The sequence below is a fragment of the Pristiophorus japonicus genome, chromosome 23 (genome assembly GCF_044704955.1).
Source record: "Pristiophorus japonicus isolate sPriJap1 chromosome 23, sPriJap1.hap1, whole genome shotgun sequence".
Taxonomy (NCBI): domain Eukaryota; kingdom Metazoa; phylum Chordata; class Chondrichthyes; family Pristiophoridae; genus Pristiophorus; species Pristiophorus japonicus.
Window position 1 is genome coordinate 65329453 of NC_091999.1, and position 144179 is coordinate 65473631.

The following is a 144179-nucleotide window of genomic DNA, read 5'->3' on the forward strand; positions in this document are numbered from 1 at the left end:
CCTCAGCATCGCCCTTAATCAGCTACTCGACATTTTCAGGTCCCAAATATTTTATTGGAGACCACGTTGTTGTTGGGGGTAGCGCGTTGTCCACTGCCTCCACACCTTCTCCACATCGACCAGAGTGTTAGTTACAATGCAGAATCGTACTTACTACTTCCTAACACGGAGTTGTAATCAGGGTATTATGAAGACGACGCCAGCAGAGATCAACTGATTGGAAATGGTGGTGAACTTAATGGAAGGCGTTATAAATTAATCATGGTCAACTTAGGCTGGCTGCATTTATAATTAATGTGAATATTTCTCTTGATAACCTATAATGAATTTGCCACTAGTTATCTATCTATCTATCTTTCTATATATCTATCTATCTATCTATCTATCGATCTATCTATCTATCTATCTATCTATCTATCTATCTATCTATCTATCTATCTATCTATCTATCTATCTATCTATCTATCTATCTATCTATCTATCTATCTATCTATCTATCTATATTTCTCTATATCACTATATCTCTATCTATCTATCTATCTATCTATCTATCTATCTATCTATCTATCTATCTATCTATCTATCTATCTATCTATCTATCTATCTATCTATCTATCTATCTATCTATCTATCGATCTATCTATCTATCTGTCTATATATATATATGTCTGTCCATTCGTCTGTCTGTCTTCCTGTTTACCTGTATATCTATCTACCTGTCTACCTCACTATTTGGCTATCTGTCGATCTCTCCACATGTCTACATGTCTACATGTCTACCTGTCTATCTAACTATCTCTCTATCTCTCTATATCCATCACCATCGATATATCACTATAATCACCCTGTCACTCTATCTATCTCTCTATTAAAGGGGTGTGATGTGCTGGACTGATATCCCAGCTGTTGATGGTAATGTCAAGAGGGAGGACATCGGTTTCTGATGAGACCTTCTTCGATACTATGATGTCCCATATTGCAATAGATTTCCCAGTAATATGCAATACTGCCAATAAGTTAAAGATGCAAGGAAATAGGATCATTTCAATCTGCTTGAAATTTTAAGGGAGGCATTGATAAATACAGATAGCAGCATGCACTGAGATTTCGATCTCCCGATGATGACCGTGACCATTCTCCATGATCTCAACACGAACTGCAATCAGAGATAGGTATCTATTCAAAGTAATTCACTGTACATAAGAGCATAAGATGATAAGGATTAGGAGCCAGAGAAGGCCATTCGCCCTCTCGAGCCTGCTGCACCGTTTAGCAAGATCATAGCTGATCTGGTACTTAGCTCCACTTTCCTGCACTGTCTCCATATACCTAATTCATTTCATATCCAAAAATCCATTGAGCTCTGTCTTGAATAGACAGAAGGCTGCAAATGTACCTGCAGACGCCGCGTGGTCCCTCATCTCCTCTCTCTGAAATACTGTCTCTCCACCTTTCGTCTCTTTCTTGTGTATCTATGTGTAACGAATAGAGACGTTCGAGTGAGTGTCTGTGTGTCAGGTAGGTCTTTGGGTATCATTCCCAAGGTTTGTGCTCCATGTTGTTTCTAGAAGTGTTTGATGGGTCAGTGTAGAGGGAGCTTTACACTTTATCTTACCTGGGCTATACCTGCTCTAGAAATGTATGATGGGACAGTGTAAAGGAAGATTTACTCTATCACGTACTATACTGTATCAGACTGTAATGGATCAGAAACCTGCTCTTTAATATAACCGGACATGTGACAAAAAATTATATTCGAGGAGACCGCATGGCACGCCTGTTCACCGTTCTGCCATTCCGCCCCTGGGGCATGACATATAAAGGCAGTGAAAATGTGTCGTCACTCTGATAGGACACTAGATGTCGCAGTGGCTCTTAAACAAACGGAAATGGATTGAAACAGAACCCAGACAGGACGGGTGGAAAATACCTCTCACGGAAATAGAACACAGTGTGATAGAGAAAATGGAACGGTGTGGAGGAGCCCAATTTATTACATTTGCCATTTGCAAATTTACTAATAATTTCACAGAGAATATCGTATAGAGAATTAAAAAAAAAGTTAACACAAAGTGAATAAAACAATTGTGCATCACATTGAGATCAGAACACATGCGGTCTGAGCTGCCAGCTATATGTACAACTGTAACTGACACCAGGGAGAGAAAACATGGGCTTAACATAAAGGGAAGGAAATAATTCTAAATTAGGAATGAGAAAAGTGATTGATTTACACATGATATTTTCAAATAATGATGAAACTCCCAGATACATTAACATTATCTCCACGAATATCTCACACATTTCACACAGAGAGACGGAATTCCTGGTTATGATATTCGCAGCCACATATTCTGGTGTATTAACTGAAGGCAATTGACTTTGGGAATCACCAATAGAACACATTTTATTTTGAGGATGCAAATATGTTAATAAGCAGTGGAAGAAAACCAATCATTCAATTGACCTGTAAAAGAGGGATAATACAGTGAAACTTTGATTTAGTGGTTTGAGCCCTTTATTTCAGGGTTTGCATCAATGAAATTTGAGATGTTTATCAAACCGCTTCAATCAGTACGAGTTATGATTGGATTGAATCTTCTCACCTTCACTCGAATGACTGCAGCACTGTAGAAAATGCTCAGGAAGAACAGGATGATGAATGTGGAAGTGTTTGTCGAGCTGTTGCCGCTCTCGATCTCACAGTCTTCACTCCAGTTGAGGTCTGAGGAATCTGCGGGAATGAAGAGGAGCAAACAAATTCAGATCATTTATAAAGCCAAGATTTTTTTTAATATATATTATCTTTTGTTTACCTTAAGGTATTATTCTGTTCTCTAACTTAATATTCAATGTATATCTTGTATTAAGTTAATCACTTTCAGCAATCGATCTATGTTCATAACTCCACAGTTGCTCTTACTTTATGAACTTCCTATAGCCCGTGTTGGAAAATATGTCATTTTTCCATCAAAGCCATATGCTAATTGATTTTGCATCAATTCCGGACGATCTATCATTTGGAATAATATGAGGAAATATCAAGGGAGGTTTACTGACTGATATTGATTAATTTAACGATAGGTTTAGGCACCTGTTTTATTGGAGACGATCAAGGAGGCTGGTACGAGACCAGTTATGAGTAATAATCTTGATTAATTGTTTGTTTCCGCAATGCACTGAACATAATTAACTTGTATCCGTTTCCATCAAGAAAATTGATTCAATGTACGTGTGGGACCACAATAAAGAAATGTGAGAGTATATGGTATCAGGAATTATTTATTCAGAGCAATCGTTGGAGATTCTTGCTGTTCAAAAGTTAATTTTAATTCTATATTTTTTTGTGATTAATATTTGTGTATGAATGCATTACGAGAGCTTGTTTTGATGTCGTCTGTCTTTGTATGTTAATGTGCGTGTTAATGTGTAAGTCTGTGTCTGCATGTGTTTTGTATAAATGTGTGTGTGTATATGTTTAAGCGTGTGTGTTTCTGTCGATGTGTGTAGATGTGTGTATGTTAAAGTTTAAGTGTGTTTATGTGTAATTGTGTGTTTTTTGTGTATGTGCATTGAAGTGTAAGTGTATGTGTATATGCTTAGATGTGTGTATTTATGTAGATACTGTAGATGTGTGTAAGTTTATGTGTAAGTGTGCTTATGTGAAATTATGTGTTTTTGGATAAGTGCCTTGAATTATAAGTGTGTGTGCATGTTTTTGTGTAAGTGTGTTTTCCTGTAGTTTTGTACGTTTGTGTATCTTTATATGGAAGTCTTTGTGTGCTAATGTTTAAGTGTTCAGCGTGTATGTATACTGTTAAGCATGTGTGTTCACGTGTAATTGTATCTATTTATGATTAAGTGTGTATATGCTTTGTGAAAGTTTGTTCATGTGTATGTGTAAGTGTTTGTGTATGTTTAGTTGTAAGCGTTTCTCCATTCATGTGTAAATGTGTATATATGAATCTAAGAATTTGTGCTTGTGTGTGCTTTCTGTATGATGTTTGTGTGTTAATGCCTGTGTACCTGTCTGTGTGTTAATGCTTGTGTTGTTTGTGTTTTGTTTAAAGGTGTGTGTGTGTCTTTGCTATTTATCAACGTTTCAGAGTGTGCCAATGATGGTGTGCATTATGTTTTGGGTATGTGTATTGTATCAGTATGTGAACGTGTGTGTTTACGTGTAAATATGTGTGTGTTTACGTGAAACTCTGTGTGTGTTTATGTGTAAGTACGTGTATGTTCACGTGTGTCTACTTACAGTAAAACATATATACACACAATCGCAAACACACACACATCAACGCACAATCTCACTTTTACACGCATTCTTCCCTGCTGTGTGTAAATGTGCTCTGTGTGAGACCCATTGTGACGTCAGTCGATGGAATGCAGCAATTAAACCGATGAGCCTCAGAAATATCAGGGCTACAACCGTAAGGAACACGCAGAAGATTCAATCACCAGTTTAGAAGTGGACTATTAAAATTCAATCTGTTAGTTTACGAATGACAGAGACACATTTACCACAAATATTAGTTGAAGATAATATATTGCATAAATATTTATTTAACATTGAGACCAAATTACTCACATCCGATACACCTCACAGAAACGGAACATTCGACCCAACCAGACCATGCATGCGTGTAAGCTCCACTCGAACCTCCTGCCATCTTTCTCATCTAAATTATCAGCATAGCCCAATATTCCCTTCTCCCTCATATGGTTGTCTAGCCTCTCGTTATGTGTAAATGTTTGTGTCTGATTAGGTGTAAGCGTATGTGTTTGCCTATATGTAACTGTGTGTGTTTGTGAGTGTTTTGTATAAATACATTTGTTTTGTGTGTGTAAATGTGTATGTGTCTTTTTTAAAGCATATATTTGTATGTTTGCTTTGTGTAATGTTGTGTCTATATTTCTGCTATTCCAAATTTCAGAGAGTTCAAAGAACTGGGTCTGGCAATGAAGGTGCGAACTATATTCTTGGTGTCTATAATATTCTATGTCATTGTGTTAATCTATATTTTTATAGTTAAACGTAAATGTGTACTTGCAAAAAAACACATACACTGACACAAAATCTTCAACACAGCTATATGTGAACACACCCAAACTCACGTTTACACGTATTCCTCATCGCTCTCTGTAAATGAGTTCTGTGTGAGGAACAATGTGATTTCAGCCGAAAGAATGCAACAATTCAATAGATGGGCCTCCGAAACATCAGGAACACAACAGTGAGAAACCCGCAGAGGATTCACTCACCAGTTTAGAATTGGAACATTAAAATTCAATCTTTTAGTTTACGAATAACAAGGATCGACTTACCCCAAAAACGACTTAAATATTACATGTTGATTATATATTTATTTTAAAATATAATGCCTATGCGTCACGTTTAACGTTTTTGGACAGTGAGTTAGATGATGACTATTTACAGATGGATACTGCGATCATATAATATAAATTGATTCCGCTCCCTCCCTTCTCTCTGCTGTGGGAATGGGATGTACAGTGGTTTAACTACTGCACTATTCCGCTCTCTCTAGTGGGGAATGAGGTGCACAGTGGGCAAACAATTGCCCTTTTCCTTCTCCCTGGAGGGGAAGTGCGAGGTACAGTGGGGTAACAATTAACCTATCCCCCTCTCACAGGTGGGGGAGTGTCTGGTACAGTGGATTAACACTTACACTTTCCTCTCTCTCTGGTAGGGGAGTGTCTGGTTCAGTGGATTAAAAATTACCTTTCCTCTCTCTCATGTGGGGCAGTGAGAGTACAGTTGGTTAACAATTACCCATTCTCCTCTCTCTGGTGGGACAGTGGGAGGTACAGTGGATTAACAATGACCCTTTCCCCACTCTCTTGTGGGGCAGTGAGATGTACAGTGGGTTAACAATTGACCTTTCCCCCTCTCTGGTGGAGCAGTTGGAGGTACAGTGGGTTAACAATTGGCCATTCCCCCTCTCTTGTGGAGCGGTGGGAGGTACAGTGGTTTAACCATTACCCTTTCCCGCTGTCTGGTGGGCAGTGGGAGTACATTCGGTTAAAAATTGCCCTTTCTGGCTCTCTGGTGGGGCAGTTCGAGTACAGTGGGTTTACAATTACCCTTTCCACCCTCTCTGCTGGAGCAGTGGGACGTATGGTGGGCTAACAATTACCCTTCCCCCACTCTCTGGTGGTCAGAGGAATGCACATTGGGATAACAATTGCCCTTTCCCCCTCTCTGGTCGAGCAGTGGAAGGTAGAGTGGGTTAACAATTACCCTTTCCCCCTCTCAGGTGGAGCAGTTGGAGGTACAGTGGGTTAACAATGACCCTTTCCCCTCTCTCATATGTGGAAGTGTCTGGTACAGTGGTTTATCAATTGCGCGTTCCTCTCTCTCTGGTGGGGCAGTGGGAGTATTGTGGGTTGACAATTGCCCTTTCCGGCTCGCTTGTGGGGCAGTGGAAGTACAGTGGGTTAACAATTGCCCTTTCCCCTCTCTCGTGGGGCAGTGGGAGGTACAGTGGGTTAAAAATTGCACTTTCCCCTCTCTCGTGAGTCAGTGGGAGGTATAGTGTGTTAACTATTGACGTTTCCCCGCTCTCTGCTGGGCGAGTGTCTGGTACAGTGGGATAATAATTGCCCTTTCCCCTCTTTCTGTTCGGGGTGTGGGGAGGGAGAGCAGTGCAGGTATGTGGCCCTCATTTCAGATCGCAGTCGATGCAGTGCTGCAAAATAAAACTGGCTCCAATTCTGAAGTGATGGATCACACGAGAATCAGGGTAACTGAGCTCTACCTGTGCGGTGTTTGTTTGTTGGAAAGGGTAGGTTTTCAGATTCACCAGCGGGAAGAATGTTGCTGAAGTTACTTTGAGCAATATGCTATTGAAAGTTCTTCACTCTCTTTTAAACCCGTAGTGTATCTGAGCTGGGAGCTTTGGCTGTACAAGCCTTGGGCCCAAGACCAGAAAATATCTTGCTTCAGATTAACAGCCCGCCCGTTGACAGAAATTGGAAGCAAAATTAATTGACCGGCCGTATGCGTAACTCATGATTGGAAGAACAAACCTTTATTGGTTTTTAAATAAGAACTGAAATGGGAATCAACATATTCTCATTGACAAAAGTTGATGGTGTCCGTCAGAACAAGGGAACTGTTCACAAAACTGGGTTTACCGCTGGATTTATTGACGGTTCTTTTGGTGATCTTCAAGGGGATCGTTTCATGTCCCACCACACCGGAGTAAGAAGCGCCGGTGGCCCACTCCTCGGCTGCAATGGATAGCAGGCTGTACATGAAATAGGAGCTGCTGCCGTTCTCAGCCATCACCTCAGTGTCCTTTTAGTTACCGGAATCACTGGCTTATCATTGACGTTCCACGTGACGAAGATCTCGCGGGGGTAGAAATCTCTTACTAAGCACATGATGCTGACCAAGCCCTGAGCAGAGACATCTTCAGCGGAGGGCAGGAGGACAGACACGGCCGGTTCTCGCAGAACTTTCTCTGTAGAACAGTTACAATACAGGCCAATAAACTGGACAGTTCCAGAGACAACGAAATTAGAGGTTAGATATGAGAGAAATGTGATTTGTGCTACATTTCAAAGTAATTCCTTTTACCCCTCTGTGGCCTGTCCGGTTTTACAGCCCAGTGAAGATGGGGATGCAAACCTTATCTCTGGGAGCTTGAAGAGTTGTACTAGAAAATGACTTTGAAAGCACTGCAACGAAATAGGCCATTCGAGCAACTGATCTATGCTGGCCTTTATGTTCAATAGGAGCCTCCTCCTAACATACTCTGTCTATACCTCATAACATATCCTTCTATTTCTATCTCCCTCATGCATTTATTTAGCTTACACTTAAAATGCATCATGTCAGGACCCAGAGCGTTTATTTCATGGAGTGAACATTTGACTTATCAGGATAATCTATAAAACAGTTAAAAAACTAATGGGCCCTTGCACAAGCACCGGAAATAGTTAAAGCGTGTCACTTATTCCTACAACCTCCCCACTCACCCTGTCCTTGTGGATGCAATCGCTTATAGGAGTCGACATTTCGTGATGATTCACCACGCAGTAGAACTCATCCCCTCTCAGCCAGGCTTGTGTTGAGATGTTTAAGTTGCTGTTCACGCTGTTGGGATGCTCTCCCGGTTGGAGAGAAATCTCTGATTTCAAAGTCTCCTTTTCTCGTGTCCAGGACACGGTGACCCCATAAGTAGCATCAGACACAATGCAGGTTAGGATCACTGTCGCCTCCAGTAAGATATGTTCTAGTGACGGTTGCGGAAGAGTGATCTTCGGACCTTTGCACGAAGATTCATCTGTGAAGCAGAAATGAAATTCACGCTAAGCTTCATCTTCAGAGTCAGGCCACCAGTATTCGGCCTTCACTCTCTCGAGGAGAATATATCGTCTTTAAGATATCAATCTCTCGCTGATGATTAAACACCATCGTTATTGGAAGAACAACAAATTGGCACTGATCTTAGGAAACCCTTTAACATTTCCAACGTCAACAGATTCTTGTGCCCGAACGCGCTTCCGCTAGGTCTATTGGCTCCACCACTCGGGCCAAGGGCTCTACATGAAACTTACAATAGTTCAAAACGAGTGCTATATCAAATCCAGGATTTTACGTGCAGCAGGAAACAAAGTTAATCTTCGACTGTCTTGTGATCATGGAGGCGGTGAAAATGTGCAGGAACCAATTGTAGCCCCCCATCATAGGAGAAGTGAAAGGTCGGCTAAATGGAGTTCCATGGGGTCTTTTTTGGTGGGTTAGAATTTGCAATACCGATGTTAAGTAGTTTGTTTATCTCCATCATTACTGGGCGTTCCTGTCTGGTTCGGGAGATTTAGTTGGAAATATAACCTCAGGGCCGGAGTAGCATAATAGAAACTGGAGTAGGCCATTCAGCCCATCCTGCATGTCGTCTTTCAAATGGAACATGACTTGATCGGTACCTCAAAATTATATACCCGCCTTTTGTGTCTCACCAATGATGACCTTGCCTAACAAAGGTTTATCAGTTGCAGTTTTGAAACCTTCACTTGACCTTTAGCATCAACATCTTTTTGGAGAAGAGTGGTCCAAACTACCCTTTATTTGAATGAATCCTTCCTGACATCATCCCTGAACGTCCTACATCTACCTTTAGTGTTATGTCTGTTTTTCTGAAATTCTGCACCGGAGGAAATAGTTTATCTCTATCTACCCTATCAGTTCCATTTATCAAATTAAACACCTCAATTAGTTCACCTTGAACATCCATATTCAAAGTAATACAAGCCTATTCTGTGCAACGTACCCTCACAATTTATCCATTTTTGCCCCGATATGATTCGCCTTAATTTGCAGTGCATCTCCTCTGAAACCAGTTTATCCATCCTGAGTTGCAGTCCCCAGTGCAGAACACAGTATTCTAAATAGGGCAGATGCCCTTTCTAGCAGTGGGATCTGAGACAGTTACCAGCAATGGATTGCAGACACCTACTGTCGCTCCGAATATGATCAGGCAACTCAGGATCAAACTGAAACTAAGGGAACCTCGCTCACAATCTAGCATAAGAGCAAAGGGCAACCTTTGGTGAAGTGATGGAGTCATGAACTATGAGGTATCCACAGTCAGGAGTTACACTGAAAGGAAACACAAACTGTATAATTGGAAATTAGAAATAATTCTGTGCTTTTTAATATTTCTTATACAAGCTCTAACTGAGATCCGCGTTCAGAATGATCCGGAAATTCACGGGATTGTGTCTCTCACCGTGAGATCTAATAATGTTTCGGCTTTGGGTGAACCCTTGATGAGAAAACTGGCAGGGACACATCGAGCGGTCAAACCATTCCTCGGCAGGGAATATTAGCCGACTGGTCATTGAGAAGTCCATGTTTACTTTAAAGACAGGAGAGGTGACGATGTGCGGATCCATGACTTATCCATTCGTCAGCCAATTCACTGTCACTTCATTTGGGTGGAAATCAATGATTGAACACACGATGGTTGCAGATCTCCTTATGATGATTTCTTCAATTGAACTCAGGGTAAGGAAAACACTTGGATAATGTACCACATGATCTGCAAGAAAATAAATGTTATTCGGATTATTTGTTGCAATCCAAACAATTAAGTACTGTAAAGCGATTTTTAAAATATAATCTACAACGCAGAAACAGACCATTCGGCCCAAAAAGATCTGTGTTTATGACCGAATGAGCCTTCGTTCGCCCGACTTCCTCTCCCTCGTGTTCTTATTTTAATCCTTCTGAAATACATCTATGCTATTCACCTCAAGTACTCCATGTGGTCGCGACTTCCACATTCTACCAACTCCCTGAGTAAATAAGTTTCTCCTGATTTCACTATTGGATTTATTGGCAATTATCTTACATTGACGGCCCCTGGTACCGGGCTTCTCCTCAAGCAAAAATATGTTCAATACTTCTAACCTTTCAAATCCCTTCATAATTTTAAAACCTCAATTCGCCCACCCTCAGCCTTTCCTTTTCTCGAGCAAAGAGCCGCAGCCGGTGCAATCACTTTTCTCAGTTACAATCTTTCAGTTGCACTGTCGTACTTGCAAATCTTTTTGGTGCACTTCTCCAGTGCCTCTTTATCATTATTATAATATGGAAACCACCAGTATGCACATTACAGTACATATGAGAAGGAGATTATAGCTGTGAACAGTGCTCTAAATGTGAGGTCGAGCCCAGAGAGTGGGGCGTTCGAGCCCAGCGGACAGACGGGGGATGAGCTCAGCGAGAGGCAGCTTTCGATGGCCAGTGAGGGGTGCCATTGGATGCCCAGCGGGAGCGGCGTTCGAGACCAGCCAGTGGCGGAGAACAAGCCCACCGAGGGGTGGCACGGCATATGTAACATCAGAGCAGTCGGGGCTCAGGCTCTCCATCGCATATAACATCACAGGGGTCGTGGCCCAGCAGCGGTGCAGCGTTTAACAGCGTCGAAGTCGTGGCCCAGGACCGGCGCAGTTTCTAACAACAGTGGCGACGTGGCCCAGGAGTGGCGCAGCACAGAATAACAGAGGAATTGTAGTGCAGCATTAAACAACAGCGGGATCGGGGCACAAGGGAGTCGCAACAGTGATTGGTCGCTTTTGTCTTGGTTAATCCTTGCCACTTGACCAAGATCTAGCTCTGTCAAACCTGTCTGGTGGTTGGTGTGCAACTGTCGGCACACGTTAAAAAATCCACGCACAGGCATCTTCCACCCTTTAAGAGAAAAGTCATTGCAATAGATGTGAGCACATCCAATTTGGTGTGAAGTGCGTCATCGTCGTCATGAGGGTCTGCCTAGCAGTAGTAAATGTGATATGGAGACCAGAACTGTGCACAGTACAGTGTGAAACATGGAGACAAAACTGTAATCAGTACAATAAGTGTGACATGGAGACAAAACTCTAATCAGTACTCTAAGTGAGATACAGGACCAGAACTGAGCACATTGCTCCAAATGTGATAGGGAGACCAGACCTGTAATCAGTACACTCAGAGTGATATGGGGACCAGAACTGCGCACAGTGCTCCAAGTATGAATTAGGCACAGTACTCCCAGTGTGACATGGAGACCAGAACTGTGCACTCTAAGTCTGGTTTAAGCAAGTTGTATAGAAAACAATATATCTTCTCTGCTTATCACAGTTTGCATCCCTGTATCGCAAAACACTCGCCTAGCATTTTGATGTTCCAGACTGACGCATTTCGTTGAACCTCACAGTAGATTGTGCTGTTGCCCACCTCTAACTCGGTAATGGTTAACTGACTGCTCAGGGTGTTGTCTCATTTCTTATTGAACAGTGACGGGTAGGTCTTCAGTCCAGTGGTGATTTGCTCTTTATCTTTCCTCCAGGAAAGGCTCGTGATTTCTGTGGAATAGTCCATTGCGAAGCACACGTAGGTGATGGGGCCGTCGATGTTGGGTTGTTGACAGGAGGAGAGGAGGCCGTAGAGTATTGGTGCAGACGGAGTCGCTGGGAAAGAATACCCAATTGGACAAGTTAGACTTTCCAATCAGTGCTTATATGGTAAACACACATCGCGAAATTTGACTCAGAATGAACTAATTCCACCATTTGGTGATCAAAACCTAAATCAGCATTTGAGTTTCTGTGATTTGTGTGACGTGATGTGAAACGCCTCTATGTAACTCCAGTCTTGTACATAAGAAACGTCACGAGTCTTAAATGGTCATACTGTCCAGGAGAGGCCTTTGTACCGAGGGAGTGCCAGAATATGGTATTGGGCAATTCCTCCAGCCCTTGATCTCCTCTTATGCAACACTTCCCTCAATCTCCAACCATTTTAAGATTAGATTCATTCATATCCTGTGCACCGAGCTCCTGCCCACATCCTTTTGCTATTACCTTCTAATTATCAGCACAGAAGAAGACCATTCTATGGATTTTACGATGCTGCATTAAAACTTACCATCTAGGCAAGCATTTGGTCAAATCTCAGAATCACTAACAGCCATACTGAGGAAACATTGATATCTCATTCTGTGGTTGGATGCTAGATTATATCTGCTTACGCCCCTATGAATCATCTTGGGTCGCTTTACTAGGTTAAAGGCGCAATATAAATGCAAATTGCTGTTTTCAGGAGATACACTTCTTTCAAAATCAGCAGGGTTAGTTCTCCTAAGCACACAACTCATAGACTTAGATGCCGGCATGTTTGTGAAGCATGACCCAGAATTATAACATAATACAATTTTACAGCACAGAAGAAGCCTATTCGGCCAATCAGGCCTTTGAAAGATCTCTCCACCAATCCTGTTCTCCTTCCTATTCCCAATCTTCTTCACAATAGATCAGTTTTATCAAGGTATTAGGATTCTGCATGCAGCCATCTTTCTAATAGAACATCCCAGGTCCAAACAGTCCCCAGTGCAGAATAATAGAATAAAACCTCTCCATGTTTTCTATCACTGCTGATTTTCATTCTCTGGATTTAACTCACCAATTCACTAAGCTGGGGAAATATGTCTCCAGAATCCCTTCATAAAACGCATCATAATTACAAAACCGCTCAGTTAGACCTCATAACAATCTTCTTTGTTCCCATGACAAAAAATGACGTTTACAGTAAATGATTGAAGCCTCTTTAAAATTAAAGTGAATAATACAGCCCATATTTTTGAATGGGAAACTGTTGCACTTCCTGATTTCTAAGATTCAAGCTTTAGATCAAATTAGATTTATTCAAGTCAATCTCTTTCCTTCTGAGAATTGGAGGAAGAGCGATGCGATGTGATTTGTGCTCTATCCCGTGCTACAGATTGGATTACTCCTGCCTTTCCTCCTCCCATTCGCTCAACTAACTTTACAGAATTCAATACAAATCCAAAAGTCGATTTTATGGAGCGATGCGCTTTAAACAGTCCATTCCAATTCTCCAAACAGTTCACCAACCTCTCGCCAGTGAGAACAGGGGCTGCTTTCTGGGTCGTTGCAGTCAATTCTTGTTGCTGTTTGTTACGAACATAATCTAAACTTCACGATAGGTTTTTGCTCTAAATATCGAATATTGGCAATCCATTAGCATTGTAAATGGATTGTTTATCAGTGGCATCTACGCAAGGAAGGACAAAGAGAAACGAACGTGCTTACTGCTGATATGGGCAAATCTCGCTTCCTGTTTGTGCAGATTACTCAAACAGCTGCTTATTCACATATCATTGGTCTGATACTGGACGCTCGATTTTAAGTGGGAAGTAACAAAGAGGGTGAATGATGGTGTTGAAGTCGGTCTTGGATGTATAGACTTGCAAGTATCTCATAAAAGACTTATTTGGGAATTAGAAACACATGGGATTAAAAGGATTGAGATAACTTAGGTACTTAATTTGCTGAGTGAGAGAAGACAGAGAGTAGTGGTGAACGAATGTTTATTCTGACTGGAGAAAAGTGGGGTCAACCATGGATCTGTATTATGACCTGTGCTTTTCTTAATTTATATATAAATTCCCTGGACTTATTTATAGGGAGCATAGTCTTTATTTAGTGGACAACGCAACATTTGGCAACATAGTAACTGGTGAGCAGGATAGTAGTGGACTTCAGGAGGAAAGAGACAGACTGGTGAAATGGGCAGAAATGTGGCTGATGCAAGTTAACGAAGATAAGTAACATGGAGAGGGAATATAATCTAACTGGTACTATATTGAGGGAGTGCAAGAGCAGAGGGACCTGGGGAGCTTATTCACATATCATTGAAAGTGACCATGCAAGTCGATTACACAGTGAAGAATGTGTATGGAATAATTGGCCTTGTAATAGGGCCATTGAATACAGAAACACGGAAGTCATGCTAACCCGTTACAAATCACTGGTTAGGCATAGATGGAGTAGTGTATACAATTCTGACCACCACAATTTAGGAAGATGACATGTCTTGAAGTGGGTAGAAAGGAGGTTTTCAATGATGGTAGCTGGGTTGAGAAACTTCAGTTATGTGGATGAATTTGAAAAGCTGAGATTGTTTCTTACAGGAGAGAAGGTTAAAGGGGTGACCTTATAGAGGAGTTTGAAATTGTGAGAGGTTTGTCAGAGTAAGTAAGGAGAAATTATTTCCTTTGGCAAGTAGGTCGGTAATAAAATGACACAGCTTTAAAATAATTGGCAAACGATCCACAGGGGAAATTAGGATTTTTTTTCAAAGAAAGATTTGCAATTTCTGGAATGCACTAGGCAACTGGACGTGTAATTGTAGATAACTCATTTGAAGTGTTACGAGGAAAAAGCTTGGACTGGAATTTCAGAGCCAGTACAGGAAAAACGGACCAAAGATTCTATGCTCTGAGATTCTTAGTTCCCATATGACAGACTGATTGCGAAAGTAAAACCCGAAGGGATCCAGGGAAAAGTGGCGAGTTGGATCCCACATTGTGTCAGAGGAATGAAGCAAAAAGTAATGTTTGATGGGTGTTTGCGGGACTGGAAGGCTGTTTCCAATGGGATTCCGCAGGTCCCTTGCTTTTTGTGATAGATATCACTGATTTGGACTTGAATGTAGGGAGCATGATGAAGACGTTTGCATATGATACGAAAATAGGCGTAAAACACTCCCAGAGCAAGTACAAGACGCGTCAGATACACAGTAAATTCTCCCTCCACACTGTCCTATGAAAGACTCACGCGATTGTTCCAGCACGGGTTAAGTATCGAAGTTTCATCTACATTGCACAGTGAACAACACCAAGGGAAGTTATGGCACGGGTTAGAAACCGATTAAAGCTCCTTCTGTAGAAGTGCTTAGGAACTGTTTGTTCTGAATATCACAAACTGGTTTCACTGAACCCATTCCCGAGTCGCCAACTCAAACTTAAATTCAAACTATCGCAATTCTCACAGATAAAAGCTTCTGAAATAACTGAGACGAATTGTACTCCATGAAACACGGAAGGCAGGTTTACAACCAGTTAGGAGGACACCTGATTCTCATACAGAAACATAGGCCCACAAAAACGGAGCAGGCACAACCCGTGCACCAATCGTGTTCTCAGCAGAAAGATCGGTTCACTCTGTCAAGTTTTTTAAACTGATTTCTAATTGATCTCTTCTTAATTTGCGCCCATCTCAGGTCTGCACGTGCTTTGAAATTAAACTGATATTAATTTGGAAAACATCGCTTCGAATTCCAGTTGTTTCTCTCTCCCTGTCTATAACCCTACAAGCCGTGGAAGATTTATTTTCCCTGAAAACAAATTAAATCAGAGTTTCAGAAATCGGGAGACATTTATATTTAAAACCGATTACCCACAGGTTTAACATAAGTTCATAGTTAAATATAACCTGTAAAATCATCGATGCATCGATCATTAAAACCTGCAGCGACAACTTATTGACCTGAGCACGACTCAGTAAGACATGTATAGTTTCCTGAATTAATTTTAGACATAATTTAACATTCTCTCCAGCCTTGAAATTTTGCAGTAACTGTAATCTTATCCAGTGTACAACACAATTCTGGAAGGTCGTTTATCTTTAATAAATTTGCACTGATATTATATTTTTAAGACAACATTGATGTTAGCTAATGTTATACTGAAATAAAGTAACATTAGCTATTATTTATTTTAATCCTGTTTCTAACTATTAACTTGTGAACAATTACGGTTTCACTTAAATTAACATGGCATTTGTAAATATTAAAATATTCTGAATCATATTAATAGATACAAACATTCAGACAAATATATTATTTTTACTCAAATTACATTGAATAAGTTAAAACGGTCTCTAGTTTCAACACATTCCCGCTCTCTATCTACACACTTGCAAACTGCATGTTTCTGAACTGTCTGATACAACATAACTTCCATATTTTCACAGACTGCATTCCACATGATAGATTTAGGAGTGGACTATTTTAGATAGTTCGAATTATGGCCCTGGTTAGATCTCACTGACTACCGATGGGCTGTAACGCCGTGTGTTTTCTAAATCAGGGCCCTCCAGTTTAAACATTATCCTCAATCTTAAATATGAAATAATGTTTTATGAAGTGAAAGGCAAGAGGCAGTCAGTAACAGAGCCCGGCTGTTTAATAACACAGTCAATCTTTTTATTTTATACTCCCGTAATTAACACAATGCCCGTCAATTAATTAAATATATTCTGCTATTTATTGAAATTACGTTCGAGAATGATCAAAAAAAAACTGACGGGGAACAAATCATTCAGACCATCTGCGACACTGAAATGCAATGAGCAAATAGAGGAGAGATTTTGTTAATCAATTTAGCATGAATGATAATTAAATATATCTCCCAGTTGTAATCTGTTCACTGTCTATAATTCTATCCCGTGTTCAGCATTGCTATGGAAGACAGGATGTTGTTATTCAATTCACGATCTTAGAAATGATTTCAGGTTAGTTTAGTTATAATTGGCTCGCTAACAAAAAAGAAATAAGATGGGCGAAATTATATGGTTTCGGCTGCACAGTAAGAATTTAATAACCCGATTGATTTATGACATTTACTAACTGCAATTTACAACTCGCATGTAATTGATACCCTGCATAAACAGGGAGATACCAATTAATTTTAAACTTTTACATTTTTATCTCATAAACTGTGGTGGATTCAGTCCTCCGTTAATAAAATAATTTCAAACGTAATCAGAAATTGTCTCCATTCTCTTAAATTTTCCGCTCACATTATTTGTGACCAGTGCACAGCAGAATTGTGGAAGGCGAATCCTGTTTAATGCATTAATATTAATGCTGTACTACATTTAGTGATACTGGACAATATTACCGCATTATAATAGTTTGAGTGATATTAATTCAACTCTCTTTAAAGCTGCACATTTTTGGTTGAATAATTCTTAATTACAGTAACATTTCACGTATGTGTGCACCATAAACCATAGATTAATAGATGAATCTGTAATTATCACTTAAATAAACAGATGGAGTCAATTATTTGATTCATAAACCCTACTTGTTGTCTGCCTACAATAAACTTTCAAACAGTTTAAAACGGATCATAAAAACCTGTAGCAGTTCGATGTCACTGAGATTAAACATTGCACAAAAGCCAAAGAGGTTCACAAAGCTTAGTTATCCCAATTCAGCCAGCCGCACACTCTGCTAAGCAGATAAATAGCAAATCACAGCAGTGCGGGGCAGAACCCCGCAACTCGACGCATTGTGAAGAAGCAGCTTAACTCTATCAACCATTTCAGGATAATCTGATGTAATTTTGCCAAAAAGAACTTCGTTAAAGAATCCACTGAACCCGTCTATCACTGAACGAATTAATTATTGAATAAAGCAGAAATATAAAATAGTGACAGCAGATTTGTGATTAGATGGATCTAATTGATATTGATGTAGGATATTGTTGTACTATTTCATGCTATTACTGCATTATAATAATTACATTTATATTAATTCAAGCTGTTTCAAGAGAAAATTATTAATTCAGTGGTTATTACCAACAGTAAAATTTCACGTTTTAAATATGACCGATAGTGAATATTACGTTATTAGATGACAATGGTAAATATATGAAATAAATGATGGTTAAAGTATCTGAAGATTATTTTTGACTGCGAATGCTGTGTATGTTTTGCCTAAAATGTTATATCAAACAAATTAAAGCATAATATTTATATTTGGTCAGAAAAACTAAACTCATTAGATGTCACCGGGACTAAACATTGTAGAAATACCAAACCATTTAACAGCCATTGTGCATTAAAAGTAATCCAATGGACATTCCGATCAACAGATAATCACCATATCACATTAATCAGGGGCTCAATCGGTCACCATCATTTTCTGTGGAGAAGCAGTTTCGTTCAACAACGCTTTGAAGCAGGATCACATGAAACATTGCGGAAAATCTCAATACATAACCCAGCGAACACAAGGTTCAGTGAATGAATTAATTATTGAAATAAACAGAAATATAAAATAAAGAAAAAATTCAACAGTTACCCAATTAGTGTATGTTTTTCTTTACCTGCAGTCACTGTCACCATTGTCCCCTGCCCCCAATCCGCAAGAGAGTACCAGCCACCATCTATTCCACAGTAATAGATGGCTGTATCTTCGGTCCTCAGATTCTTCACATCCAATGTGAAGATACTGTTTGAAATCTCTTTCGATGCACTAAATCGGTTCTCAATCTCTGGGCCATAATAATTGTTCGATGGCTTTTTGAAGTAAACCAGCCACTCCAGCACCTGTCCAGGAACCTGGCGGACCCAGCTCATCCAGTCGCTGCCAAGACTGAGCCCGCTGGATTTACATTTCAAATTCAGGGAGCCTATGGGAATCCTGATCTCTGCCTCGGGCTGAGTCAACACCACACCTGTGAAAATAATGAAAATACCCCGAGGATTAATCCTGGAGAAATGATTCCTGACTCTGTAATATTCCAGAGAGAGGCTAAGACTGAGACATTAACATTGAGAGAGTGGACAATAAAAACTACTCACGGGTTAAAAATGCCAGCAAAAGATTAAGAGAAATCGCCGACCTCATCCTCCTGGTAAAGTGTGAAAAATGGTTTAGGCAAGAACTCACTGAGGAAACCCACTCCAGGACTGTTGTATTGCAGTCCCAGTGACTGGCAGTTAAATACCCGGGAGATGAGGGCGATGCTACTGGTGCCACACATTGATTCCTTCATAGCGGTGGCTTCTTGATCCACGTCACATCTTCCACATTACCAACAGAATGGACACTGGGCTATTATTTATGGTGGACTATGTATCTGTATCAAGGGAGAGTCATTTCGCGGTATGGTTTCAATGCAATATGTTATTTGGTAATAAGTGGTAACATTGCAGGATTGCAGGGAGAGAGAGGGAAACAAAAAGGAGGCAAAAGCAAAAGACAGAAAGGAGATGAGGAAAAGTGGAGGGCAGAGAAACCCAATGCAAAGAACAAAAAGGGCCACTGTACAGCAAAATTCTAAAAGGACAAAGGGTGTTAAAAAAAAGCCTGAAGGCTTTGTGTCTTAATGCAAGGAGTATCCGCAATAAGGTGGATGAATTAACTGTGCAAATTGGTGTTAACAAATATGATGTGATTGGGATTACGGAGACGTGGCTCCAGGATGATCAGGGCTGGGAACTCAATATCCAGGGGTATTCAACATTCAGGAAAGATAGAATAAAAGGAAAAGAAGGTGGGGTAGCATTGCTGGCTAAGGAGGAAATTAAGGCAATAGTTCGGAAGGACATTAGCTTGGATGATGTGGAATCTATATGGGTAGAGCTGCAGGATACCAAAGGGCAAAAAACGTTAGTGGGAGTTGTGTACAGACCTCCAAACAGTTGTAGTGATGTTGGGGATGGCATCAAACATGAAATTAGAGGTGCGTGCAATAAAGGTGCAGCGGTTATAATGGGTGACTTTAATATGCACATAGATTGGTTTAACCAAACTGGAAGCAATAAGGAGGAGGAGGATTTCCTGGAGTGCATAAGGGATGTTTTTTTAGACCAATATGTCGAGGAAACAACAAGGGGGGAGGCCATCTTAGACTGGGTGTTGTGTAATGAGAGAGGAATAATTAGCAATCTCGTTGTGCGAGACCCCTTGGGAAAGAGTGACCATAATATGGAGGAATTCTGCAGTATGATTGAGAAAAAAACAGTTAATTCAGAGACCATGATCCAGAACTTAAAGAAGGGTAACATTGAAGGTATGAGGCGTGAATTAGCTAGGATAGATTGGCGAATGATACTGAAGGGGTTGACTGTGGATGGGCAATGGCAGACATTTCGAGACCGCATGGATGAACTACAACAATTGTACATTCCTGTCTGGCGTAATAATAAAAAAGGGAAGGTGGCTCAACCGTGGCTATCAAGGGAAATCAGGGATAGTATTATAGCCAAGGAAGTGGCATACACATTGGCCAGAAATAGCAGCGAACACGGGGACTGGGAGAAATTTAGAACTGAGCAGAGGAGGACAAAGGGTTTGATTCGGGCAGCGAAAATGGAGTACGAGAAGGAGCTTGCAGGGAACATTAAGACGGATTGCAAAAGCTTCTACACATATGTAAAGAGAAAAAGGTTAGTAAAGACAAACGTAGGTCCCCTGCAGTCAGAATCAGGGGAAGTCATAACGGGGAACAAAGAAATGGCGGAACAATTGAACAAGTACTTTGGTTCGGTATTCACTGAGGAGGACACAAACAACCTTCCGAATATAAAAGGGGTCGGAGGGTCTAGTAAGGAGGAGGAACTGAGGGAAAGCCTTATTAGTCGGGAAATTGTGTTGGGGGAGTTGATGTGATTGAGGCCGATAAATCCCCAGAGCCTGATGGACTGCATCCCAGAGTATTTAAGGAGGTGGCCTTGGAAATAGTGGATGCATTGACAGTCATGTTCCAACATTCAATTGACACTGGATCAGTTCCTATGGAGTGGAGGGTAGCCAATGTAACCCCACTTTTTAAAAAAGGGGGGGAGAGAGATAACAGGGAATTACAGACCGGTCAGCCTGACATCGGTCGTGGATAAAATTATGGAATCAATTATTAAAGATGTCATAGCAGTGCAATTGGAAAAAGGTGACATGATAGGTCCAAGTCAGCATGGATTTGTGAAATGGAAATCATTCTGACAAATCTTCTGGAATTTTTTGAGAATGCTTCCAGTAGAGTGGACAAGGGAGAACCAGTTGATGCGCTATATTTGAACTTTCAGAAGGCTTTCGACAAGGTCCCACACATGAGATTAATGTGTAAAGTTAAAGCACATGGGATTGGGGGTACTGTGCTGACATGGATTGAGAACTGGTTTTCAGACCGGAAGCAAAGAGTAGGAGTAAACGGGGACTTTTCAGAATGGCAGGGAGTGACTAGTGGGGCACCGCAAGGTTCTGTGCTGGGGCCCCAGATGTTTACACTGAACGTTAATTATTTAGACGAGGGGATTAAATGTATTATCTTCAATGTAGTGAGACTACACCTGGAGTATTGTGTGCAGTTTTGGTCTCCTAACCTGAGGAAGGACATTCTTGCTATTGAGGGAGTGCAGCGAAGGTTCACCAGACTGATTCCCGGAATGGCGGGACTGAACTATCAAGAAAGAGTGGATCAACAGGAATTGTATTCACTGGAGTTCAGAAGAATGAGAGGGGACCTCATAGAAACGTTTAAAATTCTGACGTGCTTAGACAGGTTAGATGCAGGAAGAATGTAACCAATGTTGGGGAAGTCCAGAACCAGGGGACACAGTCTAAGGATAAGGGGTAAGCTATTTAGGACTGAGATGAGAATGAACTTCTTCACACAGAGAGTGGTGAACCTGTGGAATTCTCTACCACAGAAATCTGTTGAGGCCAATTCACTAAATATATTCAAAATGGAGTTGGATGAAGTCCTCACTACTAGGGCGATCAAGGGGTATGGCGACAAAGCAGGAATGGGGTACTAAAGTTGCATGTTCAACCATAAACTCATTGAATGGCGGTGCAGGCTAGAAGGGCCGAATGGCCTACTCCTGCATCTATTTTCTCTGTTTCTATGTTTCTATGTTTACAATATACATCGATGACCTGGAAGAGACGACAGAGTGCAGTGTAACACAATTTTCAGATGACACTAAGATTAGTGGGAAAGCGGGTTTTGTCGAGGGCACAGAGAGGCTGCAAAGAGATTTAGTTCGGTTAAGCGAATGGGTTATGTTTGGCAGATGGAATACAATGTCGGAAAATGTGAGGTCATCCACCTTGGAAAAAAAACAGTAAAAGGGAATATTATTTGAATAGGGATAAATTAAAACATGCTGCGGTGCAGAAGGACCTGGGGGTCCTTGTGCATGAATCCTAAAAAGTTAGTTTGCAGGTGCAGCAGGTAATCAGGAAGGCAAAGTGAATGCTCGCCTTCATTGCGAGAGGGATGGAGTACAAAAGTAGCGAGGTCCTGCTGCAACTGTAAAGGGTATTGGTGAGGCCGCACATGGAGTACTGCGTGCAGTTTTGGTCACCTTACTTGAGGTAGGATATACTAGCGTTGGAGAAGGTACAGAGACGATTCACCAGGCTGATTCCGGAGATGATGGGGTTAACTTATGATGATAGATTGAGTAGACTGGTTCTTTACTCGTTGGAGTTCAGAAGGATGAGGGATGATCCTATCGAAACATTTATAATAATGAAAGGGATAGACAAGATAGAGGCAGATAGGTTATTTCCACTGGTCGGGCAGTCCAGAACTAGGGGGCACAGCCTGAAAATACGGGGGAGCCAATTTAAAACCGAATTGAGAAGGATTTTTTTCTCCCAGAGGGTTGTGAATCTGTGGAATTCTCTGCCTAAACAAGCAGTTGAGGCTAGCTCATTGAATGTATTCAAATTACAGATAAATAGATTGTTAATCAGTAAGGGAATTAAGGGTTATGCGTTGCGGGCGAGTCATTGAAGCTGAGTCCACGGCCAGATCAGCCATGATCTTATTGAATGGCGTAGCAGGTGCGAGGGGCTAGATGGCCTACTCATGTTTCTAATTCTTATGTTCTTATGTGACCCGCCACCAACTCAGTGAAACTCCAAAGTTGCACGAGGTGGAACAAAGCCATAAAACAGCTCAAGAACAACAAGGCTAAGGATGAAAATGAATCCCTACTGAGGCGCCAAAGTATGGCAGAGAGGCGCTGTTGGCACGGAAACATGACCTCATGTCTCTCATCTGGAGGAAGGAGAGCATGTCGGGAGATCTCAAAGATGAAGTGATTATGACCATTATTTATAAAGGGGACAAGTCCGACTGCGGCAAATACAGGGGAATCTCCCTGCTATCAGTCACTGGGAAAGTGGTCGCTCGAGTTCTCCTCAATCGTCTTATCCCTGTCGCCGAGGAGTTCCAATTGGAGTCATAGTGCGGATTTCGCCCCCACCGGGGCACAATGGACATGATCTTTGCAGCGCAACAGCTGCAGGAAAAATGCAGGGAACAGCGCAAGCCCTTATAAGAGGCCTTTTTTGATCTTACAAAGGCCTTCGACACTGTCAACTGTGAAGGTCTATAGAGCGTCCTCCTCCGTTTCGGATGTCCCAAAAGTTTGTCAACATCCTCTGCCTGCTTCACGATGACATGCAGGCCGTGATCGTTACCAACAGATGTATTACAGACTAAATACACGTCCGGACCTGGGTGAAACAGGCTGCGCCATCGCTCCAAACCTCTTCTCATTCTTTCTCGCCACCATGCTCCACCACACAATCAACAAGCTCCCCGCTGTAGTGGGACTAAAGTGCAGAACCAATGGCAAGCTGTTTAATCTACGCTGCCTCCAGACCAGTTCGAAGAGCAGACCAACCTCTGTCATTAAGCAACAGTACGCGGACGGTGCCTTCATCTGCGCAGATTCTGAGGCTGAACTCCAGGATCGAGTCAATGTATTCACTGAGGCATACGAAAGCTTGGGCCTTACGCTTAACATTTATAAGACTAAAGTCCTGCACTGGCCTGTCCCCACCACAAAGCATTGCCCTCCAATCATCAAGGTCCACATCGCGACCCTCGACAACATGGACCATTTCTCAGATCTCGGGCACCTCTTATCAACAAAGGCGCCCTCCGAAACGGAGGAGGACGCACTATAGACCTTCACAGTTGACAGTGTCGAAGGCCTTTTTAAGATCGAAAAAGGCCACTTATAAGGCCTGGCGCTGTTCCCTGCATTTTTCCTGCAGCTGTTGCGCTGCAAAGATCAAGTCTATTGTGCCCCGGTGGGGGCGAATTCCGCACTGTGACTCCAATTGGAACTCCTCGGCGACAGGGATAAAGTGCACCAGTGCAGCATTCGGCCGTCTGAGGAAAAGAAAGTTTGAAGACCAGGACCGCAAATCTACGACCAAGTTCATGGTCTACAGGGTTGTAGTAATACCCGCCCTCATGTATGGATCCGAGGCATGAACCATGTACAGTGGACACCTCAAGTCGCTGTAGATATTTCACCAAGTATGTCTCCGCAAGATCCTGCAAATCCCCTGGGAGGACAGGCGCACCAACATCAGTGTCCTCGACCAGGCTAATATCCCCAGTATTGACGCACTGTCCACACTTGATCAACTCCGCTGGGCAGGCCACATAGTTTGCATGCCAGATACGAGACTCTCTAACAAATGCTTTATGCTGAGTTCCTTGTTGGTAAACGAGCCAAAGGTGGGCAGTGGAAACATTACAAGGACAACCTCAAAGCTTCCCTGGTAAAGTGCAACACCCGCACCGACACCTGGGAGTCCCTGGACATAGATCACCCTAAGTGGAGGAAGCGCATCCTGGAGGGCGCTGAGCTCCTTGAGTCTCAACGCATAGAGCGTGAAGAAGTCAAGTGCAGGCACCGGAAGGAGCGCGCGGCAAACCAGCCGCACCGACCCCCTCCTTCAACGAATGTCTGTCCCACACATAACAGGGCCTGTGGCTATCGTAGTCGACTGCTTAGCCATCAGAGAATTTACTTTTGGAATGGAAGCAGGTTTGCCTCGGTTCCGAGGAACTGCCTACGATGGCCGTCACGGCTAAAAGGATCAAGGTATGGAAAGAAAGCAGGAATGGAGTACTGAAATGCTTGATCAGCCATGATTATATTGAATGATGGTGGAGGCTCGAAGGGCCGAATGGCCAATCCTGCATCTATTTTATATGTTTCTATGTTTCTATCATTCCCTATCCATGTGAATATATCAACACTAATGCCATATGCCTTAATTTTGCACAGTAACCTGTCGTGTGTGACCTTTTCAAAGCGTTTTGAAACTCCAAATACACCACATCCACTGGTTCACCCTTATCCAATCTAATAGTTACATCCTTAAAAAGCTCTCGATTATTTGTCGAGCATGACTTCACTTTCATAAATCCATGCTGAATTGGACAGATCCTGTAACTGCTTTCCAAATGCGCTGCTATCAAATCATTAATAATTGAATCCAGCTCTTTCCCCACTATTAATATCAGGCTAACCGGTCGATAATTACCAGTTTTCTCTCTCCCACCTTTTTTAAACTGGGGTTACATTAGATATCCTCCAATCCATAGGAACTGAACCAGACTCCATGGATTGTTGGAAAATGACCATCAGTGCTTCTACTATTTATAGGGTCACTTCCCTAATATTTTATGATGCAGACTTTCAGGCCCTCGGGATTTATCGGCCTTCGGTCCCTTCAATTTCTCTAACACCATTTCCTGACTACAAAGGATTTCCCTCAGTTGCCCCTTCTCACTCCACTCTCGGCCCTCTAGTATTTTCGGGAGGTTATTCGTGTCTTCCTTCGTGAAAACAGAAACAAAGTCTTTGTTCAATTAGTCTCCCATTTCTTTGTTCCCCATTATGAATTCCCCTGATTCTGACTGCAATGGACCTACATTAGTCTTCACTAATCATTTTCTCTTCACACATCTTTAGAAGGTTTTGCAGTCAGTTTTTATGTTCCCTGTAAGCTTACTCTAATGCTCTATTTTCACCCTCCAAATTAAAACCTTAGTCCTCCTCTGCTGAATTCTACATTTCTCCCAGTCCCCAGGTTTGCTGCTTTTGCTGGCCAATTTATATGCCTCTTCCTTGGATTTAAAACTTTGATTAATCTCACTTTTTAGCCACGATTGATCCACCTTCCCTTTAATATGTTTATGCCACGCAGGGATGTACAATTATTGTAGTTCATCCATGTGATCTTTAAATGTCTGCCATTGCCTATCCACCGTCAACCCATGATGTATCATTCGCCAGACTATCCGAGCCAATTCCTGTCTCATACCATCGAATTTACCTTTCTTTAAGTTCAAGACCCTAGTCTCTGAATTAATTGTGTCACCCTCCAGCTTAATGAATAATTCTACCATATTATTGGCACTCTTCTCCAAGGGGCATCGCAGAACAAAATTGCTCATTTGTCCTTTCTCATTGCTCAACACCCAGTCGAAGATGACCTGCTCTCGAGTTGGTTCCTCGACATATTGGTTACGAAATGCATCCCTTATACATTCCAGGGTATCCTCCCCCACAGTATTGCTACCAGTCTGGTTCGCCCAATGTTTATGTAGATTAAAGTTACAATAATAACTGCTGTACCCTTATTGCACGCATCCCTAATTTCCTGTTATTTGCCATCCCCAACCTCCCGACTACTGTTTCATGGTCTTACACAACTCCCACTCAAGTTTTCTGCCTTTTGGTGTTTCGCAGCTCTACCATACAGATTCTACATCATCCAAGCTAATGTCCCTCCTTACCATTGCGTTAATCTCATCTTCAATCAGTAACGCTACCCCACCTCATTTTCCTTCCTGTCTATCCTTCCTGAATATTGAATACCCCTGGATTTTAAGTTTACAATATTGTTCACCCCGGAGCCATATCTCCGTAATCCCAAATACATCATATCCGTTAACAGCTATCTGCACAGTTAATTCTTCCACTTTATTACGAATGCTCCTCGCATTGAGGCTCAGAGCCCACAGGCTTGTTTTGTTAAACACGCTTTGTCCTTTTAGAAAATATTGTAAAGTGGACCTTTTTGAAGTTTGCACTTGAATTCTCTCACCTCCACATTTGCTTTGTTCCCTTCCTATCTTTTGCTCCTGCCCCCTTTTTATTTTCCTCTGGCTCCCTACATAGATTCCCACCCACCTGCATTTTTTGTTTAAATCCTCCTCAACAGCATGAGCAAACACTCCGCCGAGTGTATCGAATCCGTTCCTGCCCCAGTGCAAAGCGTTCATTATGTACTGCTCCCACCTCCCACAACAGTGTTTCCAATGTCCCAGGAATTTGAATCCCTCCACCTTGCACCATTCCTCAAACCACGTATTCATCTGAGCTATCCTGCGATTGCTGCTCTGACTCGCACGTGGCATGGTAGCAATCCTGAGCTTACTGCCTCTGTCGATCTCTCTGCCTGTCTATCTCTCTCTGCCTGTCTCTGTTAGTCCCTGTCTCTAACCTGCTGAGTATTTCCCTCATTTTCTGTTTTTATCTCTCTGTCTCTCTCTATATAACTGTCTCTCTCTCTATCTGTTTCTCTCTTTGTATCTCTCTTCCTCTTTGTCTTCATCTCTGTCTTTTCATCACTCTTTGCCTCGCTCTATATGGAGCACGCACATATTTCTGTATATGCATGTGTTTGAGTCATTGTCTCACTCAGACTGATCCTCCCTCGCAGTCCCACACTTACTCGCTCTCTTTGTCTCTATCTCGCTGTCTGTCTCTCCCTGTTTGTCTGATTGTCTCTGTCTCTCAATATTTCTGGCTCTTTCTCACGGTGTCCTGTTCTGTGCACAGCACGATTTCTGCTGTGATATTCTGTGCAACTACCAGTTCCTCGTTAGCAAAGCGGCGAGTATCCTCGCCTGACACGTGGGGGACGGATGTTCAGTTCCCTCATGGGAGGTAGCTTTTTCAAAACATAGCATTTTACATCTGTTCCTTGGTATCGATTCATATTAAAAAGTTCCGGAGCAATATCGAAGATCAAAAATACAGTAAAAGGATATTATCTCTTTCAGAGGTTTAGCAAACAGAGAATTTTACTGGACTATGTGGCCTTCTGCTTCAGCGAGATGGATGCTTGCGTTTTAATCTGAGTAACATTTAAAACGGCAGAAACGTAGTAGTCATGGCCGAGTGGTAACGATGATGGAGCATCAAGCCATTGGGGTTTCCCCGCGCAAGTTCCAATCCTGCTGACTACGGTTCTGAGCTCCTTCCATTGTTCAATTTAACCAGGTCTCTGCAAAAGTGATCCATATATCGGTGGAAGAAGGTCCCACATATTTCAACACTGACATGTGTTTCTCAGTTTCATTAATCTGCAATGTTCACGATACATATGGATAGAAAAACGCAAAAATCAGTCAAATTAGCGACGTTGATTCAGCCTGTCTATCCCTCTATATGTCGAAAGCACTCTGTGCATGTCCGTTGGTGCATGTATATATTTGGTTGTGTGTATGTATGTATGTATATGTGTATGTGCAACTATCTGTGGAAATCATCACCATGAATTTGGTATGTCCTGGAAATGTTAAAAAAAGACCTGGGGAAATAAAACCGTTGTGAACTTTGGTTCACTGGCTCCATTCTCGAATGAATCAGGAGGTTGTGTGTTCAAGTCCCACTCCTGAGACTTGAGCATATAATCTTGGCTGATACTCAGTATAGTACTTGGGGAATTCTGCATTGTTGAAGTTGTTGACCTTCGGATGAAATGTTAAATTGAAGCTCCGTCTGCACCCTCGGGTGGATGTGAAAGTTCCCAGAGCATTACTTGAAAAAGAATAGGAGAGTTGCCCCCGTGTCAACATTTCTATAAATGTTCGCAAATGCTCACAGAAAGCCTGTGCATATGTGTCCGTCTGTGGGGGTGGGGGCTGAAGCCCAGATTCTCACAGAGACAGAATCCAGATTCACACAGGATCAGGGTGGCCGAGTGGTTTAGGCGTTGGGCTGAAAGCAATGGTTTTATACCAGCGTGGGTTCGAACCTCACTCCTTAATTCAATGCAGTTTTCCACTAATCCGACACAGTGGTCCCCGATTTTCATCTGTTGAATCGGCATTTTACTGTGACACTCTGAGCCGAAAATGAAATGTAATTGTGGAATTAATCTGTGTCGCTCGGTCTCTGTCTCATTCTCTCTGTACAGAGCTGTGCATGTGTTTGTGTGCTTCAGTCTTTGTCTCACTCTGTCTGTCCCTGTTTCTCTATTTGTCTCTGTCTCTTTCTCACGGTGTCCAGTTCTGTTCCAATGGGATTCTGTCTGATTGGCTCTCTTTTCCCCATCATATCTGTTTGTCCATTTCTTTGCCTGTCTCTAAACTGATAAGTATTTCCATCATTTTCTGATTTTTTCCCTATCTCTCTCTCTCTCTCTATCTGTCTTTATCTCTATCTGTCTCCATCTTTGTCTCTCTCTTTGTCACTGTCTTTTTCTTTGTCATTCCATCACTATTTGCCTCCCTCTCTTTATGGAGCATGCAAACACATCTTTGTATATGTTTGTCTTTGAGTCTTTATTTCATTCAGTCTGATCCTCCCTCTCAGTCTCAACGTTTCTGTCTCTCTCTGTGTCTATCTCTCTGTCTGTCTCTCCCAGTTTCCATGTTTGTCTCTGTCTCCCCATGTGTCTGTCTCTTTCTTACTGTGCCCAATTTTGTTCCAATGGGATTCTCTCAGTCTCTGTCTGACTGTCTCTCTCGTTCCCATCATCTATGTCTGTCTATGTCTCTGCCTGTCTGTCTCTCTTTGCCTGTCTATTTTAGTTCCTGTCAATAAACTGCTGAGTTTGTCCTACAATTTCTGTTTCTATCTCTGTCTCCATCTCTCTCGCTGTCGCTCTCTCTCTATCTGTCTCTCTCCTTGTCACTGTCTTTATCACTGCCTTTCTGTCACCCTTTCCCCCTCTCTCTTTATAGATCACACACACACATATCTCTGTATATGTGTGTGTTTGAGTCTTTTTCTCACTCAGTCTGTCTCTCCTTCTCACTTTCACATTTTCTGTCTCTCGTTGTCTCTATCTCGCTGTCTGTCTCTTCCTGTTTGTCTGTTTGTCCCTGTCTCTCAATTTGTCTGCCGACTACGAATGTTGTCCACTTCTGTTTACAGCTCGATTCCTGTTCTGACAAAGCCCATACCCCTCAGTTCCTCGTTAGAATGCTGGTGCGTATCCCTGCCTGTCAGGAGGGAGACCGCGGTTCAATTTCGCCACGCGGAGGCAGCTTTTACAATCTGCAGAGTTTTACTTCTGTATCTTGGTAAACATTCATGTTAAAAAGTTCCAGAGCAAAATAAAACAGTAAAAATACAGCAAGCGGAGAATGTGTCATCCAGATTGTTTTGCAAACGGAGACTTTTCCAAGTTTCTGTCGCCGTCTGCTGCACAGAGATGGATGACTGAGTTTTATCTGAGTAACATTTAAAGAGGCAGCAAGTCAGTCGTCGTGGCCGAGTGATTAAGACGATGGACTAAAAAATCTTTGCGGTTTCCCCGTGCAAGTTGGAACCCTGCCGATTACGTTTCTCAGCATATTTTATTCTGTTTAACAATTTAACCAGGTCCCTGCAAAACTGAATTAGCGATAGTGACCCTGCCTGTCTATCCCTCTATTTGTCAAAGGCACGCTGTGTGTAACTTGATTTGGGTTTCATGGTGCATCAGTCACTGAAAGTTGGCATGCTTGTGCAACAGGCGGAGAAGAAGGCAAATGGCATGTTCGCCATCATAGCTAGGGAATTCGAGTACTGCAGTTGTACAGGGCCTTGGTGCGGCCACACTTGGAATATTGTGTTCCGTTTGGGTCTCCAAATCTGAGGAAGGACGTCCATGCTATTGACGGTGTACAGCGAAGGTTCACCAGCATGATTCCCGGGATGGCATGACTGACATATGAGGAGAGACTGAATCAACTGGGCTGGTATCAACTGGAGTTGAGAAGAATGAGAGGGGATCTCATAGAAACATATAACATTCTGACGAGATTGGACAGATTGGAGGAAGGAAGAATGTTCCGTTGCTGGGGTGTTTGAGAACCAAGGGTCACAGTAGAAGAATAAGGGTTAAATCATTTAGGACCGAGATCAGGAGAAAGTTCTTCACTCAGAGAATGGTTATCCTGTGTAATTCTCTACAGCAGAAAGTTGTTGAGGCCAATTCGTTAGATATATTCAAAAAGGAGTTCGATATGGCCCTTACGGCGAAAGGGATCAAGGGGTATGGAGAGAAAGCAGGAAAGGGATACTGAGGATGAATGATCAGCCATGATCTTATTGAATGGTGGTGCTTGCTCTAAGGGCCGAATAACCTACTCCTGCCGCTAGTTTCTATGTTTCTATGTTTCTATGTTGATGCGTGTATATTTTTTGGTTATTGTGCGTGTCTGTGTCTGTGCATGTCTATCTGTATGTATGTCTCTGTGTATGTGCAACTGTGTATGGAAATCATCACCATGAATTTGGTATGTCCAAATGTTTGGCCCCAGCTGTTTACACATTATATTAATGATTTAGACGAGATAATTAAATGTAGTATCTCCCAATTTGCGGATGACACTAAGTTGGGTGGCAGTGTGAGCTGCGAGGAGGATGCTATGAGGCTGCAGAGCGAATTGGATAGGTTAGGTGAGTGGGCAAATGCATAGCAGATGAAGTATAATGTGGATAAATGTGAGGTTATCCACTTTGGTGGTAAAAACAGAGAGACAGACTATTATCTGAATGGTGACAGATTAGAAAAAGGGGAGATGCAACGAGACCTGGGTGTCATGGTACATCAGTCATTGAAGGTTGGCATGCAGATACAGCAGGCGGTTAAGAAACCAAATGGCATGTTGGCCTTCATAGCGAGGCGATTTGAGTACAGGGGCAGGGAGGTGTTGCTACAATTGTACATGGCCTTGGTGAGGCCACACCTGGAGTATTGTGTACAGTATTGTTCTCCGAACGTGAGGAAGGACATTCTTGCTATTGAGGGAGTGCAGCGAAAGTTCACCAGACTGATTCCCGGGATGGCGGGACTGACCTATGAAGAAAGACTGGATCAACTGGTCTTGTATTCACTGGAGTTCAGAAGAATGAGAGGGGACCTCATAGAAACGTTTAAAATTCTGACGGGGTTAGAAAGATTCGATGCAGGAAGAATGTTCCCAATGTTGGGGAAGTCCAGAACCAGGGGACACAGTCTGAGGACAAGGGGTAAGCCATTAGAACCGAGATGAGGAGGAATTTCTTCACCCAGAGAGTGGTGAACCTGTGGAATTCTCTTCCACAGAAAGTTGTTGTGGCCAATTCATTAAATATATTCAAAAAGGAGTTGGATGAAGTCCTTACTACTAGGGGAATCAAGGTGTATGGTGAGAAAGCTGGAATGGGGTACTGAAGTTGCATGTTCAGCCATTGACTCATTGAATGGTGGTGCAGGCTAGAAGGGCCGAATGTCCTACTCCTGCACCTATTTTCTGTGTTTCTGTTTCTATTACATTTGAGATTTTTTTAAGCATTACTTTGTTGACTGAAATCATTCTATTTCCTCACTCCCTAATAGGGGATGTCAATATCGAAATGCTATTTATATTATCAAGGTCTAACGACACTGCCAGCATATGTTGCTCCATCTCCCGGTACCTATCCCCTCATGCTGTACCAATACATTATCCCCTATACTATGAATTTATTTTCCTCTATAACTGAATGCGGGAGATGGGTAAAGTGGATCGCCATAGCTAAACGATTTGGGTGAAGAGATGAATACAAAGCACGCACATGTCATAAGTATCTCTCATTGCTTTTCTCTAATCGCTCCTGGGTCTGGGACCCTAAGACAGTCCTTTATAAAATTAGTTGTAAAATAAGTCCGCTTGCCTGATAATTACGCAGCGAGGTTTGGAGACACAGAAGAAGGTGGGGCCCGTCCGCTCCAGTTCAGCGTTTTCGGCGAGAAGCTGGTGAATCAGATCTGGTAATGCAATCAGAAAACCACAGCATCCAAATCTTTGCAACCAAATCTAATAGCACCCGAATCTGTAACATACAGGGGTATCAGGAACACAGTGTGCCAAGACATAGCTGTATGTTACAGAATATCACAGAAATAAATTCTTTATCTCCCGCTGAAACATTTCTCTACCAATTGGTAGTCGGGCTGAGATGGGTGTTCAGGGATCCAAATAAGCCAATATTACATTGCACAGTGCGCAGCTGCTTGTCAGTAATAAGGGAGGTTTTATTTTAATCAGGAGCAGAATTATGTGAGAATATTCAACGAAGTGCAGCGGGTTCGAGGTAATGCCACCTGTGTTTTATTTACTTTGCGATTCCGACTCATCTCATTACAGTGTGGTGTGAGGTCATTAAACCTTTCTCCAGAACTTCATGCGGTGCTGAACAAATGGGAATGGATGATTGGGAAATTTCTTTATTGGAAATACTTTTAATTAAACCCTATATATATCAATGTATTATTTTGTGATTATATTTTATAATGTTATGCGCATGGGCTTTACCGAAATTCATTCATTGGATGTTATACCACGTAAAATGCATATTTCTTGGAGAACAACTAATTAATATTTGAATGTTCAAATAGTTAAATACCATCTTTCTCCCATTCGTGTTCTCACTAATCTGACCCACACAGTATTTGGCAGCAAACCAGCCGACACCCATCAGCGAGGCTCCAACACCCAATGTCGTTTAAAGGAAGCATCTGGGGTTCTGTGCAGTATATCAACGATCTGTTTCCTCACGACTGATCACTTGGCTGAAAGCCAACTGCAAAACCTTTACATTGGGAATGACGTCTATTTAGATACAATTCCACCCAGCTACAGTACTGAGTTAAGTTTAATTTATTAGTTGTGTAAATGTGTGTAACTGTTCTCATCTCACAGGAAAGGAAATATATCCAACGTCTGAGACAACATGTCAGTAGCAGTAATCAGTTGGAGCACATTACAACACTGCAATAGAAAGATAGATAGATAGATAGATAGATAGATAGATAGATAGATAGATAGATAGATAGATAGATAGATAGATAGATAGATAGATAGATAGATAGATAGATAGGTAGATAGATAGATAGATAGATAGATAGATAGATAGATAGATAGATACATAGATAGATAGATAGATAGATAGATAGATAGATAGATAGATAGATAAATCAGATAGGCAGACAACACATCAGAGGTAGGATATATTCTGAAATAAATAAGTATGCATGTTTGCGAAGAAAGATAGTTGGATGCAGCAGTGCAGGTGTTATGGATAGTTAGATGCCCGAATATGTTTTTATCAATGGACCGCTGGATGGATTAATGGATGCATAAATGGACGAAAGGATGGGGCCTAAAGAGTGTTTTATAAAAGGTTAGCACTAATGCATTGCTTTTCTACCCTACGCCTCCATTAATAAAGGCAAAACTCCAATATTCCTTGTTAAAAACCTTATCAACTTGTCCTGCACCATGTCACCCGACTCAACAATGACCCTCTGTTCCTGCATACCATTACAATTGTACATTTCCAGGGACGATGCAATACAAAAAGAAATCTGATCTAGTGCAAATTAAAAGTCAAGGCCTCGCAACAGCAACATGGTGCAGTGCATGAATAACCAAGATATCGCCAAGAGAAATGTAGACAGTGATAGGGACGAGTTCAGTAGTAATTGAGAAAAAGGCTATTGTAATATAAACAGAGACAGGGTCTAGTCTAATATAAACCGCGACAGGGCGTCGTGTTATCTAAACAAGGACCGGGTCTAGTCTAGTAATAACTGAGGCAGGATCTAGTGTAATATAAATAGAGACATAGAAGCACTGGAGAGCGTGAAGAAAATATTTGCAAGGATGGTACCAGCAAGACGAGGTTATCCCTATCAGGAAGGGATGTAAAGGCTGTCTGTCTTTTCTCTTGACAAAGGAAGGCTTCGGCGTTATCTAATAGCGGTTTTTAAAATGATGAAAGGTTTTGATAGAATGGTTGCAGAGATTATGTTTCCTCTTGTGGGGAAGAGCAAAAGTAGAGGCCATCAATATTGGAGAGTCGCCAAGAATTTTACATGAAATTCAGAAGAAACCTCTTAATAAAATCATAGAATGGTTATCGCACCTAAGAAGACCATTCGTCCCATTGAGTCAATGACGACTCTTAGATGGTCCCACACCCCCGGCCTTTTCTCGTAGCCTTGCACGGTTTTACTTCAGGTACTTATACAATTCCCTTTTGAAATATAAAGTTCAGATTTTCAGCCAGCGCATATCAGATAAGCACTCCCTGCATGAAAACGTTTTTTCTTATATCGCTTTTTGTTCTTTTGCCAATAACCTTAAAAGTGTGTCCTCTGGTTCTAAACGCTTCTCACAATGCAACTTACTCTGTGCAGACCACTCAGAGAGTGGTGAGTGCTCGCTAGAACGGGGAGCGACTTATATTGAAGGGAGGCTAGCTAAGCATATGAGGATTGAAGGGAATAGAGGGTAATTTTGATAGATTTAAATAAGGAAATGTGGAAGGAAGCTCGAGTGGAGCATAAACGCCGGTATGTACTGTGGAGCAGAATGACCCTTTTCTATGCTGTTTATTCTACGTAATTCTACGTAATATCGATGTACTATTCCCTCTGGTTATTTAGCCATTCATGTTGAATCTCTGAACACTGGTTAATGATTCGTATTCCACAGGAATCGGTATAACATTATATAATCTATCAAAATGATTCATTACCTTAACATCCTGCATCGCATCTCCCATTAAACTTCGATAACCTTGCTGACTTATTATAAATCTGTTTATATCCCATTGCCGCCTTTTTATGTCCTCCTCACTCTTACTTTCCCACCTTACCTCGTATTGTCAGAAAACTTAAAAAACAATAAGCACGGTTCTCTTATCTAAGTCATAATTTTAGTTATTTGTAGAAGGACTTATTTATTTGCTCGTTTATTCTCATATTGTATTTTCGCTCACTTTATCAATTGCCTGGTCATCTTTTGCTGAATTCTAAAATCCTCCCAATCGCCGAGCTTACTACTCTTTTGGCAACATTTTAAGCCTGTCCATTTAATCTAATATAATATGTAACTTTCCCTGTGAGCCACGGTTGGACCATTTTTCCTGTGAGGTTTTTATTCCTTAAGGATGCGTATTTAAGCTGACGGCTCTGTAAGATGAGCTAAAAGTGAGCTGATGACGTTAATGTTGGTCATTTCTCCCTTAATTCGTCCTGATCTCTTGGACCTCATGTGTTTGGCTCTAAGAAACTACTCTATGTGAACGTCACTAACGTCATACAAGTTATTTGTGTGGAATTATCAATCATGTTTGAAATCAACTCTGGCGTCTGTAATTGATGTTGTTCATCAGCAGGTGCCGACAATGAACTTATTTAATCATGAGTCATGATTATTGCTGAAATGGCCGAAACTTTTGAGCGTATCAGAAACTGCCTGCACTGTCAGAACAAGTAATATAATTTTTATCTACATTAATATCTTTCAGATTACTGCTCAGGCAGTCCAATTTCAAGAGAGCATTTATCCTCAGCAATAATCTGAAGGAGAAATAAAGATTGAATATATTTCAATCCACACCTTAGGAAAGATGTCAACGCTTTGGAGAGGGTGCAAGTAAGATTGACACGAGGGTATTGGAATTTCCATTATGGGCATTGTTCTTCTATTAGAGAAGGTTATGGGGAGAATTAATAGAGGTGTTAAAATTATGAAGACATTGGATAGCATTGATAATATGACATGGATTCTACCGGCAGGAGTGTCGGTAAACACACGACACAGATTTAAGATAATTGACAAAATAAATCCAGAGGGAAGATAAGGAGATTTTTTACATAGCGAGTTGCAATAATCTGGAATGTATTGCCTGAAACGGTGGTGAAATCAATTTCAATAAAAACTTTCAAAGAGGGACCAGGATATATATTGGAAATCAAAAGATGGTCAAGTGAAATATAAACAGAGACAGTCTCTAATGTAATGTAAAGAGAGACAGGATCTAGTGCAATAATAACTGAGAGGGATCTAGTGCAATATAAACAGAGACAGTGCCTACTGTAATAAAAACAGAGAAATGGTCTAGTGAAATATAAATAGAGGCAGGGTCAAGTGTAATACCAACAGGAACAAGAACTAGTTGAATATAAACAGGAACAGAGCGTGGTTTAATTTGAAAAGAGACAGGGTCGTGTGCGGTAATAACTGAGACGGGGCACTGGAAAATTTGAAAATAAACCGAAGGGTGAAAACAAATTTATCATTGACACAAGCAGCCTTAACATTAAATACCGCTCCACAAGCCGTGGGACTCCTGCAGCTGACGCTGTTGTCGCCTGGCGATGGAGCAGGGGTCAGAACCGAAACTTGGATCCACGGCGCTACCGCGTCGTTACACAGTTGGATGATGTCACGATGTTCGGGAGCAGTAGATCGTGGCTCTAGAGTTTGCCACGGATGGAAAACTCAATGACAATGTTGTGGGCATCGGTACCCGGGCCGCAACTGGTCATCAAGCCGACAGCGTGCCGTTACTATTCTCCCCTCCTCCCATCCAGAGGTGCTGAAGGGAGGGACAACTGAGGCCAATTTCTCCCGCTTAATCTTACATTAGTACCTGTATCATTTATACTGCATTAGATCCTGTCTCTATTTGCATTATATTAGACACTGTCTCAGTTATGACTGCAATAGAAATTATACTTAAAGCAACAGACCATGTCTCTGTTTATGTTACACTAGACCCTGTCTCCGTATACATTACATTCAAACCTGTCTCAACTTCCTGCAATAGAACCTGTTTCAATTTGTATTATACTCAAAGCTGTCTCTTTCAATATGACGTTAGCTCCTGCCCCAGTTCTTATTGCATTAGATCATGTCTTTGTTTATATTACACTAGACGCTGTCTGTTTATATTACACTACAACCTGTCTCTGTTTATATTACACTGTACCCTGTCTCTGTTTATATTACACTAGACGCTGCCTCTGTTTATATTACACGAGATCATGTAAATGTTTTACATCACACTCGACCCTGACTCTATTTATTTCACATGAGCCCCTTTCTCCGTTTTACTGCACTAGACAGTGTTTTTGCTTACATGACATTATACATTGTCACATTTCTTACTGCACTAGACCTGTTCTGTATCTTAATTACACGAGGCTCCGTCTCACTTATTACTGCATTAGACAATGTATGTGTTTATATTAAACGAAAACATGTCTCTGCATATTTTGAACACCTTCTCGTTGTTTATATTAAACGAGGCCCTGTCTCTGTGTATATTACACTAGACTCTCTCTCACATATTTCAGCACTGGACATTGCCCCAGAAAACGCGGCCTGCTCTGTCCGTACTAAATTTCTACAGACCTGGGAAGACATTCTAAATGTCGGTTTTCAGTACACAATATGCAAGCGCTGAAAAACGGCTTTTCAGATCTGTCAAGCTGGAGCTTGAGATGATCCACACATCGGGAGCGAGAATATTTGCTTGGCAAGATTGAGAGATTTATCCATATCTTGCCCAGAAAATGTCCTCAAAAGTCTTGCACCTGAAAAAGCCTACTTTTAAAGGCGCAAGTGCTTAAAAACATACATAACTATAATAAAATAAAATTAAATAAACATATTGTATTGTTAGAAACTCTGCCCACTAAGGTAAGTTTATTTTAACACTAATTACAAAACTTTTTAAAAATTCGGAAAAATTAATAATTCTGTGAGATTTTTACTTTTTTTAGTGTGCTTTTTTTGCAATGAGAACTCGTAGCTATGGAGTTCTCATTGCTATTAATGAGAAAGTAATCGAATACAGTATCTGATTGGCAGAGTAGTCATACGTGACTGCATCTTCTGTGTGGGAACGCTCCAACGGGAGCATGCTTCACACGCAGGAAAAAAAGGCCTCCCCAATGGAATTGCAGGCTCCTGCCGGACCACCAGATTATTTCGTACAATGTTTCTGGGCTGAGGAAACTACCTGCGGGAAGTCTCCGACCGCAATTTGTGGGCCACTGTCTCTGTTCATATTTAACAAGAACCGTCTCTGTTATTACTGCACTCGGCCCTGTCTCACTTTTACTGCACTAGACCCTTTCCATGCTTAGATTACACGAGGTGCCGTTTTTGTTTATATAACACTAGACACTGTCACTCTATATATTCCATTCGACCCCGTCTCTATATTACACTAATCATGTAACATTTTATATTACACTTGACCCTGTCTTAGTTTATATCACATAGATCCTTTCTCTGTTCGTATTACACTTGACCGGGTCTGCGTCTATGTTAGGCTAAACCTTGTCTCAGTTGTTACCAAACTCGATCCTGTATCTGCTTACGTTGCACTAAGCCCTGTCGCAGTTATTACAATACTAGGCACTCTGTTATGTTACAGTAACACTGCATGAGGTAGAAAATGCCAAAAGACAGCTAAAAAACAACAATGCTACAAGAGCGGATGGAATCCTTGCTGAGGCACTGAAGTATGGCGGAGAGGCACTTCTGGCGCGAATACACAACGTCAGCTCTCTCATCTGGAGGGAGAAGAACATGCAAGGAGATCATACACATGTAGTGATCGGTACCATCTTTAAAAACGGGGATATGTCCGACTGCGGCAAATACAGAGGAATGTCCCTGCTGTCAACCACTCGGAAAGTCTTCGCAAGAGTCCTCCTCAATCATCTTCTCCCCGTGGCCGAGGAGCTCCATCAGAGTCGCAGTGCAGATTTCGTCCCCTCCGAGGCACAACGGATATGATTTTTGCAGCGCGACAGCTGCAAGAGAAATGCATGGGACAACGCCAGCCCTTATACATGGCCTTCTTCAAACCCACAAACGCCTTTGACACTTTCAACCGCGAGGGTCAATGGAGCATCCTCCTACAATTCGGATGCCCCCAGAAGTACATCACCATATTCCTCCTGCTCCACGACGACATGCAAGACTTGATCATTACCACCGGATTCATCACAGACCCAATTCATGTCCGCATCGGGATCAAGGAGGGCTGCGTCATCACCCCAACCCTCTTCTCAATCTTCCTCATTGCCATGCTCCACCTCAAAAATGATAAGCTCCCCGCTGGAGTTGAGCTACACTACATTACAAGTGGGAAGCTGTTCAAACTTCGTCATCTCCAGCCCTTGTCGAAGAACACTCCAACCTCTGTCGTCGAGCTACAGTACAGGGACGACGCCTGCGTCTGTGCATACACAGAGGCTGAACTCCAGGACCTAGTCTGCTTATTTACCGAGGTTTATGAAAGCATGCACCCAGCACTAAACATTAATAAGGCAAAGGTCCTACACCAGCCTGTGCTCGCTGCACAGCACTGCCGCCCAAACATCAAGATCCAAGGTGTGGCCCTGGACAAGGTGAACCACTTCCCCTATCTCGGGAGCCTCCGAGCAACAAGACGAGACATTGATGATGAGATCCAACACCGCCTCCAGTGCGCCAAGGCAGGCTTCGGCCGCCTGAGGAAAAGGGTGTTTGAAGATCATTACCTCAAAATTGTCACCAAGCTCATGGTCTACAGGGCCGTAGTATTACCCGCCCTTTGCATGACTTGGACCATACACAGTAGACACCATAAGTTGCTGGAGAAATACCACTAGCGATCTCTCCGCAAGACCCTGCAAAACCCCTGGGAGGTCCGACACAAAAACATTAGTGTCCTCGTCCAGGCCAACATCCCCAGCATTGAAGCACGGACCACACTTGATCAGCTCCGCTGGGCAGGCCACATAATTCGCATGCCAGACACGAGACTCCCAAAACAAGCAGAACTCAGAACTCGTCCACGGCAAATTAGCCATAGGCGAGTAGAGGAAAGTTACAAGGGCACCCTCAAAGCTTCCCTGATAAAGAGCGACATCCCTACTGACACCTGGGATTCCTTGGCCATAGACCGCCCTAAGTGGAGCAAGTGCATTCGGGACGGCGCTGAGCTCCTAGAGTATCGTCACAGAGAGCATGCAGAAATCAAGTGCATGCAGCAGAAGGAGCATGCGGCAAACCAGGCTCCCTGCCCACCCTTTCTCTGAACGACCATCTGTCCCACCTGTGAGAGAAACGGTGGTTCATGTAATGTACTATACAGCCACCTAAGAACTCATGAAGAGAGTGGAAGCATGTCTTCCTCGATCCGAAGGAACTACTGCCTATGATGTACCCTACAACACATCACATTCCATTGTATCCTGTCTGTGCTTATATTACACTAGACCTTGTCACCGTTATTACTGCACCAGACCCTATATCTGTTTATATTATACCAGAGCATGTCTATCATTATATTACACTGCATTCTGTCGCCGTTATTACTACACTAAACTCTGTCTACCGTTTTTATTACATTAGGCATGTTATCTTTCAAATAATGCACTTGTCCCAGTTATTACACCATTGGACAATGTTATATTACATTGGACCCTCTATCTGCTTGGAATAAACTAGACCCTGTCTCAGTTAGAACTGGACTAGAAATTATTTCTATTGTTTAGATGAACGTATGGACGTATGAACGGATGGATGGACGGACTGACGGACGGACGGAACGACAGACGGACGGATGGACTGATGGTAGGATGGAAGGATAGATGGACGGAAGAAGGGATGGATGGGTAGATGGATAGATATAAATATTTGCCTGCCTGAGAGGATGACATCATTTTGTTTGCAAGCAAAGCATTTGTTTATTTAATACATTTCAGCATCTGCAGGCAATCAATTTCTAAATGACCTGGTATTATTTCTGTAAAATGTGTGTTGAAAGGATGGGCTGAATCTTGTAACAATATCCCAGAGATGGACTGGGATTGAAGGACAGGTCTAAACATGAAAAAGCACACTGCACTTTGCACTACTTATTACTAATATAGAGTTGTTTTACACCATGTCAATTGCTCGCAGTTTTCTTAAGTTAAGGTTTTTTTCTGGCAATATTTTGCAGTTTGCATTTGTTGCGTTGGACAGAGTCTGGATGGGCTGCCAGTGGACCTAAGTATCTAACAAGTACACTAATGTCCAGTTGGTTAACAAAAGTTACTGAAAATGCCCACACCTTGTATTTGCTATAATTATACATAACATGTGTGTGTGTTTTTGTGCTTGTGTACGAAAACGTCATTCTTAATGTTTCTTGGTGCAATTTCATAGAGGTAAATGATTATTTTCACTCATTATTTCTCAACATTTTATTTCCTTTCAATCAAAATGTAATTGCACACCGTTTAATGGATTTAACATTTATTGATAATCTATTGTCTTGTGCTCTTGTATAGCAAGTGATATCACACTGATCATTCTTTAACCAAGTTGACCATATCCGTCCGTAGTTTTCAGTGGGAAGTGGAATTAAATCACACCCACGATAATGAGCAGCCATCCACCAGTCTCTGTGCTTTATTGCCCAGTGATCACACCCCATCACACAGAAGCTCATGACATTTACCGCCAGTGTGGATCATTCGTGTAAGTGATGGTAATTATAAAACTGTATCTATATGTGATGTGAGGTTAATAAATGTGTCATTATGTGACTTATTATACCTCCGTTTGGAAAGGAATGAAAGATTGGAACTCTCTATTGAATTTTGCACGATTTCTGTATCCACAATCTCCGCTTTCTTGAACAATACCTACACTTTTCCTCACCAACCTCTTCCAGTATTTTGGGACACATATTGGCAGGGACTTTGGATAACGTCATATTCAGTACCTTTACCCATTAAACGTGGTGTTGTGATTTTTACTTCAGCATTAAAGGAAATGAGCAAAGTGTTTAGCACATTAACCTGTTTATCGATTTTCTTTAAATTAAAGCTATGTAATTGTACGTTCGGGTGGTATGTGAACATAAAATAGGTGAGAAACACATTCACCACCTGGTATCTGACATGCCCAATATTTAAGCAAAATATCACAAATGCTGGAATATGAAATAAAAACAGAAAATGCTGGAACAACTCAGCAGGCCAGGCAGCATCTCCTGAGAAAGAAACAGAGTTAACGCTTCAGGTCGCTGATCCTTCGTCAGAAATGGGGTGCTGTCCGCTCGTATATGTCCAAAAAAAAACCAGAAGGGGGTCCAGACGTACCATTGAAGGTTATCGTCAAGAAACAGGAGATTGTGGAGCCAGTTGTGAAACTGGCACAACAAACATTCCTAGGCCCTATACAGCACGGAATAGATAAAGAGTAACGCACCCTCTCCACTGTCCTATCAATAACTCCCAGGCCAGATACAGCACGGAATACATGAAGAGTACGCTCCCTGTACACTGTCCCATCAAACACTCCCAGGACAGGTACAGCACGGGGTTAGGTACAGTGCAAAGATCATTATACACTGCTCCATCAAACACTCCTAGCACACGTACAGCACGGGTTAGATACAGAGTAAACCTCTTCACATAATTTCTCATCAAACAGTTTCAAGGCAGGTACAGCATGTGCTGTATACAGAATAGTGCTCCCTCTTCAATGTTCCAACAAACACTCCCAGATCATTGAATTCACACGACACATTTTAGAATAATGCTCCCTCTCCGTACTCCCACCAATTTGGTTCGAGGTCTCGAAATGGTGCAGAGGGAAAACCTTTGTTAGGCATTAATTTTTTTTTGTGAGCTACAGGCAATGACGCATTCTTTAGGGGCAAGACAGAACGTGGGAATAGGAGAGAGAGGCAGAGAGGGAGGGGATACAGCTACACGCCACAAACACATTTGAGTTGTTACTATATACGGTGAACAGCAACTTATTCCACTCTGAGCATAGTACCCTTTTCTTCGACAACTGAGAGAAATGTCCCCAAAATCAATTGTTGCTGGAAAACGTTGAGACATTTGCATTTACCACTATTGATTTCTATTCTGTGTTGGTGGCGAAACATTTATTCTGTTTCTGTCGCTCGAGCTTCTAATCTGGGACTTCTATTTCGGTGTTTATGCATATAAACTTCTCTTTGGTTTCCAGTAATGTTCATGGCAGCAAAACCAGATCAACAAAGTCACGCACTGATTAGTCTCAACTCACAACAGGGGTTTATTTTAAGAATATTGAAAGCTGGTACAAAGAAATAGAAATATCTCGATCAGTGACACCGATTTCTGCTTTCTTCAAAGAGAACAGATGTGATTTATATCAAAGTGGAAATATTAAAATTAAATGTTCAGTTCTGTAAATTCTGCTGCCAAAACAACAGACTAGTATTTAACTGGATTCAGCGCAAGACTCAAGCCATTTAAAATAAACAAGTTAAAATAGCCACCAGAGGAGTGTCCTATCGCAACTTGTATTGACAATTATTGGCATTTAGAAATAACTTCAATTTATAGAGCACCTTTCACGACCACGGGATGGTTACAAAGCGCTTCACAGACAATGTAGTACGTTTGAAGTACTGTCCCTGTTGTAATGTAGGATGCATGGCAGTCAAATAGTGAACATAATGTCCCACAAACAGCAATGTGATCATGAACAGATAATCTGATTTTTAACAATGTTGGTTGCTTGGTAAAAATGTGTCACCGACACCGGCGTGAAAGCCCCTGCCATTTTAAGTAGTGGCGTTCAATCTTGTACATCAAACTGAGGGGGGAGTCAGCACTAAATACAGAAAGTCCTGAAAATCTCAGCAGTTCTGAAAACATCTGTGGCGAGAAACAGAGTAAATGTTTCGAGTCAATGACCGTTCGTAGTATTTGTAATTTTATTTGCGAAGACAGTGCCTCGATTTAACGTCTCAACCAAAAGAGTTCACTAGCGACAGTACAGCACGCCATCAGTACTGCCACCGGCAGTTTACCCTAGATTATGTGCTCAAGGCTCTGCAGAGGCCTTTGCATCCAGAGCCTTCTGACTCAGAGACGAGAGCGATCCCATTCTGCCGTGGCTTTAACATATCACAGCTTGACTTTTAAAATGTTTCCATTTAGCTCAGTGTGTCTAAAGTTCTGTGCCTGCGCTGAGTCTTACACGGTTGGTTTAATTCCCTGGGCTAATGATCTTGTCTTGCCTGGGATAATATTCCCGCACTGTTGTAACAGCGGATTTCATGATCGATGTTTCATCGACTCCACCTCTGGAAGTGCCCGAGGCAAGAGGACTCACGGAACTTGTGTTTTCCACTGCGTGAGGTGCATCAGCGGAGCAGCCGGAAGCGGGGATTGTTATCATTGGACCGGAGAACCGAATCGAGGCGTTCAAAATTCTGACGGGTTTTTATAAACTAACTAGTTGGAAACTTTTTCAGCTGGTAGGAGTTAGTGTAACCACCGGACAGCGTTGTGCAACGTATTAGTGTCCCTCTTTCTTGTTATATTGCACTAGACCCTGTCTTTATTTACATTACACTCGAACATATAGCTGATTATATTATTCTAGGCCCTGTCTCTCTTTATATTACACAAGACCATGCCTCTCTTTATATTACAGAAGACCATGTCTCTGTTTGTATTATATTAGACCCTTTCTCTGTTTATATTATAGCAACCCATCCCTGTTTATATTAAATTAGGCACTGTCTCTGCTTATATTGCAGTAGACTCTGTTTCTTTTTAAAGTACACTCGACACTGTTTTCATTATTACTGCACGAGACTATTTTTCTCTCTGTATTTAACTAGGCCCTGTCTGAAATATTACTGCACTACAAACTTTCTCTGTTTATATTTCCTGCGGCTCCGTCTCAGTTATTACTGCAATATCTCTATATGTATTGAGCCTTAGTCCTCGGCTAGAGCAGTTTTGGGCACCATATTTCAGAAACCATGAAAAGGAATTAGAAGGGGTGATGTCGAGGTTTAACAGGTTGTTGCCAGTGATGAGGGACTTCAGTTATGAGATGAGGTTAGTAAAGTTTAAAGTGTTCTCGTTGGAACAGTGAAGTTGAATAAGAGAGCTAATAAAACTCTTCAAGATGATCAAAGGACTTGTTGAAGTAGGCATAGAAGAGTGGTTCCCTCTGGCCAATGGTTCCATCACCCTAGGTCATAGATTTATGTGCACTGGCAAAAGATCTAGAATGCTGCTTTCGTGATTGCAACACTAGACCCCGTGTTATAATAAATTAGACCCTGCTCAGTATATATTACACTGGAAACTGCCTCAGTCATTAATGTACTAGAGCATCAATTAGCCTGTATTAAACTTGAGCCTGACTGAAATATTACTAACACAGACATGTTTATATTACCATTGGCGTTATCGTAATTATTACTGTAGAAGACCATGTCTCCATTTATATTAAATGATTTGCTGTCGCTATTTATTTTACACTCGACTCTGTCTCTGCTTATAATACACTACACTTTGTTTCTGTTAATATTTCACTAGACCATGTATTTGTTTATCTTACACTAGACCCTGCTTCAGTTATTACTGCACTCACTCTGTTTTTATTGCACGAGACAATGTGGCTGTCTGTATCACACTAGGACGTGTCTCAATTATTTCTCTCATTGACCATGTCCCTGCTTATAATATATTAAACCCTTTCTCAGTTATTATTGCTAATATTACATTAGAACCTGTCTCTAACTTTATTACATTACATCATATCTCTGTTTATATTGCACGAAACAATGTCTCTGTTTATAATATACTGGACTCTGTCCTCGCTATCACTACTCAAAACCATATATCTGAATTGTAATTGGCCATATCTATTATTACTGTACAAGAACCGCATTCAGTTATTAATGGATTATAACCTGTCTCATTTATTTCTGCACTAGAGCATATCTCTGTTTTATTACGTTAGGCATTTTTCAATTTTTACAAAAGTAGATCATATCTATGCTGTATTACACTAGACATTGTCTCTATGTATATTACACTAGATAATCGTTCTGTTGCCAGTACATTATACACTGAGTCTGTTGCTATACAGCTGATCACGTCTCAGTCATGAATGCAATGCACCATATCGCTATTTATATTACACTAGGCCCTGTCACTGTTTATATTACACTAGGCTCTGTCTCTGTTAATATTTCACGAGACCCTGTTTCTATTTATGTTACACTGGAAGCTGTCTCTGTTTATATTGCACTAGACCCTGTCTCTCATTATATTACACAAGACGCTGTTGATGTTTAGATTACATTAGACCCTGTGTCTGTTTATATTACACAAGACCCTGTCTCTAGCTAAAATACACTAGATACTGTCTCACGTCAGCAACATAGGCAGTCCCTCGGAATGGAGGAAGACTTTCTTCCACTCCCAAAGTGAAATCTTTGATGGCTGAACAGTCCGATCCGAGAGGCATAGACCCTGTTACATTTGGGACAGACATTCGTCGAGGGAATGGGTTGGTGGGGCTAGTTTTCTGCACGCTCCTTCCGCTGCCCGCGCCTGACCTCTTCATGCTCTTTGCGTTGAGACTCGAAGAGCACAACGCCCTCCAGGATGCACTTTCTCCACCTCCGGCGGTATTTCGCCAGGTCTCGCACGTGTCAGTGTTGATGTTACACGTTATCAGGGAGGCTTTGAGGGTGTCTTTGTAATGTTTCCCCTGCCCACCTTTGGCTCGTTTACCATGAAGGAGCTACGCATAAGGCATTTGCTTAGCGAGTCTCGTATCCTGCATGCAAACTATGTGTCCTGCACAATGAAGCTGACCAAGTGTGGTCAGTGCTTCAATACGGGGGATGTTAGTCTGGATGAAGACAATCATGTTGGTGCACCTGTCCTCATACGGTATTTGCAGGATCTTGCGGAGACATCGTTAGTGATATATCCCCCGCGATTTGAGGTGACTTCTGTACATCGTCCATGCTAGAGATCCATGCAGGAGGACAGGTGTTACTACAGCGCTGTAGACCATGAGCATGGTGGTAGATTTGAGGGCCTGGTCTTCAAACACTCTTTTCCTCAGACGACCGAAGGCTGAACTGGCGCACTGGAGGTGATGTTGAATCTCCACGTCAATGTCTGCCTTTTTTGCTAAAAGTCTCCCGAGATGTGGAAAATGGTCCACGTTGTCGAGGGTCGCGCAGTGAATCATGATGATAGGAGGACAGTGCTGCGCAGTGGGGGACATTTGTATTACGGATGTTAAGCGTAAGGCCCATGCTTTCATATGCCTCAGTGAATACATTCACAATATCATTGAGGTCAGCCTCAGAATGTCCGCAGATGCAGGCATCGTCCTCGTACTGTAGGTGAACGATAGAGGTTGGGGTGATCTTGCACCTGGCTTGGAGGCGGAGTAGGTTAAATACTGGTTTTGCAGTGCAACAGCTCCAGAAAAATGCAGGGAGCAGCGCCAGAACATTATACATGGCCTTTTTCGACATTAAATAGGTATTTGACACTGTCAACCGTGAGGGTCTATGGAGCGTCCACTTCCTTTTTGGAGACCCCCAAAGGTTTGTCAATATCCTTTGCCTGCTTCACGATGACATTCAAGCCATGATCCTTACCAACGGATCCATTGCAGACCCGATTCACATCGTAACGGGGTCAAAGAGGGCTGCTTCATCGCTCCAACACGCTTCTGAATCTTCCTCGCTGCCATGCTACATCTCACAATCAACAACTCCCCGCTGGAGTGGCACTGGACTACAGAACCAGTGGGAAGTTGCTAACCTGCGCCAGCTGCCGGCCAAGTCCAAGATCTGTTATTGAGCTGCCGTAAGCGAATGACGCCTGCATCTTCGCACATTCTGAGGCTGAACTCCAGGATATGTTCAATGTATTCACTACGGCACTGGCTCAGATATTACTGCATTGAACCATATATCTATCCAGATTATGCCTTAGACCATAGCTGGAAAATTTAGGGCAATTCTGGGCACCATGTTACCATAAAATATAAGGGCATTAGAAAGGTTGCAGTTAAAATTTAACAGATTGTTACCAGAGATGAGGGACTTCAGGTGACGAAAGTTAGAACTGTTCTCCTTCGAACAATGAAGTTTAAGACGCAACCTAAAGAAGTCTTCAAGATGAAGAGAGGGTTTGATGGAGAAGCTACAGAAGAGTACTTCCTCTGACGATTGGGAGAATAAGCAGAGGTCAAAGATTTAAAAGAATTGGCAAAATATGTAGTGCACTGTTTTAGTGATTACAGCACGAGACCATCTGTTATATTACATTATACCCTGTCCCTGTTTATATTACACTAGACACTGTCTCTGTTTCTATTACACTAGACCCTGTCTCTGTATATATTATAGTAGAGCCTGTCTCCGTTTATTTTACATTGGACCTTGGTTAATCATTGAAGCTCAAGACCATGTATCAGACTTTATTAAATTAAAGCCTGTCTGAAATATTTCTGATCTAGTCATGTTTATATTACCTCAGGCCTTGTCTAAATCCTAACTGACCATGTCACAACTTATGTTACAATAGACTATGTTTTGCTTTATATTATAAAATACCATATCTTGGTCATTACTGGATTAGACAATGTATCTGTTCACATTATACTTGACCATATCTCAGTTTATATCGCACTTTACACTTTCTCAGTCTTTACCCTATCTCTGTTTATATTACACTAGACCCAGTCTCTGTTTATATTACCCTGGAAGCTGTCTCTGTTTATATTACATTAGACCCAGTCTCTGTTTAAATTACCCAACCCCTGGCTCAGTTATTACTGCATTGCACCATATCTCTGTTTATATTAGTCCTTAGGTCTCAGCTGGAGTATTATTGACAATTCTGGTCTCCACTTTTCTATAACGATGTAAAGCCATTAGGCAAGGTGCAAAAGAGGTTTAACACGTTGTTATCATAGATAAGCGAATTCAGTTAGAGGTTGGAAAGTTTAGAACTCTTCTCTTTGGAATGGAGAATTTTAGGAAGCGACCGAATAGAATTCTTCAACATGACGCGATGTTTCAATAGTGCAGAGGTGACATGATGGTAAATTTCTTCACCCAGATTAACGTGCAGCTCTGGAAATCACTGCCTAAAAGGTTGGTAGATGCAGGAATTCTCACAAAATTTTAAAGTTACTTGGATGTACAATTAAAGTGTTGTAACCTACAGGGCTGCGGACAAGAGCTGGAAAGATGGGATTCGGCTGGATAGCTCATGGTCGGCCGGCGCTGATCCGGTGGGCCGAAATGGTCTCCTACCATGCTGTAAATGTCTATGTTTCTATTATGTAGAACAGCGGTTCCCACTAAGCAGTGGTCATAGACTTAAAAGCATTGGCAAAATATCTGGAGGGGAGAAGACGAGAATTTGTTTTCACGTAGAGAGTCAGCACCGGCACGATGGACTCAATGTCTTCCTTTGTGATGTTAGTTTCTGTGATTTTCTCCAATCACATCACATGATCTCTCAATTATTATTCCACTAGTCCCTGTCTCGGTTTATATTGCACTAGACCACGACTCAGTTGTTACTTCACTATACCATGTCTCTGTTTATATTACACGAAATCATGTCTCTGTTCAGATAGCTCTTGATCCTGCCTCTTTTAATGTGGCACTAGACACTATCCCGGTTAATATTAAACTTGACCCTGTCTCTGTTTATATTATACTAGACCTGTCTCTGTTCATATTATTTTAGACCCTGTCCCTGCTAATATGGCACTAGACCCTGTCCCGGTTTATATTACTCCAGACACTATCCCGGTTTATTTTCCACTAGACACTGTCTCTGTCAATAGGGCACTAAACCAAGTCAAGGCTTATATTACTCTAGACCCTGGCTCCGTTTATATGACTGTAGAGCCTGCCTCGACTTATATTACACTCGATCATGTCTCTATTTGCATTACACTAGATCCTGTCTCTGTTTATATTAAACTAGACCCTATCTCTGTTTATATTAAGCTAGGCTCTCTCACTGTTTATATTACACTAGACCCAGTCACTAGACATTGTCACTCTTTATATTGCACGAGACTCTGTCTCGGTTTAAAATAAACTAGACCGTGTATCAGTTATTATAGCTTTGTACCTTATTTCTCTTTATATTATGCCTTAGGTCCCAGCTGGAATATTATTGACAACTCTGGGAACCACATTTCCACAACCATGTAAAGGCATTAGAAAGCGTGCAGATGAGGTTTAACAAGTTATTACCAGGATTGAGGGACCTTAGTTATGAGAAGAGTTTTTTCCTTGCAACAAAGAAGTTTCATAAGTGACTTAAAAGAGTTCTTCAAGACGATGAGGGGTTTAATAGAAGAGCTTTCGAAGATCAGTTCGCTTTGGCGAGTGGGTGAATAAGCAGAGGGCATAAATTTAAAAGCATTGGCAAAAGTGCGAGAGGTGAGAATAATCTGTTGCTTCATGCAGACTATTGTAGGCATCTGGAAGATTCCACAAGAAGTTGATTCCCTAAATAATTTTCAAACTCAATTGGTGATGAAGAACTTACAGGGTTAGGGACAAAATTCCGCAACATGGAACTATGCTCATCTGCTCTTTGTAAGTGTTGGTACATTCGCGATGAACCGAATGGCTTCATTTATGACATACGTTTCCATGATTACATGATATCACAGCTGATCGGGTCTCATTTATTACCGCACTAGACCGTGTTTTATGTATTACCACGCTAGCCTCTGCATCAGTTTTTATTGCATTTGACCGTGTACCTTCTATCTGTTGATATTACACTAGACACTGTCTCTGTTTATATTGTACAAACCGTGACTCTCTTTATATTACACTAAACCCAGTCTCTTTTTATAATAGACTCGACGCTGTCTCTGTTTATATTATACTAGGCCCGGTCTCTATTTATAATATACTCGGCTGTGACTCTTTTTAAATTATATCAGATGCTGTCTCAGTCATCAATACACTATTCCGAGTTTCGTTCATGTTGCACAAGACTTTATTTATATAAAGATAAATACTCTAGACCATGTATTTTTTATATTGCACTAGACATTGTCTCATATATTGTTACATTAAGCCATGTCTTTCTTTATATTACACTCGATCCGGTCACCAGGATTATTGCACCAGAACCTGTCTGTTTATATTACACCAAATCCGGTCTCTGTTTGTATTGCACTAGATCATGTCTCTGTTTATGTTACACGAGGCCCTATCTCTGTTTATGATGCATTTGACCCTGTCTCGATTATTCCTGCACTATACCCAACGGATTAGAAAACAGCAAATTGTAAAAAAAGATGGCAGACAAAAAGAAGTAATCGACAGACCAGTTAGTCAAAAATCTGTGGTTCTGAAAATGCTGGCGTCAATTTTTATGGAAGCAGTTGCAGGATATTTGTAAAAGAATAGTTCATTTAAGCAGAGGCAGCATTATTTAATGAAAGGGGAATCATGTTTGATACATTTTTCGGAATTGCTTGAGGATGTAACATGTAAGATGGATAAAGGGAAACGAGTGGATGTGGAATATTTGGATTTCCAGAAGGCATTCGACAAGATATCAGGTAAAATGTTACTGGACAAGATAAAAGTTTGTGTAGTTGGTGGTAATATATTAGCATGGATAGATGATTAGCTAACTAACATAATGTCGGTTTAAAGGGGTAATTTTCCGTTTGGCAAACATTAACTAGCGGGATGCTGCTGGGAACAGTGCTGAGGCCTAAACTATTCACAAAATATTTTAATGAATTGGATAAAGGGACCGAGTGTAATGTAGCCAAGTTTGCTGATGATTCAAAGATGGGTGAGAAAGTAAATTGTGAGGAGGATACAAAAAATCTTGAAAGAGATTTCGGCAGGCTAAGTGAGTGTGAAAAATTTTGGCAGTATGAAGTGGAAAATGTGAGGCTATCCACTATAGGAAAAACAATAGAAAATCAAACTATTTTTGAATGGAGAAAAATTGCAAAGTGCTGCCGTGCAGTGGGAACTTGGTGTGCTTGTGCATGAGACACAAAAATTTTGCATGCAGGTAATGCAAGTAATCAGGAAAGCAAATGAAAGGTTGGCCTTTATTGCAAGGGGAAGGGAGTATAAAAGCACAGATGTCCTGCTGCAACAATACAAGGTATTGGTGAGGCCACACCGAGAGTACTGGATACAGTTTTGCCCGCTTTATTTAAGAAAGGATACACTTCCATTGGAGACAGTTCAGCGAAGATTCACACAGTTGATTCCCAAGATTAGTGGGGTGATTTATGATGATAGGGTGAGTAAGCTGGGGCTGTTCTCGTTGGAGCTCAGCCGAATGACTGGCGATCTTATCGAAATGTGTAAGACAATGAGGGCCTCGACAAGGTGAATGAAGTGAGGATATTTCCACTCATATTGGAAATTAGAACCAGGGGCACAGTCTCAGGATATCTTTGCTGAGGAGGAATTTCGTCTCTCAGCGGGTTGTAAATCTGTGGAATTCTCTGCCGCAGGGAGATGTGGAGGCTGAATCGTTTAATAAATTTAATGGCGGAGATAGACAGATATTTAACGGATAAGGGACTACTGAGATACGGGGAGTGGGTAGGGAATTGGAGCTTAGTCCATGATCAGATCATGCTCTTACTGAATGGCGGAGCAGTCTCGAGGGGCAGAATTTCCTACTCCTGTTCCTATTTGATATATTTTATGTTCATTCTGTTAATCTGCTTCGCAGCTTTTATCTGTCACCTACTCATGTCTCCTCTTTTTAAGTCTCTTTCTGTCTTTATTTGTCTTTTTCTCATTCTTCTGGACACAATAAATAATAGCTGAGAGGTCAAAATTGAAAACACGATTACAGCTAGGGCCTACCTGTCATTTATGAAGCTTTAGCCATAATGTCCTGGCTCCAGCATGAAAATAGTGGGCAAAGTAAATTAGTACGTTCTCCCAGTAGAGCTTATATCACTTCTGGAGAATGTAATGAATCGTCTTGTAATACATGAACCATCCTTTGTTGCGGTTACAATTAAAACCCATAGAGTTGGAATAATTTCGAACTCTACGCACACGCACTTATTCTGCCCCGCATCTATCACATGTATTCTGGAAAAGGTGCCTTAGTGTGGCGCACAGCAACTTTCAGCTTTCAGTCCACTCACGCTCCTTTATTTTTATACTAGACCTCACGTCTGTTTTTATCATTACCCTGTGTTTTTCTTAAAACAAATTATATTTGTTCTGTTGTAACACTACACACCATCCTGGTTAGTTTTAGAACCAACTGCGCATATGTTATATTATGAACATAGGAAAATGAGGAGTATGTTGTCGTCATGAGTAATAGAAATTTACAGCTTGGTAGGAGGCCATTTCGGCCCATCATGTCCGCGCCGGCAGACCAACAGCTATCCAGCTTAATCTCATTTTGTAGCTCTTATTCCGTAGCCCTGTAGGTCATGGCACTTTAAGTTCACATCCATGTATTTTGTCAATGTGGTGAAGACTTCAGCCACCCTTTCAGACTGTGATTTGGAGACCCCCACTAAACACCTAGGTGAATACATTTCCGCTCATATCCACTCGAAACCTTCCCCCAATTTCTTCGAATCTGTGCCCCTGGTTGTTGACCCATTTGCCAAGGGAAACAGGTCCTTCCACGCCACTATTTCTTTGCCGCTCATTATTTAATATACCTGAATCATATCTCCCCTCAGCCTCCTCCGTTCCAAAGCAAACAGACCCAGCATCTACAGTCTTTCCACATACACAAAATTCTCCAGTCCAGGTAACATTCTTGCTCGGCTGCACCCTTTACAGTGCATGCACAATTATCCTGTAATGTGGTGCTCTGAACTGCACACAATATTACAGATATGACCTAACAAGTGTTCTATATAGTTCAAACATAACGTCTTTGATCTTGTAGTCCATGCTTCGAATAATAAAGGCAAGTATTCCTATGCCTTCTTAGCCACCTTATCTACCTGTCCTGCTGCAGTCAGGGCTCTGTGGATCTACATGTCAAGGTCCCATTTTTCCTCCACATGATGCAGTGTCGTATCATTTAATGTTTATTCCCTCGCCTTGATGGACCTCCACATATGCTTTACCTCAACTTATACATTTATCAGTTTTGAATTCCACTTGCCACTGTTCTGCCCACCGAAGCAGTACATTGATATCTTCCAGCAGTACTCATTATCATCATCATTATTCATATACAAACACACAACCTATTTTGGTTTCACCAGAAAACTTCTTAATCGTACTCTCAACGTTCAAGACCAAGTAATTGAAAGATACCACAAAAAGCAAGTGACCCAGCATTGAGCCCTGTGGAACTCCACTGAACACAGACTTCAGGTCACAAAAACACTCAACAACCATTACCCTTTGCTTCCTGCTGGGTGGACTGTAATTACTCAGCACTGGCACCTGGAGTCCCGGCCGAGATTATGTGCTCGCGGCTCTGCATTGGTAACTTAACTCACGATTCCATGATTGAGGGGTGAGAGTGCTGCGACTGAGCCAATACTGACATGATCTGGTCCCTGGTACCATTACACTAGACGGTGCCAGTGTTATTACACTAACCCCACCCGTTCATAATGAAATGGGCCTTCACTCTGTTATTAGACATCAGACAAAGCATTTACAGATATATTATGAGGTGACATGCACGCACTATTATATAAGATATAATCGTTGTGATTTTTATACTAGACACTGTGTTTGCGATCTTCAGACTAGATTCAGCCTTGTGTTCAGTATAACACCAGAATCTGACTCAGTTATTATTAGATCAAACCCTGTCTTTGTTACTCTTATAGTAGACAATTATTTTGCTATTATTATGCTGGACCCAGTCTCCACTCTTACTGTGTGAGACTCTGTCTCAGGAATTGTTACAATAAACACACGCTCTGCTATTATTTTAAAATGACTTTCCCCTGTAATGTTAGGTCAAATGCACGCCGCTATTATAACTCGAGAGATTGGCTCTGTTGTATTCAATGGAGTAGTTTTCTGGAATTGTTATAGCAGTTATTGATACACTATCACCTCTTTCAGTTATTATTGCACAATATATTGTTTCTATTATTATTACAGAAAGAACTGTTTCTTCCAATTTTAACCTGGATCTGCCTCAGTTATCACTGCACCAGGCCAATCCAAAAAATGTTCGAAGATGTTTGTGACGAAACAGTGAAGGTAGCATTAAACAAAAGAAGACTTTGGAAATTAAAATAGTGTAAGTTCTCTGGGAAGTAGCATGCGTTTCATTCCTTTCCAAATGAAGTTTATAATGAATCAGAAAATGACATATTTATTTACGTCACATCAGGCATAGGTTATTTTCATATTTACCATAATTTGCACCAATCATCACATTCTCGAATAAAATATCAGGAGGGTTAAATGTGATGGTGAGGTGATCACTGGACAATAAAGTGCAGAGACTGGTGGGTAGTTGCTAATTACCCTCGGTGTGATTGACTTCCCTTTCACACTGAAGACTGTGGACAGGCATGCGGGCTTCATTTACGGAATGGTCTTTGTGACATCACTTTAGAAACAAGACAATGGGTTATCAATAAAAGTTAAAGATATTAAACTATCCGTAGCTACAAAATTAAGAAAAATATTTGGTGAATATAATCATATATCTTTTGGCATGTGCTTGCATATATTGCGAATGATATGATTTGTACACACATACAGCAAGCACTTTGTGAGTGCTGTTTTCAGTAATTCCTCTTCACCAAATAAGGGCTGGTGTTGCTGTGGATATACCCTGTGGTCGCCCATCTGGCGGTCCTGTGACGTCACGTTCCAGACTCTGTTGAACACAATCAGTGGGTTCCGCAAAAGCAAATAGAAAATACTGCAGTAAAAACAATTCTTAACTGTGAAAACCTAGGACCAATCCGTACGGGACAAAATAAGTGTGAGTTAGTAAACTTTAACAGAGTATGCCACTAATTAGAGCAACGTGCAGGGAATTGCTCAACTGCAGACCTGTCTCTCAGTGTCAATCCATCTCTGGAAGATTGTTCCAAGATTTACATGTCCATTCAACTAAAGTGGCACCGAAATAATGCCACATAAATCAAAAGTTGCTTGTGTTGCTGACAGTAATTAACAAAAATAAATAGAGGTTTCTACGTTAAGAACAATTTTTCCTTCCACCTACGCCAATAATTATCTTTGTAGGACCAGGAGGTGCGTTGACGAGGCGGGAGTTCCGGGATCGGCGAGAGGCCTATAAAGTCCAGTGAGACCAGGAGCGGCGCGAGGTGCGTCGGAGAGGCGGGAGTTCCGGGGTCGGCGAGAGGCTTATAAAGTCCAGTGAGACCAGGAGCAGCGTGAGGTGCGCCGGAGAGGCGGGAGTTCCGGGCTCGGCGAGAGGCCAGCTGGTGCAGCTGCAGGGAGAAGGCAAAAAAGAAGTCGAAAGAAATAGAACGGTGACGTCACAGCCAAAGGGGTAAGTGATTGGCTGAGTACATTTTCTTTTTTCTCTTATTTAACAGCGAGTAATCTTTAGCATTGTTGTTGCCAATTTAAGTGTATCTAAGGGTTAAATCATGGCAGGAAAGCTCGGTCACGTGATATGCTCCTTCTGTACCATGTGGGAACTCAGGGACACTTCCGCTGTCCCTGACGACTCCGTGTGCGGGAAGTGTATCCGCCTCCAGCTCCTGACGGTCCGCGTTGTGGAATTGGAGCTGAGGGTGGATTCACTCAGGAGCATCCATGATGCTGAGAATGACGTGAGTAGCACATGTAGCGAGTTGGTCTTACCGCACGTGAAGGGTCCACAGCCAGCTCGGGAATGGAAGACCAGCAGGAACAGCAGTGCAAGGAAGGTAGTGCAGGGTTCCCCTGCGGTCATCCCCCTGCAAAACAGATACACCGTTTTGAGTACTGTTGAGGGAGATAACTCATCAGGGGAGTGCAGAAGCAGCGAAGTTCACGGCACCGTGGCTGGCGCTGCTGCACAGGAGGGCAGGAAAGGAGTGTGAGAGCGATAGTGATAGGGGATTCGATTGTAAGTGGAATAGATAGGCGTTTCTGCGGCCGCAACCGAGTCTCCAGGATGGTATGTTGCCTCCCTGGTGCAAGGGTCAAGGATCTCTCGGAGTGGTTGCAGGACATTCTGAAAATGGAGGGTGAAGATTCAGTTGTCGTGGTGCACATTGGTACCAACGATATAGGTAAAAAAATGGATGAGGTCCTACGAGACGAATTTAAGGAGCTAGGAGCTAAATTAAAATTTGGACATCAGAAGTAGTCATCTCGGGATTGCTACTAGTGCCACGTGCTAGTCAGAGTAGGAATCACAGGAAAGCTCAGATAAATACGTGGCTTGAGCAGTGGTGCAGCAGGGATGGATTCAAATTCCAGGGGCATTGGGACCGGTTCTGGGGGAGGTGGGAGAAATATAAACCAGATGGTCTGCACCTGGGCAGGACCGGAACCAATGTCCTAGGGGGATTATTTGCTAGTGCTGTTGTGGATGAGTTAAACTAATATTGCAGGGGGATGGGAACCAATGCAGGGAGATATAGTGAAACAAAAAGGAAACAAATGCAAAAGACAGAAAGGAGATGAGTAAAAGTGCAGGGCAGAGAAACCCAAAGCAAAAAACAAAAAGGGCCACTATACAGCAAAATTCTAAAGGGTCAAAGGGTAATAAAATGGAAAGCATGAAAGCACGGTGCCTCAATGCAAGGAGTATTCGGAACATTGGAGAGGGCTCTGAGCTAGTTAGAATGGGTGAGAGCTCAGATGAACAGGATCCCGAGAAAGAATGCAAAAGGCAGGAGGCAACAGAGCAGATTAGCACTCGGGTAAGTGTAAACCACAAGGTTATAGGAAGGGAAAATATGTATGACTATAAAGGGGCTGCAGGAGGTGTCAAAACTAAAAATCATGGTTTAAAATCTAGAATTCAGACTCTCTACCTAAACGAACGCAGCATTCGAAACAAAGTAAATGAGTTGACGGCACAAATCATTGCAAACGGGTATGAATTGGTGGCCATCACAGAACGTGGATGCAGGGTGGCGAAGACTGGGAATTAAACATACAGGGGTATCTGACAATTCGGAAAGATAGACAAGAGGGAAAGGAGGTGAGGTAGCTCTGTTAATAAAGGAAGATATCAGGGCACTTGTGAGAGACGATATTGGCTCTAATGAACAAAATGTTGAATGATTGTGGGTGGAGATTAGAGATAGTAAGGGGAAAAAGTCACTGGTGACGTAGTTTATAGGCTCCCAACTAATAACTTCACGGTGGGGCGGGCAATAATCAAAGGAATAATTGAGGCATTTGAAAAAGGAACGGCAGTAATCATGGGGTAATTTAACCTACATATCGATTGGTCAAATCAAATCGCAGGGATAGCCTTGAGGAGGAATTCATAGAATGCATACGGGATTGTTTCTTAGAACAGTATGTTACAGAACCTACAAGGGAGAAAGCGCTCTTAGATATGGTCCTGTGTAATGAGATAGGAATAATAAACGATCTCCTAGTAAAAGATACTCTCGGAATGAGTGATTGATCACAGTATGGTTGAATTTGTAATACAGATTGAGGGTGAGGAAGTAGTATCTCAAACGGGCGTACTATGCTTAAACAAAGGGGCCTACAGTGGGATGAGGGCAGAGTAGGCTAATGTAGACTGGAAACACAGACTGGACGGTGGCACAATTTAGCAACAGTAGAGGACATTTACGGAGCTCTTTCAGAGTGCTCAACAAAAATATATTCCAGTGAAAAAGAAGGGCGGTAAGAAAAGGGATAACCAGCCGTGGATAACCAAGGAAATAAAAGAGAGTATCAAATTAAAAACCAATGCGTATAAGGTGGCCAAGGTTATGGGGAAACTAGAAGATTGGGAGAATTTTAAACGACAGCAATGAATGACTAAGAAAGTAATAAAGAAAGGAAAGATAGATTACGAAAGTAAACTTGCGCAAACAATAAAAACAGATAGTAAAAGCTTTTATAGCTATTTAAAATGGAAAAGAGTCACTAAAGTAAATGTTGCTCCCTTAGAAGATGAGAATGGGGATTTAATAATGGGAAATGTGGAAATGGCTGAGACCTGAAACAATTATTTTGCTTTGGTCCTCACAATGGAAGACACGGAAACCATGCCAAAAATTGCTGATCACAGGAATGTGGGAAGGGAGGACCTCGAGACAATCACTATCACCAAGGGTAGTGCTGGCCAGCCTAATGGGACTCAAGGTAGACAAGTCCCCTGGTCCTGATGAAATGCATCCCAGGGTAATAAAAGAGATGGTGGAAGTTACAGCAGATGCATTCGTTGTAATCTACCAAAATTCTCTGAACTCTGGGGAGGTACCAGCGGATTGGAAAAAAGCTAATTTAACGGCTCTGTTTAAAAAAGGGGGCAGACAAAAGGCAGGTAACGATAGACCAGTTAGTTTAACATCTGTAGTGGGGAAAATGCTTACAAGCTATCATTAAGGAAGAAATAGCGGGACACCAAGATAGGAATAGAGCAATCAAGCAGACGCAACATGGATTCATGAGGGGAAATCATGTTTCACTAATTTACTGAGATTCTTTGAGGATATAACGAGCATGGTGGATGTAGGTGTACCGATGGATGTGGTGTATTTAGATTTCCAAAAGGCATTCGATAAGGTGCCACACAAAAGGTTACTGAAGAAGATAAAGGTACGCAGAGTCAGAGGAAATGTATTAGCATGGATAGAGAATTGGCTGGCTAACAGTAAGCAGAGAGTCGGGATAAATAGGGCCTTTTCGGCTCGGAAATCCGTGATTAGTGTTGTGCCACAGGTATAGGTGCTGGGACCACAACTGTTTACACTATACATAGATGACCTGGAAGAGTGGACAGAGTGTAGTTCAACAAAATTTGCAGATGACACAAAGATTAATTGGAAAGCGGGAGGTTTAGAGGGCACAGAGAGGCTGCAAATAGATTTAGATAGGTTAAGTGAATGGGCTAAGTTTTGGCAGATGGAATACAATGTCGGAGAGTGTGAGGTCATGCACCATGGAACAAAAACAGTAAAAGGGAATATTATTTGAATGGGGAGAAATTGCAACATGCTGCGGTGCAGAGGGACCTCGGGGTCCTTGTGCACGAATCCCAAAAAGTTAGTTTGCAGGTGCAGCAGGTAATCAGGAAGGCGAATGGAATGTTGACCTTCATTGCGAGAGGGATGGAGTACAAAAGCAAGGAGGTCCTACTGCAACAGTATTGGTGATGCCGCACCTGGAGTACTGAGTGCAGTTTTGGTCATCTTACTTAAGGAAGGGTATACTAGCTTTGGAGGGGATACAGAGACGATTCACTAGGTTCATTCCGGAGATGAGGAGGTTACCCTATGATGATAGATTGCGTCGACTGGGTCTTTACTCAAAGTTCAGAAGGATGAGGGGTGATCTTTAGAAACATTTAAGATAATGAAAGGTTTGTACAAGTTAGAGGCAGAAAGGTTGATTCCACTGATCGGGGAGACTAGAACTCGGGGGCACAGCCTCAAAATAAGGGGGAGCCAATTTTAAACCGAGTTGAGAGGGAATTTCTTCTCCCATCGGGTTGTGAATCTGTGGAATTCTCTGCCCAAGGAAGCAGTTGAGGTGAGCTCATTGAATGTATTCCAATCACACACAGATCGATTTTTAACCAATAAGGGAATGAAGGGTTACGTTGACCGGGCGGGTAAGTGGAGCTGAGTCCAGGGCCAGATCAGTCATGATCTTGTTGAATGGCGGAGCAGGCTCCAGGGGCCAGATGGTCTACTGCTGTACCTAATTCTTATGTTCTTATGTTCTTATGTTAATTGCTGCCTGTGCAGTTAATTCGTTCGCCTTATTACGAATATTCCTCGCATTGAGGTACAGAGCCTTCAGGCTTGTCTTTTTAACACACTTTTTCCCTTTCGACTTTTGCTGTAATGTGGCCCTTTTTGAAAGGAATGACAAGGGTGTATGCGGTTACAGGAGGATGTGAGGGGAAACAAATATAAGACGAAGGGAAGAGCGAATCGGTGATGAACAAGTATGAGATCAAAACGAATGGAAATATAAGGGGAATATCTTTATTTGTGTACCGGACAGAAAGAAGCCTAACTCGAGGCTCTCATCCAGTGGGAGACGGGAGCAAAGATTGCTGCGGGTTTGACAATACTACAGAAGGATGTGTCATTGGAATAAACCCTGCCCGATCCGAACAAACACATTATCAATGGCGAGGAGAATATTGTGTAGTAACTAGCCTGGGAAGTTACGTTGCTCCAAGACTGTCGGTGGCAGTGGGAAGAGCACGCATGACATGCCAGGAAGACAATGACATGAAATATTAGCGATGAGATTAAGCAAGATATTGATGTTTACATGGAAGAGCAAGCACAATCAATTCCCCTGTTACTTGAAGATTTAACTGAGCTCAAGAAGTAATATTAAAAGAGATTAAGAGCTGAAGGATAAAGCAAAAGAACTGGACAGTGAAATAAAGGATCACCTGAAAAACCCACCTTGGTACTTGAGATTATACATCCCTGGATAAGGATCCTTTCATATAAACTAGTGGCAGTACAGATAGTAATAGCCTTGAGTTGGTTGGTAATGTTATGTAACAAGTGCAAAGATAGGCGAGCCTTACGCGAGCAAAGTTACAAGATAGGGATTAGAATTTTATCTCATGTGTTAGTCCTCGTGCAGCTGATAGTGGTGCTGATGCTCCTGGGAGACTGTGCAGGCAGATACAAGAGACGCAGAAAGAAGAGTTTGGCCAAGGCCCGTAACCAAAACGCAGAAAGCCTTTGCTAGATCAAAAGATGTTTAATCAACCAAACGGACGGCATGAATATATTATCAGAGTCGTGAGTGTCCCAATCCTATCGTTTGATCAACGAAACCGAGGCGGGAGACATACGAATCAAGATAGGATAATGCAGGGAAAGGGAAATTGTTGTTCATGGTGGGATATTTTTAAGGACTGGTCATCTAAAGCCTACGCCGTCCTCAAATTGATGTGGCATTCAATTGTTGCAACAATGGTAGATTTAGGGATATGTATTGTGATGCAACTACATCTGATGTGCAAGATCAGAGAGATATACAACCACGTGGTTCTCGCCGAACAGAAAACAGCATTGTAGGCATGATAGGGAGGCGAATGAATTGTAACAACCAAGACCCCCGAGCTTATGCACTGTATGTAGAAAAAGAAATATAAGTGGCGTGCCAATATCCCAGGGAAATGGTCAAGGGCAGTATGTAAAGACTCTGCAAAAGACGGAACTACGGGCGATCGCAGGGATGTGGATTTGATATCACCATTTCCAGCAGGTGGCTCAGAACATATATATGGTCAGCTGATTATTTAGAATTAATCAGGGGCCATCAGCAGGGATTGAAAGTGCAGATTGCAATTGGAATTACAGTTAATAATAATAATAGCGATGTTTTAAAATGGAGTTAACAGGTTTTTGAAATGCAACTCACAGGCTGTTTTTCAGACTGTGGGAAGCATGTGTGGGATGCCTTCGACAGACCAGCAGATGTTCCAATTCATAGACCAAAGGCCTTGGGAGCTGGGCAGGGACACAGATAACATAGAATTTGAATTGTATAAGAAGATAAGATATAATAAAAAGAATCATAAAAACATTTATTTGGAATTACCAATTAAGGCATACAGAAGCCAGATTGGAGGAATTGCAATAGCAATCAATCTTGTATTAATCAATCAGCATGTATTAATTGTAAGTTGCGTAATTAAGTAATGCTATAATCTGAAACTGTATAAAGTAAGATGTCTCTGGCAGCATCTTCGAGCATTCCTTCAAGGATACCTCCCCTGCCAGCTTGTATTAATAGAGCTGCATTTACTATAAGGCAAACAGCATCCGAGTGGAGATTTGAAGTTAACCCTAACAAGGTTAGCGAGATAGGGAGAGTTGTAGGGCTGGAGGAGTTTACAGAGATAGGGACGGTTTAGGGCTGGTGGAGGTTATCGAGATAGGGGCGGGTGTAGGGCTCGAGGATGTTACAGAGATAGGTAGGGAAGTAGGGGCTGGAGGAGAATAGAGATAGGAAGGGGAGAGGTCATCGAGGGATTTGAACACGAGGCTGAGAATTTTAAAATCAGTGCTTCGCTGGGGCAGAGGCAGGGCGGCGGGGAGAAGAGCAGGAACACAACCCCTTCACTACCTACCCTGCACTAACCCCCATTATCTGTTACATCACCTGGAGTTCCAGCGACACTCCTCCCCCTCTCTCTTGGTATTTATTCACTCACTGCCTCACTCAAAGCTTATCTCCCATTGACAGTCCGTGTGAGTGCGCTCGTTGTCCCAGAATTGCTCCCTGTGGACACCGACTGACCTTCCCCGTGCCTCCGCCGCCCTCATCCTGTTCCGTGATGATTGTGTTCCAGTCAGCAAGCAAAAGATCTGCAGTGGGGGTGTATAAGTAAAAACATGAGGTGGGCCGGAGGAAGGGGCTTGGGGGGCCGTGCCCCGCCCACAGGCCATATGTTTGACACCCCTGATCGACCCTGTCAAGCCCTGTAAGAATGTTGTATGTTTTAAAATGAGATCACCTGTCATTCTTTCTAACTGCAGAGAATATAGGCCTAGTCTACTCAATCTCTCCTCACAGGACAATCCCCCATCACAGGAATCTGTCTGGTGAACCTTCGTTGCCATCCTCAATGGCAAGTACATCCTTCCTTCGGTATGCAATCAAAGCTGTACACAATACTCCAGGTGTTGTCTCACCAGGGTCCTACATAATTGCAGTAAAACGTTCAAGAGCAAATTATTATTTAAATGGAGAAAGATTGCAAAGTGCCGCAGTACAGCAGGACTTGGTGTTACTGGTGCATGAAACACAAAAGGATTGTATGCAGATAAAGCAAATGATCAGGAAGGCCAATGGTATCTTGACCTTTATTACAAAGGGGATGGAGTATAAAAGCGGCGAAGTCTTGCTGCATCTATATAAGGTTTTGGTGATGCCAATCCTGGAAAACTGCGTGCAGTTTTGGTTTCCATATTTATGAAAGGATATAATTGCTTTTGAGGTCGCTCAGAGAAGGTTCACTAGGTTGATATAAAATAGGAGGAGGTTGACTTATGAGGAAAGGTTGAGTAGTTTGGGCCTCTACTCATTGGAATCCAGAAGAATGAAAGGTGATCTTATCGAAACGTATAAGATTATGAGGGCGCTTGACAAGGTGGATGCAGAGCCGACGATTGCACTGGTGGGTGAGACTGTTACTAGAGGGCAGAGTCTTAGAAGAAGAGGCCGCCCATTTAAAACAGGTGAGGAGAAATTTCTTCTATCAGAGGGTTGTAAATCTGTGGGACTCGCTGCCTCAGAGAGCTGTGGAAGCTGGGACATTGAATAAGTTTAAGACAGACATAGTTTCTTAAATGATAAGGGGATAAGGGGTTATGGAGAGCGGGCGGGTAAGTGGAGCCGAGTCCATGATCAGATCTGCCATGATCTTATTAAATGGAGGAGGAGGCTCGAGTGACCATATGGCCTAGTCCAGTCCCTATTTCTTACGTTCTTATGTTTACTATTATCCTCAAATCCTTTGTAATAAAGGCCGACATACCATTTGCTTTCTTAATGGCTTGCTGTGCCTGCATATTAACTTTCAGTGATTAGTACAAGGACACCAAGGTCCCTCTGAACACCAACATTTCCCAGTATCTCACCATTTCAAGTAGCTGTTTCCAGTCCACTTTGGCTAAATCACAACTTAGCTAAATAAAATTGGCTTTTCCTCAATTGAAAACTTTTATTCCTGGTCTATTGTTGTCCTTTTCCATAACTACCCTAAATCTAACTGAATTACGAATGCTAGCACCAAAATGCTGTCCCACTGATATCACTTCGACTGACCAGCTATATTCCCGAATACGAAGTGCAGAACTTCCCCTCTCTTGTTGGGCTTGCTACGTATTGGCTAAAACGTTCTGCTGGTTGCTGACCCCTCTGTGAACGGAAATAGCTCCTTCCTATCCATTCTATCCAGGCCCCTAATAATGTTATACACCTCATTAACGTTACCCTCAGCCTCCACTGTTGCAACGAAAACAAACTATTAAGAGGGTTGTGGGCTGGAGGAGGTTACAGAGATAGGGAAGGGCGAGACCCTGGAGAGATTCGAACAAGAGAATGTGCATTTTAAAGGCTGATGCCACCAGTCATCTCAGCCAGCATAGAACGTGACACACTACTAACAGGAGGGATTTTACTTTAACTACTACAAATGCATAATGAGGGGAAATTAATCTCTGTCCCTTTAACGAACAGCGACACGAAAGAGGGAAATTAATGACCTTTAAACACCTGGTCCACTTGTCACTGAAGCGTCTGACACTCATAATAGGAACTCCAGGGAAATAAAATACTGACAAATGTTAAACTGTTTTGTTGACAAAATAAATCTCCATTTAACTTTTAAAAGATGAATTGTTTACGAGGGGTTCACACACAATCATCTGACAGGCCAACTCAGGATCCACCCCTTAAGCACCGCGATTGGTTTCAGCGTACGGTGCACAGTTGGCTCTCTGGTCTCTGAGCTCACTTCCTGTAGGTTCCCAGGGCCAACATTACGCTGCTAAATTAAGTTGTGGGGCTCGGAGGAAGAAATAAATGAGGTCGTGAATCTGAGTTGAGAAATATAATTAGAAAAGGATGATTAAATGAAGGAGGAGAGGCTATCTAACCTAAAGGGTACAATCCTAAAGGGGGTGCATAAATAGTGAGACCTGCGGAAATGTGTGCACAAAACGCTGAACGTGGCAGGACAGGCTGAGAAAGCAGTTAAAAAAGCTTACAGGTTGCTGGCCATCACAGAGTACAAAAGGAAGAAGGTTATGAAGAATGTTTATCAAATACTTGTTCAACCGGAACTGGAGCATTGTGTCCAATTCTGGGCACCGGACATTAGGATGCGATGGCCTTAGAGAGAGTGCAGAAAAGATTTACAAGCATAATTCAACAGATGAGGGACTTCAGTTACATGGATTGAGTGGAGAAGCTGGGGTTGTTCTCCTTGGGGCAGAGAAGGTTGAGAGGTGAATTGATCGAGGTGTTCAAAATCATGAGGGGTGCAGGCAGAGTAGATAGAGAGAAAATGATCCAACTGGCGGAAGGGTCAAGAACCAGAGGAGATGGTTATAAGGTGATTGATAGAAGAACCAAAGGCGACGAAAGACATATCTATTTTATGCAGCGAGCGGTTAGGATCCGCAAAGCACGGCCTAAAAGGGTCGTGGAGGCAGACTCAATCACAGCTTTCAAAAGGGATTTGGATAAGTATCTGAAAGAAAACATTTGCAGGGCAGTGGGAAAGGGCGGGGCATTGGGACTAGCTGGGAGACGGAATTCGCCGGGCTGAATGGCCTTCTGTGCTGTAACCATTCTCTGATTGTGCGAGCAGAACCACTCTGTTCCTCGACTCAATCTGAAACCTTGCTGATGCGAGCACCTCTGTGAAATCTGTCTATCTCCGCCTCAAATATATTCAATGACCCAGCCTCCACAGCTCTCTGGGGCAGAGAATGCCACAGATTTACAAATCTCAGACAAGCAATTGCTCCTCATCTTTGTTTTAATTAGGCGGCCTCTTTTTTTTAAGACTATCTACCTTGCTTTTAGTTGTCTCTATAAGTGGAAATATCCTATCTGCATCTACCTTGTCGAGCCCCTTCATTATTTTATAAGTTTCAATAAGATCACCTCTCATTTTTAAAAACTCCAATGTGTATAGGCCCAACCTACTCAAACTTTCCTCATACGTCAACGCCCTTATCTCCAGAATCAACCTACACTCACTGGTTCCCCTACCCTGAATGTACTCACACTGCCTGGTTTCAGTTCTGCATTCACAGGTTCCCTCCCCCCACCTCTCCTGATGGTGCTGACTCTGGCTGGATTCAGTTCTACGTCCATTTGTTCCCCTCCCTCTCCTCCCTTGAATGAGCTGGATCCGACCGAGTTCAGTTCTGCACTCACATGTTCCCCTCCCTCTCCCTCCTGTGATGTTGCTGACTCTGGCTGGGTTTTGTTCTACAATCATTGGTTTCATCTCCCTCTCCTCCTCCGAAGTGCTGGCTATCTTAAATCTGATCCTTTGTAATGAGACAGGATTAATAAACAATCTCCTGGTGAAAGATCCCCTTGGAATGGTAGAATTTCAAATTCAGATGGAGGGCGAGAAAGTTGGATCTCTAACCAGCGTATGAAGCTTAAATAAAGGAGACTACAAAGGTATGAGCGCAGAGTTGGCTTGAGTGGAGTGGGAAAATAGATTACAGTTAGGACGGTTGATGGACAGTGGTGTACATATAAGGAGATATCGCACAACTCTCAAGGAAAATATATTCCAGTGAGGAGGAAAGGGTGTAAAAGAAAAGGTAGCCACCCGTGGCTAACTAAAGAAATAAAGGACGGTATCCAATTAAAAACAAGGGCATACAAAGTGACCAAAACAAGTGCGAGGATAAAAGATTGGGAATCTTTTAAAAGCCAGCAAAGAAAGATTAAAAACATGATTAAGAAAGGGAAGATAGACTATGAAAGAAAACTAGCACGAAACCGGGGAATCAGTGATGGGGGACATGGTGATGGCAGAAACTCTGAACAAATATCTTGTATCAATCTTTACGGTAGAGGACACTAATAATATTCCAACAGTGGATAGTGAAGGGACTATAGCGTCGAGGAACTTAACACAATCACAATCACTAAGAAGGTGGTACTCAGTAAGATAATGGGAATAAAGGCAGATAAATCCCCTGGAACTGATGGTTTTAATCTAGGGTCTTAAGAGAATTAATGACAGGGATAGTCGATGTATTGGTTGTAATTAACCAAAATTCCCTGGATTCTAGGGAAATCCCACCAGATTGGAAAAATGCAAATGTAGCGTATCTATTTTAAAAAAGGAGGCAGACAAAAAGCAGGAAACTATAGAACAGTTAGCCGAATATCTGTGGTAGGGAAAATATTGGACTCCATTATTAAAGAAGCAGTAGCAGGACATTTGGAAGAGCAAAAATCGGTTAGGCAAAGTCAGCATGGATTTATGAAGGGGAAGCTATGTTTGATAAATTTGCTGCAGTTATTTGAGGATTTAACGAATAGGGTGGATAAAGGGGAACCAGTGGACGTGATGTATTTGGACATCCAGAAGGCATTTGACAAGGTGCCATATAAAACGTTACTGCACAGGAAAACATTCATGGGGTTGGGGTAATATATTAGCATGAAAAGAGTATTGGGTAACTAACAGAAAACAGAGAGTAGGGATAAATGGTTCATTCGCTGGTTGGCAATCAATAACTCGTGTATTGCGGCAGGAATCAGTGCTGAGACCCCAACTGTTTACAATCTATATTAACGACTTGGATGAAGGCACCGAGTGTAACATAGCCAATTTTATGATGATACAAAGATGGGAGGAAAACAATGTGCGAGGAGGACACAACAAACCTGCAAAAGGACATAGACAGGCGAAGTGAGTGGGCAAAAAATTTGACAGATGGATTATAATGTTGGAAAGTTTGAGGGCATGCACTTTGGCAGAAAAAAATCAAGGCGCAAGTTATTATTTAAAGGGAGAAAGATTGCAAAGTATCGCAGTATAGAAGAACCTGGGGGTACTTGTGCATGAAACATAAAAGGATAGTATGCAGGTACATCAAGTGATCAGGAAGGCAAGGCCAATGGTATAGAAACATAGAAAAAGATGCAGGAGCAGGCCATTCGGCCCTTCGAGCCAGCACCACCATTCAATATTATTATGGCTGATCATGCAACTTGAGTACCACTCTCCTGCCTTATTTCTATACCCCCTGATCCCTTTTAGACATGAGGGCCACATCTAACTCCGTTTTGAATATATCCAACGAACTAGACTCAACAACTTTCTGTCGTAGGGAATTCCACAAGTTTCAAATTTTCTGGGTGGAAAAATGTCTCCTCATCTCGGTCTTAAATGGCTTACCCCTTATTCTTAGACTATGACCTCTTGTTCTGGACTTCCCCAACTTCGGGAACATTCTTCCTGCATCTAACCTGTCCAAACCCATCAGAATGTTACGTGCTTCGATGAGATCCACTCCCATTCTTTTAAATTCCAGTGAATATGAGCCACCCAAATTAGTGTCATCTGCAAACTTGGAGCTTTTACACTCAATTCTTTAATCTAAATCGTGAATCCATATTGGAAATAGCTGGTTTCCAGCACTGAGCCCTGTGGCACTCCACTAGTCACTGCCTGCCATTCTGAAAAGGACACGTTTATCCCGACTCTCTGCTTCCTGTCTGCCAATCAGTTCTCTATCCATGTCAGTACTTTACCCCAATACCTTGTGCTTTGATTTTGCACAACAATCTCGTGTGCAGAAACCTGTCAAAAACCTTTTGATATCCAAATACACCACATCCACTGGTTCTCCCTTGTCCACTCTGCTAGTTACATCCTCCAAAAATTCCAGAATATTCATCAAGCATGGTTTCCCTTTCATAAATCCATGCTGACTTGGTCCGATCCTGTCACTGCTTTCCAAATGTGCTGCTATTTCATCCTTAATGTTTGATTCCAATATTTTCCCTACTCCTGATGTCAGGCTAACCGGTCTATAATAACCCGTTTTCTCTGTCCCTCCTTTATTAAAATGTAGTGTTGCATTAGCTACCCTCCAGTCCATAGGAACTGATACAGAATCGAAAGACTGTTATAAAATGATCACCAATGCATCCACTATTTCTCGGGCCACTCCCTTAAGTAGTCTGGGATGCAGACTATCAGGCCCCGGCGATTTATCGGCCTTCAATCCCATGAATTTCGCTAACACAATTTCCTGCCTAATAAGGATATCGTTCAGTTCCTCCTTCTCACGAGACCCACTATCCACTTGTACATTCAGAAGGTCATTTGTGTCTTCCTTCGTGAAGACACAAGCGAAATATTTGTTCAATTGGTCTGCCATTTATTTCTTCTCCATTATAGATTCAGCTGAATTCGACTGCAAGGGACCTACGTTTTTCTTCAATAATCTATTTTTCTTCACGTATTTATCGAAGCTTTTGCAGTCAGTTTTTATGTTTCCTGCAATCTTTCTCCCGAACTCTATTTTGCCTCTCTTAATTAAACCCTTAGTCCTCCTCTGTTGAATTCTAAATTTCTCCAAGTCCTCAGATTTGTTGCTTTTTCTAGCCAATTTATATACTGGTTTTAACACTATCCTTAATTGTTCTTGTTAGCCACGGTTGAGGCACTTTCCCCGTTTCATTTTTATTCCAGACAGGGATATACAATTGCTGAGGTTCATCCATGTGATCTTTAAATGTTTGCAATTGCTTACCCACCCTCAACCTTTAAGTGTCCTTTGCCAGTCTATTCTTGCCAATTCACGCCTCATACCATCGAAGTTACCTTTCCTTAAGTTCAGTACCCTAGTTTCCGAATGAACTGTGTCACGCTCCACCTTAATAAAGAATGCTACCATTTCATGGTCAGTCTTCCCCAAGGGGCCTCACCCAACAAGATTTCTAATTAGTCCCTTCTCATTAAACGTCACCCAGTCTAGGATGGTCATCTCTCCAGTTGGTTCCTCGACATATTGGTTTAGAACACCATCCCTAATACACTCCAGGAAATCATCTCCCACCACATTGCTACCAATTTGGTTAGCCCAATCATGATGTAGATTAAAGTCACCCATGATAATTGCTGTACCTCAATAGCACACATCGCTTATTTCTTGTTTGCTGCTGTCCCCAACCTCACTACTACTGTTTGGTGGTGTGTGCACAACTCCCACTATCGTTTTCTGCTCCTTGGTATTCCGCAGCTCCACCCATACCGATTCCACATCATCCAGGCTAATGTCGCTCCTACTATTGCATTCATTTCCTCTTTAACCAGCAACGCCACCCGGCCTCCGTTTCCTCTCTGTCTATCCTTCCTAAACATTGAATACCGCTGGATGTTGAGTTCCCAGCCTTGGTCAACTTGGAGCCATGTCTCCGTGATACCAAATACATCATATCCATTAACTGCTATCTGCGCAGTTAATTCGTCCACCTTAATCCGAATATTTCTCACATTGAGGCACAGAGCATTTAAGCTAGAATTTTTTACCCAATTTGCCCTTTAGAATTTGGCTGTAAGGTGGCCCTTTTTGTTTTTTGACTTGGGTTTCTCTGCCCTCCACTTTTAATATTCTCCTTTCAATCTTTTGCTTTTGCCTCCATTTTATTTCCCTCTGTCTCCCTGCGTAGGTTCCCGCCCTCTGCCATGTCAGTTTAACTCCTCCCCAACAGCACGAGCAAAGACTCCCCCTAGGTCTTTGGTTCCAGTCCTGCCCAGGTGCAGACCATCCGGTTTGTACTGGTCCCACCTCCTCCAGAACCAGTTCCAATGTCGCAGGAATTTGAATCCCTCCCTTCTGCAGCACTTCTCAAGCCACGTATTCATCTGAGCTATCCTGCGATTCCTACTCTGACGAGCACGTGTCTCTGGTAGCAATCCTGAGATTATTACTTTTGAGGTCCTACTTTTTAATTTAGCTCCGAGCTCCCTAAATTCGTCTCGTAGAACCTCATCCCGTGTTTTAACTGTATCGTTAGTACCTATGTGCAGCACAATAACTGGCTGTTCATCCTCCCTTTTCAGAATGTCCTGCACCAGCCCTGAGACATCCGTAACACTTGCACCAGGAACGCAACAACCCATCCTGGAGTCTCAGTTGCGGAGGCAGAAATGCATATCTATTCCCCTTACAATCGAATCCCCGATCACTATAGATCTCCGACTCTTTTTCCTGCCCTCCTGTGCAGCAGAGCCACCCACGGTGCCGTGAATGTGTCTTCTGCTGCTCTCCTCTGATGTGTCATCCCCCTCAAAAGTACCCAAAGCCGTGTATCTGTTTTGCAGGGGGATGACTGCAGGGTACCACTGCACTACCTTCGTTGCACTGCTCTTCCTGTTGGTCACCCATTCCCTATCTGGCTGTGCACCTTTAGCCTGCAGTATGACCAGCTTGCTTAACGTGATATTCACATCATTCTCAGCAACGTGGATGCTCCAGAGTGAATCCACCCGCAGCTCCAGTGTCGTAATGCCATCCGACAGGAGCTGGAGGCATCCCTGAATCCCACATAGTACAGGAGGAGCATAACACGTGTCTGAATTCTCCTGCCATTACTTAGCCCTTAGATTAACTTAATTTGACGAAACAATGCTAAAGGTCACTTACTGATAAAGAAAAGAAAAAGAAAAGCTAATTACCAATCACTTACCCCCTTGGCTATGAATTCACCTTTCGATTTCTTTCAACTTTTTTGCCTTCTCTCGCTGCTGCAGCTGCACCGGCTGACCTCTCCAACTCACCACGCTTGTCCCCGAACTGCTCGGCCTTTTATAGGCCGCTGCCGCTCCGACTCCTGCCTCTGCGACTCACCACGCTGGTCCCCGAACAGCTGGGCCTTTTATAGGCAGCTGCCGCGCCGATTCCCACCTCGCAGACTCACAAGGGAAGTCTTGCTACAGATATTCAATGTTTTGTTGAGGCCACATGGAATACTGCATGCAGTTTTGGTGATAGATTTACGAACGGATATACTTGCTTTGGAGGCAGTTCAGAGAAGGTTCACGAGATTGATTCCCAGGATGAGGGGGTTGACTTATGAGGAAAGGTTGAGGAGATTGCGCCTCGACTCACTGGAATTCAGAAAATTGAGAGGTAATCTTATCAAAACGTATAAGATTATGAGGGGGCTTGACAAGGTGCACGCAGAGAGGATGCTTCCACTGATGGTGGAGACTAGAACTAGAGGCCATGATCGTAGAATAAGGGGCCGCCCATTTAAAACATGAGGAGAAATTTCTTCTGTCAGTAGGTTGTAAATCCGTGGAATTCGCGTTCTCAGAGAGCTGTGGAAGCTGGGATATTGAATAAATTTAAGACAGAAATGGACAGTTTCTAAAACGATAATGAGATAAGAGGTTATGGCAAGTGAACGGGTAAGTGGCGCTGAGTGCATGATCAGATCATCTATGATCTTATTCAATGGCGGAGCAGGCTCGAGGGGCCGTATTGCCTACTCCTGTTCCTATTTCTTATGTTCTTACGTTCAAGTATAGGGGTTATTAAGATCATCATAAAAAAACAAGAGCTGCCTGAATGAAAATGGTTCCGTGCCCAATGCAATCAATGTAAATTCTGTTCTATTCACAAATGCAGCCTTTCTCCACAGCCCATTTAAAACTGAGCTGAGGATGAATTTTTTCTCTCAGAGGATTGTAAATCTGTGGTTCCCTTCCCCGGAAGTTACTCACCCTGGTTGGGTTCAGATCTGCACTCACTGCTTCCCCTCCCCTGAAGGTGCAGAGTCTGGCTGGGTTCAGTTCTGCACTCACTGGTTCCCTTCCCCTGAAGGTACTGAATCTGGCTGGATTCAGTTTTGCACTAACTGGTTCCCCTTCCCTGAAGGTACTGACTCTGGCTGCTTCAATTCTACACTCACTGGTTCCTCTCCCCTGCAGGTACTGACTCTGGCTGGGTTCAATTCTGCACTCACTGGTTCCCCTCCCCTGAAGATGCTTACTCTTGCTGGGTTCAGTTCCACACTCACTGGTTCCCCTGCCCAAAATGTACTGACTCTTGCTGAGTTCAGTTCCAGACACTGACACGTTCGCTTTATTCCTGCACCAATGTGGCCGCGCATGCGCTGTACTACTCACTGCATCAAGATGGTGCAGCGCCTAACCTGTCTTCCTGCACCAAGATGGCTGCCGCTAGCCTGAGCCTGCGACCGGGAGAAAGCCCCGAAGCTGCAACCGTCGATATTCCGGTTATTATTCTTGGTTTGCGGCGGGCAGCAGTTGTTTATGAAGCCTCCCCGCCGTCCCGCTGAAAAGGACACTTCTGAGGAGCCTGTCCAAAACGTGTTTCCTCCGCGATTGCACGCGCCACGTGTGCTCTGAACCCGGCCAGGGCCACGCGCCTGCGCACTGACCTCCTGCAGTCTGGGTGCGGCACTTTCTCCCTCGTGATGCCTGCTGGCTACATAAGACCATGAGTAATCGGATCAAGAATGGGCCACCCGGAACCCCGAGCCTGCTCCCCATTCAATAAGATCACGGCTGGTCTGATCATAGATTCAGCTCCACTTCCCTGCCCGCTCTCCAGAACCCTTAACTCGCTTATCGCTCAAAAATGTGGCTATCTCCGCCTTTATTATATTCAATGATCCAGCCTCCATAACTCGCTGTGGCAGAGAATTCCACAGATTTAAGACCCTCTGAGAGTTATAAACAGCACGGATTATATACAGAAGAAAGCTCCCTCGATATTGTCCTCATGAATCCCAGGGCAGATACAGCACGGTAAGTTACGATTTAAAGCTTGCTGTACGCTGACCCATCAAACACTCCCAGGCCAGGTACAGCACATAGTAAATAGACAGTAAGAATCCATCTGCACTGCCACACCAGGTATTCCCACGGCATGCACAGCAGAAGTGAGTTACAGAATAAAGCTCCCTCTACACTGTCTGAAATAACAATCCCAGGGCAGGTACAGCATAACTATTTTGTTCATCTGTAAATCAAATGACCCCTGATTAAAGCGGGGAGGAAACACTATAAACGACAAAATAAATCAATTAAACTTTGGACAGTAAACTTAAATCAAATTAAAATTTGGTTGCTGGAGGTGCTTATGCACTCCAGTCCCTCCGGTGCCGACCTCTTACAGAAAGTTGCAAGCGTACCGATGGGAATTACAGCACATGTTAGATAGAGAGTGAAGCTCCCTCTACACTGTCTCATCAAACACTGCCAGTGCAGGTAAAGGAAAGGTTAGATTCAGAGTGAAGCTCCCTTGATACTGTCCCATCACACTCTCCCAGGGCAAGTGCAGCATCATTTAGATGCAGGGCAAAAGTCTCTCTAAATAGCCAATCCAAAAATTCACAGTACAGATACAACACTAGTTTGGTACACATCATCATCATCACAAGCATTCCCTCGAAATCGAGGAATACTTGGTTGCACTCCAAAGGTGAGTTCTTAGGTGAGTATACAGTCCAATATACGGGAATGACAGTCTCTGTCACAGGTGGCATGGAGTCGTTGAAGGAAAGGGTGGGTGGGACTAGTTTGCTGCATTCTCCTATGCTCTCGGCGATGAGACTCGAGGTGCTCAGCGCCCTCCCGGATGCACTTCCTCCACTTAGGGCTGACTTTGGCCAGGGACTCGTAGTTATTGGTGGGGATGTTGCATTTTATCAAGGAAACTTTGAGGGTGTCCTTGAAACGTTTCCTCTGCCGACTTTGGGCTCGCTTACCATGGAGGAGTTCCGACTAAAGTGCTTGCTTTGGGAGTATTGTGTCAGGCATGTGAACAATGTGGAGCGCCAGGGTATCCCTGGAGATGGAGCATGCGGTGTCCACCGGTACGCTCGCGGCCTTCCGCGAGAAGTGGGCACCAGAGGGACTGGAGTACATCATTTCATCTGGGAACATAATTTAAATTGATTTAATTTAATTTGATTTGACAAAGGTTCCCTTTATGTTGCATTGATAATTTGTATTTTTGGTTCCGTCAAAAAAATATAAGTGGACACTTTAATGAAAGTTTCTGGAGTGTGAACCCCCTAGCTCCTTTAATCATGGTGCAATTGATTATTGTTCTTCTTAAATTAGTTGTGAACCAAGTGGTCCTCCCAACGGGTGTGGTCGAGTGTGGTCAGTGCTTCGATGCTGGGGATGTTGGCCTGATCGAGCAAGCACAAGGACGGGTTTGATGAGAATGACCAGGAGATCCAAGAGCTAATTAATCGGAAGCACAGGGCATTTCTGAACCTCAAACAAAAACCCAACCGGGAGCAGCAAAACAGCATTACAGACGGCTTAAGGCCGATCCAAGAAAAAACCCGCGACCTAAAGAATAGTTGGTGGGTGGAGAACTTACAGTACGTTCAGCATCTGGCCGACAAACATGATGTGCGAGGATTCTTCACCGCAGTCAAGCCCACCTCTGGCCCAAGCACCCAAGGCACCACCCCACTGCTGGCCAAGAATGGGGAAACACTCATCAAGGACACTGAGGCAGTCAGGACCCGCTGGAAGGAGCACTTCGTACATCTCCTTTATCAAGACGCTGACTTTGACTTGCATTTCATCGACTCCAAACCACAGCATGCTACCCGCCAAATTCTCAGCAAAACCCCAGCACTGCACGAGGTAGAAAAGGCGATCCACCAGGTTAAGAACAACACGGCAATGGGAGTGGATAGAATTCCCGCTGAGGCATTAAATATGGCGGAGAGGCACATTTCTCGAATGAATGACGTCATCTCTCTCATCTGGAAGGACGAGAGCAGGCCTGTCGATCTCAGCGATGCAGTTATCTTGACCATCTTTAAAAAAGGGACAAGTCCAACTGCGGAAATTCCAGAGGAATCTCCCTGTTATCAGCCACTGGGAAATTCATCGCTAGAATCTTCTACCTTTGGCTGAGGAGCTCCTCCAGAATCACATTGTGGATTTCATCCTCTACGTGGTACAACGGACATGAGTAAGTACACAGTCAGGATCCCAATACACTGTCGCATCAAAAACAGTCATGGGAGGAACACCACGTGTTAGAAAGGATTATGCTGGGTGTTCCACAACTTGGGACCTGGGCAACAGAAGGCACGGCCAGCAAAGCCATCAATTTCTGACAGCTATTTCATGGGCGGGGGTGTTTGTGTGGCTGGAGGAGTTTACAAACATAGGGAGAGGCGAGGCCATGGATGGATTTGAAAATAAGTATTAGAATTTTGAAATCAAGTCTTTTCTTAGCCTGAAGCCAAAGTACGTCAGCGAGCAGAGTGGTGATGGATCAGTTGGACGCGCTGAGAGTTAGGGCACGGGCAGCCGAATTTTGGATCAAATCTAGTTTATGTTGTGTAAAAAGTGGGAGGAGTGCATTAGAATAGTCAAGTCCAGAAGTAACAAGGGCATGGATGAGGGGTTTAACAGGGGATGAGCTTAGGCAAGAGCGGAGATGGTCGATGTTACAAAGGTGGAATTAGGCAGCCTTAATTATACTGTAGATATCTGGTCAAAAACATATTTCAGGGTTAAATGTGACACCAACTTTGCGAACAGTCTGGTTTATGCTCAGACAGAAGTTGGGGGGTGGGATGGAGTCGGTGATTAGGGAACGGAGATAGTGGCAATGGCAATTACAAATATCAGAATATTTCACAGGTTATCACATGCATAAGGTGTGCATGAGTTTTTAAAATTCAATTGCTTCCAAAACACGTTACACAAAGTAACGGATTTCATATCTTATGCAAGACAGTTCAATAAAGGGGTGGTTCAAAGAAATCGGGCTGACTTTAATGTGAGACACTGCAGTTAAGTGCACTGCAACCACAACGCATGTACTCAACTGGAACAAGTTTGGGGTTTGATAGAAGGCGAACTAGTTGAGAAATCAGATAAGTTAGATTAAGAAAAAGCACTAAAATGGAACAGTCGGTAACATAACATCGATTAGTTCTTCTGATCATGGGGGAATGAAATATTTGACAAACGTTTTGAAACAAAGATAACTTATTCAACATTTATACGCAATATTAATCTCCAGCTCAGCTTTAGGTGTAATTAAGATAATTGGAAGCAAACAAGAGCTCCCAGAATAAATTTGCTTCAGTGCCCAAAGCAATTCCATTATATTCTGTTCTATTTACAAATGCACCTTTTCTCCTCAGCCCATTGAAAACTGAGATGAGGAGATATTTCTTCTCTGATGGTTGTAAATTTGTGGAATTCTCTTGCCCAGAGAGCAGTGGAGGCTGGGATATTGAATATATTTGAGGCAGAGATAGACAGATTTTTGAACAATAATTGAGTAAAGATTTTTGGGGAGCGGGCAGGGAATTGGTGCTGAGTCTGTGGTCAGACCACCCAAGCTCATATCGAATTGGGAGCAGGCTCGGTGGGGGTCCTGGTGGCCCACTCCTGCTCCTATTTCTTATGGTCTTATGTACCCAACGTGCGCCGCGGGGGAGAATGTGCCTCACCCAGACGACAGGAGCTCAGTGCACAGGCGCAGTAACTGGCTACGTTTGGAGCATGCGCGGTGCGTGTTATGACAGAGAAGAGACGTCATGAACAGGCTTCACACAAGTGTCCTTTTCTTGGGAGGGGAGAAACAAAGCAGCGGGGAGCCAGGCAGGCTTCATATAGAACTGGTGCCTGCTGCGAGCCCGGAAAACGAAACGGAATTTCGGCGGTTGCAGATTCGGTGCTTTCTCCCGATCACAGGCCATGACTAACGGCTGCCATCTTCATGCAGGAATGGAGGATCAACGCTCCGCCATCTTGATTCAGTGAGTATCACTGCACATGCGCGGCCATCTTGGTGCATTGACGAAGTAAATGCTGTCAGTGTCTGGCAGTGATCCCAGTCAGAGTCAGCACATCAGGGGAGGGGAACCTGTGAGTGTGGAACTGAACCCAGCCAGAGTTTGTACCTTCAGGGAAGGGAGACCAGTGAGTGTAGAACTGAACCGAGCCAGAGTCAGCACCTTCAGGTAAGGTGAACCAGTGAGTGTTGAACGGAACTCAGCCAGAATGTGCACCAGTGAGTTTACAACTGAACCCAGCTAGATTCAGCAGCTTCAGGGGAGGGGAAGCAGTGAGTGTGGAGCTGAACGCAGCCAGAGTCAACATCTTCAGTGGGGTGGGGTAGGAGAACCAACGAGTGGAACTGAATCCAGCTAGTATCAGCACTTATGGGGGGGGGGAGAGGGAGGAGAACATAAATACATAAGAAACAGGAGCAGGCGTAGGCCATACGGTCCATCGAGTCTGCTCCGCCATAAATACGATCATGGCTGATGTGATCATCGACACGGGTCCACTTAGCTGCCCGCTCCACTAAACCCCTTAATCCCTGATCAGTTAAGAAATTGTCTATATCTGCCTCAAATTTATTCAATGAACCAGCTTCCACAGCGCTGTGAGGCATGAAATGCCATAGATTTACAATCCTCTGAGAGAAGAAATTCCTCATCATCTCAGTTTTAAATGGGCGGCCACTTATTCTAAGGTCATGCCCCCGAGTTCTAGTCTCCCACATCAGTGGACACGTCCTCTCTGCATCCATCTTGTCAAGCCCCCTCATAATCTTATACATTTCGATCAGATCATCTCTCATTCTTCGCTATTCCAATGATTATAAACGCCAAACCTCCTCAATCTTTCCTCATAAGTCAACCCCCTCATCTCTGGAATTCAGTGAACCTTCTCTGAACTGCCTCCAAAGCAAGTATATCCTTTTGTAAATATGGAAATCAAAACTGTACTCAATATTCGAGGTGTGGCCTCACCAATAGCCTGCATAGCTGTAGCAAGATTTCCCGGCTTTTTCATCCATCCCCTTAGCAATAACGACCAAGATACCATTGGCCTTCCTGATCACTTGCTTTACCTTGATACTAAACTTTTGTGTTTCAAGGACAGGTAACCCCATGTCCTGCTGTATTGCAGCACTTTGCAATTTTTCTCCAATTAATTAATAATTCATTCTTGATTTATTTGTCTGTCAAGGTGCATGACCTCACATTTTCCAACATTTTACACCTACTGCCAAATCTTTGCCCACTCACTTATCCTGTCTATGTCCTTTTGCAGAATGTTTGTGTCCTCCTCACGCATTGATTTTCCTCCTACTTTTCCATCTTTGTATCATCAGCAAACTTGGCTACGTTACACTCGGTCCTATCTTCCAAGTCGTTAATATCGATTGTAAAATGTTGGGGCCCCAGCATTGATCCCTGTGGCAGCCCAGCAGTTACTGATTGACAACCCGAGAATGAACCATTTATCCCGACTCTCTGTTTTCTGTTAGTTAGCCAATTCTCTTTCCCTGCTAATATATTACCCCCAACCCCGTCATATTTGATATTGTGCGATGACATGTTACGTGGCACTTTGTCAAATACCTTCTGGATGTCCAAATATAACACATCCATGGTTCCTCTTTATCCACCCTGTTTGTTACATCCTCAAAGAATTCCAGCATAATTGCCAAACCTGACTTTCCCTTCATAAATCGATGCTGTTTCTGCCTGACCGAATTATCCTTTTTCCAATTGTCCCGCTACTGTTTCCGTAATACTCGACTCCAGCATTTTCCAAATGACAGGTGTTTGGATGATTGATGCTTTTATCTGCCTCCTTTTTTAGATAGGGCTTTACATTTATGTTTTTCCAATCTGTAGCGACCGCCCCAGAATCCAGGGAATGTTGGTTGATTAGAACAAAAATATCCACTATTTCTGCAGACAGTTCTCTTAAGAACCTAACATTTAAGCATCAGGTCCAGGCGACTTCTCCACCTTCAGACCCATTATTTTACCTAGTACTACTTCATTAAATAGTGATTGTATTAAGACCCTCACTCCCAATAGCCTCTTGATTATCCACTATTGGTATGTTCTAGTGCCTTGTACAATGAAGACCTACACAAAAAAATGTCAGTTTCTCTGCAATTTCCCTGTTGTCTATTATTAAGTTTCCAGTCGTCTTGTCCTCCAGCGGCCAACATTTACTTTAGTCACTCTTTTCCTTTTTTTGTAGCTGTATAAAGTCTTACTCTCTGTTTTGATATTTCGTGCTAGTTTACCTGAATAATATATTTTCCCTCACTTAATTATTTTTATTCTTTTTTTTCTGGCATTAAAAATGTCCCAATCTTCTGGCATCAGACTTGTCTTGACCGCATTGTATTCCTTAGTTTTCAATGTTTTACCCTGCCTTATTTCCTTAGTTAGCCAGGGATGGGTTTCCCTTCTCTTGCACTCTTTCTTTCTAATTGGGTTATATCTTTCTTGAGAGTTATGAAATACTCCTTAAATGTCTGCCACAGCTCATGAGCCATCCAACTGTTTAGTCAATTGTCCCATCCACTTTAGCCAACTCTGCCCTCATACCTCTGCAGTCTCCTGTATTTAAGCTTTGGACCCTGGTTTGTGAAACAATTTTCACAGCATCCAAATGAATTTGAATTCCAACCATATTATGGTCGCTCATTCCTGGAACTTCGTTTACTACGAGATCATTTATTAATCCTGACTCATTATACAGATCTAAGATAGTTTGCTCCCTGGATGGCTCCACAACATAAATCTCAAGGAAATTATGCCGGATACACTGCATGAACATCTCCTCAATGTTACCCTGGCGAATTTGCTTTGCCCAATCTATTTGGAGGTAAACATCACTCATGTTTATTGCTGTTCCTTTATTATAATCCTCAATTATCTCTTGATTTATACTCCATCAAAAAGTGTAACTACTGTTCGGGGGCCTTCAGACTACGCCCACTAGCAACTTTTTCCCTTTATTGTTCCTTATCTTCACTCAAACTGAATCAACACCTTGATCCTCTGATTAAATGTCATTTCACAATAAGCCTGAGGATTGTGAGGTTTTTAGCATTCAGCAAAGGAGGACCAAAAATTGAATTAACAAAGGGAAAATAGAAAATGTGATTAAAGTAAAGGAGACATAAAGCAGGTTGTAAAAGCTTCGACAGATATGGAAAAAGGAAAAGATTAGCGAAACAAAACGTGGTTCCCCAATAGGCTGAGAGAGGAGAAATTATAATCAGGGAATAAGAAAATGGCAGTGAAATTAAACAAATACTTTGTGTCTCTGTTCATGAATAAAGATATAAAAAAAACTCCCGGAGATAATCGAGAACCAAGGGTTTAGCGAGAATGAGGAACTGAAAGAAATTAATACGTTTAAAAAAAAAGTACTGGAAACATTAATGGGACTGAAGCCGATAAATCCTCTGCATCTGATGACCTGCATCCTACAGTTTTGAAAGAGGTGGTTATCGAGATAGTGGATGCATTGGTTTTCATCTTCCCAAATTCCATAGATTCTAGAACGGTTCCTGAAGATTGGAAGGTAGCTGGTGTTTCTCAGTCAATCTCAGTCTGGAAGATATCTGGCTTTTATCCTACTCTCTCTCTCAGTCTTTCGCTCTCTCAGGGAAATATATATACACTGAGTATTGTCGCTCAGTTCCCTCTCCCTCAGGAAGATACTGTCACACAGTTATCCGACTGTCATCAGATTTCAATGTGACGCTCAATTGTTATATTCACTTTGTTTTACAGTTTTGAAAACCCTCTCTGTAAATTATTCTTCGTGAAATTGTTAATAAATCTGGAATGGCAAATTGACTAAGTTGGACATTTTGCTGAATTACTTTCTCCGAGGCTCATCCGCACCGTTGCATTTAACCTGCAGTGAGAGTTGCGGTCCAAAATACGGCATTTCGATACAGTTGCACTTCCGGTTCTAATAGCAACTTCTTATCTCCAACTGACTCGAGACAGAAATAGGACTGAATGGAGAATCGAGCAATTCTAGAATGACGATGAATGATGACGATAGTGCATAGTAATAGACTCAGAAACTGCACAACACTGGTGACGCCACATTTGAAAGAATCAGCTCATGTTTGGTGACCTAATTATGAAGAGAATATTTAATATAGACATATCGATTCTTTAATGTCTAACCAGGCAAGTGGCAGAGTACTGATGAGAAATGTGAAAAGCTAGAGCTGCTTTTGCTGCAACACTGCAAATTTTATCTAGTTTTCGAAATTAAGAAGACTTTTAGAGTACAAATAGCGTGCATTAATAGGTGTCGACGTCAGCAGGCCGCAGTTTGAAGGCGGTTGAAATAAAGATGGCTTTTGTGGTGTCCAGTGCAGCGGAGAAACGGCTTCGAGCAAAATCCGCTTTAATTTGGTAACCGCCTGAAAGGTTGCGGACTATAAACTCGGGTTCTCTGCCAGCATATTGGCGGGGCTACATTAAGTGATAGGGACACTTGCTGGTCTAATAGATACAGTCTAAATTTATAATATTTCCTTCTCTCCAAATCACTGTCGGAAGCCGCTGTCTGACAGAGATTTCCTGGCTCAGACCTGCAATAAATGCAAACCAACGTCAAAAAATAAACAAATTTTAATTTCAGAGGTGACCCCAAACCGCGTCCCAGAACAAGTACCTGTAAGGACTGCTCCAAGTACAGCGCAGGGAGCGATTAACCGATTGCTACTCCGCCGTGTGTTTATTACCTTTGTAGCACCTGGAAAGTGGAACGAATTGGCTGCTGAAACAACCCGCATGGATGATCGGTGATCGCGCTCCAGTGTCCCTCCACGTGTGCATCGAGTCTCTGGGGAAAGCACGGCCGGCAGTTGGCAGCCTATGACAAAAGGAATATTCCAACTGCACAAACCGCAACTTCAAAAAGGCCAAACATGACAGGGATTTTATTCAGAAGGAAAGAGCGAATGGTTCTAGGGCATCAATTTACAATGTCGTGATTCATTCTCAGTGTTTGAGTGTGAGCTTGCTGAAATCACTTACACTGCTCCAAAATATGAATTTTCAAATTAGGTTATTTAAAAATAGACCATTAAAGTTCACTAATTTATTCTATATGAAACAGCGTATAGTTGAGTGCAGCTGAAAGTAGTAATTTAGACGGTATATTTGAATAAATATTGAGCCATTCCTTGGTGTTAGGTCCATGTGATGCACCAGGAGTTTTAGGGTCATTGGTGAATTTCACGAAAAGTAAACAATTCATATCTAAATAACGGTATTTCCCCTGTAGATAATTCGGTTATATTTTTAATTTGCCACATGTTCATCTGGACCTTTTTTTTTGTATTTACCTGCGAAATTATTCCTACAAAGAATTAAGCGCGTTTTTCAACGTGATAAAGCTTCTCTGAACAACCATGCACCTTAACAGGGTTTTACCCTTTGAGGTTATGTTCAATCCATTTGTTGGCGTCGAGTTGCTGCTGCTTTAGCCATTATTGAAAGGTCACTTTCGAATACCGAGGAAGACAGCATTTCCAATAATTCAAAAACATTTCCATATCTGTCATGTACAGGAGTCAGTTTCCTATGCAATCGGTGCAGTTCTGTTACACAGGAATCTCTTGGTTATATTGGTTTCCATAGGTTTCACGTAAGAATATCGTCCAGTCTGAACGCATGCGATAGGAATACGCGTTGGAGACCCAACTGAATTTTTCAACAACTAATAACCTGACAATGCGGTCCCAGCTGTTATTGACAATATATGATCCAAGCTTCCCCCACTTTTTATTTCGGTTATTCTTTTTTGTTTAACATTATATCAAATGGCCTCTTTGTTGCATTCCAGCTCACAAGTCACCAGAACCTGGTCGGAGATAAACACATCCAATCAGATTGTAAATGCATGTCTTGGGCCCACGACGGACAGCACCGCGGTATCCAGCTTTATGGTATAATTGATTGTTCTTCCCATTCTCCTTGGCCCAGTCATGGTATTGGGTATTACTGGGAACTCACTGCACTGTGGCATATTCTCGAGCCTGCTGCAACATTTAATAAAATCATGGCTGATCTGGTACTTCAGCTCCACTTTCCTGCACTGTCTCCCTATCCCTTAATTCCCTTCATATCCAAACATCCATTGAACTCTGTCCTGAATATACTAAAAGACTGAGCCTCCATAGCGCTCTGCAGTACAGAATTCCAAAGTTTCACCACTCAATGAGGGAAGACGTTTTTCTCATTTCAGTCCCGAATGGCTGACCCCTTATTCTGTGATTGTGACGCCTGGTTCTAGAATCCCCAGCCGGAGAAAGCATCCTCCCTGCATCTACCCTGTATAGTCCTGTGCGAATGTTGTATGTTAAATGAGATCACCTCTCATTCGTCTAAACTCTAGAGAACATAGGCCTAGTCAACTCCATCTCTCCTCACAGGACAATCCCACCACCCCATAAATCAGCCTGGTGATCCTTTGTTGCACTCCCTCTATGGCACATATATCCTTCATATTTGAGTAGACCAAAACTGCATACTGTACTCCAGGTGCGCTCTCACCAGGACCCGACATAATTGCAATAAGATGTATTTTCTCTCATACTCAAATCCTATTGTATTAACCGGGAACATACAATTTGCTTTGTAAATTGTGTCATGTACGTGCAAGTTAACATTCAGTAATTTGTGTAGAAAGACTTGCCTCTGAACATCAACATTTCCCAAACTCTCACCATTTAAAACATATTCTGCTTTTCTATTTTTCCGACCAAAATGGATAGAAACATAGAAAGAAACATAGAAATTTACAGCGCAGAAGGAGGCCATTTCGACCCATCGTGTCCATGCCGGCCGGCAAACAGCCGCACCGCCCTTCGTCAGCAGCCAGAAAGGTTACAAACAAACCCATGAACAATAACATAAAAGCATGTAACATCCAGCCCAACCAATCCGCCCCACATCACTGCAACACAACTCTTACGAACAACATCTACACTTCACCACAACTGGAGCCATGTGATCTCCTGGGAGAGGCAAACAACAGATAAGAACCCAGGCCAATTAAGGGAGAAGAAATCTGGGCAAATTTCACTCCGACACATCCAGGCGATCGAAACTAGTCCAAGAGAACACCCTGGCCGTGTTCTATTCCCTGATGTACTCACCATTATATCTGCACCGACCAACAAGAGGGCATCTAGTCTAACCACAATTACCAGCTCTAGGTCCGTAACGCTGGAGATTACGGCACTTTAAGTGTCCGTCCAACCACCTCTTAAAAGTAGTGAGGGTTTCCGCATCCACCACTCTTCCAGGCAGCGAGTTCCAGATCACCACAAACCTCTGTGTAATGAATCCTCCCCTCAAATCCCCTCTAAGCCTTCCACCAACCATCTTAAAAGTATGCCCCCTCGTAATAGCCCCCTTCGCCAATGAAAATTGACCCTTACTATCCACTAAGTCCAGGCCCCTCAAAATTTTGGACACCACGATGAACTGTCCTCTCAACCTCCTTTGTTCCAATGAGAACAAACCCAGCCTATCCAATCGGTCCTCATAACTAAGATTCCCATTCCAGGCAGCATCTTAGTAAATATCCTCTGCACCATCTCTAGTGCAATCACGTCCTTCCTATAATATGGCAGCCAGAACTGCACGCAGTACTCCAGCTGTGGCCTAACTTAAATATTATACAATTTAAGCACAAGCTCCCTGCTCTTATATTCTATGCCTTAGCCAATAAAGGCAAGCATTCCGTTTGCATTCGAGAAACCTTATCCATGTGACCTGCCACTTTCAGGGATCTGTGGACACGCACTCCAAGATCCCTTTGTTCATCTACACTATTAAGTGGCCTGCCGCATAATGTGTATAGCCTATCCTTATTAGCACTCCCAAAATGCATCACCGCGCACTTCTCTGAATTAAATTCCATTTGCCACTGCTCTGCCCACCTGACCAGTAGATTGATATCCTTCTGCAGCCCATGACTTTCCTCTTCATTATCAACCACACAGTCAATCTTAGTGTCATCTGCAAACTTCTTAATCATACTTCTATATTCAAATCTAAATCTTTCATTTATACCACAAAAAGCAAGGAACCCAGCACTGTGCCCTACGGAGCGCCACTGGAAAATCCTTCCAATCACAAAAACAATCATCAATCATTACCCTTTGCTTCCTATCACAAAGCCAATTTTGAATCCAACTTGCCAGCTTGCCCTGGATCTCATGGGCTTTAAACTTCATGGCCAGTCTACCAGGCGAGACCTTATCAAAACCCTTGCTAAAGTTGATCTATACTACATCGCTTGCTCTACCCTCATCGATCCTCTCGGTTAGCTCCTCAAAAAATTAAATCAGGTTAGTCAAACACTATCTCCCCTGAACAAATCCATGCTGAATATCACTAATTAATCAATTCCTATTCAAATGCATATTTATCCTGTCTTTCAGAAATGTTTCCAATAATTTTCCCATCACTGACGTTAGGCTGACAGGTCTGTAATTACTCGGTCTATCCCTTTTTCACTTCCTAAACAAGGGTACTACATTAGAAGTCCTCAAATCCTCCGGCACCATGCCCATATGCACAAAGTAATGCAAAATGTTGATCAAGGCCGCTACTATATCCTCTTTTACTTCGCTCAACAACCTGGGATGCATTTCTTCCGGGCCTCGGGACTTATCTACTTTAAACGCTGCTGACCCCTTTAATACTTCCTGTCTCACTATATTTATTTCATCCAGAATATCACACTCCTCCTCTACAGCAAATCTCCATTACCTGTTTCCTTTTTGAAAACAAATGAAAAGTATTTGTTAGGATCCCTACCAACGCCTTCCACCTCCTGAGGAAGATTATCCTCATGTTCTCTACTAGGCCCTATCCTTGCCTTAGTTACCCCCTTAATATATATACAGAACATCTTAGGGGTTTCCTTAATTTTACTGGCGAATAATTTCTCATGCTCTCTCTTAGCATTGCTAATATCCTTTGTTTAAATTTTAACTCTTATCTTTCTATATTTTTCTAAAATTATAAAGTATTTCGCCATTGATGTGACATAAGCGTCCCTTTTTTTCTTAATCCTCCCCTGTAATTCCATCTACATCCACGGGGTACCAGAATTATTTTTACCAGCTTTTTTCTTTACGTGTACATATTTGTCCTGAAACTTTCGGATGGCTTCCTTGAATGCCTCCCACTCTTCCAACACCCATTTACCCACAAGTAGCTGCTTCCAGTGCACTATGGCCAAATCACTTCTTAATTTAGCAAAATTAGCTTTTCCTCAATTCAGAAATATTATTCCAGGCCTATACTTATCATTATCCATAATCAACTTGAATCTGAATGAATTATGGTCACTGGCACCCAAATGCTCCCCCACTAATACCCCTTCGACTTGCCCAGCTTCATTCCCCAAAACTAAATGCAATACCGCCCCCTCTCATTTTGGGATTGGTACATACTGACAAAAAAAGTTCTCTTGAATGCATTTCAAGAATTCCGCACCCCCTATACCCTTCACAATAAATTTGTCCTAATCAATATTTGGATTGCTAAAATCCCCGACTATTAACAACCCTATGGTATTTAGACTTCACAGCAATTTGCCTACATATTTGTTCCTGTATCTCCTCCCACTGTTTGGGGGTCTATAATACACTCGCAGCAGCGTGATCACCGCTTTTTTATTTTTCAATTCGACCCATATGGCCTCAGTTAATGATCCCTCGAACAAATCAACCCTCCTCACCGCTGTAATATTTTCATTAATTAGTACCGCAACCCTCCCGCACCCAGCCCCCTTTTACCCCTCTCTCTATTTTGTCAAAAAATCCTGTCGCCAGGTATATTAATCTGCCAAACCTGTCCCTCTTTCAGCCAAGTTTCTGTAATGGCTGTAATGTCATACTCCCAAGTGTCTTCCTGTGCGCTTAGCTCATCCGCCTCACTCACTGATGTTATGTATTTAACCCCTTGTAACCTGTATTACACCACCACCACAGTGCCTACCTTTTGAAGACCAAAGGGATCCCAGCATCCCTTTGAAGCACGGTATATTAGCCTGCAACCCACGAGGTGCCTGCACTCTGGATTCTTATTAAAGGAGCTAAGCTCACAATTGGTCATTGTACACAGTACTCAGTTTCATCCTTTATTATGAATGTATCAGCTATACTCCTTGCATTAAATTATATACCATTCAGCACCGGAAGATCTCCTTGTTACTACATACTAAGTCCTGTTTCCTCTGTCTTACAAATTCGCATGCTAGATTCTTGCTATCCAACTCCTACTTTACTTCATTCCCTGTTGAATTCGTTCTCAGGTTCCCACCCCCCTATCAGGTTAGTTTAAACTCACCCCAACTGCACTAACAAATCTCCCTGAGAGGATATTGGTCCCGGTGCTGTTGACGTGTAATCCATCCGTTTTGTACAGGTCCCATCTCCCCCAGAAGTGGTCTCAATGCCTCAAGAATTTAAGGACCTTCTTTCTACACCAATTTTCAAGCCACGTGTTCATCCTCTTTATCCTTCTATTCTTGTACTCATTAGCACGTAGCATCGGTAGTAACCCGCAGATTACTACCTTTGAGGTCCTACCTTTTAATTTTCTTCCTAGCTCTCTAAATTCTTCCTGTAGGGCCTCATGCCTCATTTTACCTATGTCGTTGTTGCCGATATGGTCCACGGCATCTACTTGTTTACCCTTCCCCCTCCCTTCCCCCCCCCCCCAACCAGGATGCCCCGCATCTGCTCTGTGGATATTATACGAGCATGAATATAAGATTGGTTAATGGACAGAAACATAGAGTAGGATTAAACGGGTTATTTTGGGTGGGCAGGCTGTAAGTAATGTGTCGGTGCTTGGGCTCCAGCTAGTCATAAACTACATCAATTATTTTTGTGGTGCCCTACTGTAATATATCCAATAGCTTCACATTTCTCCATATTATATTCCATTTGCGATGTTCTTGCCCATTCAGTTAGACTGGCTATATCTCATTGAAGCGTCTTTGCATCCGCCTCACACATTACATTCCCACGAACTTTGTTTCTTCCGCAAACTTGGACATATTGCAGTTGGGCCGCTCAGAAAATAGTTGATATTAAGGATATGATAGCAGCGCATTGGTAAAGAGGTGACATGATAGGTCCAAGTCAGCCTGGATTTGTAAAAGGAAAATCAAAATTGACAAATCTTCTAGAATTTTTTGAGGATGTTTCCAGTAGAGTGTACAAGGGAGAACCATTTGATGTGGTGTATTCCGACTTTCAGAAAGCTTTCGACAAGGTCCCACACAAGAGATTAATGTGCAAAGCTTAAGCACATGGGGTTGTGGGTAGTGTGCTGACATGGATTCAGAACTGGTTGGCAGACAGGAAGCAAAGAGTATGAGTAAATGGGTACTTTTCAGAATGGCAGGCAGTGACTAGTGGTGTAGCGCAAGGTTCTTTGCTGGGGCCAGAGCTGTTTCCATTGTACATTAATGATTTAGACGAGGGGATTAAACACAGTATCTCCAAATTTGCGGATGACACTAAGTTGGGTGGCAGTGTGAGCTACGAGGAGGAGGCTATGAGGCTGCAGAGTGACTTGGATAGGTTAGGTGTGTGGGCAAATGCATGGAAGATGACGAATAATGTGGTTAAATGTGAGGATATCCACGATGATGGTAAAAACAGAGAAACAGATTATTATCTGAATGGTGACAGATTAGGAAAAGGGTGGGTGCAACGAGACCTGGGTGTCATGGTACATCACAATTGAAGTTAGGCATGCAGCTACAGCAGGGGTTTAAGAAGCAAATGGCATGTTGGCCTTCATAGCGAGTGGATTTGTGTACAGGGGCAGGGAACTGTTACTACAGTTGTACAGGGCCTTGGTGAGGCCACATCTGGAGTATTGCACGCAGTTTTGTTCTCCTAACTTGAGGAAGCACATTCTTGCTGTTGACGGAGTGCAGCAAAGGTTCACCAGACTGATTCCCGGGATTGCAGGACTAACATATCAAGAACGACTGGATCAACTGCGCTTGTATTCACTGGAGTTCAGAAGAATGAGAGAGGAACTCATAGAACATTCTGATGGGTTTAGACAGGTTAGAGGCAGGAAGAATGTTCCCAATGTTGGGGACGTCCAGAACCAGTGGTCACAGTCTCAGGTAATGGGGTAAGCCATTTAGGACCGAGATGAGGAGAAACTTCTTCACCCAGAGAGTGGTGAACCTGTGGAATTCTCTACCACAAAAGTTGTTGAGGCCAATTCACAAAATAAACTCAAAGAGAAGTTAGATGTAATCCTTGCTGCTCGAAGGGTCAAGGGGTATGGCGAGGAAGCTGGAATGGGTTACTGAAGTTGCATGTTCAGCCATGAACTCATTGAATGGCGGTGCAGGCTCGGAGGGCCGAATGGCCTACTTCTGCACCTATTTTATATGTTTCTATGACTATGATATTGAATATGACGAGCTGGGGCCAAGCACCGACCAAGTAGTTACAGCTTGCCCACCCGAAAATGACCCGTTTATTCTAACTCTATGTTTTCTGTCCGTCAACTAATCTTATATTTATGCTAGTATAATTCCCCCCAATCCCATGAGCCATATTTTGTTTAGCAATCTCTTGCGTGGCATATTATTGAATGCCTTCTGAAAATCCAAATGTACAGCAATCACTGCTTCCCCCTTATCAATTCTAGCAGATTTATCCAACATGATTTCCCTTTCATAAATCCGTGTTGACGTTTGCACAATAAACCTATTATTTTCTAAGTACCTTGTTACAGTCCTTAATAATATATTCCAGCATTTTCACTCAGACTGATGGCAGGTTTACTGTTCTCTCTCCATCCTTCCTTAAATAGCGGGTTTACATTATCTACCTTCCAATCTGTGGGAACCGTTCTAAACTCTATGGATCATTGGAAGATGACAACTAATGCATCCATTATCTCTATGGCCATCTCTTTCAACACCCTAGGATGTAGGCCATCAAGTCCAATGGATTTATCTGCTTTCAGTCGCATTAATTTCTCCCTTACTGTCTTTTTACTAATATTAATGTTTTTCAGTTCCTCATTCTCGCTGCACCCTTTGATCTCCAATCTTTCCGGGGGGCGGGGGCGGTGGTGTCTTCTTCCCTGAATACAGACACAAAGTATTTGGTAAATTTCTCCCCTATTTCCTTATACCCCATGATAATTTCTCCTTACTCAGCCTGTAATGGGTTCACATTTACTTTCGCTCATCTTTTCTTTAATTACATACCGATAGAAGCTTTTACCATCTATTTTAATGTAACTTGCTCATTTTTTCTCACAATCTTTATCACTCTCTTTATCAATTTCTTGGTCCTCCTTTGCTGAATTCTAAAATCCTCCCAATCCTCAGACTTACTGCTGTTTTTGGAAACATTCTAAGCATCGTCCTTTGATCTAATATCATCTTCAACTTCTCTCGTGACCCACGGTTGGACCACTTTTCCTGTGGGAGTTTTGTGCACTCAAGGAATGTATGTTTGTTGTAATTTATGTATTAATTCTTAAAATGGTAACCATTGCTTCTCTACTGTCAGAGCTATTAATGCAGTTACCCAATCTACCTCAGATGATAGCTACAGCTGTACACTTTCACGTTGGTGCGTTTTGGGATTTAAAACGACATTTGTCAATCTAACTATCACTTTATGTTACGAGTATTTCTGTCAGTATAAGATGTGGATTGAAAGTTTAGAGAAACACAGAGCGAAGGTTTAAAGGACACTGGCGGATACTTGGGGTGATGTTCAGTGTGTTCACCGAGATGGCATCAGAGGGAATGGAACAGAGCTGAGAGATTGGATTCCTGGGGTGATGTTCTGCGAGATGGTATCAGAGGGAATGGAGCAGAGCTGGCAGTAATTATGCTCAATGGGTTCAGGGAGATGGTATGAGAGGGAATTGAGGAGAACACGTAGAAAGGATCCCTGGGGTGATGATTGATTTCAGGCAGATGGTATCAGTCGGAATGTCGGAGAGCAGGGAGAAACACCGTCCTCGAAAAAAGAGATAGAGATTCAGGGTTAATGTCTGATCATCAGAATGGAGAAGTGGTTAATTTGTTGCTGCGGCCACTTATTTCCTCAGTCTCTGTGAAGCATTTGGACCCGGGTCAGCTTTACAGGGTCGAATCGTAAACAAATCATACATTCTACTAGTACCCTTCCCGAGCGGAGTGTTCCACTCGTACACTTGGCCAGATTAAAACTAAAATGATTTGACATCTTTATTTGATTTTTCATTCTATCACACAGTCTGTATCTAGGGCGCCCACCGGGCAGAAGGCTGTAAATATACCTGCAGACGCCGCGTGATCCCTCATCTTCTCTCTCTCAAATACTGTCTCTCCACCTTTCGTCTCTTTCTTCGGTATCTATGTGTGTCCAATGGAGACGTTCGACTGAGTGGCTGTGTGTCAGATAGGTCTTTGGGAATCATTCCCAGGGGGTTTGTGCACCCTGTGTGTCTGGGAGTGTTTGATGGGTCAGTGTAGAGCGAGTTTTCCTCTTTATCTCACCTGGGCTAAACGTGCTCTGAGAATGTTTGATGGGACAGTGAAAGGAAGATTTAATCTATCACGTGCGATACTGTATCAGAATGGTATCAGTACTGTACGGTAATGGATCAGAAAGATGCTCCTTATTATAAGCTGACACGTGAAAAACAATAATATTAGAGGAGACCGCATGGTGCGCCTGTTCGCTATGCAGTCATTCCGCCCCTGTAGCATGACATGTAAAGGCAGGGGAAATGTGTCGTTACTCTGGTAGGACACTAGATGGCGCAGTGTCTCCTTAACCAAACGTAATTGAATTGAAGCAGAACCAAGACAGGACGGGTGGAAAATACCTGTCAGGGAAATAGAACAAAGTGTGATAGGGACAATGGAATGTTGTGCAGCAGCCTTGGAGAAAGGAATTCAGCAAAGTCCAATTCATTCCGTTTGCCATTTGCAGATGTATTAACAATTTAACAGAGAAGAACGTACAGAGAAGTTAAAAAAAAGTTAACACAAAGTGAATAGAACAATTGAGCGACACATTGAGAGCAGAACACATGCGATCTGAGTTGCCAGCTATCTGTACAACTGTAACTTACACCAGAGAGAGAAAACAAGCGCTCAACATAAAGGGAAGGGAATAATTGTAAATTTGGAATGAGAAAAATGATTTATTTACACATGACATTTTCAAACAATGGTGAAACTCCGAAATACATTTACATTATAGTCGCGATTATCTCACACATTTCACACAGAGAGACAGAAATCCCGGTTATGATTTTCTCAGCCACAGATTCGGGTCTAATCACTGAAGGCAATTGACTCTGAGAATCACCAAGAGTGCATAGTTTATATTTCAGGATAAAGAGATGTTAATAAACAATGGAAGAAGTTCAACCGTTCAATTGACCTGTAAAAGAAGGATAAAACAGTGAAGCTTTGACTTAGTGGTTTGAGGACTTTATTTCAGGGTTTATATCAATAAAACTATTAGAGATTTATCAAATCGCTTCAATTAGTACGAGTTATGATTGGATTGAATCTTCCCACCTTCAGTCGAGTGACTGCAGCGCTGTAGCAAATGCTCAAGAAGAACAGGATGATGAATGTGGAAGCGGTTGTCGAGATGTTGCCGCTCTCGTCCTCATAGTCTTCACTCCAGATGAGGTCTGAGGAATCTGCACGAATGAAGAGAAGGAAATATATTCAGATCTTTAATTAAGCCAAGATATTTTTTTATATATACTCTTTTGTTTTCCTTAAGGTATTAGTTTTTTCTCTAACTTAATATTCAATGTATATCTTGGATTAAGTTAATCACTCTCAGCAATCTATTTCTGTTCCTAACTTCTCAGTTGCTCTTCCTGTATGATCCACCAATAGTCTGTGTTGGAAAATATGATATTTTCCTTCAATGCCACATGCTAATTTTTTTTGCATCAATTTCGCATGAACTATCATTCGGAATAATATGAACAAATATCAAGGGATGTTTATTGACTGATATTGATTAATTTAACGATAGGTTTAGGCACCTATTTTTTGGAGACGATCAAGGGGGCTGGGTACGAGACCAGTTGTGAGTTATAATCTTGATTAATTGTTTGTTACCGCAATGCACTGAACGTAATTAACTTGTATCAGTTTCCAACAAGAACATTGATTCAATGTACGTGTGGTACCACAATAAACGTGTATGGTATCACGAATTATTTATTCAGAGCAATCGTTGGAGTCTCTGGCTGTTCTAAAGTTCATTTTAATTCTATATTGTTTTACATTTAATGTTTGCGTATGTATGCATGACGAGATCTTGTTTTGATGTCGTCAGTCTTTGTATGTTAATGTGTGTATTAATGTGTAAGTGTGTGTCAGTGTGTGTTTTGTTTAAGTGTGTGTGTCATTTTGTTTAAGTGTGTATGTTTCTGTAGATGTGTGCACTTATGTAGATGCCAGTAGATGTGTGTAAGTTTATGTGTAAGTGTGTTTACGTGTAATTATCTGTGTTTTTGTGTAAGTGCCTTGAATTATAAATGGGTCTGCATGTTTTTTGTAAGTGTGTTTTACTGTAGTTTTGTAAGTTTGTGTATGTTTATATATAAGTCTTTGTGTGCTAATGTGTAAGTGTGTAGTGTGTTTATGTATAAATTTGTGTGATTCTGTTTAAGTGTGTGTGTTCACGTGTAATTGTATGTATTTATGATTAAGTTTGTATACGTTTTGTGAAAGTTTGTTCATGTGTATGTGTAAGTGTTTGTGCATGTTTATTTGCAAGCGTTTCTCCATTCCTGCATAAATGTGTATATTTGAATCGAAGAATTTGTGTTTTTGTGTGCTTTGTATATGTGTTTGTGTGTTAACGCCTTGTACGTGTCTGGCTTGTGTGTGTGTTGTATAAGGGTGTGTGTGTGTCTTTGCTATTTTTCAACGTTTCAGAGTGTGCCAATAACTGGGTCTGACAATGATGGTGTACTTTATGTTTTGGGTATGTGTATTTTGTCTGTATGTTAACGTGTGTGTTTAGGTGGAAAGATATGCATGTTTACGTGTAATTCTGTGTGAGTTTATGTGTAAGTACGAATGTGTTCATGTGTAAGTGTTTACTTACAGAAAAACATATATACACACAATCGCAAACACACACATAAACGCACAAACTCACTTTTACACGCATTCTTCCCCGCTTGGTGTAAATGTGCTCTGTGTGAGACCCAATATGACGTCAGCCGATGTAATGCAGCAATTAAACCGATGAGCCTCAGAAATATCATGGCTACAACCGTAACGAACACGCAGAAGATTTAATCACCATTTTCGAAGTGGACTAGTAAAATTCAATCTGTTAGTTTGCGAATAACATTGACAAATTTACCAGAAATGTTAGTTGAAGGTAATATATTGAATAAATACGTATTTAACTCACATCCGATGCTCCTCACAGAAACGGGCCATTCGGCCCAACCAGTCCATGCATGCGTGTATTCTCCACTAGAACCTCCTGCCATCTTTCCTCATCTAAATATATCAGCAAAGCCCAATATTTCCTTCTCCCTCATATGGTTGTATAGCCTCTCCTTATGTTTAAATGTTTGTGTATGTTTAGATGTAAGTGTATGTGTTTGTTTATGTGTAACTGTGTTTGTTTGTGCATGTTTTGTTTAAATAAGTTTGTGTTGTGTGTGTAAATGTGTATGTTTCTTTTTAAAGCTTATGTTTGTATGTGTGTTTTTTGTAATGTTGTGTTAATATTTCTGCTATTGTTCCAAATTTCAGAGAGTTCCAATAACTGGGACTGGCAATGAAGGTGCAAAGCGTATTCTTGGTATTTATAATATTCTATGTCATTGTATCAATCTATGTTTTTATAGTTAAACGTAAATGTGTACTTGCAAAAAAACACATACACTTACACAAAATCATCAAAAAAGTAACACGTGAACACACACAAACACACGTTTACACCTATTCCTCATCGCTCTGTGTAAATGTGTTCTGTGTGAGGAGCAATATGACTTCAGCCGAAGGAATGCAGCGATTCAACCGATGGGCCTCAGAATCATCAGGGACACAACGCTGAGAAACCCGCAGAGATTTCAATCACCAGTTTAGATTTGGAACATTAAAATTCAATCTGTTAGTTTACGAATAACAAGGACCGATTTACTCCAAAAACTACTTAAATATTACATGTTGAATATATAATTATTTTAAAATATGATGCCTACGCGGCAAATTTAAAATTTTTGGACAGTGAGTTAAAGGATGACTATTTACAGATGTATACCGAGATCATATAATATAGATTGATTCACCTCCCTCCCCTCTCTCTGGTGTGGGAATGGGACATACAATAGTTTAACAACTGCACTATTCTGCTCTCTCTGGTGGGGGAGTGAGAGGCACAGTTGGCAAACAATTGCCCTCTCCCCTCTCTCTGGTGGGGGAGTGCGAGGTACATTGGGGTAACAATTACCCTACCCCCTCTCTCTGGTGGGGCAGTGTCTGGTACAGTGGGTTAACAATTACCCGTTCCATACACTATGGTGGTGAGCGCGAGGTACAGTGGTTTAACAATAACATTTTCCCTTTTCTCTGCTGGGGAAGTGTCTTGTTCAGTGGGTTAACAATTACCCTTTCCCCACTCTCTGGTGGGGCAGTGGGAGGTACAGTGGTTTAACATTCATCCTCTCCACACTCTCTGGTGGGGCAGTGGGATGTACAGTGTGTTAACAATTGCCCTTTCCTCCTCTCTGGTGGAGCAGTGGGAGGTACAGTGGGTGAACAATTACACTTTTCCTCTCTCTGGTGGAGCAGTGCGGGTACAGCGGGTTAACAATTACCCTTTCCCTCTCTCTGCTGGGGAAGAGACTGGCATAGTGGGTTAACAATTGCGCGCTCCTCTCTCTCTGGTGGGGCAGTGGGAGTAACGTGGGTTAACAATTGACCTTTCCGGCTCTCTGGTGGGCCAGTGGGTGTACGGTGGGTTAACAATTGCCCTTTCCCCTCTCTCTAGTGGTGCAGTGGGAGTACAGTGGTTTACAAATTACCCTTTCCCCACTCTCTGGTGGGGCAGTGGGATGTACATTGGCTTAACAATTGTCCTTTCCCTTCTCTGGTGGAGCAGTGGAAGGTTCAGTGGGTTAATAATTACCTTTCTCCCTCTCTGGTGGAGCAATGGGAGGTGCAGTGAGTTAACAATTGCCATTTCACTCTCTTCGATGGAGCAGTGGGAGGTACAGTGGGTTAGCAATTACCCTTTCCCTCTCTCTGTTGGGGAAATGTCTGGTACAGTGGGTTAACAATTGCGCGTTCCTCTCTCTCTCTGTTGGTGCAGTGGGAGTACAGTGGGTTAACAATTGCCCTTTCCCCTCTCCCGTGGGGCAGTGGTAGGTACAGTGCGTTAAAAATTGTCCTTTCGCCTCTCTCTGTTGGGGGAATGGGGAGGGAGAGTACGTGCAGGTATGTGGCCCTCATTTCAGAATGCAGTGAATGCATTGCTGCACAATAAACTGGCTGCAATTCTGAAGTAATGGATAACACGAGAATTTGGGAAACTGAGCTCTAACTGTGCTGTGTTTTTTTGTTACAAATGGGAAGTTTTGAGATTCACCAGCGGAAAGAATGTTGCTGAAGTTACTTTGAAGAATAGGCTATTGAAAGTTCTTCACTCTGTTTTAAACTCGTAGTTTATCTGAGCTGGGAACTTTGGCTGTACAAGCCGAGGGCCCAAGACTTGCAAATATCCTGCTTCAGATTAACAGCCCGCCGTTTGACAAAAATTGGAAGCAAAATTAATTGAGCGGCCGCATGTGTAACTCATGATTGGAAGAATAACTCTTTATTTTATTTTTATTTAAGAACGGAAATACTATCGAGAGATTCTCATTGACAAGAATTGATGGTGTCCATCAGAACAAGGGAAATGTTCACAAAACTGGGTTTACCGCTGGATTTATTGACGGTTCTGTTGGTGATCTTCAAGGGGATCGCTTCATGTCCCACCACACAGGAGTAAGAAGTGCCACTGGCCCATTCCTCGGCTGTAATGGATAGCAGGCTGTACATGAAGAAGGTTCTGCTGCCGTTCTCCGCCTTCACCTCCGTGTTCTTGTAAATGCCGAAATTCACCGGCTTATCATTGACGGTCCACTTGATGAAGATCTCGCGGGGGGAGAAACCTCTCACTAAGCAGGTGAGGCTGACCAACCTCTGAGCAGAGACTTCTTCTGCCGAGGGCAGGAGGACAGACACTGCCGGTTCCCGTAGATCTTTCACTGTAAAACAGTTACAATAAAGGCCAATGAACTGGAAAGTTCCATAGACAACACAATTAGAGGTTAGTTATGAGATAAATGTGATTTGCGCTAAATTTCAATGGATTTCCTTTTCCCCCTCTGTGGCCTGTCCAGTTTTTTAGCCCGGTGAAGATGGGGATGCAAACCTTCTCTCTGGGAGCTTGAAGAGTTTTATTAGAAAATGACTTTGAAAGCACTGCAAAGAAATAGGCCATTCGAACAAATGATCGAGGCTGGCCTTTATGCTCCATAGGAACTTCCTCCTAACATACTCTGTCTATACCTCATAACATATCCTTCTATTTGTATCTCCATCATGCATTTATATAACTTCCCCTTAAAATGCATCATCTCAGGTCCCGGAGCATTTAGTTCGTGGAGTGAACATTTGATTATCAGGATAATCTATAAAACAGTTAAAAAAAACTAATTGGCCCTTGCACAAGCACCGGAAATAGTGACAGCGTGTCACTTGTTGCTACAACCTCCCCACTCACCCTTTTCCTTGTGGATGGAACCTCTTATAGGAGTCGGCATTTCGTGATGACTCACCACGCAGTAGAACACATCCCCTCTCAGCCAGGCTTGTGTTGAGATGTTTAAGTTGCTGATCACGCTGTTGGGATGCTCTCCCGGTTGGAGGGAAATCTCTGATTTCAAATTCTCCTGCTCTTGAGTCCAGGACACGGTGACGCCATAAGGAGCATCAGACACAATGCAGGTTAGGGTCACCGTCGCCTCCAGTAAGACATGTTCTAGTGACGGTTGTGGAAGAGTGACTTTTGTATGTGTGCACGAAGATGCATCTGTGAAGCAGAAATGAAATTCACGATAAGCTTCATCTTCAGAGTCAGGCCACCAGTATTCGTCCTTCACTCTCTCCAGGAGCATAAATCCAATTAGAGATATCAATCTCACGCTGATGATTAAACACCATCGTTATTGGAAGGACCACAAATTGGCAATGATGTTAAGAAACCCTTTAACATTTCCAACGTCGACAGATTCTTGTGCCCGAACGCGTTTCCGCTCGGTATAATGGCTCCACCACTTGGGCCAAGAGCTCTACATGAAAATTACAATAGTTCAAAACGAGTGCCAAATCAAAACCATGAATTTACATGCAGCAGGAAACAAATTCATTTTCTAGTGTCTTGTGATTTTGGGGGCGGTGAAAATGTGCAGCATCCAGTTGCAGCCCACCATCAGAGGAGCAGTGAAAGGTCGGCTAAATGGAGTTTGAAGGGGTATTTTTTCGTGGGTTATAATTTGCAATATCGATGTGAAGTAGTTTGTTTATCTATATCATTACTGAGCGTTCCTGTCTGTTTCGAGAGTGTCAGCTGGAAATATAACCGCAGGGCAGAACTGGAGTAGGCCACTCAGCCCATCCTGCCTGCCATCTTTCAAATGGAACATGACCTGCTCTGCACCTTAACATTATATACCCGCCTTTTGTGTCTCACCCATAATGACCTTGCCTAACAAATGTTTATCATTTGCAGTTTTGAAACATTCACTTGACCCTTAGCCTCAACAGCGTTTTGTAGAAGAGTGTTCCAGATTTAAACAACCCTTTGTGTGAAAGAATCCTTCCTGACATCTTCCCTGAACGGCCTACCTCTCCGTTTAGTATTATGTCTGTTGTTCTGAACTGCCGCACCAGAGGAAATTGTTTATTCTATCTACCATATCAGTTCCATTTATCAACTTAAACACCTCAATTAGATCACCTTTAACTTCCATATTCAACGTAATATAAGCCTATTCTGTGCAACCTGTCTGCACAATTTATCCATCTTTGCCCCGATATGATTCGTCTTAATTTGCAGTGCAACCCCTCTAAAGCCAGTGTATCCATCCTGAGGTGCAGTCCCCAGAACAGAACACAATATTCTAAATAGGGCAGATGCCCTTTCTAGTACTGGGCCCTGAGACAGTTACAAGCAATGGATTGCAGACACCTACTGTCGCTCCGAATATGATCATGCAACCCAGGATAAAGCTGAAAAAAGAGAAACTTGCTCACAGTCTGGCATCAGAGGAAAGGGCAACTTTTGCTAAAGTGATGGAGTCATGAACCATGAGGAATCTAGAGTCAGACTTACACTGAAAGGAAACAATGATTGGAAATGAGAAATAATTTTGTGCTTTTTAATAATTCCTATAAAAGCCCTAACTGAGATCAGCGCTCAGATTGATTTGGAAATTCACTAGATTGTATCTCTTACCGTGAGATCTGGTAATGTTTTGGGTTTGGGTGTACCCTTGATGAGAAACCTGGCAGGTATAGACCGAGCGGTCGAACCATTCCTCGGCGGGGAATATTAGCCGACTGGTCATTGAGAAGTTCCTGTTAACTTTAAAGACAGGAGAGGTGACGATGTGCGAATCCATGACTTGTCCATTCTTCAGCCAATTAACCGACACTTCCCTTGGGCGGAAATCGTTGATTAAACACACAGCGGTTGCAGATCTGCTTCTGGCGATTTCTTCAATTGAACTCATGGTAAGGAAAACACTTGGATGATGTACCACACCATCTGCAAGAAAATACATTTAATTGGGATTATTTGTTGCAGTCCAAACAATTAAGAACTGTGAAGCGATTTTTAACAAAGAATCTACAACGCAGGAGCAGACCGTTCGGCCCAACAAGGTCGATGTTTATGACCCAATGAGTCTTATATCGCCCTGCTTCCTCTCCCTCGTGTACTTATCTTGATCCCCCTGAAACTCATCTATGTTATTCGCCTCAGGTACTCCATGTGGTCGCGACTTCCACATTCTACCAACTCCCTGGGTAAATAAGCTTCTCCTGATTTAACTATTGGATTTATTGGGAATAATCTTTCATTGACGGCCCCTGGTACCGGGCTTCTCCTCAAGCAAAAATATGTTCTCTTCTACTAACCTTTCAAACCCCTTCATAATTTTAATCCCTCTATTCTCCCACCCTCAGCCTTCCCTTTTCTAGAGAAAAGAACCCCAGCCGGTGCAATTACTTTTGTCAATTACAATTTTTTAGTTGCGCTGTCGTACTTGCCAATATTTTTTGTGTACTTCTCCAGTGCCTCTGTATAATTCTTATAATATGGAAACCAGCAGTATGCACATTACACTTAATATGATCTGGAGATTAGAGCTGTGTACAGTCCTCTAAATGTGAGATTGAGCCCAGAGTGTGGGGCGTTCGAGTCCAGCGGGGGGCAAAGGTCGAGCCCAGCGGGCGGGCGGGGGTCGAGCCCAGCGAGAGGCAGCGTTAAATGCCGAGCGAGGGGCGTCGAGCGAACCCAGCGGGGAGTGGTGTTGGAGCCCAATTTGGAGTTGGTGTTCTAGCCCAGCGGGAGCGACGTTCGAGACCAGCGGGTAGCGGAGATCAAGCCCAGCGAGGGGTGGCACAGATTTAACAACGGCCGGACCGTGGCCCAGTAGTGGAACGGCTAATATAACATCAGAGCAGTCGGGGCTCAGGAGCTCCATCGCATATAACATCAGAGGGGTCGTGGCCCAGCAGCGGTACAGCGTTTAACAGCGTTGAATTCGTGGCCCAGGGGCGGCGCAGGATCTAAAAACAGTGGCGACGTGGCCCAGGTGTGGTGCAGCACAGAATAACAGAGGAGTTGTAGCGCAGCATTTAACAACAGCGGGATCGGGACACATGGGATGCGCAACCATGCTTGGTCTGCAGTCAACTTGGTTAATCCTTGCCACTGGACCAAGACCTAGCTCTGTCAAAGCCGTGTGGTGGCTGGTGTGCAACTGTCGCTACACGTTAACAAATCCACGCACAGGCATCTTCCACCCTTTAAGATATAACACATGTGAGCCCATTCACTTTGGTGTGAAGTGCGTCATCCTCGTCACGAGGGTCTGCCTAATAGTAGTAAATGTGATATGGAGACCAGAACTCAGCACAGTACAGTGTGTGACATGGAGACACAACTCTAATCAGTACGGTAAGTGTGACATGGAGACAAACATGTAATCAGTACTCTAAGTGAGATACAAGACCAGAACTGAGCACATTGCTCCAAATGTGATATTAAGACCAGACCTATAATCAGTACACTCAGAGTGATATGGGGACCAGAACTGCGCACAGTGCTCCAAGTAAGGATTAGGAGCAGTACTCCCAGTGTGACATGGAGACCAGAACTGTGCACTCTAAGTCTGGTTTAAGGAAGCTGTATAGAAAACAATATAACTTCTCTGGTTATCACAGTTTGCATCCCTGTATTGCAAAACACTCGCCTGGCATTTTGATGTTCCAGACTGACCCATTTCGTCGAAGCTCGCAGTAGATTGTGCTGCTTCCCACCTCTGACTCGGTAATGGTTAACTGGCTGCTCAGGATGTAGGCTCCTTTCTTATTGAGCAGTGAAGGGTAGGTCTTCAATCCAGTGGTGATTTGCTCTTTATCTTTCCTCCAGGAAAGGCTGGTGATTTCCGGGGAGTAGTCCATTGCCAAACACCCGTAGGTGATGGGGCCATCGATGTTGGATTGGTCACAGGAGGAGTGCAGGCCGTAGAGTATGGGTGCAGACGGTGTCGCTGAGAAAGAATGGCCAATTGGACAAGTTAGAATCTGCAATCACTGCTTATAAGGTAACCAAACATCGCGAAATTTGACTGCAGAATGAACTAATTCCATCATTTGGTGTTCAAAACCTAAATCAGCATTTAAGTTTCTGTGAGTTGTGTGACCTGATGTGAAACGCCTCCATGTAACTCCAATCTTGTAAATAAGACACGTCACGAGTCTTAAATGGGCATACTGTCCAGGAGAGGCCTTTGTACCGAGGGAATGCAAGAATATGGTATCGAGGAGTTCCTCCAGCTCTTGATCTCCTCTTAAGCAACACTTCCCTCAATCTCCAACCATTTTAAGATTAGATTCGTTCATATCCTGTGCACTGAGCTCCTCCCCACATCCTTTTGCTATCAGCGTCTTATTATCAGCACAGAACAAGACCATTCAACGATAGCAAAATATAGCCACCTCTGCATTTTACGATGCTGCATTAAAACTTACCATCTAGGCAAGCATTTGTTCAACTCTCAGAATCACTAGCAGCCATACTGATGAAAAATTCACATCTCATTTTGTGGCTGGATGCTAGATTGTATCTGCTTACGCCCCTATGAATCATCTTGGGTCGTTTAACTCGGTTAAAGGCGCAATATAAATGCAAGTTGTTGTTTTCAGGAGATACACTTCTTTCAATAGCAGCAGGGTTAGTTCTCCTAACCACACAACTCATACACCTAGATGCCGGCATGTTTGTGAAGCATGACCCAGAAATATAAGATAACAGAATTTTACAGCAAAAAAGAAGCCTATTGGGCCCATCAGGCCTTTGAAAGATCTCTCCACCAATCCTGTTCTCCTTCCAATTCCCAATCTTCTTCACAATAGTTTAATTTTATCAAGCTATTAAGGATACTGCATGCAGCCATCTTTCTAATAGGACATCCCAGGTCCAAACAGTCCCCTGTGCAGAATAATAGAGTAAAATCTCTCCATGTATTCTATTACTGCTGATTTTCATTCTCTGCTTTTAACTCACCAATTCACTAAACTGGGGAAATATGTTTCCAGAATCCCTTCATAAAACCAATCATAATTCCAACACCGCTCTAGTAGACCTCAGAAAAATGTTCTTTGTTCCCATGACAATAAAAGTCGTTTACAGTAAATAGTTGAAGTCTCTTTAAAATTGAAGTGCATAATATAGCCCCTATTTTTGAATGGGGAACTTTTGCACTGCCTGATTTCTCAGCTTCAAGCTTTAGATGAAATTAGATTAATTCAAGTCTATCTCTTTCCCTCTCAGAATTGGAGGAAGAGCGATGCGATGTGCTTTGTGCTCTATCCCGTGGAACAGATTGGATAACTCCTGCCTTTCCTCCTCCCATTCGCTCAACTAAATTTACAGAATTCAATAGACATGCAAAAGTCTATTATATGGAGTGATGCGCTTTAAACGGTCTATTCCAATTTTCCAAATAGTTCTCCAACATCTCGGTAGTGAGAACAGGGGCTGCCTTCTGGGTCGTTGCAGACAATTCTTGTTGCTGTTTGTTACGAACATAATCTAAACTTCACGATAAGTTTCTACTCTAAATATCTAATATTGGCAATCCATTAGCATTGTAAATCGTTTGTTTATCTGTGGCATCTAGGCACGGAAGGACAAACAGTAATGAACGTGCTTATTGCTGATATGGACAAATCTCGCATGCAGTTTGTGCAGATTACTCAAACAGCTGCGGCTTATTGGTCTGATATTGGACGCTCGATTTTACGTGGGAAGTAACAAAGAGGGTGGATGATGGTTTTGAAGTCGATCTTGGAAGTATAGACTTTCAAGTATCTCATAAAAGACTTATTTGGGAAATAGAAACACATGGGATTAAAAGGGTAGAGATAACTTCGGTACTTAATTTGCTGAGTGAGAGAAGACAGAGAGTAGTGGTGAACGAATGTTTTTTTCTGACTGGAGAGAAGTGGGGTCAACCATGGAACTGTTTTATGACCAGTGCTTTTCTTACTTTATGTATAAATTCCCTGAACGTATCTATAGGGTGCATAGTCTTCAAGTTATTGGATAACGCAACACTTGGCAAAGTAGTACCCAGTGAGCAGGATAGCATTGGACTTCAGGAGGAAAGAGACAGACTGGTGAAATGGGCAGAAATGTGGCTGATGCAAGTTAACGAAGATAAGTAAAAGGGAGAGGAAATATAATCTAACTGGTACTATTTTGTGGGAGTGCAAGAGCAGAGGGACCTGGGGTGCTTATTCACATATCATTGAATGTGACCGCGCAAGTTGATGACACGGTGTATGGGATAATTGGTTTTGTAATCGGGCCATTTTATACAGAAGCGCGCAAGTCATGCTAACCCGTTACAAATCACTGGTTATGCATAGGTGGAGTAGTGTATACAATTCTGACCACCAAATTTAGGAAGATGACAAGACTTGAAATAGGTAGAGAGGAGGTTGGCAATGATGGTACCTGGTTTGAGAAACTTCAGTTATGTCGATGAATTCGAAAAGCTGAGATTGTTCCTGACAGGAGAGAAGGTTAAAGGGGTGACCTTACAGAGGAGTTTGAAATTGTGAGAGGTTTTGTCACAGTAATTAAGGAGAATTGATTTCCTTTGGTGAGTCAGTCGGCAATAAAAGGACACAGCTTTAAAATAATTGGCAAACGATCTACGGGGGAAATTAGGATTTTTTTTCAAAGAAAGAGTTGCAATTTCTGGAATGAACTAGACATCTGGACGTGTAATTGTAGAGAACTCATTTGGAGTGTTACGTGGAAAAAGCTGGGTCTGGAATTTGGACAGCTCTTTCAGAGCCAGTACAGACAAAACGTGCCAAAGATTCTATGCTCTGAGATTCTTAGTTCTCATATGACAGACTGATTGCGAAAGTAAAAACCCATGGGATCCAGGGCAAAGTGGCAAGTTGGATCCCACATTGTGTCAGAGGCATGAAGGAAAGGGTAATGTTTGATAGTTGTTTGTGGGACTGGAAGACTGTTTCCAGTGGGATTCCGCAGGTCCATTGCTTTTTGTGATATATATCAATGATTTGGACTTCAATGTAGGGAGCATGATTAAGACGTTTGCAGATGATACTAAAATAGGCGCCTTTGTGCTTGATAATGAAGCAAAAAGCAGCAGACTGCAGGAGCATATGAATGAACTGGTCAGGTAGGCTGAATAGTGGCAAATGGATTTCAATCCGTGGAAGTGTGAGGTAATGCATTTGCGGAGGGAGAACAAGGCAGGGAAATAAACATTAAATTGCAAGAACCAGGAAGTGTGGAGGAACAAAGAAACCTTGGATTGCAGGTGCATAGATCCTTCAAAGTAGCAGTACAGGTATATAACGTGATGAAGCAGGCATACAAAATAATTGCCTTAATTACTCAGGGATCACATACAAGAGCGGGGAGGTTACGCCTCAACAAATATAGAGAAGGGGATTACGAGGATGTTGCCCAGTCTGGAAAGTTTAAGCTATGAGAAAAGATTGAATAGTCTGCGTTTGTTTTCCATGGAACAGCGGAAACGGAGGGTTGATCTTATTGAGGTGTATATAATTATGATGGGCCTTGATAGAGTGGATAGGAAGGAGCAATTTCCCTTGGCAGAGGGATCAACAACCAAGTGATATCGATTTAACGTAATTGGTAAGCAATTTAGCGGAGGTATGAGGGGAAATTTATTCACCCAGAAGGTGGTGGGGGTCTGGACCTCTTCACTTGAAAGAGTGCTGGAGGCAGAAGACCACATCACATTTTTACGGGTGCTTGGGTGTGCACTTGAAATGATGTAACCTGCAGGACATGGACCGAGAGTTGCAAAGTGGGTTTCAGCTGGATAGCTGGAAAGCCGAAATGGCCTTCTTCTGAGCTATAAATGTCTACGGTGATTCTATGATTCTACTTGAGTCAGTGGAATGAGTTCTCCCATATTTAATTCGAGGAAACGATTCATAATGTTGAACACATCGATCAGATCGATGTTAATTGTTTGTTATAATGCAAGAGTTAATTATAAATAAAGGACCTGAGGAAGTTGACGCAAAGGATTCAGGTGGAAACCATCACACAGCAGATAGACATTCCTTGAACAATACTGGAAAAATCACATTCAGGCCTGTTAAAGTCCATATAATATAGATTAAACCTCCCTTTGCAACGTACTGCCATGCGCTCTATTGTCAAGTCTAGCAAGAAATACATTCTGAGCAAAGCCAATTCTACAAACACTCCTGGTAAGGTAAAATACAGAGTAAAGCTCCCTGTACACTGTCCCATCAGATATTCCCAGGGCAGGTACTGCACGGGATAAACACAGAGTAAAGCTCCCTGTACGCTGTCCCATCAAACACTCCCAGGGCAAGTAGAAGACGCGTTAGATACACATTAAATTCTAACTCTACACTGTCCGATGAAAGACTCATGCGACTGTTACAGCACGGGTTAAATATAGAAGTTCCCTCCACATTGCACAGTGAACAACACCAAGGGAAGGTATGACACGGGTTAGAAACCGATTAAAGCTCCTTCTATAGAAGTGCTTAGGAACTGTTTATTCTGAATATCACAAACTGTTTTCACTGAACCCATTCACGATTCGCCCCATCAAACTTAAATTCAAACTATCGCAATTCTCACAGATAAAACCTTCTGAAATAACTGAGACGAATTGTACTCCATGAAACACGGGAGGCACCTTTAAAACCAATTAGGAGGACTCCTGATTCTCATACAGAAACATAGGCGCACAAAAACGGAGCAGGCAGAAACCGTGCACCAATCGTGTTCTCAGCAGATACATCGGTCCATTCTGTCAAGTTTATTAAACTGATTTCTAATTGATCTCTTCTCAATTTGCGACCATCTCAGGTCTGCACGTACTTTGAAATTAAACTGATATTAATTTGGAAAACATCGCTTCGACTTCCAGTTGTTTCTCTCTCCCTGTCTATAACCTTATAAGCCGTGGAAGATTTATTTTCCCTGAAAACAAATTATATCAGAGTTTCAGAAATCTGGAGAAATTAATATTTAAAATCGATTACCCACAGGTTTAAGATAAGTTCATAACTAATTATAACCTTTAAAATCATCGACGCATCGATCATTAAAACCTGCAGCGACAATTTATTGACCTGAGCACGACGGAGTAATACATGTATAGTGTCCTCAATTAATATTAGACATAATTTAGCATTCTCGCCAGCATTGAAATTTTGGAGTAACTGTAATCTTGTCCACTGTACAACACAATTCTTGAAGGTCGTTTATCTTCAATAAATTGGCACTGATATTATACTTTAAGACAACATTGATGTTAGCTGATGTTATACTGAATTATAATAACATTAGTTATTATTTATTTTAATCCTATTTCTAATTGTTACCTTGTGAACAATTACGGTTTTACTTAAATTAACATGGCACTTATAAATATTAAAATGTTATGAATCATATTAATAGTTACAAACATTCAGATAAATATATTATTTTTACTTAAATTACATTCAATAAGTTAAAATGGTCACTAGTTCCAACACATTCCCGCTCTCTATATAAACACTTGTAAACTGCATGTTTAGGTTATGATACAACATAAACTCCATATTTTCTCAGACTGCATTCCACATAATGGATTTAGGAGTGGACTATTTTAAATAGTTCGAATTCTGGGCCTGGTTAGATCTCACTGACTACCGATGAGCTGTAACGCTGTGTGTTTACTAAATCAGGGCCCTTCTGTTTAAAAATTACCCTCAATCTTAATTATGAAATAATATTTTATGAAGTGAAAGGCAAGAGGCAATCAGTAAGAGAGCCCCGGCTGTTTAATAACACAGTCAATCTTTTATATTATACTCCCGTAATTAACACAATGCCCTTAAATGAATTAAATAAATTCTCCTATTTATTGAAACTACGTTCGAGACCGATCAAAAAATAACTGGCGGGGAACAAATCATTCAGACCATGTGCGACACTGAAATGCAATGAGCAAATGGAGGAGAAATTGTGTTGAACAAGTTAACATGAATGCGAATTAAATATAACTCTCAGTAATAATCTGTTCACCGTCTATAATTATATCCCGTGTGCAGCACAGCTATGGGGGATAGGATGTTGTTATTCAATTCAAAAATAACATTGACCTTTTGTATATAAATGAATATGCTTAAATTTCAAGGGGTGATGTGCCTGTTTCCAGCCTTACTCAATCTGCACCTTCCTGGAATTTCAATGGTAATGTGCCTGTCTCCAGCCTTACTCAATCTGCATCTTCCTGGAATTTCAATGGGTTATGTGCCTGCCTCCAGCGTTACTCAATCTGCACCTTCCTCGAATGTCAATGGGTTATGTGCCTGTCTCCAACCTTACTCAATCTGCACCTTCCTTGAATTTCAATGGGTTATATGCCTGTCTCCAGCCTTACTCAATCTGCACCTTCCTTGAATTTAAATAGAATCATATGAACAATGCTTTGACTGCCAGCGAGAACGAAATGCAATGAGCAAAATAGAAAAGAGATTTTGTTGATCAATTTAACATGAATGATAATTAAATATATCTCCCAGTTGGAATCTGTTCACTGTTTATAATGTTATCTCGTGTTCAGCACAGCTATGGAAGGCAGGATGTTGTTATTCAATTCACGATCTTACTAGTGATTTCAGGTTAGTTTAGTGATCATTGGCTCGCTATCAAAAAACAAATAATACGGGCGAAATTACATGGTTTCGGCTGAACCATAAGAATATAATAAGACGACATATTTATGACATTTACAAACTGCAATTTACAACTCGCATGTAATTGATAACCTGCGTAAAACATAGAGATAACAATTAATTATAAACATTTACATTTTTATCTCATTAAACTGTGGTGGAATCAGTCCGCCATTAATAAAATAATTTCAAACGTAACCAGACATTGTCTCCATGCTCTTAAATTTTCCGTTCACGTTAATTGAGACCAGTGCACAGCAGAATTGTTGAAGGCGAATCATGTTTAATGCATTAATATTAATGCTGTACTAAATGTAGTGATACTGGGCAATATTACCGCATTATAATAGTTTGAGTGATATTAATTCAACTATATTTAAAGTTGCACATTTTTAGTTGAATATTTCGTAATTACAGTAACATTTCACGTCTGTGTGCACCTTAAACCATAGATTAATAGTTGAATCTGTAATTATCACTTAAATAAACAGATGGAGTCAATTATTTGATTTATAAAACCTACTTGTTGTCTGCCTAGAATAAACTTTCAAACAGTTTAAAATGAATCATAAAAACATTTAGCAGTTCGATGTCACTGAGCTTAAACATTGCACGCACAAAAGCCAAACACTTTTACAAAGCTTAGTTATCCCAATTCACCCAGCCGTACACTCTGCTAAGCAGATAAATAGCAAATCACAGCACTGAGGGGCTGAATCCCGCAACTGGACACCTTGTGAAGAAGCAGCTTAACTCTATAAACCATTTCAGGATAATCTGATGTAACTTTGCCAAAAGGAACCTCATTACAGAATCCACTGAACGCGTCTATCACTGAACGAATTAATTATTGAATTAAGCAGAAATATAAAATAATGACAGCAGATTTGTGAGTAAATGGATCATGCTTAATAAATTGATATTGATATAGGATATTGTTGTACTATTGCATGCTATTACTACAATATAATAATTTAATTTATGTTAATTTAAAGCTGTTTCAAGCTACTAAATTGTTAATTCAGTGGTTATTACCAACAGTAAAATTTCACGTTTTAAATATGACCGATAGTGAACATTAGATTATTCGATAACAATGGTAAATATCTGAAATAAAAGATGATTAAAGTATCTGAAGATTATTTTTGACTGCTAAAGCTGTCTGTGTTTTGCCTAAAATCTTATTTCAAACAAATGGAAGCATAATATTGATATTTGGTCAGAAAAACTGAACTAATTAGATGTCACAGGAGTAATCATTGCAGAAATTCCAAAACATTTAACAGCCATTGGGCATTAAAAGTAACCCAAGTGCACATTCCGATCAACAGATAATCACCAAATCACATTAATCAGGGGCTCAATCGCTCGCCATCATTTTCTGTGGAGAAGCAGTCTAGTTCCACAAACGCATTGAAGCAGGATCACATGAAACATTGCGGAAAATCTCAATACATAACCCAGCGAAACCAAGTTTCAGTGAATGAATGAATTATTGAAATAAATAGAAATATAAAATAAATACACAAATTCAACAGTTACCCAATGAGTGTATGATTTTTTTTACCTGCAGTCACTGTCACCATGGTCCCCTGTCCCCACTCCGCGAGAGAGTACCAGCCAACATCTCTTCCACAGTAATAGATGGCGGTGTCTTCGGTCCTCAGATTCTTCATATCCAACGTAAAGATACTGTTTGAAGTGTCTTTCCATGCACTAAATCTGCTCTCAATCTCTGGGGCATAATACTTGTTCGATGGACTGTTGAAGTAAACCAGCCACTCCAGCCCCTGTCCAGGAACCTGGCGGACCCAGCTCATCCAGTCGCTGCCAAGACTGAGCCCGCTGGATTTACAGTTCAAAGTCAGGGAGCCTCCGGGAATCCTGGTCTCTGCCTCGGGCTGAGTCAACACCACATCCGACTGGGCACCTGTGAAAATAATCAAAATACCCAGAAGATTAATCCTCGAGAAATGATTCCTGACTCAGTAATATTCCAGAGAGAGGCTAAGACTGAGACATTAACATTGAGAATCTGGACAATGAAAACTACTCACACGTTAAAAATGCCAGCAAAAGATGAAGAGAAATCGCCGACCTCATTCTCCCGGGAAAGTGTGGGAAATGGTTCAGGCTAGAACTCACTGAGAAAACCCACTCCAGGACTGTTGTATTGCAGTCCCAGTGACTGGCCGTTAAATACCCGGGAGATGGGGGCGATGCTACAGGTACCACCCATTGATTCCTTGATATAGGTGGCTTCTGGATCCACGTCACACCTATTTCCTCACTCCCTTATAGGGGATGTCAATATCGAAATTTTCTTTACATTATCAGGGTCTAACGACACTGCCAGCATGTGTTTCTCCATCTCCCGGTAATTATCCACTCATGCTGTACCAATAAATTATCCCCTGTAATATGAATTCCTTTTTCTTTTTAACTGAATGCGGGAGATGGGTAAAGTGGATCGCCATAGCTATACGATTTAGGTCAAGAGATGAATACAAACCCTGCACATGACATAAGTGTCTCCCATTGCTTTTCTCTAATCACCCCTGAGTCTGGGACCCTAAAACAGTCCTTTATTAAATTAGTTGCAAAATAAGTCCACTTGCCTGATAGTTAAGCAGCGAGTTGTGGAGAAAAATAAGAAGGTGGGGCCCGCCCTCTCCAGTTCAGCATTTTAGGAGAGACGCTGGTGAATCAGATCTGGTAATGCGATCAGAAAACCCCGGCATCCAAATCCTTGCATCTAACTTTAATAGCACCCAAATTTGTAACATACAGGGGTATCAGGAACACAGTCTGTCAGGATTTAGCAGTATGTTACAGAATACTACAGAAATAAATGCTTTATCTCCCGCTGAAACAGTTCTCTACCCATTGGTAGTCGGGCTGAGACGGGTGTTCATGGATCCAAATAAGCCAATATTACATTGCACAGTGCACAACTGCTGATCATTAATAAGGGAGACTTTAGTTTAATCAGGAGCAGAATTATGTAAGAATATTCAACGAAGTGCAGCGGGTTCGAGGTAATGCCACCTTTGTTTTATTTACTTTGCGTTTCCGACTCACCTCATTACAGTGTGGGGTGGGGTCATCAGAAGTTCATGCGGTGCTGAATAAAGGGAATGGATGATCGAGAAATGTCTTTATTTGGAAATAGTTTTAATTAAACACCATATGTAACAATGTATTATTTCCTGATTAAATTTTATAATGTTATGCGCATAGGCTTTATTGAAATTAATTCAGTGGAATTTATACCACATAAAATACATATTTCTTGTACAACTATTTAATATTTTAATGTTCAAATAGTTAAATCCCATCTTTCTGCCATTCTTGTTCACATTCATCTGACCCACACAGTATTTGGCAGCAAACCAGCCGACTGCCGTCAGCGAGGCTCCAACACCCAATGTCATTTACAGGAAGCATCTGGGGTTCTGTGCAGTCTCTCAACGATGTGTTTCCTCACAACTGAGCACTTGGCTGAAAGCCAACTGCAAACCCTTTACATTGTGAATGAGGCCTATTTAGATACAAATCTACCCAGCAACAGTACTGAGTTAAGTTTAATTTATTAGTTGTGTAAATGTGTGTAACTGTTCTCATCTCGCAGGAAAGGAAATATATCCAACATCTGAGACAGCATGTCAGCAGCAGCAATCAGTTGGAGCACATTCCAACACTGCGATAGATAGATAGACAGATAGACAGATAGATAGAGAGATAGATAGACAGATAGATAGATAGATAGATAGATAGATAGATAGATAGATAGATAGATAGATAGATAGATAGATAGATAGACAGATAGATAGACAGATAGATAGAGAGACAGATAGATAGATAGATAACTAAGATCGGCAGACAACACCTCAGAGGTAGGATATATTATGAAATAAATAAGTATGCATGTATGCGAAGATGGATAGTTGGATGCAGCAGTGCAGGTATGATGGATAGTTCTATGCCCGAATATGTTTTTATTAATGGACCGCTGGATGAATAAATGAATGCATAAATGAACGAATGAATGGGGCCTAAACAGTGCTTAATAAAAAGTTAGCACTAATTAATTGCTTTTGTACTCTGCGCCTCCATTAATAAAGGCAAAAATGCAATATTCCTTGTTAAAAGCCTGCTAAGCTTGTGCTGTCACATGCCACCGGACTCCACCATGTCCCTCTGTTCCTGCATACCATTCCAATTGTACATTTCCCAAGGACGATGCAATACAAACAGATATCTGATCTAGTGCAAATTAACAGTTAGGGCCTTGCAACAGCAACATTGTGCAGTGCATTAATAACCGAGATATCGCCCAGAGAAATGTAAACAGTGATCGGGACGAGTGCAGTGATAATTGTGAAAGTGTCTATTGTAATATAAACAGAGACAGGGTCTAGTCTAATATAAACAGCGACAGGGTCTCGTGATACCTAACCAGGGTCCGAGTCTAGTGCAGTAACAACTGAGGCAGGATCTAGTGTAATCTAAATAGAGACATAGAAGCACTGGAGAGCTTGAAGAAAATATTTACAAAGATGGTACCAGTAAGACGAGGTTATACCAATCAGGAAAGGATGTAAAGGCTGGCTGTCTTTCCTCTTGACAATGGAAGGCTTCGGCGTGATCTAATAGCGGTCTTTAAAATTATGAAAGGTTTTGATAGAGTGCTTGCAGAGATTATGTTTCCTCTTGTGGGGAAGAGCAAAAGTAGAGGCAATCAAATATTATGTGGAATTCAGAAGAAACCTCTTTATAAAATCATAGAATCGTTATAGCACGTAAAAGTCCATTCGTCCCGTTGAGTCTGTGACGACTCTCAGCTAGTCCCACACCCCCGGCCTCTTCTCGTAGCCTTGCACGGTTTTATTTCACATACTTATACAATTCCCTTTTGAAAGATAAATTCAGCTTTTCAGGCAGCGCATACCAGATAAGCACTTACTGCATGAAAACGTTTATTGTTATGTCGCAATTTGCTCTTTTGCCAATAACCTTAAATTTGTGTCCTCTCTTTCTGGACGCTTCTAACAATGGGAACAGTTTCCTGCAATTTACTCTGTGCAGACCCCTCAGAGAGTGGTGAGTACTCGCTAGAATGGGGAGCGATTACATTGAAGGGAGGTGAGCTAAGCATATGTGGATTGAAGGGAACAGAGGGTTATGCTGATAGATTTAAATAAGAAAGCGTGGAAGGAAACTGGAGTGGAGCATAAATGCCGGTATGTACTGTGGAGCAGAAGAACCCTTTTCTATGCTGTTTATTCTGCGTAATTCTACATAATATCTATGTAATATTCCCTCTGGTTCTTTAACCATTCATGTTGAATCTCTGAACACTTGTTTATGATTCGTATTCCACTGAAAACGGTATAACATTATATAATCTATCAAAATGCTTCATTATCTTGACCATCTGTATCTCATCTCCCATTAAACTTCAATGACCTTGTTGACTTATTATAAATCTGTTTATATCCCATTTCAGCCTTTTTATGTCCTCCTCACTGTTACTTTCCTACCTAACCTCGTATTGTCAGCAAACTTAAATACATTAAACACGTAACCCTCATCGAAGTCATAATTTTAGTTACTTGTAGAAGCTCTTATTTTTTTGCTATTTTATTCTCATATTGTATTTGCGCTCACTTTATCAATTGCCTGGTCATCTTTTGCTGAATTCTAAAATCTTGCCAATCACTGGGCTTCCGACTCTTTTGGCAACATTCTAAGCCTGTTCGTTTAATCTAATATAACTTTCCCTGTGAGCCACGGTTGGACTATTTTTCCTGAGAGGTTTTTATTCCTTAAGGATGTGTATTTACACTGACGGCTCTGTAAGATGAGGTAAAGGTGAATTTATAACAGTAATGTTGGTCATTTCTCCCTTAATTCGTCCTGATCTCTTGGCCCTCATGTGGTTTGCTGTAAGAAACTCCTCTGGGTGAACGTCACTAACTTCATGCAAGTTATTTGAGTGGAATTATCAATCATTTTTAAAATCACCTCTGGCGCTGTGTAATAGATGTTGTTCATCAGCAGGTGCCGACAGTGAACTTATTTAATCATGAGTCATGATTATTGCTGATATGGCCGAAATTGATGAGCGTATCAGTAACTGCCTGCACTGTCAGAACAAGCAATATAATTTTTATCAATATTAATCACATTCAAATTACTGCTCAGGCAGTCCAAATTCAAGAGAGCATTTATCCTCAGCAATAATCTGAAGCAGAAAAAAAGATTGAATATATTTCAATCCACACCTTAGGAAAGATGTCAACTCCTTGGAGAGGGTGCAAGTAAGATTGACACGAGGGAGAAGGAATTTCCGTTATGTGCATTGTTCTTCGTCGAGAGAAGTTTATGAGGAGAATTAATAGAGGTGTTAAAATTATGAACACGTTGGATAGCATTGAAATATGCTATGGATTCTACCGGCAGGAGTGTCGGTAACCACAGGACACAGATTTAATATAATTGACAAAATAAGTCCAGAGGGAAGATAAGGAGGTTTTTTTACATGGCGAGTTGCAATAATCTGGAATGTATTGCCCGAAAGTGTGGTGGATCCAATTTCAATAAAAACGTTCAAAGAGGGCCAAGGATATATATTGCAAATCGAAAGATGGTCAAGTGAAATATAAACAGAGACAGTCTCTAATGTAATGTAAAGAGAGACAGGATCTAGTGCAGTAATAACTGAGAGTTTTCTAGGGTAATATAAACAGAGACAGCGCCAAAAGTAATAAAAGCAGAGAAATGGTCGAGTGTAATATAAATAGAGGCAGGGTCAAGTGTAATACAAACAGGGACAAGATCTAGTTTAATTTAAAAAGGGACAGGGCCTGGTTTAATTTAAACACAGACAGAGTCTAGTGCGATAATAACTGAGACGGGGGACTGGGAAATTTGAAAATAAACCGAAGAGTGAAAAAAAAAAAGATCATTGACACAAGCAGCCTTAACATTAAATACCGCTCCACAAGCGGTGGGACTCCTGCAGCTGACCCTGTTGTCGCCTGGCGATGCAGCAGGGGTCAGAACCGAAATTTGGACCCACGGCGCTACCGGGTCCTTAAACAGTTGGATGATGTCACGATATTCGGGAGCAGTAAATCGTGGCTCTCGAGATTGCCACGGATGGAAAAATCAATGACAATTTTGTGGGAATCAGTACCCTCGCCGCAACTGATCATCAAGCCAATGCATCAAGCCGATAGCGTCCCATTACTATTCTCCACTCCCCCCATCCAGAGGTGCTGAAGGGAGGGGCAACTGAGGCAAATTTCTCCCGCTTAATCTTACATTAGTACCTGTATAATTTATACTGCATTAGATCCTGTCTCCATTTACATTATATTAGACACTGTCTCAGTTATGACTGCAGCAGAATTTATACTTAGTACAACAGACCCTGTCTCTGTTTATATTACACTAGACCCTGTCTCCGTTTACATTACCCTCAAACCTGTCTCAGCTTTACTGCAATAGAAACTGTCTCAATTTGTATTACACTCAAAGCCGTCTCTTTCAATATGACGGTAGCTCCTGCCCCAGTTCTTATTGCGTTAGATCGTGTCTTTTTTTATATTACACTAGACCCTGCCTGTTTATATTACACTCCAACCTTCTATGTTTATATTACACTGGACCCTGTCTCTGTTTATATTACACTAGACGCTGTCGCTGTTTATATTACACTAGATCATGTAAATGTTTACATCACACTAGATCCTGACTCTATTTATTTTACACTAGTCCCTGTCTCCGTTTTACTGCACTCGACAGTGTTTTCGTTGACATGACATTATACATTTTCACATTTCTTACTGCACTAGACCTGTTCTGTATCTTTATTACACTAGGCTCCTTCTCACTTATTACTGCATTTGACAATGTATGTGTTTATATTAAACGAGAACATGTCCCTGCACATATTGAACAAAACATTGTCGTTGTTTATATTACACGAGACGCTGTCTCTTTGTATATTACACTAGACCCTCTCTCACATATTACTTCACTGGACATTGCCCCAGAAATCGTGGCCTCCCATGTCCGTACGAAATTTCTACAGACCTGGGAAGACATCGTAAATGTCGTTTTCCAGTGCACAATATGCAAGCGCTGAAAAACGGCTTTTCCAATCCGTCAAGCTGGAGATTGAGAGATGATCTACACATCGGGAGCGAGGACACCTGTTTGGGCAAGATTGTGGGATTTATCCATATCTCGCCCAGAAAATGTCCTCAAAAGTCTTGCACGTGAAAAAGCAGGCGCACAAACTACTTTTACAGGCGCAAGTGCTTAAAAACATACACAACTATAATGAAATAAAATTAAATAAACACATTGTATAGTTAGAAACTCTGTCCACTAAGGGAAGATTATTTTATCGCTATTTCCAAAACTCTTTTTAAAAATCGGAAACATTAATAGTAGTTATGTGAGGTCTGTTTGTTTACTTTTTTTTAGTATGTTTTTTTGCAATGAGAACTCTTAGCTACGGAGTTCGCATTGCTATTAATGGGAAAGTAGTGGAATACAGTACCTGATTGGCAGAGTAGTGATACGTGACTGCATCTTCTGTGTGGGAACCCTCCAACGGGAGCATGCTTCACACGCAGGAATAAAAGGCCTCCCCAATGGAAGTGCAGGCTCCTGCCGGACCAACAGATTATTTTGTAGAAATGTTTCTGGGCTGTGGAAACTACCTGCGGGAAGCCTCCGACTGCAATTTGCGGGCCACTGTCTCTGTTCACATTTAACAAGAACCGTCTCTGTTATTACTGCACTAGACCATGTCTCTTTTTTCACTGACTAGACCGTTTCCATGCTTGGATTACACGAGGTGCCGTTTTTGTTTATTACACTGGACACTGTCTCTCTATATATTCCATTCGACCCCGTCTCTATATTGCATTAGACCATGGAGCAATTTATATTACACTTGACCCTGTCTTAATTTATATCACAATAGATCCTTTCTCTGTTTATATTACACTAGGCCTGTCTAAGTTCATATTACACCTGACCGTGTCTGAGTTTAGCTTACGCTAAACCTTGTCTCAGTTGTTACTAACCTGTATCTGCTTATATGACACAAAGCGCTGACTCCATTTAGCTTAAACTATGCCCTGCCACAGTTATTACTGCGCTATATCCTGTCGTTGTTTACAATACGGTAGACCCTGCCTCAGTTATTATTGCACTATACTCTGTCGATGTTTACGTTGCACTAAGCTCTGTCGCAGTTATGACAACACTAGGCACTCTGTTATGTTGCAGTAACACTGCATGAGGCAGAAAAGGCAAAAATACAGCTAAAAATCAACAAGGCTACGGGAGCGGATGGAATCCTTGCTGAGGCACTGAAGTAAGGCGGAGACGCATTACTGGCGCGAATGCACAACATCATATTTCTCATCTGGAGGGAGGAGAACATGCCAGCAAATCATACAGATGCAGTGATCGGAACCATCTTTAAAAACGGAGATATGTCCGACTGCGGCAACTACAGAGGAATCTCCCTGCTATCAACCACTGGGAAAGTCGTCGCAAGAGTCCTCCTCAATCATCTTCTGCCCGTGGTCGACGAGCTCCTCCCAGATTCGCAGTGCAGATTTCCTCCCCTCCGGGGCACAATGGATATGATTTTTGCAGCGCGACAGCTGCTGGAGAAATGCAGCGAACAACGCCAGCCCTTATACATGGCCTTCTTCAAACTTACAAAGGCCTTTGACACTGTCAACCACGAGGGTCTGTTGAGCATCCTCCTCCATTTCGGATGCCCCCAAAATTACGTCACGATACTCCACCTGCTCCATGACGAAATGCAAGACGTGATCCTTACCACCGGATCCATCACAGATCCAATTCATGTCCGGACCGGGATCAAGCAGGTTTGCGTCATCGCCCCAACCCTCTTCTCAATTTTCCTCGTTGCCATGCTCCACCTCATAGTTGATAAGCTCCCCGCTGGAAGTGAGCTGCACTACAGAACCAGTGGGAAGCTACTCAACCTTCGCCGTCTCCAGGCCAGGTCCAAGACCACTCCAACCTCTGTCGTTCAGCTACAGTACACGGACGACGCCTGCGTCTGTGCATACACAAAGGCTGAACTCCAGGACCTAGTCGGCGTATTTACCGAGGCATATGAAAGCATAGGCCTTACGCTAAACATTAGTAAGGCAAAGGTCCTACACCAGCCTGTGCTCACTGCACAGCACTGCACCCCAAACTTCAAGATCCACGGTGTGGACCTGGATAAGGTGGACCACTTCCCCTATTTTGGGAGCCTCCTATCAACAAGAGCAGCCATTGATGATGAGATTCAACACCGCCTCCAGTGCGCCAATGCAGGCTTTGGCTGCCTGAGGAAAAGGGTGTTTGAAGATCAGTCCCTCAAAATTATCACCAAGCTCATGGGGTACACAGCCATAGTAAAACACGCCCTCTGCATGGCTCAGAGTGTAGGTCCATACACAGTAGACACCGCAAGTTGCTGGAGAAATACCAGCAGCGATGTCTCCGCAAGATCCTGAAAATCCCCTGGGAGGACAGACGCACAACCATTAGTATCCTCGTCCAAGCCAACATCCCCAGCATTTAAGCACTGACCAAACTTGATCAGCTCTGCTGGGCAGGCCACATAGTTCGCATGCCAGATACGAGGCTCACAAAACAAGCACTTTACTCAGAACACGTCCATGGCAAACAAGCCAAAGGCGAGCAGAGGAAACGTTACAAGTACACTGTCAAAGCTTCCCTGATAAAGTGCGACATCCCCACTGATTCCTGGGAGTCCTTGGCCATAGACCGCCCTAAGTGGAGGAAGTGCATTCGGGAGGGCGATGAGCTCCTCGAGTATCGTCGCAGAGAGCATGCAGAAATAAAGTGCAGGCAGCGGAAGGAGCATGCGGCAAACCAGGCTCCCTGACCACCCTTTCCCTCAACAACTATCTGTCCTACCTGTGACAGAAACTGTGGTTCACCTATTGGACTGCACAGCCACCTAAGAACTCATCCAAAGTGTGGAACCAAGTCTTCCTCGATCCTGAGGGACTGCCAATGCTGTACCCTACCACTTGTCACATTCCACTGAATCCTGTGTGTGCTTATATTACACTAGACCCTGTCACCGTTATTACTGCACCAGACCCTATCTCTGTTTATATTATACCAAAGCCTGTCTCTCTTTATATTATGCTGGATCCTGTCGCCATTATTACTACACAAGACTCTGTCTAACGTTTTTATTACATCAGGCATTTTATCTTTAAAATAATGCACTTGTCTCAGTTATTACACCACTAAACAATGTTATATTACATTGGACCCTCTATCTGCTTACATTACACTAGACCCTGTCTCAGTCATTACTGGACTAGAAACTATTTCTATTGGTTAGATGTACGTTTGGACGTATGAACGGACGGATGGATGGACTGACAGATGGATGGAACGATGGACGGACGGATGGACGGAGGTAGGACGCAAGGATATTTGGATGGAAGGATGGATGGATGGGTCGATGGATGGACGGGTGGGTAGATGGATAGATCTATATATTTGTCTGTCTGAGAGGATGAAATCATTTTGTTTGCAAGCAAACCTTTCGTTTATTTAATACATTTCAGCATCTGCAGGCAATCAATTTCTAAATGACCTAGTATTATTTCAGTAAAATGTGTGTTGAAATGATGGGCTGAATCTTGTAACAATATTCCAGAGCTGGAGTGGGATTGAAGGAGAGGTCTAAACATGAAAAAGCACACTGCACTTTGCACTGCTTATTATTAATTTATAGTTGTTTTACACCATATCAAATGCTCGCAGTTTTCTTAAGTTAAGATTTTTTTTCTGCCAATATTTTGCAGTTTGCATTTGTTGCATTATACAGAGTCTGGATGGGCTGCCAGTAGACTTTAGTATCTAAAAAGTACACTAACGTCCAGCTGGTTGAGAAAAAATACTGAAAATGTCCACACCTTGTATTTGCTATAATTATACATAACATGTGTGTGTGCGTTTTTGTTTGTATGCACGAAACACGTCATTCTTAATGTTTCTTAGTGCAATTACATAGAGATAAATGATTATCTTAACCAATTATTTCTCAACATTTTATTTCCTTTCATTCAAAATGTAATTGCATATCGTTTAATGCCTTCAACTTTATTGATAATCCATTGTCTTGTGCTGTTGTATCGCAAATGATGTCACACTGATCATTCCTTTACCAAGTTGACCATATCTGTCCGCAGTATTCAGTGGGAAAAGGGGTTAAATAACACCTACGATAGTGAGCAGACATCCACCAGTGTCTGTGCTTTATTGTCTAGTGATCACACCCCATCACATAGAAGCTCATGATATTTACCTCCAGTGTGTATCATTGGTGCAAGTGATGGTAATGATGAAACTGTGATGTGAGGTTAATAAATGTGTCATTCTCTGACTTGTTATACCTCCGTTTGGAAAGGAATGAAAGATTGGAACTCTCTAGAGAATTTTGCACGATTTCTGTTTCCACAATCTCCGGTTTTTTGTACAATACCGACACTTTTCCTCTCCAACCTCTTCCAGTATTTTGGGACACATATTGGCAGGGACTTTGGATAACGTCATATTCAGTACCTTTATCCATTAAACGTGTAGATGCGCTTTTTACATCAGCATTAAAGGAATTGAGCAAAGTGTTTATCACATTAACCTGTTTATCGAATTTTTTTACATTAAAGCTATGTAATTGTACGTCCGGACAGTATGTGTATATAAAATCGGTGAAAAACAAATTCTCCGCCTAGTATCTGACATGCCCAATATTCAAGCAAAAAATCGCAGATGCTGGAATGTGAAATAAAAATAGAGAATGCTGGAACAACTTAGCAGGCCAGGCAGCATTTCCTCAGAAAGAAACAGAGTTAACGCTTCCGGTGGCTGATCCTTCATAAGAACTGCGGTGCTGTGCGCTAGTATCTGTCCACAAAATACTAGAAGTGGGTCCAGAGGAACCATTGAAGGTTATAGTCAAAAAACAGGAGATTGTGGAACCAGTTGTGAAACTGGCCAAACAAATATTCCCAGGCCAGGTACAGCACGGGATAGATACAGAGTAACGCTCCATGTACAATGTCCCATCAAATACTCCCAGGACAGGTACAACACGGGGTTAGGTACAGTGTAAGGATCCGTATACACTGTTCCATCAAACAGTTCTAGCACACGTACAGCACGGGTTAGATACAGAGTAAATCTCTTCCTATAATTTCTCATCAAACACTGCCAAGGCAGGTACAGCACGCGCTGTATACAGAATAGTGCTCCCTCTTCACTGTTCCATCAACCACTCCTAGATCATTGAATTCACAGGACCCATTTTAGAATAAAAAACTTCCTCTCCACACTCCCACCAATTTGGTTCGAGGTCTAGAAATGGTGCAGAAGGAAAATTTTGTTTGGCATTGACTTATTTTTGTGAGCTAAAGGCAATGACGCATTCTTTAGAGGCAAGACAGAACGTGGGAATAGGAGAGATAGGCAGAGAGGGAGGGGATACAGGGACTCGCCACAAAGACATTTGAGTTGTCACTATATATGGTGAACTGCATCTTTCTCCATTCTGACCATAGTACCTTTTACTCCGACAACTGAGAGAAATGTCCCCAAAACCAATTGTTGCTGGAAAACGTTGATACATTTGCATTTATCTCTATTTATTTCTATTCTGTGTTGGTGGGGAAAGAGTTATTCTGTTTCTGTCGCTCGAGCTTCTAATCTGGGACTTCTATTTCGGTGTTTATGTATATAAACGTCTCATTGGTTTCCAGCAAGTGTTCATGGCAGCAAAACCAGATCAACAAAGTCACGAACTGATTAGTCTCAAACCACCACAAGGGTTTATTTTAAGAATATTGAAAGCTGGTACAAAGAAATAGAAATATCTCGATCAGTGACACCGGTTTCTGTTTTCTTCAATGAAAACAGATGTGATTTATATCAAAGTGGAAATATTAAAATTAAATGTTCAGTTCTGTAAATTCTGCTGCCAAAACTAGTGGAACTTCTCTCAACAGACGAGTATTTAACTGGATTTAGCACAAGACTTAAGCCATTTAAAATAAACCAGTTAAAACCACCAACAGAGGAGTGTCCTATCGCAACTTGTATTTACAATTATTGGCATTTAGAACTAACTTCTAATTATAGAGCACCTTTCACGATCCCGGAATGTCCCAAAGCACTTCAAAACCAATGTAGTACGTTTGAAGTACTGCCCCTGTTGTAATGTAGGATACATGGCAGTCAAATGGTGAACATAAATATCCCACAAACAGAATGAGATCATGAACAGAAAATATTTGTTTTATCAATGTTGGTTGATTGATAAAACATTGTCATCGACACCGGCGTGAAAGCCCCTGCCATTTTAAGTGGTGGCGTTCAATTTGTAAATTCAACTGTGCGGGAAGTCAGCAATAAAAAGAGAAAATCCTGGAAATCTCAGCAGCTCTGAAAGCATCTGTGGAGAGAAAGAGAATAAATATTCCGGGTCTATGACCGTTCGTTAGAACTGCACCCGCAGTATTTGTATTTTTATTTGCGAATACAGGGCCTCGATTTAATGTCTCATCCAAACGAGTTCACCAACGACAGTACAGCACTCCCTCAGTACTGCTACCGGCAGTGTTAGCCTAGATTATGTGCTCAAGGAGCGATCCCATTGTGCCCTGGCTTTAACATATCACATCTTGATTTTTAAAATGTTTCCATTTAGCTCAGTGTGTCTAAAGTTCAATGCCTGCGCTGAGTCTTACACGGTCGGTTTAATTCCCTGGGCTAATGATCTTGTCTTGCCTGGGGTAATATTCCCGCACTGTTGTAACAGCGGATTTCCATATAGATGTCTCAGCGACTCCACATCTGGAAGTGCCCGAGGCAAGAGGACTCATGGAACTTGTGTTTTACACTGCGTGAGGTGTATCAACAGAGCAGCTGGAAGCGGGGGTTGTTATCATTAGACCGGAGAACCGAATCGAGGTGTTCAAAATTATGACGGGTTTTAATCGAGTAACTTGTTAGAAACTTTTTCAACTGGTAGGAGTTAGATTAACCACTGGACAGAGTTGTGCAACGTATTAGTGCAACAGTCCCTGTTTCTTTTTATATTGCACTAGACACCGTCTCTATTTATATGCACTCGAACATCTATCTGTTTATATTACTCTAGGCCCTGTCTCTCTTTATATTACACAAGGCCATGCCTCTGTTTATATTACAGAAGACCATGTCTCAGTTTACATTATATTAGACCCTGTCTCTGTTTATATTACAGCAACCCATCCCCGTTTATATTACATTAGACACTGTCTCTGCTTATATTGCAGTAGACCCTGTTTCTGCTTAAAGCACACCCGACACTGTTTTCAATATTACTGCACGAGTCTATTTTTCTCTCTGAATTTAACTAGGCCCTATCTGAAATATTACTGCCCTACAATCTTTCCCTGTTTATATTTCCTGCGGCTCTGTCTCAGCTTTTACTGCAATGGACCGTATTTCTATTTGTATTAGGACTTAGTCCTCGGCTAGAGCAATATGGACAGGTCTAGGCACCATATTTCAGAAACCATGCAAAGGATTTAGAAGGGGTGAAGTCGCGGTTCAACATTGTTGCCAATGATGAGGGACTTCAGTTAGTAAAGTTAAAATGTTCTCCTTGGAAGAGTGAAGTTGAATAAGAAACCCAATAAAGCTCTTCAAGATAATCAATTGACTTGTTAGGATAAGTCTCGAAGAGCGGTTCCCTCTGGCCAATGGTTCCATCATCCTAGTCATAGATTTATGTGCACTGGCAAAAGGTCTCGAATGCTGCTTTAGTGATTACAGAACTAGACCCCGTGTTATAATAAATTAGACCCTGCTCGGTAAATATTACATTGAACCCTCCCTCAGTCATTAATACACTAGAGCATCAATTAGCCTGTATTAAACGAGGGCCTGACTGAAATATTACTACCACAGACATGTTTATATTACCATTCGCCTTATCTCAGTTATTACTGTAGAAGGCCATGTCTCCATTTATATTACATGATTTGCTGTCGCTATTTATTTTACACTCGACCCTGTCTCTGCTTATATTACACTACACCATGTGCCTGTTTATATTTCACCAGACCATTTTTCTGTTTATCTTACACTATACCCTGCCTCAGTTATTACTGCAATCACTCTGTTTTTATTCCACTCGACTATGTGGCTGTCTGTATCACACTAGGACGTGTCTCAATTATTTCTGTCATTGACCATGTCCCTGCTTATATTATACAAACCCTGTCTCAGTTATTATTGTTAATATTACATTAGACCCTGTCTCTAACTTTATTACATTAGAACATATCTCAGTTTATATTTGTTAGTGCACATGTTTTCCTGCAAAAATCACTCGACATTCCGGGTCTGTTCCAACGCCAAAACGGCTTTTATTGCGTCGGCGGGGAGAGAGCCTCTGCTTAACTCGAGGCACTCTACTCCACCGAACAATGAAATTCATCGATATTTATATGTTTTACAATAGTTCATTACAGTTACTCAGCCCACTTCGGCTGGACACAATCCAATCATAATGATTATAGATTACAAATAGGTTTAAATGGGCCAATAGAATAAACCCTGGTACATCAGGGGTCTGCATGATTAGTTTGTGACTGTTGCGCGCGGATCCCTATCCGTTTGATGCTCTCCAGGCCCTCCTTAACTTCGTTGCTCATGGATTCTGCCGGTGCATAGCTCCTATCTCTATGGTTGCTCGGCATCCTATATGAGGGTCACTGACTTGAGGACATTCCGTACTAGGTACCGCAGTGTCCTATCTACTAACTTGTCTCAAGCTATCGATTCAAGACATTCCTGAGACCGGTCTCTGCAGGTTCAGTGCTCAGTCATCAGCTTTAGCTAACTTGGCTAATCGAGCTCCCATTGTGCTAGGGCAGCTATTTTATATGTGGCCACTTTAAACCTATATGAGTTGAGATATATTCAGCAGGTACCTAATGCCGAGTGTTTTGATATATTCAGCAGGTGCCTAATGCCTACAACAGTATTGCACGAGACAATGACTCTGTTTGTAATATATCTTCACTATCACCACTCGAAGCCATGTATCTGTCTGATTTGTAATTGGCCATATCTATTTTTACTGTACAAGAACCTCTTTCAGTTATTACTGGATTATAATCTGTCTCATTTATTTCTGCACGAGAGCATATCTCTGTTTTTATTATATTTGGCATTTTTCATATTTTACAACAGTAGATCATGTCAATGTTATATTACACTAGACACTATCTCTATTTATATTATACTAGATTCTCTCGCTGTTGCCAGTACATTAAACACTGTGTCTGATTCTATGCATCAGATCCTGTCTCAGTCATTAATGCATTGCACCATAGCGCTATTTATATTACACTAGGCCCTGTCTCTGTTGATATTACACAAGACCCTGTGTCTATTTATATTACACTGGAAGCTGTCTCTGTTTATATTGCACAAGACCCTGTCTCAGCTTATATTGCACTGGACCCTGTCTCTGTGTAAAATACACTAGATACTAGCTCATGTCATCAACATAGGCAGTCGCTCGGAATCGAAGAATATTTGCTTCCACTCCCAAAGTGAGTTATTTGATGGCTGAACCATCCGATAAGAGAGCCACAGATCTGTTACAGTTGGGACAGACATTCGTCGACGGAAGGGATGGGTGGAGCTAGTTTTCTGCACGCTCATTCCGATGCCTGCGCCTGACCTCTTCGTGCTCTTTGTGTTGAGAGTCGAAGAGCTCAATGCCCTCCCGGATGCACTTTCTTCACCTCGGGCGGTCTTTAGCCAGGTCTCGCAGGTGCCAGCGGCGATGTTACACCTTATCAGGGAGGCTTTGAGGGTGTCTTTGTAACGTTTCCCCTGCCCACTGTTGTCCCGTTTACCATGAAGGAGCTCTGCATAAAGCATTTGCTTAGGGAGTCTCGTATCTGCCATGCGAACTATGTGGCCTGCGCAGCAAAGCTGATCGAGTGTGGTCAGTGCTTCAATACTGGGGATGTTAGTCTGGATGAAGGCAATGATGTTGGTGCGCCAGTCCTCCCACGGGATTTGCAGGATCTTGTGGAGACATCGTTGGTGATATATCTCCAGCGATTTGAGGTGCCTTCTTTACATCGTTCATACCACAGATCCATACAGGAGGACAGGTTTTACTAAAGCGCTGTAGACCATGGTAGATTTGAGGGCTGGGTCTTCAAACACTCTTTTCCTCAGACGAGCGAAGGCTGCACTGGTGCACTGGAGGCGATGTTTAATCTCCGCATCAATGACTGCCTTTGTTGCTAAAAGTCTCCCGAGATGTGGAAAATGGTCCACGTTGTCGATGGTCGCGCAGTGAATCTTGATGATAGGAGGACAGTGTTGTGCAGTGGAGACAGGCTTGTGGGGAACATTTGTATTACGGATGTTAAGCTTAATGCCCATGATTTCATATGCCTCAGTGAATACATTGAGTATATCATCGAGGTCAGCCTCAGAATGTGCGCAGATGCAGGCAACTTCCGCCGACTGTAGCTGAAAGACAGAGGTTGGGGTGATCTTGCACCTGGCTTGGAGGCGGCGAAGGGTAAATACTGGTTTTGCAGTGCGGCAGCTCCCGGAGAAATGCAGGGAGCATCGCCAGCCCTTTTTACATGGCCTTTTTCGACCTTAAAAAGGTCTTTGACACTGTCAATTGTGCGGGTCTAGTGAGCGTCCAGCTCCGTTTCGAAGACCCCCAAAATTTTGTCAATATCCTTCGCCTGATTCACGATGACATGCAGGCCATGATCCTTACCAACGGATCCATTACATACCCAATTCACATCGGAACGGGGTCGAACAGGGCTGCGTCATCGCTCCAACACTCTTCTCAAACTTCCTCGCTGCCATGCTCCACCTCACAATCAACAACTCCCCGCTGGAGTGGCACGAGACGACAGGACCAGCGGCAAGGTGTTTAACATACGCCACCTGTAGGCCAGGTCTAAGATCTGTCATTGAGCTACCGTAGGCGGATGACGCGTGCAGATGCGCACCTTCTGAGGCTGAACTCCAGGATATGGTCAATGTATTCACTGAGGCACTGGCTCACATATTCCTGCATTAAACCATATATCTATTTAGATTAGGCCTGAGGCCATAGCTGGAAAATTATGGACAATTCTGGGCACCATATTTCCATAAAATATAAGGGCATAAGAAAGGTTACAGCTAACGTTTAACAGATTGTTACCTGGGATGAGGGACTTCAGTTATGAGAAGAGGTGACGAAAGGTAGAACTATTCTCCTTCGAACAATGAAGTTTAAGACACAACCTAAAAGAAGTCTTCATGATGAAGAAAAGGTTTGATGGAGAAGCTACAGAAGAGTACTTCCTTCTTACGAGTGGGAGAGTAAGCAGAGGTCATAGATTTAAAAGCATTGGCAAAATATCTAGTGCACTGTTTTAGTGATTACAGCACTAGACCATCTGTGACGTTACATTATACCCTGTCCCTGTTTAAATTACACTAGACACTGTCTCTGTTTCTATCACACTAGACCCTGTCTCTGTATATATTATAGTAGAGCCTGTTTCCATTTATATTACATTATACCTTGTCTAATCATTAAAGCACTAGACCATGTATCAGACTTTTATTTAAATTAAGATCTGTCTGAAATATTTCTGCTCTAGACATGTTTATATTACCTCAGGCCTTGTCTGAATTCTAACTCACCATGTCACAGCTTATGTTACAATAGACTATATTTGTCTTTATATTATAAAATACCATGTCTCGGTCATGACTGGATCAGACAATGTATCTGTTTATATTACACTAGACCATATATCAGTGTATATAGTACTGTAAACTTTCTCAGTTTTTACCCTGTCGTTGTTTATATTACACTAGACCCTGTCTCTGTTTATATTTCATAAGGCCCAGTCTCTGTTTAAATTACTCCAGACCCTGGCTCAGTTATTACTGCATTGCACCATATCTCTGTTTGTATAAGGCCTTTGGTCTCAGCTGGAGTATTATTGACAATTCTGGACACCACTTTTCCATAACGATGTAAAGCCATTAGAAAAGGTGCAAAAGACATTTAACACGTTGTTAACAGAGATAAGCGAATTCAGTTAGAGGTTGGAAAATGTAGAACTCTTTTCTTTGGAACGGAGAATTTTAGGAAGCGATCTAATAGAAGTCTTCAACATGATGAGATGTTTTAATAGTGCAGAGGAGATATGAGGGGAAATTTCTACACCCAGATTAATGTGCGGCTCTGGAAATCACTGCCTGAAAGGTTGGTAGTTGTAGGAAACCTCACAAAATTTTAAAGTTACTTGGAAGCACGATTAAAGTGTTGTAACCTACAGGGCTACACACCAAGAGCTGGAAATTGGGATTAGGTTGAATAGCTCATGGTCGGCCGGCGCTGTATAGATTGGGCCGAAATGGCATCCTACCATGCTGTAAATGTCTATGTTTCTATTATATAGAACAGCGGTTCCCACTAAGCAGAGGTCATAGACTTAAAAGCACTGGCAAAAGATCTGGAGGGGAGAAGACGAAAATTTGTTTTCACATAGAGCATCAGCACCGGCACGATGGACTCAATGACTTCCTTTGTGATGTAAGTTTCTGTGATTTTCTGTAATCACAGCAGATGATCTCTCAGTTATTATTCCACCAGATCCTGTCTCTGTTTATATTGCACTAGACCACGACTCAGTTGCTACTTCACTATACCCTGTCTCTGTTTTTATTACACTAGATCAGGATTCTGTTTATATCACTCTAGACGCTGCCTCTGTTATTATGGCACAAGACCCTATCCCAGTTTATAGTACACTTGACCCTGTCTCTTTTTATATTGTACCAGACCCTGTCTCTGTTCATATTATTTTAGACCCTATCGCTGCTAATATGGCACTAGACCCTGTCCCGGTTTATATTACTCCAGACAGTATCCCGGTTTACTTTACACTATACCCCGTCTCTGTTAATACGGCACGAGACCAAGTCACGGTTTATATTACTCCAGACCCTGTCTCTGTTTATATTACTGTAGACCCTGCCTCTGAACATATTACACTCGTCCATGTCTCTATTTACATATCACTAGATCCTGTCTCTTTTTATATTAAACTAGACCCTGTCTCTGTTTATATTACGCTAGACACTGTCACTATTTATATTACACTAGACCCAGTCTCTGTTTATATTGCACTGGAACCTGTCTCTGTTAATATTGCACGAAACTCTATCTCGGCTTAAAATAAACTAGACTCTGTCTCAGTTATTATTGCGAAGTACTTTATTTCTCTTTATATTAGGCCTTAGGTCTCAGCTGGAATAATATTGACAATTCTGGGAACCACATTTCCATAACGATGTAAAGGCTTTAGAAAGCGTGCAGATGAGGTTCAACAAGTTGTTGCCAGGATTAAGGGACCACAGTTATGAGAAGAGTTAGATTTGTTCTCCTTGCAACAAAGAAGTTTCATAAGCGACTTAAAAGAGTTCTTCAAGATGATGAGAGGTTGAATAAAGTAGCTGTAGAAGAACAGTTCCCTCTGGCGAGTGCGTGAATAAGCTGAGGGCATACATTGAAAAGCATTGGCAAAAGTGCTAGAGTGGAGAAAAATATGTTACTTCATGCAGACTGTTGTAGGCATCTGGAATGCTCTACAAGAAGTGGTGGTGGAACATGATTCCATAAATAATTTTCAAACTGAATTGGGGATGAAGAACTTACAGGGTTAGAGAAAAATTCCGCCACGTGGAACAATGCACACCTGCTCTTTCTAAGTGTCGGTACAGGCGCGATGGACCGAATGGCTTCATTTATGATGTACTTTTCCCTGATTGCATGATATCACAGCAGATCGGCTCTCATTTATTATGGCACGGGACCGTGTTTTAATTATTACCACGCTAGCCTCTGCATCAGTTATTACCGCATTTGACCTTGTATCTGTAGATATTGCACTAGACACTGTCACCATTTATATTGTACTCGGCCCTGTCTCTGTTTATGTTATACAAACCATGACTCTCTTTATATTACACTAAACCCAGTCTCTTTTTATAATAGACTAGACCCTGTCTATGTTTACATTATACTAGACCTGGTCTCTATTTATATTATACTTGGCTGCGACTCTTTTTATTTTATATCAGATGCTGTCTCAGTCATTAATGCACTATTCTGAGTATCGTTAATATTGCACGAGACCTTATATATCTTTATATTACTCGAGACCATGTATTTGTTTATATTCCTCTAGACATTGTCTCATGCATTGCTACATTAAGTCATATCTTTTTTTATATTACACTCGATCCGGTCACTGGAATTATTGCACCAGAACCTGTCTGTATATGTTACACCAAATCCGGTCTCTGTTTGTTATGTACTAGATCATGTCTCTGTTTATATTACACGAGACACTGTGTCTGTTTATATTACCCTAGACCCTGTCTCTGTTTATATTTAATCTGACCCAGTCTCTGTTTAAATTAGTCCAGATCCTGACTCAGTTATTACTGCATTGCACGATATCTCTGATTGTATTAGGCCTTTGGTCTCAGCTGGAGTATTATTGACAATTCTGGACACCACTTTTCCATAACGATGTAAAGCCATTCGGAAAGGTGCAAAAGAGGCTTAACACATTGTTAACAGAGGTAAGCGAATTCAGTTCGAGGTTGGAAAATTTAGAACTCTTTTCTTTGGAACGGAGAATTTTAGGAAGCGACCTAATAGAAGTCTTCAACATGATGAGATATATTAATAGTGCAGAGGAGATATGAGGGGAAATGTCTTCACCCAGATTATTGTGCAGCTCTGGAAATCACTGCCTGAAAGGTTGGTAGATGCAGGAATCCTCACAAAATTTTAAACTTACTTGGATGCACGATTAAAGTGTTGTAACCTACAGGGCTCTGGACCAAGAGCTGGAAATTGGGATTAGGCTGGAAAACTCATGGTCCGCCGGCGCTTTTACGATGGGCCGAAATGGCATCCTACCATGCTGTAAATGTCGATGTTTCTATTATATAGAACAACGGTTCCCACTAAGCAGAGGTCATAGACTTAAAAGCATTTACAAAAGATCTGAAGGGGAGAAGACGAGAATGTGTTTTCACGTAGAGCGTCAGCACCGGCACGATGGACTCAATGACTTCCGTTGTGATGTAAGTTTCTGTGATTTTCTGTAATCACAGCAGATGATCTCTCAGTTATTATTCCACTCGACCCTGTCTCTGTTTATATTGCACTAGACCACGACTCAGTTGCTACTTCAGTATACCCTGTCTCTGTTTATATTACACTAGATCAGGTTTCTGTTTATATAACTCTCGACCCTGCCTCTGTTAATATGGCACTAGAAACTATTCGGGTTTATATTACACTTGACCCTGTCACTGTTTATATTATATTAGACCCTGTCTCTGTTCATATTCTTTTAGACCCTATCCCTGCTAATATGGCACTAGACCCTGTATCGGTTTATATTACTCCAGACACTATCCCGGTTTATTTTACACTGGACCCTGTCTCTGTTAATACGGCACGAGACCAAGTCACGGTTTATATTACTCTAGACCCTGTCTCTGTTTATATGACTGCAGACCCTGCCTCTGATTATATTACACTCGACCATGTCTCTATTTACATTTGACTTGATCCTGTTTCTTTTTATATTAAACTAGACCCTGTCTCTGTTTATACTACGCTAGACACTGTCACTATTTATATTACACTAGATCCTGTCTCTTTTAATATTGCATGAAACTCTGTCTAGATTTAAAATAAACTAGACTCTGTCTCAGTTATTATTGCTTAGTACTTTATTTCTCTTTATATTAGGCCCTAGGTATCAGCTGGATATTATTGACAATTCTGGGAACCACATTTCCATAACGATGTAAAGGCATTAGAAAGCGTGCAGATGAGGTTGAACGAGTTGTTACCAGGATTGAGGGACCACAGTTATGAGAAAAGTTAGAACTGTTCTCCTTGCAACAAAGAAGTTTCATAAGCGACTTAAAAGAGTTCTTCAAGATGATGAGAGGTTTAATAAAGTAGCTGTAGAAAAGCAGTTCCCACTGGCGAGTGCGTGAATAAGCAGAGGACATACATTTAAAAGCATTGGCAAAAGTGCTAGAGGGGAGAAAAATATGTTACTTCATGCAGACTGTTGTAGACATCTGCAACGCTCCACAAGAAGTGGTGATGGAACATGATTCCATAAATAATTTTCAAATAATTGGAGATGAAGAACTTACAAGGTTAGGGACAAAATTCCGCAACGTGGAACTATGCACTCCTGCTCTTTCTAAGTGTCGGTACAGGCGCGATGGACAGAATGGCTTCATTTATGATGTACGTTTCCATGATTACAGGATATCACAGCAGATCGGCTCTCATTTATTACGGTACGAGACCATGTTTTAATGATTACCACGCGAGCCTCAACATCAGTTATTACTGCATTTGACCTTGTATCTTTTCATATTGCACTAGACACTGTCACTATTTATATTGCACTCGGAACTGTCTCTATTTATATTATACAAACCGTGACTCTCTTTATATTACACGAAACCCAGTCTCTTTTTATAAAAGACTAGACCCTGTCTCTGTTTATATTATTCTAGACCTGGTCTCTATTTATATTATACTCGAATGTGACTCTTTTTATATTACATCAGATGCTGTCTCAGTCATTAATGCACTATTCCGCGTATCGTTAATATTGCACAAGACCTTATTAACCTTTATATTACATAGACCATGTATTTGTTTATATTCTACTCGACATTGTCTCATGCATTGCTACATGAAGCCGTGTCTTTTTTTATATTACACTCGACCCGGTCACTGAAATTATTGCACCAGAACCTGTCTGTTTATGTTACACCAAATCCGGTCTCTGTTTGTATTGCACTAGATCATGTCTCTGTTTATGTTACACGAGACACTGTCTCTGTTTATATTACCCTACACCCTGTCTCTGTTTTTGCTTCCTGCTGGGTGGCATGTAATTACTCAGCACTGGCACCTGGAGTCCTGGCCTAGATTATATGCTCGCGGCTCTGCATTGGGAAATTAAACCATGATTACATGACTGAGGCGTGAGACTGCTGCCACTGAGCCAAGACTGACATGATCTGGTCCCTGGTCCCATGACACTAGACGGTGCCAGTGTTATTACACTAATCTCACCCATTCATACTGAAGTGGACCTTCACTCTGTTATTAGACATCAAGCAAAGCATTTGCAGATATAATATCAGGTGACTTGCACACACTATTATGTAAGATCTAATCTTTTTGTTTATTTACACTCGACACTGTCTTTGTATAACACCAGAATCTGACTCAGTTGTTATTAGATCAAACCCTGTTTTTGTTACTCTTACAGTGGACAATTATTTGAGTGTTATTACGCTGGACCCCGTCTGCACTCTTACTGTGTGAGACTCTGTCTCAGGAATTCTTACAATAGACACGCGTTCTGCTATTATTTTAAAATGACCTCCCCCTGTAATATAAGGTAAATACACGCCGCTATTATAACTCGAGAGATTGTCTCGGTTGTATTTAATGGAGTTGGGTTCTGGAATTGTTATAGCAGACCTTGCTTCTGTTAGTGATAAACTATCACCTCTTTCAGATATTATTGCACAATATATTGTTTCTATTATTATTACACAAAGAACTGCTTCTTCCAATTTTACCCTGGAGCTGCCTCAGTTATCACTGCAACAGACCAATCTCAAAAATGTTCGAAGATGTTTGTGACGAAACAGTGAAGGTAGGATTGAAAAAAAGAAGACTTTGGAAACTGAAATAGTGTAACTTATCTGGGAAGTAGCAAGCGTTTCATTCCTTTCCAAACGAAGGTTGTAATAAATCAGAAAATGACATATTTATTAACGTCACATCAGGCATAGGTGATTTTCATATTTACCATCACTTGCACCAATCAGCACATTCTGGAATTAATTATCAGGAGCTTTTTTGTGATGGTGAGGTGATCACTGGACAATAAAGCGCAGAGACTGGTGATAGTTTCTAATTACCCTCGCTGTAATTGATTTGCCTTTCACACTGAATACAATGGACAGACATGCGGGCTTCATTAACGGAATCGACTTTGTGACTTCTCTTTAGAAACAAGACAATGGGTTCCCAATAAATGTTAAAGATATTAAACGATCCGAAGCTGCAAAATTGTAAAAAATAATTGGTGAATATAATAATATATCATTGTGGAATGTGCTTGCACCTATTGCGAATGATATGATTTGTAAACACATGCAGCAAGCACCTTCTGAGTGCTGTTTTCAGTAATTCCTCTAAACCAAATAAGGGCTGGTGCAGCTGTGGATATACCTGTGGTCGCCCATCTGGCGGCCCTGTGACGTCACGGTTCCAGACTCTGTCGAACACAATCAGTGGGTTCCGCAAAAGCTCAATAGAAACTTCTGCAGTGAAAACAATTCTTAACTGTGAAAACCAAGGAGCAATCAGCATAGGACAACATACGTATGCGTTAGTAAACTTTAACAGAGTATGCCACTAATTAGAGCAACGAGCAGTGAATTGCTCAACTTTAGACCTGTCCCTCAATCTCAATCCATCTCTGGAAAATTGTTCCAAGATTTACCTGCCCATTCAACGCAAGTGGCACCGAAATAATGTCACATCAATCAGAAGTTGCTACTGTTGCTGACAGTAATTAACAAAAATAAATATAGGTTCTACATTTAAAACAATTCTTCCTTCCACCTACGCAAATAATTATCTCTCTTTACATCGATATCCATCTATCTCTCCATCAATCATCTGCTCATCAATCTACCAGACAGGGTGCAGTGTAATATAAATAGAGACAGGGTGAGTGTAATATAAGCAGAGACATGATCCAGAATAATATAAATAGAGACAATATCGAGTGCAATGTAAAGAGAGACAGCGTCTAATGCAATATAAACAGATTCTGGGTCTCGTGTAATAAAAACAGAAGCAGGGATTGGTGTAATATAAAAGGACATGGACTAGTGCAATGCAAAGAGAGACAGGGCCTCAAGCAGGAATAACTGAGACACGGTCTAGTGTGACTTAAACAGAGACATGATCTAGTCAAATATAAATAGAGAAAGGATCTAGTCTAATACAAACACTGACCGGGTCTATTGTAATTTAAACAGAGACAGGTCCGAGTGTTATATAAGGAGAGAGAAGATTCAGTATGGTATTAACAGACACAGAGACTAGTCTAATATAAAAAAATAGATTATACTGTAATATTAGCAGAGACAATGCCGATTGTAGTATTAACAGAGACTGGTTCTTTTGTAACTTCATCAGAGGCAGCTTGTGGAGTAATATGAACAGACACAGGGTGTAGTGTAACATAAACAGGGATATGACCTAAAATTTTATAATCAGAGTCAGTGTCATATAAACAGATAATTGTTCCAGTGTAATATAAAAATGGGCCATGCTTAGTCAATATAATTGAGACAGGTTCTAATGTAAATTAAATATAGACTGGGTCTAGTTTTTCAATTGCATATCAAGCAGCCTAACCTTGGCGCTGGTCAAATTATTGGTATGAAATATGAATGACACGATAAATCATCATTGAGAAAGTCACTGATTAATCAAGGACGACTTAGCATGGATTTGGTCATGTAAGGTCATGTCTGACTAACTTGATTGCATTTTGATGAGGTAACAAAGAGAATTGACGAGGACAGTATCATTGATGATGGTTTTTACCAAGGCTTTTTGCAAGGTAACGCATGGGCAGTTGGTCAAAAAAGTAAAAGCCAATGGGATCCAAGGGAAAGTGGCAAGTTGGATCTAAAATTGGATCTGTTGTAAGAAGCAGAGGGTAATGGTCGATGGGTGTTTTTGTGACTGGAAGGCTGTTTCTAGTGGTGTTCTGCAGAGCTCAGTACTAGGTCCCTTGCCCCTTGTGCTATACTTCAATTAATTAGGCTTCAATATAGGGGACATGTTTAAGATGTCTTCAGATGATACAAAAATTGGAGTGTGGTTGATACCGAGGAATGAATCTGTAGATAGCAGGACGGTATCAATGGACTGGTCAAGAGGGCAGAAAAGTGGCAAATGAAATTTATTACTAGGAGAGAAGTGATGCATTTGGGGAAGGCTAACAATGCAGGGGAATATAGAATGAATGTTAGGATACTGTGCAAGTCGAGGAACAGAGAGACCTTGAAGTGCAGGGCCACAGATCGCTGAAGGTTGAAGGACTTGTCGATTAGATGGTCAAGGAGGCGTACGGGATACTTTCCACTACTGGACAAGCATTACAATATAAGAGCAGGGAGGTTATGCTTGAACTGTATCAAACACTAGTTTGGCCATAGCTAGATTATTGCTTGTAGTTCTGGACACCACATTACAGGAAATAAATGATTGCACTCGAGAGAGTACAAATGAAATTTACGAGGATGTGTCCTGGATTGGATAATGTTAGTTATGAGAAGTCATTTGATCTGCTGAGATGTTTTCTTTTGATACGAGAAGACTGAGGGGAGACTTGATTTATTTGAATAATTATGAGGGGCTTAGATAGAATGGATAGCAAGGACCTATTTCTATTAGCATAGAGTTCAATAATCAGAGGGAATAGATATACAGTAATTGATAGAAAGATTAGAGAGGAGTTGAGGATAACTTTTTTCAGCAGGAGTTGCTGGGGGTTTTGAACCTACTCCATGAAAGGCTCGTAGAGGCAGTAATCATCACAATTAAAAAGTGCTTGGACATGTACCTGAAGTATCGTGCTCTACAGGGCTACGAACCAAAAGCTGAAAAGTGGTATTAGGCTGAATATCTATTTTTCGGCTAGTGTGGACGTGCCTATTACTCTATGACGCTATGGCAATCGTTCAGATCTTTGATCAGCTCTATAAAATTAATCTTCCAACGTCTCTGCTGTACATAATACAAAGCCAGCTTCTCTAATCTCGGCATAACTGAACTCCCACAACCCTGATACAATTCAAGTCAATCTCCTCTGCACATTCTCCAAGACCGTGACAATCTTCCTAAAGTCCGGATTTAAATAATGTCAATCTGTATTGTTCCTTCAGGTTAATTCTAAGGATATATTTGGTGTCTTGCAATCGCACTGAGCAGCAATATGAGTGTTATTAATTTTGATAACAATGATACTACGTGTTTGGCAGTGCAGACTTTGAATGATATACTCAGTAACATGGGCTTCTGCATGATTCATGTTACAGTAAGATCGCTGTCGCCACCTGTTGATGACAAACATCTACTGCAGATGCTAGAGATGTCTTTGAATCATGATTAATAATTACAGGCACAGCAACTTGGTTTTCCAAGTTACGTATATAGAGCGGCGTTTCTCAGAACAAACCATGCGAGGGCCAAGAGAGTAAAGGAAATTAAGGTAGGAATGACCCAAAATACTGTTATAATTTCTGATGAGGTTTGCTTGGGAAATTGTGTGGTTAGTTGACAAGAAAACGCCAATAAACAAGGTAAGGTTAAATGTATCATCCACACACCATTTCTAATGATGGGGGAAGAGGGACAGCTGCCTCTGGAAGGCTAGAATAGTGGCCATGTGATTGGACTAGTGCTTCAGGGGCCTCGGTTAATGATCCAGCAGACATGAGTTCAAAGCCAACCATGGCAGCGGGGAATTTAAATTCAATTCATTAAATACATCTGGAATAAAAATCTAGCATCAATATTGTTGACCGTTACAGGAGGATTGTCGTAAAACCCCATCTGGTTCAACAATGTACATTAGGGAAGGGAATCTGCTGTCCTTACTCTGTCTAGCCTATACCAGACTCCATTCCCAGAGCAAAGTGTTTGACCCTTAATTGCCCTCTGAAATATCCTAGCAATGACAGCAAACAGCCACAAGAAACATTAATAAGAATAAAATCGGACGCACCACCTGGCATCGACCACTGCACCGGCTATGTACATGACAACGGCTCACCCAAATCCGGGTCGATCATATTAAGCCGTTCTTCACTCGCATCTGAGGTCCTCTGCCAACAGTGGGAGAGTTGTCCCACAGACTATTGAAGCAACAGCCCGACATAGCCTTCCTCACCGAATCATACCTTTCAGCCAATGTCCAAGACTCCTCCATCACAATCCCTGGGTATGACTTGTCCCACCCTTATTGGTATACAGTCGGGAGTGAAAGGCCTTGGGAGTCCTCAACATTGAGTCGGGACCCCATGAAGTCTCATGGTTTCAGGTCAAGCATGGGCTGGGAAACCTTCGGCTGTAAACCATCGACCAACCTCCCTCAGCTAATGAATCAGTACACCTCCATATTGAAAAGCACTTAGAAGAACCACTGAAGGTAATGCAGCGGCTCGGTAGCACCTCCAGTGACCAAGCTGGTCGAGTCCAGACAGAATGAGCCTGCGACAGGAGGTGAGAGAACAAACACGAGGGGAAAAACCTACTAGAAACCATCCATATCAAACAACATGTCGTAGATGCATCGGTCCATGAGAAATTGGCAGCAGTGACCACTTCACCGTCATTATGGAGCCGAAGTCCGGTCTTCAAGCTGAGGAAACAATCTGTCGTATGGAGTGGCACTAACGCCGTCCCAAACTGGATATGTTCATAACAGATCCAACAACTCAAAATTGGGCATCCATGGAGCTCTGTGGATCAGCAGCAGCAGAGTTGTATTCCGTAAAATCGGTAACATCATTGCCCGACTTTTCCCTCTTTCTACCATTATCATCAAGCCAGGGGACCAAAACTGGTTCAATAAAGTGCACAGAAGTGCATGCCAGGAGCAGCACCAGGTGTACCTAAACATGAGGAGCTAACCTGGGGAGCCAGCAACACAATATTACATGCATGCGAAACAGCGAAACCAGCATGGCTCAGACAAAGCTAAGGGATCCCAGAATCAACGGATCAGATCAAAGCTCTGCAGTCCTGCCACATCAAGTTTTGAATGGTGGTGAGCCATTACGCAACTAACAGGAGGAGGAGACTCCATGAATATCTTTATCCTAAATGACGTTGGAGCCCAGCACTGAAGTATCAAAGGCAAAGCTGAAGCGTTTGCAACTAACTTCAGCCACAAGTGCCGAGTGGATGATTCATATCTGCCTACTCATGAGGTCCCCACCATCAGAGAAGCTAGTCTTCAGCGAATTTATTAATTCCACGAGTAATGAAGAAACGGCTGACTGCACTGGATACAGCAAAGGCTATGGGACCAGAAAACCTCCCGGCTGAAGAAGTGTGCTGCAGAGCTAAACGCTCCTCAAGCCAAGCTGTTCCAGTACAGCTATAACACAGACATCTACCGAAATATGTGGGAAACTGTGCATGTATGTCGCGTCCGCAAAAAGCAGGACAAATCCAATCTGGCCAATTAACGTCCCATTAGTTTCCTCTCAATCATCAGCACGGAGCTGGAATATCTGGTCGTGAGTGCTATGAAGTGCAACGTAATTAGCAATAACCTGCTCATCAATGCTCACTTTTTTTTCACCGAGGACCACTCGGCTCCAGACCACATTACAGTTTTGGCAAAAGCGTGGATATGTTTGAATTCCCGACGTGAGGTGATACTGACTGCCGTGGATGTCAAGGCAGCATTTGACAATGTTTGGCATGGAGGAGCGTTGGTAAAATAAAAGTCAATGTGGAAACAGGGGAGAACCTCTCCACTGGCTAGATTCATACCTCGCACAGAGCTAGATGTTTGTGACTGTTGGATGTCAAAAATCTCAGCGCAAGGGCATGATATCAGGAGTTCTTCAGGACACAGTAGTAGGCCCAACTATGTTAAGCTGCTTCATTAATGACCTACGCTCAATCATAAGATCAGAAATGGAGATATTCACTGATGACTGCTCAATGCTCATTGCCATTCGCAACATTTCAGACAATGAAACAGGCCACGTCCACATTACGAAAGACTTGGAAGACATTCAGGCTTGGGCTTATATGTGGAAATAACATTCACGCCACAAAAGTGCCAGATAATGATTATCTCCAAGTCTAACCACTGTCTCAATGACAATCAACAGAATTTCCATCGCCGCATCCCCATCATAAACATCCGGGAGGGCACCATTTACCAGAAACGCAACTGGACTATCGACATACATACTGTATCAACAAGAACAGGTGAGCGGCTGGGTATTCTGCAAGCAATGACTCAGCGACAGAATCCCCAAAGCCTTTCCACCATCTACAGGGCACAAGTCAGGAGTATAATGGAATACTTTCCGCTCACTTTAATGATTGCAGCTCCACCAAGCAGCTCGACTCCATTTAGGACAAAGCGACCCGCTATATTGGCACCACATAAACCTTAAATATTCTCTCCCTCCACCACCGCCGCATTGTGGCTAAAGATTGCACAATATACAAGATGCACTGCAGCAACTCACCAAGTCTTCCATGGCAGCATCTTCCAAACCGGTGACTTTTAACACCTATCCCTAACAACACCTCCCCAGCAGCACTGTGGGAGTACCATCACCAAACGGACTGCAAAAGTTCAAGAAGGCGGCTCCTCTCCATCTTCCCAAGGGCAATTATGGATGAGCAATAATGGCTGGCCTTGCCAGCGATGGCCACATCCCACGAACGAATAGATTAAGATCCAAACTAATACAAATCAGAGCGCCCATTAACCATGATGCCAAACAGTGCGCGCAGAACATTGTAAACCTGAATAACAGAAAAGGTGCACAGGATTGAAACAGGAATATGCAATAAACGGATGTGTTCCAGATTAACAGAGAGTTAACAGATAATATAAAAAATGAGTACATTAATCCATTTTCGTAGGGCGAGACGTGGGACAACCCGGACAGACCTTACGTTCATGCTCTCTGTAAGACTGCTATCTGCAGCAGAAAAATTCCAAGCCTAACATCTGCAGAACCCTTGTGTCTGAGAAGTTAATGCTCATCTGTTCATAGATAGTAATGCTTGCAGCATTGGGACAGACGGGTCATCTGTCAATAAATTAGGATGTTTGTGACTCTGGTACAGAAAGGTAACGTGTCAGTAAATTGGGATGTTTGGGCCACT

General features: G+C 42.0%; 1 pseudogene and 1 gene segment (V, D, J or C); both read right to left on the bottom strand.

Annotated features, from left to right (window-relative positions):
* Window positions 1-7096: 7096 nt before the first annotated feature.
* LOC139235580 (Ig heavy chain C region, secreted form-like) lies at window positions 7097-89985 on the bottom strand (annotated as a pseudogene).
* A 9265-nt stretch (window positions 89986-99250) lies between these two features.
* Window positions 99251-120801, bottom strand: LOC139235581 (Ig heavy chain C region-like). The segment is given in 6 exon segments: window positions 99251-99642; window positions 100161-100469; window positions 101895-102206; window positions 103912-104217; window positions 112518-112880; window positions 120705-120801. Coding segments are annotated over 6 exon segments (1779 nt in total).
* Between the last annotated feature and the right edge of the window lie 23378 nt (window positions 120802-144179).